Here is a 141,720-nt window from a genome sequence, read left to right on the forward strand (position 1 = left end):
AAGAGGACTGTGTGCAGGCGGTAGATGAGAAGCAGAGGAATCTTAGAAGCATTTTTTTATTTCCCGCTTGTGAAGGACAGCAGCAATGACAGCGACATATTTGCAGTGTAGATGCGGCTCCGACCCGCAGACTACTTCTAAAAGAGAGACTGTAGAATTCCAGCACTGGGGTGATTCGCGTCCCACAAGCCGTACGGTTCTTCTTCGCACTGCGGACATTGGCTGCATCTCACCTGGAGCCGTTACAGCAGGACACGGGCGGGAGAGCCCTTTCCTCGCACCAGCGGGGCTCACACTCTCACATCTGTATATGCCAGGGAACTAATCTTTGACGCCATGATGACCTCAGCAAGCATCTATTCACATCCCCCCTTGTAATGTCGTCAGCCCCCTGGGTGGCTTAGTGTTCCTGGGACGGTCCATCCTCCGAGTACTGCAGGCTGGTACGTAATTTGTACATGTGGTTTAAAGACTCCGTTAAAAAAGTTCCAATGGTGTTAATTTCCATCAGCGTCAAGTTATCCAGCTGGCAAATGAGAAGAGAGAGACTTGTAACAGCAGGGCGCACACAGGTGGACAATTAGAGGCCCCTAATCAGGAGAGGCCGCGCCGCCAAGTTGGACGAAGGTTTAGAGAATCACAGTTGTCTATCGATCCCTAAAATTACAATAATCGCTTCAACTCTACAAATCTGTGCAATGGCGCGAGCCGTCAGAGCGGCCGCACGCTCGGCCACATGTCGTTTTCTGCTCCTTCCATCCCGTCAGCTGTGTAATGTGGCGGCGCCAGACGTAACATAACATTTACATTTCTGATTTGCTGCATATAAAACCTCAGTAACGAGCAAACTGAGAACAATCTCCCCCGAATAGCAGCGCTGACCCGCTCTGTACCTTGGCATGGGCCTCCTGCTCCCGCACAAAGCTGTCAGCAGACAACCGCAGTTTGGCAATCCGGGTGTCCCACATGTCCTTAACGAGCGTCCGGATCTCATCAGCCTTTGGGATGTTGTCGGAGGCACTAAGGAAACAGAAAGCAATGAAAACTGGCTGGAGCCGCAGGGAGGCTTTTACACTGCGGTTTTTGGAAAAATGTCACTGCGGTTTTTGATTTTTTTCCCCCCTTAGCCATAACCAGGAGTGGATTCACAAGGAATGGGAAATAGAAAGGAAGAACATCGACTACTTCTGCCACACACAAAACATCGGCGTCTATCCCCAGTGTCGGAGGCAGAAATGCTGAAATCGTGAAGGCCAGCTTCAGCTCCCACGGATTTCAATGGTGGTGAAGTCAGCTACGGCATTTCCCCTTCTGACCCCGATAACGACATCTGGATCCGCTGCACTGACAGCCGGCCAGGCGATCAGCTAACCGCTGGGGATTCCAAGTAGCAAATTGCCAGCAATTAACTACTGATGACCGACACTCAAGACAGGTCGATAGTTTGTGCCCAAAAAACCCCTTCGACTACTTAACACTACAGGACGTGCAGTTACATGCTCTGCGTTTGTATGGAGGGGGGGTGGTCCCACTCCATACAATGCGGGTGCTGGCTGCTTCTTATAGCAGAGACGTGCCAGCAACTGCTCCGATCAGAGCCGTTAGCCCTTTAAATGCCATTGTCAATTCTGCCAATGACCTTTAAATTCCTTGATTGGAATTTGGGGGTCCCGAATGGCCCCAGTGAGAATATTGTGGGGTGTCATGTGGATGCCATGGCAGCCCGGGGGCCTTCAGAAAGCCCCGAGCACTGGCATGGGAGATTGCCTATCAGATTGCAGTATAATGTAATGCTACGGCATCCTTAAGGGGTTACTTTCCCTGCAGCTCCACTACGAGACAAACATTACAGCTACTCTGAAGCCCGAGACATTCCTTGCAGCGGTTCTCCGTTCTAGCAGATACACGAGCGTCCATCTATTAACTCTGAAACCCACGTTTATACATAGTTTGGAGTTTATTTTGGGGTTCTGGCAGCAAAATAAATACGTATACTCCCCTGTGCCTTACCGGGCCATTCACCGCGAACCTGCTGCTTTCCTAATGTCCCTCCGGCAGCCTTAGGCCTCATGTCCACGGGGAAAATCAGGCCCGCTACGGATTCTCCATGGAGAATTCATAGCGGGTCCCTACTGCCCCGCGGACATGAGGCATAAAAATAAGAATTAACTCACCTCTTGCCCGCTCTGGATCTTCCCTTCGTCGCGGCTTCATCTTTTGCTCTCCATCGCGGCCGGATCTTCTTTCTTCGGCTCGGCGGATGTGCACGGCCCGTCGGTTGCGTGCCCCGCGCATGCGCCGGCCCGAAGAAAAAAGATCCGGCTGCGACGGAGAGAAGATGGAGCCGCGAAAAAGAAAGATCCAGAGCAGGTGAGTATATTCCGATTTTGGTCTCCCGCGGATCCGGACGGCTTCCATAGTCTTCAATAGAAGCCCGAGGGAGACCCGCACGAAAATGGAGCATGGTCCGGATTTTTTCATGCTCCTTTTTTTAAAATCACTTTTATTGACCATCCGCGGGTATTTATCTACCCGCGGGTGGTCAATGCATCCCTATGGGGTGCGGATAAGTGGGCGGGAGAAGAGTTAAAATCCACTGCGGATTTTAATTCTTCTTTTGCCCGTGGACATGAGGCCTTACTATCACAGGGCAGAAGCTGGCAAAGTGCCAGCTTCCACCACTGGACAGCAAGCACTGCCGCCCAGGTCAGTGGCCGACGCGGTGCAAAGTGACGCGTCGTCCACTGATTGACCCGGCCACATCTAACCTCTGAAGTCCTCGGAGAGTCGACGGAGAGCGCGCATGCGTCCCCCCCCTTCCCAGCGACTCTGAGGACATCAGAAGTTAGATGTGGCAGGTCTGCATCTCTGGGAGAGGACCCCTCACATGACAGCTAAACAGGGGGAAGAAATACAACGGGATTAGGTTTACTTTGTTTTAACTCTTCTTTCCACAGGTCTGACTGTACAGGGATGCAGGGAGTAGAGATTTTTATTTTGCTGACAGAACCCCTTTAAGGATTTATTGATATGCCGTTATGAGGGGCCGTGTCCAGTACGAATGGGCCCCATCATTAGCAATTCTCTGTGCAGTAATGGCTACACTATGAATTACTAATCCGTATCTCTTAACTAGAGACCGGCGCCATCAACCAGAACGCTGCGGATACATCCTAAAGCCGCCAAACAATCGGCGCTGACCAGAGGCGTCCCCTCTTCTGCATCTCGAACATGAAGCTTTGACAGATTATCCCATCCAAGGTGGCGCTATTCCAGAGTCACTAAAAGTTTGCAATAAGTTTTCACACTGATAATATTGCGTATGATTAGGACTTGGCGAGCCACATAGTATGGGGCTACCAGACACCGGGGGCTCGCTAGACCCTGGCTGGACTGTTCGTGTAAACGGTCAGCAGTCTGGCTTTTCTCCCCCGAGCATTGTAGAGAAATGGATGGTTTGCTATGGGACAGATCACGGCCTCCAGCACATCAGATTTGATGCCGATGTCAGCCTATGCGAGACAGAATAGCGCTAGATGCGGCATCTGAGGGAGCGCCAGAGCAAGGAGTACACCAACCAGACATCAGCTGTGTCCGGCTCCGGCACAACCGATGGGGGAACCCAGGAGGAAGCCACAAACCCCCTGCATGTCACCATGAAGCCGATGGGCTGGCGGTAACGTGTCGTAGGCGTCATACTTACTGGTTTAACAGTAACTTGGCCAGCTCCATGTAATGAGGATTCGGCATCTGGGTGAACGTCTCCTCTCGCCGTTCATTATCTCGGATTTCCTCCAACTTTCCTAAAAATGGCGGTAAAGAAATATATAAAATATTGATATCTGTGACCAAATCCTGACAGCAGAGACCACGAATCCAAGTACACAGCAGGTAGGTACTATCGGGGGTAGGTCCAGGGAACAGTGATTGCCATTAGGGAGGCGGGAAGGAATTTACCCCCAAAAGGGCTAATTGGCTTCTGCTCTTGGGGTTTTTTGCCTTCCTCTGGATCAACAACACAGGAGGATAAACAGGCTGGACTAGATGGACATTGTCTTCATTCGGCCTTACAAACTATGTTACCATGTATGTTACCATGTTAGATGTGCGTCCGGGCAGTAATACCAGCAGCACCGCTGAGTTTTGCTTTGGAGCACCTACAAAGTTGCCCCACCCTTATATTGAGGTGTCATGGCGGCTGCACCCCCGGGGTTCGCAGCTTTCAGGCTGGAGGCGTCAGGACTTCCCGTAGGAGAGCAGTTACATTATTACATCGCACTCAGATCTGAGCTACAAGCCAATGTCAGACGACGCCCGCAGGTTACCCCGTGGCATCACAACGTCGTGCTCCTGAGCGCGGGCACGCAGAAGGCATCGCCACAGGACAACCTCCACAAACCAGAACTGGTCACGCCTCCACGGTCAGCGGCATGGAGCTGCAGCCAACGTCAGTATAACACATCCGCTATGGGGCCCAAAGGACAGAGGGGCCCGGGGCCGAAGAACAAGAAGCCTTGGGGGAAGGACCAGGGGGCTCTGAGAGGTTCATTAGGGGTAATGCACCGCTAGCGCCATTCCTGGTATATATATATATATATATATATATATATATATACACTGCAGCGCCCGCGGGCACATTACTGATCGGCAGCTTCTTCCATCTCAGTTCCCCGTCGCCCCGGCAGTATGGCGTCCGGCCTCTCCTTACCCACATCCATCCACTCCGGCGGCACGATGCGACATTTCTGCCGTTGCTTCAGGTTGACGGCGAGCCACAGCGGCACCTGGACGGGGAGGCCGGGGTTGAAGGGTCCCAAATCCCCCTGCGGAAGAGAAGTCAGATAAACACCCGGGGTCTCCAGGCGACGTCACAGACGGCAGGTACCGGGGGGCCGGTTGTGACGGCGCCGGACTCTGCGGACGTTTACTGCGGCCGGCTGTGATAACGAAGGGTTAATCCCGTGAAACGCGAGTTTTGCCAAGAATCGGCGTCTGAACAAACTGCGCCCGCAGGAGGGCTGCCGGCTAATCACCACGGCGCCCGCAGGAGGCGATGACTATTTACGGCGTCCCAGAGGCCACGAGGAAAACGCACAACAAATGCGGGCGGCGACAGAGTGCTGCGGACTTCAGATCCAGAACGGAGGGTAACATCTGCGCCCGCCGGCGGGAGGGGAAGAGGGCGACGTCATCAGCGGGCGCCGCCGCTATACGAAACACCGTGACACCGCAGGCGGCCGCCGGTATACAAAAAAAGCCGTGAGACCGCAGGCGGCCGCCGGAAGACGCTTGTGTGATCCGTAGGGCACCGTACAGCTACTAGCCTGCCATTACACGGGGCCCCGGCGACATCACACACAGGGGGCCCCACTAGGGGGCGGGGCTGACAGCACAGTCCGGTACCTCAGCACCTTGTAGTCCGGAAGCCCCACAAACAGTCCCCAGTGACAGGAACGTCAGTCCGATAGTCCGGCGCCTCACCCCCAGCACAGATCCGTGCGCACGCCGCGGCACTACAAGCCCCAGATTGGCACCGCTCACCCCGATGAGGTAGACCTTGTCCAGGCTGAAGTTGGGGATCACCGTCACCAGCTGCTTCTCCGCCAGGAACTCCACCTCAGCCGCCTCCATCTCCGCGCTCCGGCCGGCTCCGCCCACTGCTTTCCCGCGCTGCCGGACGCGCCAATCAGATCCCGGAACATCCAATGACGTGGCGAAGTGTTTGCGCTTAAAGCCTCGTTCTGGAAATCACGTGGCTGTTCATTCTAGTGAGGCTTGAAACGCACAGCCCGGAAGTGCCCAGTGATTAGAGGAGGAAGAGGCGGCATATTTAGGATTTCAGCCGCAGTTCAGTAGCGGGGAGCGATTCTAGCAACCTTATTGGTTGTTGGGTACACCCCCCCCCCCCTCTTTGGAGATGTGCACGAGCCCCGCGAGCCGTGCATGAGCGCTACCTAACGAGCCCCGCGAGCCGTGCATGAGCGCTACCTAACGAGCCCCGCGGGCATATTTCTGTTTTCAGCTGCACTTAAGCAGCGCTGCTGATTAGAGCCACCTGATTGGCTCTTCGGCACCACGTGACTACATACTACAGGCACGGGGTTAGAGGTTAGGGTTGTCTCGCGAAACCAAGTGGGGGTATACACTTCTGTATGGCCATATTAATGCACTTTGTAATGTACATTGTGCATTAATTATGAGCCATACAGAAGTTATTCCACTTACCTGCTCCGTTGCTAGCGTCCTCGTCTCCATGGTTCCGTCTAAATTCGCTGGCAGCTTGCTTTTTTAGACGCGCTTGCGCAGTCCGGTCTTCTCCATTCAGCACGAGCCGCTTCAGTGTGCTCCCCGCTACAGCTCTTCTGCGCATGCGCAGACGAGCTGTCACTTCTCGGGAGCGCGCTGGAGCGGCCATTCTGCTACCATCCTCTGTTAGAGGAAGGTGCAGAAACTGGAGCTGCCCAGCGGAGAAGCCCAGCCCAGCCCAGCAGCCCCGAGAAGCCTCCCAGGTAAGTGATTTGTCCGGGGGGGGGGCTGCCGCTACGCCGGGGGGGGCTGTCGCTGCGCCAGGGGGGGCTGCCGCTGTGATGGGGGAACTAGCGCTAGGCCGGGGGGGGCTGCCGCTGCGATGGGGGGGCTGTCGCTAGGCCGGGGGGGGGGGCTGCCGCTGCGATGGGGGGGCTGTCGCTAGGCCGGGGGGGGCTGCCGCTAGGCCGGGGGAACTAGCGCTGGGCTCCGGAACCTAGCGCTGGGCTCCGGGGCCTTCACCTGGGCTGAGGGTCTAGCGCTGGGGAGCCGGGGGCTAGCGCCGGTTACCTGCTGTCTGGTCGGCGGCTGCGGGGCGTCTGGTCGGCGGCTGCGATGCGTCCGGTTGCCATGGAGACACAGCTGGCGGCGTCTCGGGAGCGCGCACGTCGGGCTGCAGCGAGCGACGGGGAAAGAGCCGGCGGCCATCTTGAGGAAACTTATATAAGTTGCTGAAACGCTGGAACGGTAAGTACGAACCAGCTAGAAATGTCATTTACAGGGGGGCTTAGTAATGTATGTTTAATGGGGGGGACTGGGCAAAAAAAAAAATTAACTGCTTCCTCGAGACATCTCCTTTAAGTGTAGAAATATGCCTACGGACCTGCTACTGCTTATTAAACGGGCCGCGGGGCTCATGCACATCTCCAAGAGGGGTGTGTCCCCAACAACCAATCAGGTAGCTGGAATCGCTCCCCGCTACTGAACTGCGGCTGAAATACAATATATGACTACGGCTGATTCCAGAGAACAACAGCGCGTGTTCTGTAACTCATCTTCACTCTGATTACTCAGATATATGCCCAATATGGGGGCGATCGTACAGATGACCGGGGGTCCGACAGCTGGATTCCAGTCACCCTTCAGCGCCAGCAGTGGTGTTCGTGCGATTTACCGGCAGCGCCGCATTCACTGCTAGTTCTGGGTTTCAGGGTAGAAGCGACTTGACGGTGGCCTAAAGTTTACTAGCGGAGCGCGGCCGCTCCTGAACGGTGGCCGTACGGTGACTAGCGGAGCGCGGCGGCTCCTGGACGGTGGTCGTACGGTTACTAGCGGAGCGCGGCCGCTCCTGAATCGTGGCCGTACGGTTACTAGCGGAGTGCGGCCGCTCCTGGACGGTGGCCGTACGTTTACTAGCAGAGCGCAGCCGCTCCTGGACGGTGGCCGTACGGTGACTAGCGGAGCGCGGCCGCTCCTGGACGGTGGTCGTACGGTTACTAGCGGAGCGCGGCCGCTCCTCAACGGTGGTCATACGGTTACTAGCGGAGCGCGGCCGCTCCTGGACGGTGGTCATATGGTTACTAGCGGAGCGCGGCCGCTCCTGAACGGTGGCCGTACGGTGACTAGCGGAGCGCGGCCGCTCCTGGACGGTGGCCGTACGGTGACTAGCGGAGCGCGGCCGCTCCTGGACGGTGGCCGTACGGTGACTAGCGGAGCGCGGCCGCTCCTGAACGGTGGCCGTACGGTGACTAGCGGAGCGCGGCCGCTCCTGGACGGTGGTCGTACGGTTACTAGCGGAGCGCGGCCGCTCCTCTACGGTGGTCGTACGGTTACTAGCGGAGCGCGGCCGCTCCTGGACGGTGGTCGTACGGTTACTAGCGGAGCGCGGCCGCTCCTCAACGGTGGTCATACGGTTACTAGCGGAGCGCGGCCGCTCCTGGACGGTGGTCATATGGTTACTAGCGGAGCGCGGCCGCTCCTGAACGGTGGCCGTACGGTGACTAGCGGAGCGCGGCCGCTCCTGGACGGTGGCCGTACGGTGACTAGCGGAGCGCGGCCGCTCCTGAACGGTGGCCGTACGGTGACTAGCGGAGCGCGGCCGCTCCTGGACGGTGGTCGTACGGTTACTAGCGGAGCGCGGCCGCTCCTCAACGGTGGTCGTACGGTTACTAGCGGAGCGTGGCCGCTCCTGGACGGTGGTCATATGGTTACTAGCGGAGCGCGGCCGCTCCTGAACGGTGGCCGTACGGTGACTAGCGGAGCGCGGCCGCTCCTGAACGGTGGCCGTACGGTGACTAGCGGAGCGCGGCCGCTCCTGGACGGTGGTCGTACAGTTACTAGCAGAGCGCAGCCGCTCCTGGACGGTGGCCGTACGTTTACTAGCGGAGCGCAGCCGCTGCTGGACGGTGGCCGTACGGTTACTAGCGGAGCGCGGCCGCTCCTGGACGGTGGCCGTACGGTTACTAGCGGAGCGCGGCCGCTCCTGGACGGTGGCCGTACGGTTACTAGCGGAGCGCGGCGGCTCCTGGACGGTGGCCGTACGGTTACTAGCGGAGCACGACCGCTCCTGGACGGTGGCCGTACGTTTACTAGCGGAGCGCGGCGGCTCCTGGACGGTGGACGTACGGTTACTAACGGAGTGCGGCTGCTCCTGAACGGTAGTCGTACAGTTACCACCGGAGCGCGGCCGCTCCTGAACGGTGGTCATTCGGTTACTAGCTGAGCGCGGCCGCTCCTGGACGGTGGTCATACGGTTACTAGCGGAGCGCGGCCGCTCCTGAACGGTGGTCGGACGCTTACTAGTGGAGCACGGCCGCTCTTGGACGGTGGCCGTACGTTTACTAGCGGAGCGCGGCCGCTTCTGGACGGTGGCCGTACGGTTACTAGCGGAGCGCGGCCACTCCTGAACGGTGGTCGTACGGTTGCCAGCGGAGCGCAGCCGCTCCTGAACGGTGGTCGTACGGTTACTAGCGGAGCGCGGCCGCTCCTGAACGGTGGCCGTACGGTTACTAGTGGAGCGCGGCCGCTTCTGTACGGTGGCCGTACGGTTAATAGCGGAGCGCGGCGACTCCTGTACGGTGGTCGTACGGTTACTAGCGGAGCGCGGCCGTTCCTAAACGGTGGCCGTACGGTTACTAGCGGAGCGTGGCCGCTCCTGCACGGTGGCTGTCCGGTTAATAGCGGAGCGCGGCGACTCCTGTACGGTGGTCGTACGGTTACTAGCGGAGCGCGGCCGCTCCTGAACGGTGGTCGTACGGTTACTAGCGGAGCGCAGCCGCTGCTGGACGGTGGCCGTACGGTTACTAGCGGAACACGACCGCTCCTGGACGGTGGTCGTACGGTTACTAGCGGAGCGCGGCCGCTCCTGGACGGTGGTCGTACGGTTACTAGCGGAGCGCGGCCGCTCCTGAACGGTGGTCGTACGGTTACTAGCGGAGCGCGGCCACTTCTGGACGGTGGCCGTACGGTTACTAGCGGAGCCCGGCCGCTCCTGGACGGTGGTCGTACGGTTACTAGTGGAGCACGGCCGCTCCTGGACGGTGGTCGTACGGTTACTAGTGGAGCACGGCCGCTCCTGAACGGTGGCCGTACGGTGGCCGTACGGTTACTAGCGGAACGCGGCCGCTCCTGAACGGTGGCCGTACGCTTACTAGTGGAGCACGGCCGCTCTTGGACGGTGGCCGTACGTTTACTAGCGGAGCGCGGCCGCTCCTGGACGGTGGTCGTACGGTTACTAACGGAGCGCATCCGCTCCTGGACGGTGGCCGTACATTTACTAGCTGAGCGCGGCCGCTCCTGAACGGTGGCCGTACGGTTACTAGCGGAGCGTGGCCGCTCCTGGACGGTGGCCGTACATTTACTAGCTGAGCGCGGCCGCTCCTGAACGGTGGCCGTACGTTTTCTAGCGGAGCGTGGCCGCTCCTGAACGGTGGCCGTACGGTTACTAGTGGAACGCGGCCGCTTCTGGACGGTGGCCGTACGTTTACTAGCGGAGCGCGGCCGCTCCTGGACGGTGGTCGTACGGTTACTAACGGAGCGCATCCGCTCCTGGACGGTGGCCGTACATTTACTAGCTGAGCGCGGCCGCTCCTGAACGGTGGCCGTACGTTTTCTAGCGGAGCGTGGCCGCTCCTGAACGGTGGCCGTACGGTTACTAGTGGAGCGCGGCCGCTTCTGGACGGTGGCCGTACGGTTAATAGCGGAGCGCGGCGACTCCTGTACGGTGGTCGTACGGTTACTAGCGGAGCGCGGCCGTTCCTAAACGGTGGCCGTACGGTTACTAGCGGAGCGTGGCCGCTCCTGCACGGTGGCTGTCCGGTTAATAGCGGAGCGCGGCGACTCCTGTACGGTGGTCGTACGGTTACTAGCGGAGCGCGGCCGCTCCTGAACGGTGGTCGTACGGTTACTAGCGGAGCGCAGCCGCTGCTGGACGGTGGCCGTACGGTTACTAGCGGAACACGACCGCTCCTGGACGGTGGTCGTACGGTTACTAGCGGAGCGCGGCCGCTCCTGAACGGTGGTCGTACGGTTACTAGCGGAGCGCGGCCACTTCTGGACGGTGGCCGTACGGTTACTAGCGGAGCCCGGCCGCTCCTGGACGGTGGTCGTACGGTTACTAGTGGAGCACGGCCGCTCCTGGACGGTGGTCGTACGGTTACTAGTGGAGCACGGCCGCTCCTGAACGGTGGCCGTATGGTTACTAGCGGAACGCGGCCGCTCCTGAACGGTGGCCGTACGCTTACTAGTGGAGCACGGCCGCTCTTGGACGGTGGCCGTACGTTTACTAGCGGAGCGCGGCCGCTCCTGGACGGTGGTCGTACGGTTACTAACGGAGCGCATCCGCTCCTGGACGGTGGCCGTACATTTACTAGCTGAGCGCGGCCGCTCCTGAACGGTGGCCGTACGGTTACTAGCGGAGCGTGGCCGCTCCTGGACGGTGGCTGTACGGTTAATAGCGGAGCGCGGCGACTCCTGTACAGTGGTCGTACGGTTACTAGCGGAGCGCGGCCGCTCCTGTACGGTGGCCGTACGGTTACTAGCGGAGCACGGCCGTTCCTAAACGGTGGCCGTACGGTTACTAGCGGAGCGTGGCCGTTCCTGCACGGTGGCTGTCCGGTTAATAGCGGAGCGCGGCGACTCCTGTCCGGTGGTCGTACGTTTACTAGCGGAGCGCGGCGGCTCCTGGACGGTGGCCGTACGGTTACTAGCAGAGCGCGGCCGCTCCTGCCCGGTGGACGTACGGTTACTAACGGAGTGCGGCTGCTCCTGAACGGTAGTCGTACAGTTACTAGCGGAGTGCGGCCGCTCCTGAACGGTGGTCATACGGTTACTAGCTGAGCGCGGCCGCTCCTGGACGGTGGTCATACGGTTACTAGCGGAGCGCGGCCGCTCCTGAACGGTGGTCGTACGGTTACTAGCGGAGCGCGGCCGCTCCTGAACGGTGGTCGTACGGTTACTAGCGGAGCGCGGCCGCTCTTGAACGGTGGTCGTACGGTTACTAGCGGAGCGCGGCCACTTCTGGACAGTGGCCGTACGGTTACTAGCGGAGCCCGGCCGCTCCTGGACGGTGGTCGTACGGTTACTAGTGGAGCACGGCCGCTCCTGGACGGTGGTCGTACGGTTACTAGTGGAGCACGGCCGCTCCTGAACGGTGGCCGTACGGTTACTAGCGGAACGCGGCCGCTCCTGAACGGTGGCCGTACGCTTACTAGTGGAGCACGGCCGCTCTTGGACGGTGGCCGTACGTTTACTAGCGGAGCGCGGCCGCTCCTGGACGGTGGTCGTACGGTTACTAACGGAGCGCATCCGCTCCTGGACGGTGGTTGTACATTTACTAGCTGAGCGCGGCCGCTCCTGAACGGTGGCCGTACGTTTTCTAGCGGAGCGTGGCCGCTCCTGAACGGTGGCCGTACGGTTACTATTGGAGCGCGGCCGCTCCTGAACGGTGGCCGTACGGTTACTAGCGGAGCGCGGCCGCTTCTGGACAGTGGCCGTACGGTTACTAGCGGAGCGTGGCCGCTGCTGAACGGTGGCCGTACGGTTACTAGCGGAGCGCGGCCGCTCCTGAACGGTGGCCGTACGCTTACTAGTGGAGCACGGCCGCTCTTGGACGGTGGCCGTACGTTTACTAGCGGAGCGCGGCCGCTCCTGAACGGTGGCCGTACGTTTTCTAGCGGAGCGTGGCCGCTCCTGAACGGTGGCCGTACGGTTACTATTGGAGCGCGGCCGCTCCTGAACGGTGGCCGTACGGTTACTAGCGGAGCGCGGCCGCTTCTGGACAGTGGCCGTACGGTTACTAGCGGAGCGTGGCCGCTGCTGAACGGTGGCCGTACGGTTACTAGCGGAGCGCGGCCGCTCCTGAACGGTGGCCGTACGGTTACTAGCGGAGCGTGGCCGCTTCTGGACGGTGGTCGTACAGTTACTAGCGGAGCGTGGCCGCTTCTGGACGGTGGCCGTACGGTTACTAGCGGAGCGCGGCCGCTCCTGAACGGTGGTCGTATGGTTACTAGCAGAGCGCGGCCGCTGCTGAACGGTGGCCGTACGGTTACTAGCAGAGCGCGGCCGCTCCTGGACGGTGGTCGTACGGTTTCTAGTGGAGCACGGCCGCTCCTGGACGGTGGTCGTACGGTTACTAGCGGAACGCGGCCGCTCCTGAACGGTGGCCGTACGCTTACTAGTGGAGCACGGCCGCTCTTGGACGGTGGCCGTATGTTTACTAGCGGAGCGCGGCCGCTCCTGGACGGTGGTCGTACGGTTACTAACGGAGCGCATCCGCTCCTGGACGGTGGCCGTACATTTACTAGCTGAGCGCGGCCGCTCCTGAACGGTGGCCGTACGGTTACTAGCGGAGCGTGGCCGCTCCTGGACGGTGGCTGTACGGTTAATAGCGGAGCGCGGCGACTCCTGTACAGTGGTCGTACGGTTACTAGCGGAGCGCGGCCGCTCCTGTACGGTGGCCGTACGGTTACTAGCGGAGCGCGGCCGTTCCTAAACGGTGGCCGTACGGTTACTAGCGGAGCGTGGCCGCTCCTGCACGGTGGCTGTACGGTTAATAGCGGAGCGCGGCGACTCCTGTACAGTGGTCGTACGGTTACTAGCGGAGCGCGGCCGCTCCTGTACGGTGGCCGTACGGTTACTAGCGGAGCGCGGCCGTTCCTAAACAGTGGCCGTACGGTTACTAGCGGAGCGTGGCCGCTCCTGCACGGTGGCTGTCCGGTTAATAGCGGAGCGCGGCGACTCCTGTCCGGTGGTCGTACGGTTACTAGCGGAGCGCGGCCGCTCCTGAACGGTGGTCGTACGGTTACTAGCGGAGCGCGTCCACTCCTGGACGGTGGCCACACTGTTACTAGCGGAACACGACCGCTCCTGGACGGTGGCCACACGGTTACTAGCGGAGCGCGGCCGCTCCTGAACGGTGGCCGTACGGTGACTAGCGGAGCGCGGCCGCTCCTGGACGGTGGCCGTACGGTGACTAGCGGAGCGCGGCCGCTCCTGGACGGTGGTCGTACGGTTACTAGCGGAGCGCGGCCGCTCCTCAACGGTGGTCGTACGGTTACTAGCGGAGCGTGGCCGCTCCTGGACGGTGGTCATATGGTTACTAGAGGAGCGCGGCCGCTCCTGAACGGTGGCCGTACGGTGACTAGCGGAGCGCGGCCGCTCCTGAACGGTGGCCGTACGGTGACTAGCGGAGCGCGGCCGCTCCTGGACGGTGGTCGTACGGTTACTAGCAGAGCGCAGCCGCTCCTGGACGGTGGCCGTACGTTTACTAGCGGAGCGCAGCCGCTGCTGGACGGTGGCCGTACGGTTACTAGCAGAGCGCGGCCGCTCCTGGACGGTGGCCGTACGGTTACTAGCGGAGCGCGGCCGCTCCTGGACGGTGGCCGTACGGTTACTAGCGGAGCGCGGCGGCTCCTGGACGGTGGCCGTACGGTTACTAGCGGAGCACGACCGCTCCTGGACGGTGGCCGTACGTTTACTAGCGGAGCGCGGCGGCTCCTGGACGGTGGACGTACGGTTACTAGCGGAGCACGACCGCTCCTGGACGGTGGCCGTACGTTTACTAGCGGAGTGCGGCTGCTCCTGAACGGTAGTCGTACAGTTACCACCGGAGCGCGGCCGCTCCTGAACGGTGGTCATTCGGTTACTAGCTGAGCGCGGCCGCTCCTGGACGGTGGTCATACGGTTACTAGCGGAGCGCGGCCGCTCCTGAACGGTGGTCGGACGCTTACTAGTGGAGCACGGCCGCTCTTGGACGGTGGCCGTACGTTTACTAGCGGAGCGCGGCCGCTTCTGGACGGTGGCCGTACGGTTACTAGCGGAGCGCGGCCACTCCTGAACGGTGGTCGTACGGTTGCCAGCGGAGCGCAGCCGCTCCTGAACGGTGGTCGTACGGTTACTAGCGGAGCGCGGCCGCTCCTGAACGGTGGTCGTACGGTTACTAGCGGAGCGCGGCAGCTGCTGAACGGTGGTCGTACGTTTTCTAGCGGAGCGTGGCCGCTCCTGAACGGTGGCCGTACGGTTACTAGTGGAGCGCGGCCGCTTCTGGACGGTGGCCGTACGGTTAATAGCGGAGCGCGGCGACTCCTGTACGGTGGTCGTACGGTTACTAGCGGAGCGCGGCCGTTCCTAAACGGTGGCCGTACGGTTACTAGCGGAGCGTGGCCGCTCCTGCACGGTGGCTGTCCGGTTAATAGCGGAGCGCGGCGACTCCTGTACGGTGGTCGTACGGTTACTAGCGGAGCGCGGCCGCTCCTGAACGGTGGTCGTACGGTTACTAGCGGAGCGCAGCCGCTGCTGGACGGTGGCCGTACGGTTACTAGCGGAACACGACCGCTCCTGGACGGTGGTCGTACGGTTACTAGCGGAGCGCGGCCGCTCCTGGACGGTGGTCGTACGGTTACTAGCGGAGCGCGGCCGCTCCTGAACGGTGGTCGTACGGTTACTAGCGGAGCGCGGCCACTTCTGGACGGTGGCCGTACGGTTACTAGCGGAGCCCGGCCGCTCCTGGACGGTGGTCGTACGGTTACTAGTGGAGCACGGCCGCTCCTGGACGGTGGTCGTACGGTTACTAGTGGAGCACGGCCGCTCCTGAACGGTGGCCGTACGGTGGCCGTACGGTTACTAGCGGAACGCGGCCGCTCCTGAACGGTGGCCGTACGCTTACTAGTGGAGCACGGCCGCTCTTGGACGGTGGCCGTACGTTTACTAGCGGAGCGCGGCCGCTCCTGGACGGTGGTCGTACGGTTACTAACGGAGCGCATCCGCTCCTGGACGGTGGCCGTACATTTACTAGCTGAGCGCGGCCGCTCCTGAACGGTGGCCGTACGGTTACTAGCGGAGCGTGGCCGCTCCTGGACGGTGGCCGTACATTTACTAGCTGAGCGCGGCCGCTCCTGAACGGTGGCCGTACGTTTTCTAGCGGAGCGTGGCCGCTCCTGAACGGTGGCCGTACGGTTACTAGTGGAGCGCGGCCGCTTCTGGACGGTGGCCGTACGTTTACTAGCGGAGCGCGGCCGCTCCTGGACGGTGGTCGTACGGTTACTAACGGAGCGCATCCGCTCCTGGACGGTGGCCGTACATTTACTAGCTGAGCGCGGCCGCTCCTGAACGGTGGCCGTACGTTTTCTAGCGGAGCGTGGCCGCTCCTGAACGGTGGCCGTACGGTTACTAGTGGAGCGCGGCCGCTTCTGGACGGTGGCCGTACGGTTAATAGCGGAGCGCGGCGACTCCTGTACGGTGGTCGTACGGTTACTAGCGGAGCGCGGCCGTTCCTAAACGGTGGCCGTACGGTTACTAGCGGAGCGTGGCCGCTCCTGCACGGTGGCTGTCCGGTTAATAGCGGAGCGCGGCGACTCCTGTACGGTGGTCGTACGGTTACTAGCGGAGCGCGGCCGCTCCTGAACGGTGGTCGTACGGTTACTAGCGGAGCGCAGCCGCTGCTGGACGGTGGCCGTACGGTTACTAGCGGAACACGACCGCTCCTGGACGGTGGTCGTACGGTTACTAGCGGAGCGCGGCCGCTCCTGAACGGTGGTCGTACGGTTACTAGCGGAGCGCGGCCACTTCTGGACGGTGGCCGTACGGTTACTAGCGGAGCCCGGCCGCTCCTGGACGGTGGTCGTACGGTTACTAGTGGAGCACGGCCGCTCCTGGACGGTGGTCGTACGGTTACTAGTGGAGCACGGCCGCTCCTGAACGGTGGCCGTACGGTTACTAGCGGAACGCGGCCGCTCCTGAACGGTGGCCGTACGCTTACTAGTGGAGCACGGCCGCTCTTGGACGGTGGCCGTACGTTTACTAGCGGAGCGCGGCCGCTCCTGGACGGTGGTCGTACGGTTACTAACGGAGCGCATCCGCTCCTGGACGGTGGCCGTACATTTACTAGCTGAGCGCGGCCGCTCCTGAACGGTGGCCGTACGGTTACTAGCGGAGCGTGGCCGCTCCTGGACGGTGGCTGTACGGTTAATAGCGGAGCGCGGCGACTCCTGTACAGTGGTCGTACGGTTACTAGCGGAGCGCGGCCGCTCCTGTACGGTGGCCGTACGGTTACTAGCGGAGCACGGCCGTTCCTAAACGGTGGCCGTACGGTTACTAGCGGAGCGTGGCCGTTCCTGCACGGTGGCCGTACGGTTACTAGCGGAGCACGGCCGTTCCTAAACGGTGGCCGTACGGTTACTAGCGGAGCACGGCCGTTCCTAAACGGTGGCCGTACGGTTACTAGCGGAGCGTGGCCGTTCCTGCACGGTGGCTGTCCGGTTAATAGCGGAGCGCGGCGACTCCTGTCCGGTGGTCGTACGTTTACTAGCGGAGCGCGGCGGCTCCTGGACGGTGGCCGTACGGTTACTAGCAGAGCGCGGCCGCTCCTGCCCGGTGGACGTACGGTTACTAACGGAGTGCGGCTGCTCCTGAACGGTAGTCGTACAGTTACTAGCGGAGTGCGGCCGCTCCTGAACGGTGGTCATACGGTTACTAGCTGAGCGCGGCCGCTCCTGGACGGTGGTCATACGGTTACTAGCGGAGCGCGGCCGCTCCTGAACGGTGGTCGTACGGTTACTAGCGGAGCGCGGCCGCTCCTGAACGGTGGTCGTACGGTTACTAGCGGAGCGCGGCCGCTCTTGAACGGTGGTCGTACGGTTACTAGCGGAGCGCGGCCACTTCTGGACAGTGGCCGTACGGTTACTAGCGGAGCCCGGCCGCTCCTGGACGGTGGTCGTACGGTTACTAGTGGAGCACGGCCGCTCCTGGACGGTGGTCGTACGGTTAATAGTGGAGCACGGCCGCTCCTGAACGGTGGCCGTACGGTTACTAGCGGAACGCGGCCGCTCCTGAACGGTGGCCGTACGCTTACTAGTGGAGCACGGCCGCTCTTGGACGGTGGCCGTACGTTTACTAGCGGAGCGCGGCCGCTCCTGGACGGTGGTCGTACGGTTACTAACGGAGCGCATCCGCTCCTGGACGGTGGTTGTACATTTACTAGCTGAGCGCGGCCGCTCCTGAACGGTGGCCGTACGTTTTCTAGCGGAGCGTGGCCGCTCCTGAACGGTGGCCGTACGGTTACTATTGGAGCGCGGCCGCTCCTGAACGGTGGCCGTACGGTTACTAGCGGAGCGCGGCCGCTTCTGGACAGTGGCCGTACGGTTACTAGCGGAGCGTGGCCGCTGCTGAACGGTGGCCGTACGGTTACTAGCGGAGCGCGGCCGCTCCTGAACGGTGGCCGTACGGTTACTAGCGGAGCGTGGCCGCTTCTGGACGGTGGTCGTACAGTTACTAGCGGAGCGTGGCCGCTTCTGGACGGTGGCCGTACGGTTACTAGCGGAGCGCGGCCACTCCTGAACGGTGGTCGTACGGTTACTAGCGGAGCGCGGCCGCTCCTGAACGGTGGTCGTATGGTTACTAGCAGAGCGCGGCCGCTGCTGAACGGTGGCCGTACGGTTACTAGCAGAGCGCGGCCGCTCCTGGACGGTGGTCGTACGGTTTCTAGTGGAGCACGGCCGCTCCTGGACGGTGGTCGTACGGTTACTAGCGGAACGCGGCCGCTCCTGAACGGTGGCCGTACGCTTACTAGTGGAGCACGGCCGCTCTTGGACGGTGGCCGTATGTTTACTAGCGGAGCGCGGCCGCTCCTGGACGGTGGTCGTACGGTTACTAACGGAGCGCATCCGCTCCTGGACGGTGGCCGTACATTTACTAGCTGAGCGCGGCCGCTCCTGAACGGTGGCCGTACGGTTACTAGCGGAGCGTGGCCGCTCCTGGACGGTGGCTGTACGGTTAATAGCGGAGCGCGGCGACTCCTGTACAGTGGTCGTACGGTTACTAGCGGAGCGCGGCCGCTCCTGTACGGTGGCCGTACGGTTACTAGCGGAGCGCGGCCGTTCCTAAACGGTGGCCGTACGGTTACTAGCGGAGCGTGGCCGCTCCTGCACGGTGGCTGTACGGTTAATAGCGGAGCGCGGCGACTCCTGTACAGTGGTCGTACGGTTACTAGCGGAGCGCGGCCGCTCCTGTACGGTGGCCGTACGGTTACTAGCGGAGCGCGGCCGTTCCTAAACAGTGGCCGTACGGTTACTAGCGGAGCGTGGCCGCTCCTGCACGGTGGCTGTCCGGTTAATAGCGGAGCGCGGCGACTCCTGTCCGGTGGTCGTACGGTTACTAGCGGAGCGCGGCCGCTCCTGAACGGTGGTCGTACGGTTACTAGCGGAGCGCGTCCACTCCTGGACGGTGGCCACACTGTTACTAGCGGAACACGACCGCTCCTGGACGGTGGCCACACGGTTACTAGCGGAGCGCGGCCGCTCCTGAACGGTGGCCGTACGGTTACTAGCGGAGCGTGGCCGCTCTTGGACGGTGGTCGTACGGTTACTAGCGGAGCGCGGCCGTTCCTAAACGGTGGCCGTACGGTTACTAGCGGAGCGTGGCCGCTCCTGGACGGTGGCTGTACGGTTAATAGTGGAGCGCGGCCGCTCCTGAACGGTGGCCATACGTTTACTAGCGGAGCGTGGCCGCTCCTGGACGGTGGCTGTACGGTTACTAGCGGAGTCCGGCCGCTCCTGGAAGGTGGCCATACGTTTACTAGCGGAGCGCGGCCGCTCCTGGACGGTGGCCATACGTTTACTAGCGGAGTGCGGCCGCTCCTGGACGGTTGCCATGCGTTTACTAGCGGAGCGCGGCCGCTCCTGGACGGTTGCCATACGTTTACTAGCGGAGCGCGGCCGCTCCTGGACGGTTGCCATACGTTTACTAGCGGAGCTGTATTATCTTAGCTGTCAGCACCCGAGCGCCGCGACTCTGTGAATTTCCGGTCAGACACCGCTGCTGCCCTCGGACGATCGCCACCTCTCCTCCCGCCATCTGCGTTCCGTCACGGACTGTAAGCTGCGCTGACGCGAGGGGGAGGCAGCATCTTCAGCGTCCCGCCCAGAGCGTCACTGAGAGTTACAGCGCTTGATGATAGGAGGTGGAACACCACGAGGGGCCGCTAGTATAACTGGGGCCACTAAGCACGCGAAGTGGGCTCTAATAGTAGTGGGGGCCACAGGAATAATGGAGGTAAAGAAACTACATAGTGATAAGCCACGCCCCAAACCACACCCCCTTTTACCTGGCTTGCTCCCAGGTAGCGCCATCATGTCACATGACCACCCCAGCCTATCCCCATCCTCAGCATTGATAGAGCTGACCTACAGCACGTCCGTACCGCATTACCTCAACCGTATGGATAAGCGCAGGCAGCGCCACATGTCAGCACAACGGTACATGAATCCCCGCGATGCGTGAGCGTACGGACAGATAGATTCTATGGAAGGTGTACACGGCGGTGCATTTATTTTTTCCGTACCAGCCCAAGTTCAGGCACATCATGTGATTATAGGAGTGAGGAAGGAAAGGGGCGGAGCAAAACCAGTGATGTCAGAGGCTCCGATAAATACCCAGAAAACGGAAGCCAACCAGATGGACCCCCACCAGGCAGCAAGCTACACGTGAGAGGACCGAACAACTGGTAATTCGGAGGAGAGGACGAAGAACGCAAGTGGTGGTGAGGGCCGGGGACGCTGGTGGTGTGAGGGCCGGGGACGCCGGTGGTGGTGAGGGCCGGGGACGCCGGTGGTGGAGGAGAGGGCCGGGACGCCGGTGGTGGAGGAGAGGGCCGGGGACGCCGGTGGTGGAGGAGAGGGCCGGGGACGCCGGTGGTGGAGGAGAGGGCCGGGGACGCCGGTGGTGGAGGAGAGGGCCGGGGACGCCGGGTGGTGGAGGAGAGGGCCGGGGACGCCGGTGGTGGAGGAGAGGGCCGGGGACGCCGGTGGTGGAGGAGAGGGCCGGGGACGCCGGTGGTGGAGGAGAGGGCCGGGGACGCCGGTGGTGGAGGAGAGGGTCGGGGACGCCAGGAGAAGCGGGGGTGTATCTTCTCTTCAATTCATTTAATAAGACAAAGATGTTCACTCCGTCTTATAACCTTGCCTGAAGCATGGCGCTGCGATACCAGTTGTTCTGTCCGCGCACGTCATGTGGTTACACATTTTGCAGCGGGTTCTCTCTCACGGGGAATATGACGCCATTGTATTTACTCTCGGGCTGGGCTGCCCAATTGCATTAGGTCGTTAGATCCTGGTCCAGTGGTGACGGCGGCGGTTATGGCGGGTGACGTCCGCTACTGTGTTGTCATGGAGACCTTGGATCCACATCAGTATCCACGTCTTGGTCCGATTGGCCGCTGATGGTGGACGGCGATCTCTATCCACAGTCTCCATAGCGACACGCACTGGGGGGGCTCATCCTCATCTCGCAGGCTTCGGGCCTGGAGCGTCCGCGGATCTCAGCACACAAGAAAGAGAAGAAAAGACGGTTTTCACATTTTTAATGTTCAGTAAAGCCAGTCCTAGAATTTCCTTCTGGTTCCTGCAGGGACTCCGGATGAGGGATGGGGGGGGGGGTCAGCGGCCGGGGCGGCACTTCCAGAAATGTCCTACAGCCGGGGGGACGGCGAAATACTCAACCTGCACAAAATGTCTCTGTACGCACACAATAAAGTTTTATCAGTTTGTATTTGGCGGTCGGGTCAGGACTGCTGTGACCTCTAGTATCGCCCGCACAGCGTCCGTCTCCGTGGCGCCCCATCAGCAGCGATTCCTGGCGGGGGAGTCCGGGCGGCCATGTTGGACTGCCGTTTTAGGATTCAAGGTCCCCGTTGGGGTGGGAGGGGTGATGACGATGTCCGGGACGTTCAGGTGGCTGCTGGGAAACCTTCTGCGTGTTTCTTCACTCGTGTCGCAGGTCTGCAGCGCTGAAGACACGAAAGGCAACATAAACGTCACAGAAATGGTTACAATGTCATTATTATCTACACTCTGCAGCGCTCAGCGAATGGGAACATCCTGATGCCAAAAACCCAACTGAGGCTTTGTTACAATGTATCAGTGCAGACAGCAGCAGATAACTCTGTGCTGACAGTCTGTTACAATGTATCAGTGCAGGTAACATGTAGCAGTCTGGAGTCAGAGAGGATTATCTGGACTGGATGCAACTGTAGCAAAGACACCGCTCTGCCTACTCTGTGTGTAGATTTAAGGAATGTTTCCATTCACTGACAGCAAGCACAGATCCAAAGCCCACAGTGGACGCTGGCGCCCCAATTAGTATTACTACGGCGAAAGCAAGTCTTAAACAGCAGCAGCATAAGCAGATCTGCAAGTGTGTGTGTATATATATATATATATATACGCTGATATCCACCAACCGCAAACAGGAAGCGGAACGTGCAGGAAAGCCCCGACCAGCAGTGAAACGTCTGCTGAAGTTTCCCCCACGTTAGTCACCGTCTCCACCCCCCCAGAATCAGGAGCTGTGATGTACAGTATATAGATCTGCGCCATCATTACGACACGTATATTATAATGCTGCAGCACCGAGAGTAGACGTTGTATCCCGCGCTGTTACTGCTGCGCCCCCAATGTAACAGTCTGCAGACCCCACAAGATCAGCTCATCCCTCTCCTGAAATACTCTGTGCTGACGGGACCCTGCTGCTTCCAGGACGCCGGCCGCCCCATATCAGCCCCATCTAGTTTGTTGGACTCCTTTGGTCTTCAGAGCCGCAGCAATTGGTCATACTGTAGATTCCAACAGGCGATGAAACCATTATGCAGGAACACCGGCCCCTGCGGACAGGAAGCTTCTTGTAGTCCCTGCAAATTAGATGGCGGAGCTGACATGTTCTGACCGGCTGACAGGAAGGGGTCAGCGATTCATGCTGCTTGCACCAAATTCTGCCCTCCCGTCGGCACATAAATCTGGACCCATCTGACCAGGAGATGTTTCTCCGCTGCTCAGTGATACAAGTTTTGCGCTCTTTTGCCCGCTGGAGTCTTTCTGTTTCTCTTAGACACAATGGCGCTGGAACTGGTCGCCCGCTGTTATACCATCCGTGCGGAGGAACGGCGAGTTGTGCGTTCGGACACGTTAGTTGGAGCCCCAGCGTTGTATTCAGCTGACTGTGCAGCCTGTTGGTCAGAACGATTCCTGACATCCTCCTCCGACCCCTTTCAGGGATGAGTTGTTTCCGTCCGCAGGATCCCCTTTCGCTGGATGTGTTCCTGCATCGCGCCATTCTCGGTATACTCCCCACACCGTTACATGATAAACCCCCCACGGTTGGCGGTGAGACCCCGGCTAGTCTAGCTCCGATGACCGGCCTCGTTGGAAGTCGCTCCGATCGCTGGATCTTCCATCTAATGTGGATTCACACTGAAACTGATCCACGGAAAACTTGTCACGTGACTTTATGCCGCACTCCGGGGTCACGGGGGGAATTTGCTCCTCACATTAGTCCGATCTGTCACATGCCGTCTTGCTGTGACATCATACGTGTAGCATGCACAGATCACGCACTCGGATCCTTACATGCCGCGGACGCTACTCGTCTCTTCATTATGCATCTCTAAAGTTGTGACAACATGAATCTCTGACGGTCTCTGTAATGGCAGCCAGCAGTCCTTGACGGCTTCCCGCTGGGGGAGGCGGTTGTGTACATACAGGCTGCGCCATTTCTTACCTTTCAGGCAGGAGATGTGGAGGCCCATGCTGTCATTCTGTCCGCGGACCCTGCAAGATGGAGCAGTAAGTGAGCGGCTGCGGCGACATCGAACATGAACTGACTGGAATCTCGTGACAGAGATACAAAATAACAGAAAACCACAAAAACTGCCAAAAATAAAGTTACAGCCCAGAAACCTCAGAGCGCTCGCTCCGTCTCGCCACCTTCATACAGATGCACCGCTGTACACAATGGCAGCTTCCTGTAACTCCGCTTATTTTCATTTCTTTTCATCATTTGCCAAATGTTTACCTAATGAGCAAAGGGCAACATGGGGCAAGAGAAACCGGAGGGCCAATGAGAGAAACCGGAGGGCCAACGAGAGAAACCGGAGGGCCAACGAGAGAAACCAGAGGGCCAACGAGAGAAACCAGAGGGCCAACGAGAGAAACCAGAGGGCCAACGAGAGACCCGAAAGGGGGGGGGGAAACCGGAGGGCCAATGAGAGAAACCAGAGGGTCAACAAGAGGAACCAGAAGGGGGGGGGGGGCAACCGGAGGGCCAATGAGAGAAACCAGAAAGGAGGGGGAGGGGGGGGGAGAAACCAGAAAGGAGGGGGAGGGGGGGGGAGAAACCAGAAAGGGGGGTGGGGAGAAACCGGAGGGCCAATGAGAGAAACCAGAAAGGGGGGGGGAGAAACCGGAGGGCCAATGAGAGAAACCAGAGGGCCAACGAGAGACCCGAAAGGGGGGGGGACCAGAGGGTCAACAAGAGAAACCAGAAGGAGGGGGGGGGGGGAAAGAAAGGAGGGGGGGGGGGGAAAGAAAGGAGGGGGGGGGAGAAAGGAGGGGGGGGAGAAAGGAGGGGGGGGGGAGAAACCAGAAAGGGGGGTGGGGAGAAACCGGAGGGCCAATGAGAGAAACCAGAGGGCCAACGAGAGAAACCAGAAAGGGGGGGGGGGGAGAAACCGGAGGGCCAATGAGAGAAACCAGAAAGGAGGGGGGGGGGAGAAACCGGAGGGCCAATGAGAGAGACCAGAAAGTGGGGGGGGGGGGAGAAATCAGAGGGCCAACGAGAAAAAACGTGAAGGGGGGAGAAACCAGAGGGCCAATGAGAGAAACCAGAGGGTCAACAAGAGAAACTGGGAAGGAGGAGGAGAAACCATAGGGCAAACATGAGAAACCGGGAGAGAAACCGGTGGGTGGGCAAGAGAAACTAGGAAGGCCAACGAGAGAAACCAGAGGGCCAACGAGAGAAACAGGAGGGCCAACGAGAGAAACCGGAAAGGAGGAGGAGAAACCGGTGGGTGAGCAAGAGAAACTAGGAAGGCCGGGGGAAACCGGAGGGCCAACGAGAGAAACCGGGAAGGAGGAGGAGAAACCATAGGGCAAACATGAGAAACCGGGAAGCGGGAGAGAAACCGGTGGGTGAGCAGGAGAAACTAGGAAGGCCAACGAGAGAAACCGGAGGGCCAACGAGGAGAAACCATAGGGCAAACATGAGAAACCGGGAAGCGGGAGAGAAACCGGTGGGTGAGCAAGAGAAACTAGGAAGGCCAACGAGAGAAACCAGAGGGCCAACGAGAGAAACCGGAGGGCCAACGAGAGAAACTGGAGGGCCAACGAGAGAAACTGGAGGGCCAACGAGAGAAACCGGGAAGGAGGAGGAGAAACCATGGGTCAAACATGAGAAATCGGGAAGCGGGAGAGAAACCGGAGGGCCAACGAGAGAAACCGGAGGGCCAACGGGGGAAACCAGAAAGGAAGGGGGGGGAGGGAGAAACCGGAGGGCCAATGAGAGAAACCAGAAAGGGGGGGGGGGAAGAAACCGGAGGGCCAACGAGAGAAACCAGAAAGGAGGGGGGGGGGGGGAGAAACCAGAGGGTCAACGAGAGAAACCAGAAAGGAGGGGGGGGGGAGAAACCGGATGGCCAATGAGAGAAACCAGAAAGTGGGGGGGGGGGGGGAAATCAGAGGGCCAACGAGAAAAAACGTGAAGGGGGGGAGAAACCAGAGGGCCAATGAGAGAAACCAGAGGGTCAACAAGAGAAACGGGAGAGCCAACGAGAGAAACCGGAAAGGAGGAGGAGAAACCGGTGGGCGAGCAAGAGAAACTAGGAAGGCCGGGGGAAACCGGAGGGCCAACGAGAGAAACCAGAGGGCCAACGAGAGAAACCGGGAAGGAGGAGGAGAAACCATAGGGCAAACATGAGAAACCGGGAAGCGGGAGAGAAACCGGAGGGCCAACGAGGAGAAACCATAGGGCAAACATGAGAAACCGGGAAGCGGGAGAGAAACCGGTGGGTGGGCAAGAGATACTAGGAAGGCCAACGAGAGAAACCAGAGGGCCAACGAGAGAAACCGGAGGGCCAACGAGAGAAACCGGAGGGCCAACGAGAGAAACGGGAGGGCCAACGAGAGAAACGGGAGATCCAACGAGAGAAACCGGAAAGGAGGAGGAGAAACCGGTGGGCGAGCAAGAGAAACTAGGAAGGCTGGGGGAAACCGGAGGGCCAACGAGAGAAACCGGGAAGGAGGAGGAGAAACCATAGGGCAAACATGAGAAACCGGGAAGCGGGAGAGAAACCGGTGGGTGAGCAAGAGAAACTAGGAAGGCCAACGAGAGAAACCAGAGGGCCAACGAGAGAAACGGAGGGCCAACGAGAGAAACTGGAGGGCCAACGAGAGAAACCGGGAAGGAGGAGGAGAAACCATAGGGCAAACATGAGAAATCGGGAGAGAAACCGGAGGGCCAACGAGAGAAACCGGAGGGCCAACGAGGGAAACCAGAAAGGAAGGGGGGGGAGGGAGAAACCGGAGGGCCAACGAGAGAAACCAGAAAGGAGGGGGGGGAGAAACCGGAGGGCCAATGAAAGAAACCAGAAAGTGGGGCGGGGGGGGGGGGGGAGAAATCAGAGGGCCAACGAGAAAAAACGTGAAGGGGGGGAGAAACCAGAGGGCCAATGAGAGAAACCAGAGGGTCAACAAGAGAAACTAGGAAGGCCAACGAGAGAAACCAGAGGGCCAACGAGAGAAACAGGTGGCAGAACACGGGGCTGGCTCAGATACAGCAGGTAGCATTACACAGGGCAGGCTGAGGTACAGCAAGTGGCATCACACAGGGCAATCTTAGATACAGCAGGTGTTATCACGCAGAACAGCCTGAGATACAGCAGGTGGTATCACACAGGGCAGGCTGGGATACAGCAGGAGGCATCACACAGGGCAGACTGAGATACAGAAGGTGGTATCACACAAGGCAGGCTGAGACACAGCAGAAAGTATCACGCAGGGCAAGCTTGGATACAACAGATGGCATCACATAGTGCAAGCTTAGATATTGCAGGGGGTATCACAGAGGGCATGCTGAGATACAAAAGGTGGTATCACACAGGGCAGGCTTAGATACAACAGGTGATGTCACATAGGGCAGGCTGAGATACAGTAGGTGGTATCACACAGGGCAAGCTTAGATACAACAGGTGGTATCACACAGGGCAGGCTGAGATACAATAGGTGGGATCACACAAGGCAGACTGAGATACAGTAGGTAGGATCACACATGGCAGGCTGAGATATAGCAGGGGGTATCACACAGGTCGGGCTAAGTTACAGCAGGAGGCATCACACAGGGCAGGGTGAGATACAGCAGGTGGTAGCACACGGGGCAGGCAGGGATACAGCAGGAGGCATTACACAGGTCAAGCTTGGATACAGAAGGTGCCATCACACAGGGCAGGTTGAAACACAACAGGTGGTATCCACACAGGGCTGAGATACAATAGGTAGAATCACAAAGGGCAAGCTTAGATGCTGCATGTGGTATCACACAGGACAAGCTGAGATACAACAGATGGCATCACACAAGGCAGGCTGAGATACAGCAGGGGGTATCACACAGGGAAGGCTGAAATACAGCAGGAGGTATCACACAGGGCAGACTGAGATACAGCAAGAGGTATCACACAGGGCAGGTTGATATATAGCAGGAAGCATTACACAAGTCAAGCTAAGATACAGTGAGGATATCACACAAAGCAGGCTGAGAAACAGCAGGAAGTATCACGCAGGGCAAGCTTGGATACAACAGATGGCATCACGCAGGGCAAGCTTGGATACAACAGATGGCATCACACAGGGCAGGCTGAGATACAACATGTGGTATCACACAGGGCAGGCTGAGATACAACAGGGGGTATCACACAGGGCAGGCTGAGATACAACAGGGGGTATCACACAGGGCAGGCTGAGATACAGCAGGAGGCATTACATAGGTCAGGCTTAGATATAGCAAGTGGGATCACTCAAAGCAGGCTGAGATACAGCAGTTGGTATCACACAGGGCAGGCTGAGATACAGCAGGAGGTATCACACAGGGAAGGCTGAAATACAGCAGGAGGTATCACACAGGGCAGACTGAGATACAGCAAGAGGTATCACACAGGGCAGGCTGATATATAGCAGGTGGTATCGCACAGGGCAGGTTGAGATACAGCAGGATGTATCACACAGGACAGGCTGAGATACAGCAGATGGCTGAGATACAGCAGGAGGTATCACACAGGGCAGGCTGAGATACAGCAGGAGGCATCACACAGGGCAGGCTGAAAAACAACAGTTGGTATCACACAGGGCAGGCTGAGATACAGCAGGAGGTATCACACAGGGCAGGCTGAGATACAGCAGGAGGTATCACACAGGGCAGGCTGAGATACAGCAGGAGGTATCACACAGGGCAGGCTGAGATACAGCAGGAGGTATCACACAGGGCAGGCTGAGATACAGCAGGATGTATCACACAGGACAGGCTGAGATACAGCAGATGGCTGAGATACAACAGGGGGTATCACACAGGGCAGGCTGAGATACAGCAGGAGGCATCACACAGGGCAGGCTGAAAAACAACAGTTGGTATCACACAGGGCAGGCTGAGATACAGCAGGAGGTATCACACAGGGCAGGCTGAGATACAGCAGGAGGTATCACACAGGGCAGGCTGAGATACAGCAGGAGGTATCACACAGGGCAGGCTGAGATACAGCAGGAGGTATCACACAGGGCAGGCTGAGATACAGCAGGAGGTATCACACAGGGCAGGCTGAGATACAGCAGATAGGATCACACAGGGCAGGCTGAGATACAGCAGATAGGATCACACAGGGCAGGCTGAGATACAACAGGTGGGAACTGCACAAGGCAGGCTGAGATACAGCAGTTGGTATCACACTGGGCAGGGTGAGATACATGAGATGGTATGACACAGGGCAGACTGAAATACAGCAGGGAGTATCACACAGGGCAGGCTGAGATACAGTAGGTGGGATACCACAGGGCAGCCTGAGATACAGCAGATGGCATTATACAGGGCAGGCTGAGATACAGCAGATGGCATCACACAAGGTAGGCTGAGATTCAGCAGATGGTATAACACAGGGCTGGCTGAGATACAGGAGGCGGCATCACACAGTGCAGGCTGAGATACAGCAGGTAGTAACACACAAGGCAGGCTAAGATACAGGAGGTGGTATCACACAAGGCAGGCTGAGATTCAGCAGATGGTATAACACAGGGCTGGCTGAGATACAGCAGGTAGTATCACACAAGGCAGGCTAAGATACAGGAGGCGGTATCACACAAGGCAGGCTGAGATATAGCAAGTGGGATCACACAAAGCAGGCTGAGATACGGCAGTTGGTATCACATAGGGCTGGCTGAAAAACAGCAGGAGGTATCCCACAGGGCAGGCTGAGATACAGCAGGTAGTATCACACAGGGCAGACTGAGATACAGCAGGAGGTATCACACAGGACAGGCTGATATATAGCAGGTGGTATCGCACAGGGCAGGTTGAGATACAGCAGGATGTATCACACAGGGCAGGCTGAGATACAGCAGGTGGTATCACACACGGCAGGTTGAGATACATCAGGAGGTATTACGCAGGGAAGGCTGAGATACAGCAGTAGGTATCACACAGGGCAGGCTGAGATACAACAGGTAGTATCACATAGGACAGGCTGAGATACAGCAGGAGGTATCACATAGGGCAGGCTAAGATATAGCAGGTGGTATCACACAGGGCAGGCTGAGATACAGCAGGAAGTATCACACAGGGTAGGCTGAGATACAGCAGGAAGTATCACACAGGGTAGGCTGAGATACAGCAGGAGGTATCACACAGGGCAGGCTGAGATACAGCAGGAGGTATCACACAGGGCAGGCTGAGATACAGCAGGAGGTATCACACAGGGCAGGCTGAGATACAGCAGGAGGTATCACACAAGGCAGGCTGAGATACAGCAGGAGGTATCACACAGGGCAGGCTGAGATACAGCAGGAGGTATCACACAGGGCAGGCTGAGATACAGCAGGAGGTATCACACAGGGCAGGCTAAGATACAGCAGGTGGTATCACACACGGCAGGTTGAGATACAGCAGGAAGTATCACACAGGGCAGGCTGAGATATGTCAGTTGGTATCACACAGGGCAGGCTGAGAAACAACAGTTGGTATCACACAGGGCAGGCTGAGATACAGCAGGAGGTATCACACAGGGCAGGCTGAGATACAGCAGGAGGTATCACACAGGGCAGGCTGAGATACAGCAGGAGGTATCACACAGGGCAGGCTGAGATACAGCAGGAGGTATCACACAGGGCAGGCTGAGATACAGCAGATAGGATCACACAGGGCAGGCTGAGATACAACAGGTGGGAACTGCACAAGGCAGGCTGAGATACAGCAGTTGGTATCACACTGGGCAGGGTGAGATACATGAGATGGTATGACACAGGGCAGACTGAAATACAGCAGGGAGTATCACACAGGGCAGGCTGAGATACAGTAGGTGGGATACCACAGGGCAGCCTGAGATACAGCAGATGGCATTATACAGGGCAGGCTGAGATACAGCAGATGGCATCACACAAGGTAGGCTGAGATTCAGCAGATGGTATAACACAGGGCTGGCTGAGATACAGGAGGCGGCATCACACAGTGCAGGCTGAGATACAGCAGGTAGTAACACACAAGGCAGGCTAAGATACAGGAGGTGGTATCACACAAGGCAGGCTGAGATTCAGCAGATGGTATAACACAGGGCTGGCTGAGATACAGCAGGTAGTATCACACAAGGCAGGCTAAGATACAGGAGGCGGTATCACACAAGGCAGGCTGAGATATAGCAAGTGGGATCACACAAAGCAGGCTGAGATACGGCAGTTGGTATCACATAGGGCTGGCTGAAAAACAGCAGGAGGTATCCCACAGGGCAGGCTGAGATACAGCAGGTAGTATCACACAGGGCAGACTGAGATACAGCAGGAGGTATCACACAGGACAGGCTGATATATAGCAGGTGGTATCGCACAGGGCAGGTTGAGATACAGCAGGATGTATCACACAGGGCAGGCTGAGATACAGCAGGTGGTATCACACACGGCAGGTTGAGATACATCAGGAGGTATTACGCAGGGAAGGCTGAGATACAGCAGTAGGTATCACACAGGGCAGGCTGAGATACAACAGGTAGTATCACATAGGACAGGCTGAGATACAGCAGGAGGTATCACATAGGGCAGGCTAAGATATAGCAGGTGGTATCACACAGGGCAGGCTGAGATACAGCAGGAAGTATCACACAGGGTAGGCTGAGATACAGCAGGAAGTATCACACAGGGTAGGCTGAGATACAGCAGGAGGTATCACACAGGGCAGGCTGAGATACAGCAGGAGGTATCACACAGGGCAGGCTGAGATACAGCAGGAGGTATCACACAGGGCAGGCTGAGATACAGCAGGAGGTATCACACAAGGCAGGCTGAGATACAGCAGGAGGTATCACACAGGGCAGGCTGAGATACAGCAGGAGGTATCACACAGGGCAGGCTGAGATACAGCAGGAGGTATCACACAGGGCAGGCTAAGATACAGCAGGTGGTATCACACACGGCAGGTTGAGATACAGCAGGAAGTATCACACAGGGCAGGCTGAGATATGTCAGTTGGTATCACACAGGGCAGGCTGAGAAACAACAGTTGGTATCACACAGGGCAGGCTGAGATACAGCAGGAGGTATCACACAGGGCAGGCTGAGATACAGCAGGAGGTATCACACAGGGCAGGCTGAGATACAGCAGGAGGTATCACACAGGGCAGGCTGAGATACAGCAGGAGGTATCACACAGGGCAGGCTGAGATACAGCAGGAGGTATCACACAGGGCAGGCTGAGATACAGCAGGAGGTATCACACAGGGCAGGCTGAGATACAGCAGGAGGTATCACACGGCAGGCTGAGATACAGCAGGAGGTATCACACAGGGCAGGCTGAGATACAGCAGGAGGTATCACACAGGGCAGGCTGAGATACAGCAGGAGGTATCACACAGGGCAGGCTGAGATACAGCAGGTGGTATCACACACGGCAGGTTGAGATACAGCAGGAAGTATCACACAGGACAGGCTGAGATACATCAGGAGGTATTACGCAGGGCAGGCTGAGATACAGCAGGAGGCATTATACTGGGAAGGCTGAGATATAGCAGGGGGTACCACACAGGGCAGGCTGAGATACAACAGGTAGTATCACATAGGACAGGCTGAGATACAGCAGGAGGTATCACATAGGGCAGGCTAAGATATAGCAGGTTGTATCACACAGGGTAGGCTGAGATACAGCAGGAGGCATTACACAACTCAAGGTTAGATACAGCAGGTGGCATCACACAGGACAGGCTGAGATACAACAGATGGCATCACACAGGGCAGGCTGAGATACAGCAGGAGGTATCACACAGGGCAGGCTGAGATACAGCAGGTGGTATCACACACGGCAGGTTGAGATACAGCAGGAAGTATCACACAGGACAGGCTGAGATACATCAGGAGGTATCACACAGGGCAGGCTGAGATACAGCAGGAGGTATCACACAGGGCAGGCTGAGATACAGCAGGGGGTACCACACAGGGCAGGCTGAGATACAACAGGTAGTATCACATAGGACAGGCTGAGATACAGCAGGAGGTATCACATAGGGCAGGCTAAGATATAGCAGGTTGTATCACACAGGGTAGGCTGAGATACAGCAGGAGGCATTACACAACTCAAGGTTAGATACAGCAGGTGGCATCACACAGGACAGGCTGAGATACAACAGATGGCATCACACAGGGCAGGCTGAGATACTGCAGGAGGTATCACACAGAGCAGGCTGAGATACTGCAGGAGGTATCACACAGGGCAGGCTGAGATATAGCAGGTAGGATCACACAGGGCAGGCTGAGATACAACAGGTGGGATCACACAAGGCAGGCTGAGATACAGCAGATGGCTTCATACAGGGCAGGCTGAGATACAGCAGATGGCATCACACAGACAGGCTGAGATACAGCAGGAGGTATCACACAGGGCAGGCTGAGATACAGGAGGTGGCATCACACAGGGCAGGCTGAGATACAGCAGGAGGTATCACATAGGGCAGGCTGAGATACAGCAGGAGGTATCACACAGGGCAGGGTGAGATACAGCAGGAGGTATCACACAGGGCAGGCTGAGATACAGCAGGAGGTATCACACAGGGCAGGCTGAGATACAGCAGGAGGTATCACACAGGGCAGGCTGAGATACAGCAGGAGGTATCACACAGGGCAGGCTGAGATACAGCAGGAGGTATCACACAGGGCAGGCTGAGATACAGCAGGAGGTATCACACAGGGCAGGCTGAGATACAGCAGGAGGTATCACACAGGGCAGGCTGAGATACAGCAGGAAGCATTACACAGGTCAAGCTAAGATACAGAGAGGATATCACACAGGGCAGGCTGAGATATAGCAGGGGGTACCACACAGGTCAAGCTTAGACACAGAAGGTGGTATCACACAAGGCAGGCTGAGAAACAGCAGGAAGTATCACACAGGGCAAGCTTGGATACAACAGATGGCATCACACTGGGCAGGCTGAGATACAACAGGTGGTATCACACAGGGCAGGCTGAGACACAACAGATGGCACCACACAGGGCAGGCTGATATATAGCGGATGCTATCATACAAGGCAGGCTGAGATGCAGCAGGAAGTATCACACAGGTCAAGCTTAGATCTGTCAGTTGGTACAACACAGGGCTGGCTGAGATACAGCAGGTAGTATCAAACAAGGCAGGCTAAGATACAGGAGGCGGTATCACACAGGGCAGGCTGAGATACAGGAGGCGGTATCACACAGGGCAGGCTTAGATACAGGAGGCGGCATCACACAGTGCAGGTGAGATACAGGAGGTGGTACCACACAGGGCAGGCTGAGATACAGCAGGAGGTATCACACAGGGCAGGCTGAGATACAGCAGGAGGTATCACACAGGGCAGGCTGAGATACAGCAGGGGGTATCACACAGGGCAGGCTGAGATACAGCAGGAGGTATCACACAGGGCAGGCTGAGATACAGCAGGAGGTATCACACAGGGCAGGCTGATATATAAAAGGATGTATCACACAGGTCAAGCTTAGATACAGCAGATAGCATCACACAGGGCAGGCTGAGATACAGCAGGAGGTATCACACAGGGCAGGCTGATATATAAAAGGAGGTATCACACAGGTCAAGCTTAGATACAGCAGATGGCATCACACAGGGCAGGCTGAGATACAGCAGGAGGTATCACACAGGGCAGGCTGATATATAAAAGGATGTATCACACAGGTCAAGCTTAGATACAGCAGATAGCATCACACAGGGCAGGCTGAGATACAGCAGGAGGTATCACACAGGGCAGGCTGATATATAAAAGGAGGTATCACACAGGTCAAGCTTAGATACAGCAGATGGCATCACACAGGGATGCTGAGATGCAGCAGGTAGTATCAGACATGTTACTACATTAGCACCCCTCCTGTGCACAGGGCATATATTTTAGGGGCCACCTACCTGAGTGCTGTGGGTCCCGCGTCCTCCTCCCCGTCTGCTGGAGCTCACCTGGCAGCAGAGCTTTAGTCCCGACCGCAGAGAGGAGCGCCCCCCGCCGACCAATCAGCGGCCGGAGCAGCACAACTGCAGGGAAAGTTTAGTCTCCCTCATCTGCAGTAATCCCATTACAGGGAGCTGGCAGCGGCGGGGACTGCGCTATTAGCAGATCCTACTAGATACATTGTATCAGCAGGTGCCGTGCTGGGGGTTGTAGTGCTCCCGGGCTGCAGGTGACATCACTGGCATTGCAATCAGGAAAACTGCAGAAAAAGATACTCAAAAACTGAGGCAGCGATGGCACTGCCGCCGGTCAGCCGGTCGTGGTCACCGCTGCGCCCCCCGCCGTGTGCGGAACGCGTCTAATGCAATATGATGGTAAATAGCAAGAAACTCAGTGGTGAGGGCACAAGGGTTTTACAGCAATACCCCCTCACCACCCTCGCAGGTCTATATCCCACCGCCACCTCTCCCTACTATATACCCCACAGCCACCCGTTCACCACCCCTCCCTGGTGTAATCCCCACTCCACTGCCCCCACAATATATGCCTCCCCGTCACTACCATGCCCCCGATGTATGGCATATTTTCACCACCCATCGCAGGTGTATACCCCACCGTAACCCCTTCCCCCGGAGTATGCCACCACCTCACCGCCTCTCACCACCACTCCCTGGTGTATATCCCACCACCGCCCCTCCCCCCCAACATATGCCCACCCCTCCCCTGGTGTATGCCACCCCTTCATCACCCCTCCCAGGTGTATACCACACCACCGCCCCACCACCTCCAGTGTAGGCCTCACCACCCTTGCCCTGGTGTATGCCCCACTACTGCCACCCTCTCCCCCGGTATATGCCCCACCACTGCCCCTCCCCCAGTGGATACTGAGGAATATGTAACAAAATATTTAGTTAAAGTTTAACAGCACTGAAGGTCTCCGGCCGGGGGAGAAACCGCAATGTCTGATAACATAATACGTCCTCAGAGGGCAGAAAAGCGTGCTGAACTCCGCTACAACTCTCTACAACTACATCCCAGAGCGCAGTGTGACATGATGACATCATCACCAACATCAGGGGTCACACTGCCAAGATGACATCATCACCGTCAGAGGTCACACTGCCAGGATGACATCATCACCAACATCAGGGGTCACACTGCCAGGTAGACATCATCACCATCGTCAGAGGTCACACTGCCAGGATGACATCACCAACATCAGGGGTCACACATCCAGGATGACATCACCAACATCAGGGGGTCACACTGCCAGGATGACATCATCACCATCATAGGGAGTCACACTGCCACGATGACATCATCACCAACATCAGGGGTCACACTGCCGGGATGACATCATCACCATCCTCAGGTGTCACACTGCCAGAATGACATCATCACCAACATCAGGGGTCACACTTCCAGGATGACATCACCAACATCAGGGGTCACACTGCCAGAATGACATCATCACCATCGTAGGGGGTCACACTGCCAGGATGACATCATCACCAACATCAGGAGTCACACTATCAGGATGACGTCATCACGATCGTCAGGGGTCACACTGTCAGGATGACATCATCACCAACATCAGGGGTCACACATCCAGGATGACATCACCAACATCAGGGGGTCACACTGCCAGGATGACATCATCACCATCAGGGGTCACACTGCCAGAATGACATCATCACCATCGTAGGGGGTCACACTGCCAGGATGACATCATCACCAACATCAGGGGTCACACTGCCAGGATGACATCATCACCAACATCAGGAGTCACACTATCAGGATGACATCATCAACATCGTCAGGGGTCACACTGCCAGGATGACATCACCATCGTCAGGGGTCACACTGTCAGGATGACATCACCATCGTCAGGGGTCACACTGCCAGGATGACATCACCATCGTCAGGGGTCACACTGCTCGCTTTCACATCAGTAAAGAGTTACTTGAATCTGATGCCTTTCACTGGATTTAAAGGGCCGCAGACCTAAGAGTAAGTGTGCGCCATTTTTCCACAGGTGATTTCCACGCTGAACAGTCTGTGCAGAGCATCGCCTCTGGATTCTGCAGCAAGTCCAGCCCATAGCATGCTATGGCAATACGCGATTTTCTGCTTGTGGGGGAGAAATCGCTGCATGCGGCTACTTTGGGCGGGCTACACATGGCCAGCACATCAGCAACAGAGGAGAAGATGGCGGAGAGGTATGCTGGGGTCACCGACCGGGCACTGCGGGAATCCCACATGCGGGTTCCGACCCACCCGTGTGCAGGCGGCCTAACTCCATAATCTGTGTCTAGAGGTCGGAGCTCTAAATCCCCTGCATAGAGTTTTATACAATTCTGACTGCATGCTGCTACCACTAGGGGGAGCTTGCTGTATACAGATATATATATATATATACACATACACACACACATACAACCACCACTAAGGGGAGCGCTCTGTGTACAGATATATATAGAACCACCACTAGGGGGAGCATGCTGTATACAGATATGTATACAAGCACCACTAGGGGGAGCTCCCTACATAGATATACACAACCACCACTAGGGGGAGCCGACTGTATAGTCGTATAGCTCTCATTGATCTCTATAATGAATCTGTGTGCTGTGAGCTCCCTCTAGTGGTAGGTGCAGGGAGTCAGACTCACTGTATGATGGGCTGCAGGGTGTTGGAGCTTTGTTCTGGAAGGCCAGGGTGTGCTCAAATACTACACCCCCGGCATTACTGGTGTGCAGCGACAGGGCGGGGTGCAGATTTAGAGCCCCCTGGTGCTGCTTCTGTTGTATTACCTTCTGACGGACGGTGGGCTCAGCACCCGCCAGAGACTGCAGTGCTGGCGAGGATGGTTCTCCTTGGCATCGTCTTCCTGTCTTCTGTAACCTCCTGAAGTATCAATCTGCAGCAACCCTGCAAACACTTCACTGCAGCGCCTGCCGGTGTCAGAGGGATGGAGGCTGCTGGCCGCGGTCCTTTCTCCCCCATGCTTTACACTGCTGCTCCATTAGGACACAATTATGGCCTGTGACAGTAGCTTACCTGCATGGTCAGTTATATTTGACTTCAACAGCGATTTCCCTCCTGTCTCCCTGGTGGTTTAGGCTACTGCTCCTCCATGCTTTACACTGCCACTCTGCTTGTGTAACACAAGCACAGCAGTCAGAATACGGAGAGGTGATTGATATTACAGCAAGGAACGCAGAATTATAAACTTAAGCAACGAAACCCCTAGAGGGTTAATGGACGGCGCTGGGTGGGCGGAGCCTTACCTACAACCGCTCGCAGGCGTCTGCCCTCTCCTGCCAGATCACTTACTGGAAAATCAAATATGCAGGAGATAAGATTCATGATTCCGGCTGCAGCGGTAACGCCGGGCGCTGCGCTACCAGAACACGGGGGGGGGGGGGGGGTATAACATACAGAGGGACCCCTGGGACACACACTCACAGGACCATGTAGTGCTTCATCCCACCTGCAGGAGCGCTGCAGCAGATTCCACCCAACTTAGCAAACTTTGGTTGTAAAACGTTTAGACTCCACCCCCCATCCCCTTTAACCCCTTCCGCCCCAGGTCGTCAATGTAGTGCGAATGGATGTAAACTAAGGGTCAGCGCAGACACATCGCCGGCTCATTCACACAGGGAGCGTTCAGTCCCTCACATTCGCTGTATATTTGGATGGTACGGGCTCAGAAACACAGTCCACGCCCTCTGCAACGGGCGCCAGCGGCCGCCTACCGCATCAATGAGAATATCGATCCCCGCTGTTTACTCCTTACATACCGCAATCAATGTGGATCGTGTCATGTGATGGGTTTACGGAGGGCAGGGCGCTCCCTCTGTGATGTCATTGGCCTGCCGCCATGTAATCATGGAGGCCCAATGGGTTGCCATGGCAAGTGAATGCCAGACAAGGATGTCCAGATCTACGCGGGCCGGTGATCACTATGCTGAAAGGGGTTGCCCAGGGAGAAAACCATTGCTGACCTTTCCTCTGTATACTCGTGGGTCATCAATAGTTGGTCGGCCGGGTAGCGTCGCTGGGGACCCCGACCGATCAGCTGATGCTGCACCCACTGACAGCGCTGCAATGACACCGGGGTCGGAGCGACTCCGATGGGAAACACGTGCCGACCCTCCGATGAAAGCCACGATGGAGGATCGCTACTTCCCAGAAGTGATGCGAGAAAACAGTTCCCATCCACGGGGAAACCGCGACACCGGGGGGAGGTTCACGCCCCGGTACTACGCTCGCCCGCGTGAGATCACCCTTATGGCCAAATTAACTGCCCGTCAGTATCTTTGTCTTAAGCCCCCTTTACATGGGACAAGTGGTGGAGCGCGGCGGGGCGCCCCAGGGAAGCTCGCCGCTGCGGTGTTAAACAGGAGTACCGCTGCCAGCATGGAGGTGGAGCGGCCGCGCCGCCTCTCCCCCTCCCCCAAGCAGCAGTCGTTCAGTCTCTGCAAGCATTTACACAGGGCGACTATCGTTCACAACCCGGTGGGAGCCGGAACAATCAGACCGATACCCTGCCGTGTAGTTGGCCTTTACCCTCCAGTCACATCCAGAGCTGCATTCACAGTTCTAACAAGAATCCATCAGCAGCGCTCAATCCATCCTGCGTTTATCCATCAGAGCTGCAGTTATGTTTATTGGAAACAGTCAGCAAGTTTGTGGGGAGCCGCCATGCCAGGGCCGCTTCACATGGCCGTAGGCATTTTTACGTGCGCTCGCCGCTGCCATAAAAATGAGTGAAGGGGCAAACAGTCCCTCCCTCTCACCTCCATTCTCCGGCTCCCATAGGAGCCCATGCAGCGGCCGACGTATTCCGGGCAGATAGTTCCAGGACTATCTTTCCTGAACGGCGTAAAAGCGCCTGACGCTATATTAGCCGGACGGGAAATATTACACTGCGGGAATACGCCTGTGTGATCCAACGCATCGGATCACAGTGTATATCGGCCGACCGTGAAAACGGCGACCAATATACGCTCGTGGGAAAGAGGCCTAAGGAGGAGGACCGCCGTAAAGCGAGTTACCAGCTGAACCGCCGCTATAAACTGCAGAGCCTTCAGAATCGTCATTTTTATTACTTTCATGAAACAAACAAAAAAAACTAGATCTCCCTCATTAGCGAAATAACGAGCGCCGGCCGAGAGTCTGAGCCGAGGGGGAGCCGTGGAGTACGCAAGAATCGGATAGTCTAAGAGGAAATGGGGGGGGTTCAGTGTAAGACGCCGCGGGCTCAGAGGAAAAGACAAAACTCTACAGCAGTGAGGGGCGGAGTCATAATGCAGCGGGATCGCCTCTTCTATTCACTGACAGGCAGCAGGGATGAAGCCGTAATTCCATTAGAAACCAATTCTCCAGTCCAGAAGATCTGCGGGGCCTCAGCGGCCGCGGACACTCCTCAGCGTCCTCGGGATTCATCAGGGTCACAGATCAGGTAATTATGCGGCGCACGGACAGCGGCGGTAATTCTTCCGTGTCGCGCAGGACAATTCAATTTAGTTCTCTATAAAGTCACCTGATCAAAAAAAAAAAAAGGACACGAAAACCAGGAGATTCTTATAAAGTATCGTGTATTATAAAACCGAGCGCTCCGGAGGACGGTCCGCTGTTGCGCCAGTGTCTGCGGCGGACGATCGCGCTCCGTCTGGGTTACGAGGCGCCTCCAGATTTTAACCGCTAACATGTTGTCCATTCAGATAGAAATCCCCGTCCGGCAGTAGAGATGGTGGTCACATGACTTCTACATTCGGCGGTCACCTTGCATAGCGCGGGCCGGCCCCCCGGCCTCAGCATAGATGGATGATGGACTTGTTTATTTCGGGGTTGGCCCAGTCATTCCGCAAGTCGTCTAGGTGGCTGTCAAAGTCCACGAGGGTTTCGTAGGAGCGGCTGTCCATGAGGGACGCCGTGATCCGCTGAGCTTCTGGCCAATCTTCAAAGACGTCCCTGGAGAGAAACATCAGAAACAGCGCTGAGCGCAGGAGACCCCGAACCCCAGCAATGCTGCCCAAGATCTGCCCATTAACCCCTTAGTGACCGCCAGTCCGCCCCTTTACTGACCTCACTGATGGGCTTTAAACCTGCACATGCATCTCTTTAAGGCGGCATCTTGGCTGACAGCGAGGCTCCTGCTCTAACAACCAGGTATGGAGCAGCCTCAGATCCTGGCAGTTTAACCCCTTACATGCCACAATCAATAGCAACTGCAGCATGTAAGCAGATGACATTATATGCCGGGCGGCTATAGAATATACAAATCACTCCTAAAGAAAAAACAAAAGAACGCCCGCGCCCCGCTACGGCTGTCAACGAGTTCTGGCTCTTGCAATGCAACGATGAAAGGGGTTGTCTGACTAGCTGATACACTGCAGGAGGCAGACAGCTCCGTACATTGGCAGGGGCCGGGGTTGGTACTGCAGGCTGAGTTCTATTGAAGCGAATGGGAAAAAAAAAAAAAAAAATAGCAAAAACTAGGCTCGTCATTAAGGGGTTAAAGTGCCTACTCAGCTCTTCTTCCTTATATCAGCCTCAAGCAATATGGCTGCCAGCAGGGTTGTCTCCACCTGCCCGGACTACGGAGTGGCTACTTACACCCCCTTCCCTCCCCAGGCGGCTCTAGGAACATCGGGTGACAACTATGTGGGAAGTCACCCCGCTTTCTGAGGCTCAGACGTGGCTGCACAGCGGCCCCCCGGATACTCACTCATGGGGGTCTCTGGCTTTCCACCGATTATCATGGATGTCGTAGATGTGGATGGAAGGGAAGATGCACTCCATGGAGAACTTAGAGTTGTCTACCTGCAAGACAGAAAGTAGAAGACACCATCAAACAGGATGACTTTGGCCACAGGGGGCGCCGTACTGGGAGTGGTTTCTATAAAGGACAGAGCCGGGCTGCTTGCGCTCACTGAACTGCATTGGATAACCAGATATCACCAACATCTCCCCCGGTGTGAAGGCTGGAGGGTAACAGGAGATCACTAATGAAAACCCTACACCCAACACCCCTCCCCCTGCATCGACAAGCTCCTCCCCTCCACCCAACACCCCTTCCCCCGAATCGACAAACTCCTCCCCTCCCCCCATCGACAAGCTCCTCCCCTCCACCCAACACCCCTCCCCCCGCATCGACAAGCTCCTCCCCTCCACCCAACACCCCTCCCCCTGCATCAACAAGCTCCTTCCCTCCACCCAACACCCCTCCCCCTGCATCGACAAGCTCCTCCCCTCCACCCAATACCCCTCCCCCCTGCGCGGGACTGGCGAGCTGTAGCCTGAGGGATGGCAACGCCCCAAAGGGTTAATAGCGTGGGGTGGCAACGCGATCTGCATACGGGGTAACCCTGACGGGGCAGACAGGAATAAACCACTATATAACATATACATCTGCAGGATATTCCCGACTCCGGGGGATCCCCCACCTATTATTCAATAAAAGCTATATTTTAACGGGATCCCCTCCATATAATACGCCACTTCCCTGGCAATATATCCCCCTCCCCCTTCGGCAAACTGCTCCACCCCCTGCACAAGACTCCACCCCCTGCACAGGACTCCACCCAAACAGTACACGACTCCATCCCTACAGCCCCCTCGACAAACTGCTCCACCCCCTGCACAAGACTCCACCCCTACAGCCCCCTCAACAAACTGCCCCACCCCCTGCACAAGACTCCACCCCGGCAAACTGATCCCCTCACCTACTCCTGCCCCCCATGATGCAACGCTCCGCCTCCTGTTACTGCATAGATGAATTGCGCTGATTTGCATACCATTATTAGGGCTGCGTCGCTGAACCCCTCTGCGATCCGTGCGGCGATCCTCTCAGCGACCGGGGTGAGACTGAAACACAAATACAGGACGTCAGAAGGCAAGGAAGCTGCTGCAACTGTGGGGGCAGTAAGGGGCAGCGCCGATGTCCTGAGGGGGCATGAGGGTGAGGGCTCACGTCCTGAGGGGGCATGAGGGTGAGCGCCCACGTCCTGAGGGGGCAGCGCCCACGTCCTCAGGGGGCAGGAGGGGGCAGCGCCCACGTCCTCAGGGGGCAGGAGGGGGCAGCGCCCACGTCCTGAGGGGGCAGGAGGGGGCAGCGCCCACGTCCTGAGGGGGCAGCGCCCACGACCTGAGGGGGCATGAGGGTGAGCGCCCATGTCCTGGGGAGGCAACGCCCACAACCTGAGGGGGCATGAGGGTGAGCGGCCACGACCTGAGGAGGCAGCACCAACGTCCTGAGGAGGCAGCGGCCACGACCTGAGCGGGCAGCGCCCACAACCTGCGGAGACAGGAGGGTGAGCGCCCATGTCCCGAGGGTCTCGCACCCCGTCACGCCCCAAGCTGCGTAGCCGTACGAGGAGCCGCGGTGCGACAGGAACCTTCTTGGTCTTTGCGTTATTTTCCAGTACAATAAATGCAGCCTGCAGTGTAAAGCAGTGCCCCCCGCCAGTCCTCGGCGCCCCCCGCAGGTCATGTTTTCAGGATTTCCTCAGTGTTGCACAGGTGATGTAATTATTATCGGTCCTTACACATTGCCACGGGGGTCTTACCATAGGATATCCTGAAAACACGACCTGTTGGGGTCCGTGAGGACTGGGGGTGGGGAACACTGGTGTAAAGTATGGAGGTTGGTACTCCGGTCGTCATGGTTACGTGCAGGGCCAGGCCCATATGTGATCTATAGGGGTTGTACCATGTCCAGAACCAATCCCATGGCGGCGCTCACCTGTTGTCCTTCAGCCGCTCGTTCCCCTGGTAGTAGCCGGCGATCACATAGCTGTTCTCCTTGCACCACGTGTCGATCTGGAGAAGGAATGAGGCAGTGAGAATTGTGCGCAGCGCCGGGCGACCATTACCGCGAGAACGGCGGAACACGGAGACCGCCGCCAGCATCCAATCGCTGCGGCACAACGAGGCACATCTTGCACTTCTGAATAGTGAGAAAAGTGGGCGGGGTTTAACAGAAAGGGGCGGAGCCTGTCACCGACCAACGGATTTGTTATCATTTATGCCAGAGATCCGTAAATTCCAGCGGGACTCCGTGGCCGCCCAATAGAAATCCGCGCAGATGTCGGCGCAGTTAACGGTTTCCTGCTGTGGATTAGCAGCACGTTCCGTAAACCTGATGGGACGCGGCGCTTTCTTCCATGACGCCACTTTAACCCCTTCACGTCACAGCTTGTAACTTACAACCTGGCAGGGAAGCAGTTCCCTCCGCAGTCCGTAGACTTACGCCCCCTGCATGGCGCAGAACCAGAGCCGACCACATCCGCCGCGGCAGCCGATCGGGACTGACAGACAGTAGGGATCGGTCATACTCGCCGTTTACCCCTTTACACGTTCAGTGGGTGGGCGCTCCCTCCGTGACGTCATCAGCCCCCCAGTATGTAGTTGCGGAGGACCGATGGATTGCCATGGCAACCAAACCCCAGATAATGGCGTCCGGGTCTGCTACGGCCTGTGATTACTAGGAGAAGCGATAATGTATTGCAGTACAGAAGTACTACAGTGTATTATCAGAGCGACCATCGCAGGTTCAAGTCCCCACAGGGACATAAAAAGTGTAAGTAACAGAAATTAAGAAAAGATTAAAAAACCCACATAGTTAAAAAAAAAAGGGCAGATAAGGAATAATGACGACGGCGCGCCACGTGGCAGACAGCGATCCTGCGGCCGCGAACGACTAAAGCGCTGGAGTGTGAGAAGTGGAGATGAAAAGCCCCCAGAAATCGCTGCGTCTTCGGGACCAAAATCGGCCGCGTCACTAAGGGGTTAATTTTCTCACCAGATTCAAGAGGTCTGCTTGCTGTCAGTGAATGTGAATGGTTATTGTTTATTCCCCCCCCCCTTATGCAATCCTGTTCCAGCAGAGGGATTGTTACAATGTATCAGTGCAGACAGACGTGTGGCAGCGGATCGGAGAGGTTACTGTGGCCCACAGAACTGTCCAGGCCGACACATTGTAACGACCCCGCAGCTGTCAGGCCACAGTGTGAACAAAACCAACGTGTCCATTCACTGACAGCAAGCAGAAACCATCTTGGAAACGGTGAGAAACTGAGGCGCAAAATCTATTAGACGTTCTCAGCTTTGTTCGTGGCGCCGGTGACTCCTCCCACCGACCGCACCAGTGACTCCTCCCACCGCCCGCACCAGTGACTCCTCCCACCGCCCGCACCAGTGACTCCTCCCACCGCCCGCACCAGTGACTCCTCCCACCGACCGCACCAGTGACTCCTCCCACCGACCGCACCGGATCCCCTCTTACCAGCGTCAGCGCCACCTCCAGCACCGGCGACAGGGCGATCGCACCATGGAAGAGTGGGATGCAGTCCACAAACAGGACTGGCTGCTGCGGAACTTCTTTATGCTTCTGCTTCTCGGCCACCAGGACGCCGTTGACGGAGCTGGTGGGGTGTTTGGCGCCGTGCAGCATCATCTTGCAGTACGCCTGCGTCGTCAGCTTGTAGGCCGGCATCTTCCGGGAGGAGAGAAGGAAATGCGTTACTTGTAGCGGACGCTGCGGCGCGGAGGGAGGGGCCCCGGACGGGGGAGGGGCTGTGGGGGGAGGGGCTGTACGGCGCTCGTATGTAATAGTCCACAACCGCCAGCTTTAGAATATACGTTGGGGCGGAGTTAATCTGTCATGGCGGTCGCTGTGGGGGCGGAGCTAATCTGTCATGGCGGTCGCTGTGGGGGCGGAGCTAATCTGTCATGGCGGTCGCTGTGGGGGAGCAGAATGGCGGAACGTTCTGCAGATCCTCAGTATAATCCCCCCGATCTGTAACCGGGGGGCGGCGGGGATTAACCCTTCACCAACTGAACAGGAAACAATCACTGAGCGTAAAGTCACGGAGCGACCGGACGCCAACCCCTCCCCCCTCCGGGGCCCTCAGTAGACTCTCCCCCCTCCGGGGCCCTCGGCGGGCTCACATCTGCCCGGGATGATTTAGTGATCCAGCACTGAGCAGGGGGCCGGGCCCGGTGACCCCAGAGGAACCTTCCAACTCTACCAGTCTAGGATTCTATGGCTCCACCCCTCCGGGGCCCTCACCGACGGACTCCACCCCTCCGGGGCCCTCAGTGGACTCTCCCCCGTCCGGGGCCCCACCGACGGCCACCCTTCTCCCTCCGGGGCCCTCAGTGGACTCTCCCCCCTCCGGGGCCCCCACCGACGGACACTCTCCACCCTCCGGGGCCGTCGCCGACGGACACCCGCTGCCTCCTCACCTTCAGGCCGCTCCCGATGTGTTCTTTCGGGCACCGTCTGTCACTGCGAGTAGTCTGACACACAACCGTAAACCGAGAAGCCAGCTGTCACGCACACAACACAGGCGTAAAGTGAGTGAGATCACATGACGCTGAGCGGGTCGCCGGCGGCCATCTTTACTCCGGGCACAGCGCCGTTTTAACTCTACACCAGTCCGCCGTGTGTTTCTGGGACCAGACCGTCTGAGTGACACCCGCGGGAAACTCCACCCACACCTCACCCTGTGATAGGCGGCGTCATCAGCCGGAGGGCGGGCTGCGTGCGAGCTCTAATTGTGGAGTCCTCCGGCGCATCCCGGCGTGCAGCGCGGCAGTAGGCGGGGCTCCTCTCTGGTCGGACTGGTCCTCTCGCTTGTTCCGGTGTCCTCTCTGTTCTTGGCTGCCGGCGCTGGATGAGGTGAGGACGGTCTGTGTGTCCGCAGCCCCCCGGGGACTATAGATTCTATAAGGGTCACTGCAGGACTTCTCACCCTCATTCACCTCCCGGCTGCACATTGTGAGGTCATGCTGGGAGTTGTGGTCCCCTCTGTCTGTCTTGTATCGCTCCGCCCCCAGATTACGGTTTTATGAGCGCCGGAAGTGTCTGTGATAACGGATAATGTCTGTCGCTGAGCGATAAACGCCTCGCAGCCGCTCACAGCGCACGGTATGGCGGGGGAGGGGTAATTGGGACCCGCTGACTCTGGATGTGAAAGGCGCCGCCAGCTTCCAGGTTTGGTCGCCTTAACGGCCGCTGTGAGGGATCTGCGACGCTTCTCTCCGTCCGGCCCCGGACTGCGTGATATAAAGCTGCTGTCGCACGGCCGGGAGCGGGCTGTATCTGCGATTCTTGGGCGGATGGTGTGTGAGGCCCCACCCCCTGCGGCTCATGGCTCCTCCCACCAGAGCGCAGACCTCCACTATATGTGGCCGTAACACGGATAGTCGTCTTACCAGAAGTCGGCGCCCGCGGGGCTGCCAGTCGTCTACATTTAGGTCCCCGTATGCGGCGCCCCGCCCCTAACTGCGGGCGTCTGTAGGTGACCCGGGGGGCTGCCGGTCGTCTACATTTAGGTCCCCGTATGCGGCGCCCCGCCCCTTACTGCGGGCGTCTGTAGGTGACCCGGGGGGCTGCCGGTCGTCTACATTTAGGTCCCCGTATGCGAAGCCCCGCCCCTAACTGCGGGCGTCTGTAGGTGACCCGGGGGCTGCCGGTCGTCTACATTTAGGTCCCCGTATGTGGGGCCCCGCCCCTTACTGCGGGCGTCTATAGGTGACCTGCGGGGCTGCCGGTCGTCTACATTTAGGTCCCCGTATGCGGAGCCCCGCCCCTAACTGCGGGCGTCTGTAGGTGACCGGGGGGCGGGGCGTTTGCTGAGGTTTCGGCTCGTGGCGGGCCGTCTGGTCGGCTTCATCCTTTCTAGCGGCGTCTTGCTGCTGCGGATACGAGTGCGATGGATTCCCGCCAGCCCGGCCCTCTGTGGCCCCTGAAGTCCCCGGTTCTTCAGCTTCTCGCTGGTCCTCAGTGTCCGGTCAGGAGGGCATCTAATAGTCCAGCATGTCCGATAATCCGGCGGTTTGCAGGCAGATGACTTGTGATAAGTCCTTCGGTGTGTAATAACCGCTGTCTCTCCTCCGCAGAATGCTGTCTTCACGCCTGCTGCGCTTGGCTGCCCGGAGGGCGCTGTCCACCTCCGCCTGCCTGCAGGGTCACGGTAAGTATCCTCCGGGGTCCTGGTAAGGGACTGGAAGTTGTTGGGTCGCCACCGCTTCACCAGCGGAGGGTCAGCCGGGTGTTCTGTTTATGGGGCTTGTGAGAGCTGACCCTCCTGGCCTGAGAAACAAAGATGGCCGCACCGCTTCTCTGACTACCGGAGGCGCGCTGTGTTCGCATGACTTGGTAGTCAGACTGACTGAGCAGCCAGCAGGTAGGGTCTTAGACGGCCACCTTTGTTTCTCCGGCCTGGAAGGTCTCGTTAATCTCGTTAATCCTACGCGGGTCTGTAAGATGAGTGACTTGGACAAACCCTGAAGACAGGAGGGAGGTGTGAGACTTGTGCGCCGTCTGCAGTTCGCTCGCCCTCTGTGGGGTTGGGGAGACGCGCAGCTCCGCCGCTGAGATTTGATGTCCCCGTCTCTTGCCTTTGCAGGCAGCGTTGCTATCCCAGAGTTCACCCTTCCCCAATACTACGACCATCGCCACATCCCCCTGCCTGACATCCCCTACATGAAAGTCCTGACCCCGGAGCTGAAGGCCCTGAAGGAAAAAGAGAAGGGAGCGTGGGCGTCGCTGAGCGCTCAGGACAAGGTGCAGTGTGAGTAGCCGCCATGATGTATGTGAGCGCTCAGTCCTTCTGTACGGTCTCCAGTTGGGGTCGGTCTCTGATGGTCTACGCTTTCCTCTAGTGTACCGCATCATGTTCAACCAGACCTACGCTGATATGAAAAGGGGATCAAGTGAGTGGAAGACGGCCATCGGCGGCACCTTGTTCTTCGTCGGCGTCACTGCCTTGGTTTACATGTGGCAGAAGAAATACGGTGAGTGAAGCGGAACGAGACGATGAGAGCCGACCTCATGCTGTGGTCTCTGTAGGAGTGCGGCGACTCTATTCTGCCGCCCAATAGTCTGCACCAAAAGCAGTCGGGTGCCGGATTAGTGGGACGCTGCCTGATAGTGGAGGCCCACGCTGGTGACCGCACGCCTCCTTGTCTGTTGGCACCACTGGACCTCCCTATGGCCTCACAGCAAATCATTATGCAGGCTAAGGTAACCTCACACGGGCGTAATATTGGGCCAACGCATGATCTCCCAGCGGCGGTGAGGCGGTTCTGTGTCACGTACGCCTCCCATCACTTCAGCACAGTTGTGACCCTTCGGCGCAGCTTTCAGCCGCACCGTTGTTTTCAATGGGAAATCTTGCATCGCGCCCGTGTGCATCTCCTGAAAACAATGGAGGCGTTCTGACGGAAAGCCCAAACATGGGACCTGCTGCGATGTGTGTATGACCGTATCCAAAGGAATGGCCTTCATATTCATGCATCTGGTAACGTACAAATCTTGCGCAATTTTCTCGGCTGTGTGAAAGCAGCCTGCGGGTGGGAACGTTGAAACGACGGCCTTCCCTTTGAGGGGAGCAGCATACTGCAGAATCTTTCATCATTCAAAACTCAATCTCAGGTTATGAAGGGGTTAAATATATCATAATGAAGGTCGCTGCTCGTTAGAACTACAGGATCGCGATCTGATGGAAGTTGGTTCCCCTCTTGAGTTGCTCTGATTCTGCTACTGACAACGTCATGGATTTACGGCCTCGCTGTGATCAGCCTGACCTTACATGGCGATGAAGTACGGAGAATGGGTGGCGCTATTAGATATTTACAGGGGAGACATCTGGTTCGCATCATCCCTGCCGGGCTCAGCATTAGCCACTCCTCAAAGCCTCACATTTGTATTTTATTTATGTAGAGATATATGACCAAACCCAGGGGGTGATGAAGTGGCGGCTCCTAGAATGACGGCCACCGTCTCCCTTCAGTGCCGCTTGTGGCGCTGCTTGCCAATAAGGTGCCCCCGCCCGTCGCTTTAGATGCACACGGAGGTCTCCTTCTCACTGCTGATGTCTTTTAGGCATCTGTAATGAGCGAAGTCTTCCTGTGCATCGGGAGGACAATAGGACATGTAGCGGCGCCCTGCCTGCGGCTCCTGAACCGGGCGCCACGCTTCCTTGGTAACGGACAAACCCTGTCTAGTCTGAAACGGCAGCTGTGCTGCCCTGAATCCGGCCCCTACCGCTCACGGTCACAGATTTGGCCGGCGGGAACGTGTTTGCAGTTGAGCAGTTTTTCGTTGAAGGCTGTTTAGATATAAGTGTAGCTGCGCCTCACGGCATCACGTTTCCAGTCCTGCGACTTAAGGCCGTTTACGGGGAGTAATTATCAATAAATCGCTGAATTGTGCGCAGTAAGCGATAATTGTTCGGGGTAAACATGGCCGCCGATGAAGGATGATTGGTGGTTATTGGTCGTCGTGTATTACGCTCGCCGCGGGCCGTCTGTGCGCCCATAAGGAAGGAAATCCGCGTTGGCTCCGAGCTGGAAGGGACTTGTGGTATAATATACAGCCGTCTCTGGCATGTGATGCACTTAAAGCGCCCCCCCCCCCCCCCCCCCCCCACTCCTGGAGAAACTAAGATGGCGGCACGGCTGCTCTGACCGCCTGATGCACACTGTGTTGGCAGACACCTCTGCCCGGATCGTCTCGTGCCCACCAGTCGGAGCAGCCGGCAGGCTCTTACACACGGGCCGTTGGTAGTCAGCAGTGATGCGGCCATCGTTGTTTGTCAAGGTGGCCACACCCTTTTTTCATCACATTTGAGTGCCACGCATTTAAAGAAGTTGCGGACCGCGGGCGCCAGTCGGGCTCAGACCCAGTTTTATAGTGATACATTTCGTGGTCTGTTGGTAAACTTCCAGAATTGTCATTATAAAATAATTAAGCTTTTATAAAATGCCCTTTAACCCCTTAACGCTCCACAACGTGCGATTGCATCATGTGTGTTGGGGGTTCGTATGGATCTGGGGTGAATGCCGCTCCATATAAGGCGGGTGTCGGCTGTCTTTTGATAATGGACACCTGCCTGCAGCAGCCGTCGTTGGCGCTCGCACTGATTGCAGCCGATGGCCCTTTAAATGCCTCGTTTTGGAGTTTGCAATGAAATCACAGGAGCTGTTCACTGTCCATGGGGGCCGGGGGTCTTCTGAAGGCCTCCAGAGCCGCTATTTCTGATTGGCTACGAAGCTTTGCCTTTGGCATGGTTGACTGTCAGCTTGTGGTATAATGTGGTATTGCATCGTGCGGCAGGAGCGGTCAGACCTCCTCTGTGGGGACTAAAAAAACAAAATGATGAATTATTAAAAGTAATGGGCCTAACCCCTTTTCCCATATTGACCCATGGTAGCGTGGTATGGAAGGCCGAAGGGGCCACATCCATCCGGTTCAGCCTTTTTCTTAGTTTACGACCCTCGGTCACCCTACCGGCGAGCTCCGCCATGTTTTTCGGTTTTGCTTCCTCTTTCAGCTGTGTGATCTCCGTGCCGGTATCCGCTCTGACAGGATCGGCCGCTGATCTGTCCAAGCGTAATAATACTTTATATAGCGCCAACGTATTCGGCTTATTGCCAGCGTTCAGATCCTCAGGTATAATGAAACACCGAATCTGAGCGGATCCGAGCGCTCACAATAACATTGTGTCTTTATGCTATACTGCCTGCGCCACGAGCCACAGCAGACGGGCAGCGGGAGATTAGGGGGGTAACAAGTGGCCCCGGAGTTGGTGTAAGAAGGAGGGGGTCGGGTTCCTGGAGAACTGAGCCGACAGCAAAATCAGCCACAGGCTCTACCGTCGGGACGGGCGGCATCTTAATGGGGAGGGTGCAGCTGTGCTGGGGGAGAAGATGGCTAGAAGGCTGGAGGAGTGTTTAAACTAGGAACTGGGGGGGAGGGCAAAAAGAGAAATGGGGGGGGGGGGGGGTAGACAGTGTAGATGGCTACCTGGGTCCAAGTAATGGAAATGGGGGTCGAGAGAGAGGGGGGGGGGGGGGGTGTAAAAACTGTCAGATCAGCCAATAGTACCTTTAGTAGTACAATGAATATAAAGAACAACCACCGTATAAACTGTATGGCAACGAATGCAAGAAGTCTGATCAGTAAAGTGGGTGAGCTTGAAGCAAGAAAGAGTAATGAAAATTACAATATAGTGGGAATAACGGAAACATGGCTGGATGATAAGTGCGATTGGGTGGCGAATTTACAGGGTTATTAGAGTGCCCCCTTGTTACAGTCCTGGGTATAATAGATGATAGGAGAGATCTCTGTACTGACCCCTGATATATCTATACATAGTTATTAGAGCGCCCCCTTGTTACAGTCCTGGGTATAATAGATGATGGGAGAGATCTCTGTACTGACCCCTGATATATTATACATAGTTATTAGAGCGCCCCCTTGTTATCGGCCTGGGTATAATAGATGATGGGAAGGATCTCTGCACTGCCCTCTGATTTATCTATACATAGTTATTAGAGCGCCCCCTTGTTACAGTCCTGGGTATAATAGATGATAGGAGAGATCTCTGTACTGACCCCTGATATATCTATACATAGTTATTAGAGCGCCCCCTTGTTACAGTCCTGGGTATAATAGATGATGGGAGAGATCTCTGTACTGCCCCCTGATACATTATACATAGTTATTAGAGCGCCCCCTTGTTACAGTCCTGGGTATAATAGATGATTGGAGAGATCTCTGTACTGGCCCCTGATATATCTATACATAGTTATTAGAGCGCCCCCTTGTTACAGTCCTGGGTATAATAGATGATGGGAGAGATCTCTGTACTATCCCCTGATATATCTATACATAGTTATTACAGTGCCCCCTTGTTACAGTCCTGGGTATAATAGATGATGGGAGAGATCTCTGTACTGACCCCTGATACATTATACATAGTTATTACAGCGCCCCCTTGTTACAGTCCTGGGTATAATAGATGATGGGAGAGATCTCTGTACTGACCCCTGATATATCTATACATAGTTATTAGAGCGTCCCCTTGTTACAGTCCTGGGTATAATAGATGATGGGAGAGATCTCTGTACTATCCCCTGATATATTATACATAGTTATTAGAGCGCCCCCTTGTTACAGTCCTGGATATAATAGATGATGGGAGAGATCTCTGTACTGGCCCCTGATATATCTATACATAGTTATTAGAGCGCCCCCTTGTTACAGTCCTGGGTATAATAGATAATGGGAGAGATCTCTGTACTGACCCCTGATATATTATACATAGTTATTAGAGATGAGCGAACACCAAAATGTTCGGGTGTTCGTTATTCGTAACGAACTTCCCGTGATGCTCGAGGGTTCGTTTCGAACAACGAACCCCATTGAAGTCAATGGGCGACCAGAACATTTTTGTATTTCGCCGATGCTCGCTAAGGTTTTCATGTGTGAAAATCTGGGCAATTCAGGAAAGTGATGGGAATGACACAGTGACGGATAGGGCAGGCGAGGGGCTACATGTTGGGCTGCATCTCAAGTTCACAGGTCCCACTATTAAGCCACAATAGCGGCAAGAGTGGGCCCCCCCCATCCCAACAACTTTTACTTCTGAAAAGCCCTCATTAGCATGGCATACCTTTGCTAAGCACCACACTACCTCCAACAAAGCACAATCACTGCCTGCATGACACTCCACTGCCACTTCTCCTGTGTTACATGCTGCCCAACCGCACCCCCTCCCCCCCACAGCGCACACCAAACTGTCCCTGCGCAGCCTTCAGCTGCCCTCATGCCACACCACCCTCATGTCTATTTAGAAGTGCGTCTGCCACGACGAGGGACCGCAGGCACACACTGCACAGGGTTGGCACGGCTAGGTAGCGACCCTCTTTAATAGGGGCGGGGCGATAGCCCACAATGCTGTACAGAAGCAATGAGAAATATAATCCTGTGCCACCGCCATCAGGAGCTGCACACGTGGGCATAGCAATGGGGAACCTATGTGCCACACACTATTCATTCTGTCAAGGTGTCTGCATGCCCCAGTCAGACTGGTTATATGCACCTTAACAGTAACCGCGTTGGTGGTAATGTGGTGGTGACTGCGGACCTAGTACCACGGTTGTATTTTGTTGGTTTTCGGAATGTGGCCAGGATTAAGTGGGCCGTGGCGGGGGGATGGTGGGGGGGCTCTCTTGTAGTGTCGGTAAAGGTGAAATTCTTGGACTGCCACCAGACGAACCAATGCAAAGGCATTTGCCAACAATGTTTTCCCTGTTGGAGGAGGAGGGGGATGTTTTTGAGGCACTACGTGTCCTCTCCACGTGTCCGTTCCATGTCAGCAATAGTAGCACTCAAGACAGGCCCCAGTAACAATTCTGAAGCAGCAGTATAGCGGGAGCGCAGTCTTCGTTCCATGTAAGCAATAGTAGCACTCAAGACAGGCCCCAGTAACAATTCTGAAGCAGCAGTATAGCGGGAGCGCAGTCTTCGTTCCATGTAAGCAATAGTAGCACTCAAGACAGGCCCCAGTAACAATTCTGAAGCAGCAGTATAGCGGGAGCGCAGTCTTCGTTCCATGTAAGCAATGGTTAATGTGGCTTAAGTGGTAACTAGGCCTGTAGGCAGCCCAGTGTAACGAAAAATTGGTTCAAGTTAAAGTTCCAACGCTTTTAAGCGCATTGAAACTTATAAAAATTGTTAAGAAAAATTATTTGAGTGAGCCTTGTGGCCCTAAGAAAAATTGCCCGTTCAGCGTGATTACGTGAGGTTTCAGGAGGAGGAGCAGGAGGAGGAGGAGGAATATTAGACACAGATTGATGAAGCAGAAATGTCCCCGTTTTGGATGGTGAGAGAGAACGTAGCTTCCATCCGCGGGTGCAGCCTACGTATTGCTTACGTATCGCTGCTGTCCGCTGGTGGAGAACAGAAGTCTGGGGAAATCCAGCCTTTGTTCATCTTGATGAGTGTTAGCCTGTCGGCACTGTCGGTTGACAAGCGGCTACGCTTATCTGTGATGATTCCCCCAGCCGCACTAAACACCCTTTCCAACAAGACGCTAGCCGCAGGACAAGCAAGCACCTCCAGGGCATACAGCGCGAGTTCAGGCCACGTGTCCAGCTTCGACACCCAGTAGTTGTAGGGGGCAGAGGCGTCACCAAGGATGGTCGTGCGATCCGCTACGTACTCCCTCACCATCCTTTTACAGTGCTCCCGCCGACTCAGCCGTGACTGGGCAGCGGTGACATAGTCTTGGTGGGGAGCCGTAAAGCTGGCCAGGCCCTTAAAGACTGTTGCACTGCCTGGGATGTACATGCTGCTAGATCTCCGCACCTCCCCTGCTACCTTGCCCTCGGTACTGCGCCTTCTGCCACTAGCGCTGTCGGCTGGGAATTTTACCATCAGCTTGTCCGCAAGGGTCCTGTGGTATAGCAACACTCTCGAACCCCTTTCCTCTTCGGGAATCAGAGTGGGCAGGTTCTCCTTATACCGTGGATCGAGCAGTGTGTACACCCAGTAATCCGTCGTGGCCAGAATGCGTGCAACGCGAGGGTCACGAGAAAGGCATCCTAACATGAAGTCAGCCATGTGTGCCAGGGTACCTGTACGCAACACATGGCTGTCTTCACTAGGAAGATCACTTTCAGGATCCTCCTCCTCCTCCTCCTCCTCCTCCTCAGGCCATACACGCTGAAAGGATGACAGGCAATCAGCCGGTGTACCGTCAGCAGCGGCCCAAGCTGTCTCTTCCCCCTCCTCCTCATCTTCCTCATGCTCCTCCTCCTCCTCCTGTACGCGCTGAGAAATAGACAGGAGGGTGCCCTGACTATCCAGCGGCATACTGTCTTCCCCCGCCCCCGTTTCCGAGCGCAAAGCAGCTGCCTTTATGGTTTGCAGGGAATTTCTCAAGATGCATAGCAGAGGAATGGTGACGCTAATGATTGTAGCATCGCCGCTCACCACCTGGGTAGACTCCTCAAAATTACCAAGGACATGGCAGATGTCTGCCAACCAGGCCCACTCTTCTGAAAGGAATTGAGGAGGCTGACTCCCACTGCGCCGGCCATGTTGGAGTTGGTATTCGACTATTGCTCTACGCTGCTCATAGAGCCTGGCCAACATGTGGAGCGTAGAGTTCCACCGTGTGGGCACGTCGCACAGCAGTCGGTGCACTGGCAGATTAAAGTGATGTTGCAGGGTGCGCAGGGTGGCAGCGTCCGTGTGGGACTTGCGGAAATGTGCGCAGAGCCGGCGCGCCTTTACGAGCAGGTCTGACAAGCGTGGGTAGCTTTTCAGAAAGCGCTGAACCACCAAATTAAAGACGTGGGCCAGGCATGGCACGTGCGTGAGGCTGCCGAGCTGCAGAGCCGCCACCAGGTTACGGCCGTTGTCACACACGACCATGCCCGGTTGGAGGCTCAGCGGCGCAAGCCAGCGGTCGGTCTGCTGTGTCAGACCCTGCAGCAGTTCGTGGGCCGTGTGCCTCTTATCGCCTAAGCTGAGTAGTTTCAGCACGGCCTGCTGACGCTTGCCCACCGCTGTGCTGCCACACCGCGCGACACCGACTGCTGGCGACATGCTGCTGCTAACACATCTTGATTGTGAGACAGAGGAGGAGGAGGAGGAGGAGGGTGCTTTAGTGGAGGAAGCATACACCTCCGCAGATACCACCACCGAGCTGGGGCCCGCAATTCTGGGGGTGGGTAGGACGTGAGCGGTCCCAGGCTCTGACTCTGTCCCAGCCTCCACTAAATTCACCCAATGTGCCGTCAGGGAGATGTAGTGGCCCTGCCCGCCTGTGCTTGTCCACGTGTCCGTAGTTAAGTGGACCGTGGCAGTAACCGCGTTGGTGAGGGCGCGCACAATGTTGCGGGAGACGTGGTCGTGCAGGGCTGGGACGGCACATCGGGAAAAGTAGTGGCGACTGGGAACTGAGTAGCGCGGGGCCGCCGCCTCCATGATACTTTTGAAGGACTCCGTTTCCACAACCCTATACGGCAGCATCTCAAGGCTGATGAATTTTGCTATGCGGACGGTTAACGTTTGAGCGTGCGGGTGCGTGGCGGCGTACTTGCGCTTGCGCTCGAACACTTGCGCAAGCGACGGCTGAACGGTGCGCTGAACTACACTGCTGGATGGGGCCGAGGACAGCGGAGATGAGGGTGTGGGTGCAGGCCATGAGGCGGTAGTGCCTGTGTCCTGAGAGGGGGGTTGCATCTCAGTGGCAGGTTGGGGCACAGGGGGAGAGGCAGGGGTGCAAACCGGAGGCGGTGAACGGCCTTTGTCCCACCTTGCGGGGTGCTTGGCCATCATATGTCTGCGCATGGTGGTGGTGGTGAGGCTGTTGGTGTTGGCTCCCCGGCTGAGCTTTGCGCGACAAAGGTTGCACACCACTGTTCGTCGGTCGTCAGGCGTCTCTGTGAAAAACTGCCAGACCTTAGAGCACCTCGGCCTCCGCAGGGTGGCATGGCGCGAGGGGGCGCTTTGGGAAACACTTGGTGGATTATTCGGTCTGGCCCTGCCTCTACCCCTGGCCCTGGCCACCGCACTGCCTCTTGCAACCTGCCCTGCTGATGCCCTTGACTCCCCCTCTGAAGACCTGTCCTCCTGAGTAAGCGTTGCACACCAGGTGGGGTCAGTCACCTCATCGTCCTGCTGCTCTTCCTCCGAATCCTCTGTGCGCTGCTCCCTCGGACTTACTGCCCTTACTACTACCTCACTGCAAGACAACTGTGTATGATCGTCATCGTCCTCCTCACCCACAGAAAGTTGTTGAGACAGTTGGCGGAAGTCCCCAGCCTCATCCCCCGGACCCCGGGAACTTTCGAATGGTTGGGCATCAGTGACTATAAACTCCTCTGGTGGGAGAGGAACCGCTGCTGCCCAATCTGAGCAGGGGCCCGAGAACAGTTCCTGGGAGTGTTCCCGCTCCTGAGCAGGTGTCATTGTAGTGGAGTGAGGAGGCTGGGAGGAAGGAGGAGCAGCAGACAGAGGATTCGGATTGGCAGCAGTGGACGGCGCAGAACTGCGGGTAGACGATAGGTTGCTCGAAGCACTTTCTGCCATCCAGGACAGGACCTGCTCACACTGCTCATTTTCTAATAACCGTCTCCCGCGTGGACCCATTAATTGGGCGATGAATGTGGGGACGCCAGAAACGTGCCTCTCTCCTAATCGCGCAGCAGACAGCTGCGACACACCTGGATCAGGAGCTTGGCCTGTGCCCACACCCTCACTTGGCCCTCCGCGTCCTCGGCCACGTCCACGTCCACGTCCTCTAGGCTTACCCCTACCCCTCAGCATGCTGTATTACCAGTGATTAGATTTCCCAGGCAGGAAATAAATTGGCGCAAGACTGCAGGCCAAATATAATTTTTGCCCTTTTTGGAAAACGAAAGGCCCCACTGCCTCTAGTGAATGAATTATCTAAGTTTAATAACTGTGCTGTGTCCCTGCTTATGTGTCACAGAACGTGAGGGTAGCAGAGTTATTATAACTCTTGGAGAGCAGGTATTTTTTTTCCCAATTAAGGAAAGCAAATGGCGAAGACAGCAGTAAAGCGTAGCTGGGTGCGTATGATTTAGCAATGTATTTCACGCAGCTCACACGTCTCCACAGGCGTTAGTACGGACAGAGGCTGGACAAATAGATTTGTTTTCAGTTTTTTCCCACCAACAGGCAGCACTGCGTATATTCAATGAACCTGCGAAGTTTAATAACTGTGCTGTGTCCCTGCTTATGTGTCACAGAACGTGAGGGTAGCAGAGTTATTATAACTCTTGGAGAGCAGGTATTTTTTTTCCCAATTAAGGAAAGCAAATGGCGAAGACAGCAGTAAAGCGTAGCTGGGTGCGTATGATTTAGCAATGTATTTCACGCAGCTCACACGTCTCCACAGGCGTTAGGACGGACAGAGGCTGGACAAATAGATTTCTTTTCAGTTTTTTCCCACCAACAGGCAGCACTGCGTATATTCAATGAACCTGCGAAGTTTAATAACTGTGCTGTGTCCCTGCTTATGTGTCACAGAACGTGAGGGTAGCAGAGTTATTATAACTCTTGGAGAGCAGGTATTTTTTTTCCCAATTAAGGAAAGCAAATGGCGAAGCCAGCAGTAAAGCGTAGCTGGGTGCGTATGATTTAGCAATGTATTTCACGCAGCTCACACGTCTCCACAGGCGTAAGGACGGACACAGGCTGGACAAATAGATTTCTTTTCCGTTTTTTCCCACCAACAGGCAGCACTGCGTATATTCAATGAACCTGCGAAGTTTAATAACTGTGCTGTGTCCCTGCTTATGTGTCACAGAACGTGAGGGTAGCAGAGTTATTATAACTCTTGGAGAGCAGGTATTTTTTTTCCCAATTAAGGAAAGCAAATGGCGAAGCCAGCAGTACAGCGTAGCTGGGTGCGTATGATTTAGCAATGTATTTCACGCAGCTCACACGTCTCCACCGCCCGTAAGGACGGACACAGGCTGGACAAATAGATTTCTTTTCAGTTTTTTCCCACCAACAGGCAGCACTGCGTATATTCAATGAATAATAACTGTGTTGTGGCCCTGCCTATACAATTCTTTCCCTGCAGTATCAATGGAGGGTGGAATGCTCTGCAGAGGCGATTTTGAGAAGCCCCAAAAAAATGCAGCACAGCCAACAGCAGCCTGGACAGTACTGCACACGGATAAATATGGCCCTAGAAAGGACCGTTGAGGTTCTTGAAGGCTACACTCACTCCTAACACTCTCCCTGCCTATGCAGCACTTCTGTCCCTAATGCCAGGTGCAACGGTCTGCAGAGGCGATTTTGAGAAAAAAAAAATCCCACTGCTAACAGCAGCCAACACACAGCTATCAGTGGCCCTAATAAGGACCTTTGGGGGGTCTTGAAGCCTACACTAACTACCAATTCTTTCCCTACAGCAGCTCCGGTACAAACAGCACTGTCCCTCATCTAACTCACACCGCATCTGAGGCGAGCCGCGGGAGGGGCCGACTTTTATATTAGGCGAACACCTGATCTTCCCAGCCACTCACAGCAGGGGGGTGGTATAGGGCTTGAACGTCACAGGGGGAAGTTGTAATGCCTTCCCTGTCTTTCAATTGGCCAGAAAAGCGCGCTAACGTCTCAGGGAAGGAAGTGAAAGTAACCAGAACACCGCATGGTGTTCGTTACGAATAACGAACATCCCGAACACCCTAATATTCGCACGAATATCAAGCTCGGACGAACGCGTTCGCTCATCTCTAATAGTTATTAGAGTGCCCATGAGTCACTTTTTTTTTTTCTCAGCTAAATAACCCCAATTTTGACCAGGTCTGACTAGTGACTTGTAGAGAGAGAGAGAAAAATATTCCCATCATGCGCCGACCCTTGTGGTACCGCGCTAGTAACAGTGACCCCCCCCCCCCCTCCAATACTGCCCTGTGTGGTACCGCGCTAGTAGCAGTGACCCCCTCCAATACTGCCCCCTGTGGTACCACGCTAGTAACAATGACCCCTGTCTAATACTGCCCCCTGTGTTACCCCGCTAGTACTAGTAATGGTGACTCCCTCTTATACTGCCCCCTGTGGTACCGCGCTAGTAACAGTGACCCCTCCAATACTGAACCCTGTGGTACCGCGTTAGTACCGGTAGCCATGATTCCCCCTCCGATACTACCCCTGGTACCCTACTGGTAACGGTGACCCAATTGGAGTATGTACCATTTATAACCCCCCCTCTGCTTTCTATCACTGACCAGTTACTTACACACATTCTCGCCCAGACCAAGCATTCTCCGTTTATATCCCAACCTTTTATGCGGCACAGTATCCAACGCTTTGGAAAAGTCCAGATACACAAGATCCAATGACTCTCCCCGGTCCAGTCTAGAACTTACCTCCTCGTAGAAGCTGAACAGATTGGTGTGACAGAAGTGATTCTCATAAACCCGCTGATACGAGTTAGACAGCTGTTTTCCTTCAGGTCCTCCAGGATGGCATCTCTTAGAAACCCATCAAACTTTACCCACAATAAAAGTCAGACTTACCGGCCTGTAGTTTCCTGGTTCACCTTTTGACTCCTTTTTGAATATCAGCCCCACATAGGCTACACACCATTCCAGTGGAACAGACCCCATCACTATAGAGTCTAAATATAAGAAACAAGGGTCTGTGTATCACATAGAGCCTGGGGTGAATGCCATTTGGAATTGGCGATCTGTCTATTTTAATCTTTTTCAGGAGGCTCTGCACTTCTTCCTGCGTTAGACTGGTGACATTTAGTGGAGAGTTTACTTAATCACTCTGCATCTCATCTGTGAATACACTGGAGGAAAAAAAACTATTTAATAGATTTGCTTTCTCCTCATCGCCCTCTACAATTTCTCCTACATTATTTATTAAAGGGCCAGCACTTTCAGTATTAATCTTTTTACTATTTATATAGTTGAACAGTTCTAGGTTAGTTTTACTCTTTAGCCATAATTCTCCGTTTCCACCTTTGCTGCTTTTATCTGATTTTTACATAATTAATTTTTTTCCTCACAGCTTTTTAGTTCTTCGCTGCCTTCTGGTTTTAGTAGTTTAAACGCTTTTATTTTTGTTTATTGCCCCCCCATTGGTTTTCTCCTATTATTAACCCCTTTATTCCTGTGAGGTATGAGCCGCTCACAGTAAGTAATTAGGATGTTTTTGAACACTTCCCATTCATCGGCTGTACTCTTATTTCTGAGGACATTGTCCCAGTCAGTAAGGTTAGGGGCGTCTCTTGGTCTTCCTGAAGTTTGGTATCTTCGTAGCTCCCCTATAAAACTCTCTTGAAGGACAAGTGGCAATGTATTATATTCTGGTCACTATTTCCCTGGTGCGCCCGCTCTGCACCCCCGTTATTCTGTCAGGTCTGTTGGTTATTATGAACTCCACAATGGCCGCCCCTCTAGTGGGGTCCCGTACAAGTTGGGTAACTATCTTTAGTAATTGGCAGGAAGTTGTTCCCCTCATGAGATCCGCAGGTTCGGCTCCCCAGTTTATATCCGGATAGTTACAGCCCCCCATAATAATGACCTCCTTGTGATTTGCTGCTTCATCTATTTGCTTCAGTAATGGATCTTCAGCGGCTTCTCTTATATTTGGTGTCTATAGAAACCCCATATGGGGATTTTATTATTGTCTTTGCCTCCATGTATTTCCACCCATAGAGACTCCACATCTTCATCTCCTTCCCATAGATCTTCCTATAATGTTGGCATTATACAGAATCTTGCATAAAGAGAAGCCCCTCCCGCTTGCCGTTTTTACGGTCTCTTCTGTGGGAATGCTGCGGTGTTTGCCATGGATCTGCCAGCTTCCCTCTTGGTGTGAACGCGCGCTAGCAGTCATGTATGTGGATGCTGCCCGTCTGTCGGCGGTTATTGGTGTTGCCTGTACTTGACCTCTGCTGCCCCTCTTGTTCCAGTGTTCGGCGAGGTCCCGCACACGCTGTCCGACGACTGGATCGCCATGCAGACCAAGAGAATGCTGGACATGAGGATGAACCCCGTGACGGGCATCTCCTCCCATTGGGACTATGAAAAGGAGGAGTGGAAGAAGTGAGGCGTCCTGCTGACCAGACCCCCGTCATGTGCCCCGCTGTGGTCCATTCACCTCGTTACCTCATCGCTTACTGAAAACTTTCCACATGTTAACTTACCAATAAAGTGCTGGTTTACTTGACTCCGCCGTCCTTTACTCCCACCGCGCAGCGCCTTCTCCGTAGATGTGCGACACAACGGCGCCTACCGACAGCGGGACCAGTAAATGGGCAGTGTAGGGCGATGCTTCATGGGGCAGGAAGTGAACGGGTGTCTGTTGGGGGCTATAATGGGGGATTAAATGTCATTCTTCATAAAGAACAACCTCTAAGCAACAAGCCGTCTGCGCTGATGAGGATATAGAACTGCTGTCGCTCCACGGACTCCGGCCGGACGGGCTGCCGAACAACAAGAGCCTCCCAAGCGGCTGTCCAGCCAGTCCAAAAGGGCCGTTTATAACAAGTGCAACATACAGGAATGAAGGCGACACGTTTCGGTGTTTATAACCCCTTCTTCAAGCCTAACAGACCTGATCCATAACTGCATTCATAGACGTGTTCTCGCTCACATTACCTCGGCTGCGGCTCGATTATGGCGGCATGTATGTTCCCCAGGTTACTAGAACTCAAACACTCCGGGTCCCCCTGCAGGGAGTCATCGCCATCCCCAGAAGCCCAATCAAGCCGCAGCCGAGGCAATGCAAGTGAGAATACTGCTAAGTGCTGTTAAGGCTCAGGTCTGTTAGGCTTGAAGAGGTTATAAACACCGAAACTCGTCGCCTTCATCCCTGTATGTTGTACTCGTTGGGAAGAGCCTTTTGGAAACTATTTGGACGGGCTGGACAGCCGCTTGAGAGGGTCTTGTTCCGCAGCCCCTCCAGCCAGAGTCCGTGGAGCGACAGCAATTCTATATCCTCTTATGTGTGCAGACAGCTTGTTTTCTCATATGTTCTTTTCCTCACCAACTGCTTTGGCTCTGCAGTCTCCCTCCCTGGAGCTGTGGTTGCCCCTCCGGCGGCTCTCCGGTCTCCCTCCCTGGAGCTGTGGTTTCCCCTCCGGCGGCTCTCCGGTCTCCCTCCCTGGGGCTGTGGTTCCCCCTCCGGCGGCTCTCCGGTCTCCCTCCCTGGGGCTGTGGTTCCCCCTCCGGCGGCTCTCCGGTCTCCCTCCCTGGGGCTGTGGTTCCCCCTCCGGCGGCTCTCCGGTCTCCCTCCCTGGGGCTGTGGTTCCCCCTCCGGCGGCTCTCCGGTCTCCCTCCCTGGGGCTGTGGTTCCCCCTCCGGCGGCTCTCCGGTCTCCCTCCCTGGGGCTGTGGTTCCCCCTCCGGCGGCTCTCCGGTCTCCCTCCCTGGGGCTGTGGTTCCCCCTCCGGCGGCTCTCCGGTCTCCCTCCCTGGGGCTGTGGTTCCCCCTCCGGCGGCTCTCCGGTCTCAGCTGTGGTTTCCCCTCCGGCGGCTCTCCGGTCTCCCTCCCTGGAGCTGTGGTTAACCCCCCTCCGGCGGCTCTCCGGTCTCCCTCCCTGGAGCTGTGGTTAACCCCCCTCCGGCGGCTCTCCGGTCTCAGCTGTGGTTCCCCCTCCGGCGGCTCTCCGGTCTCAGCTGTGGTTCCCCCTCCGGCGGCTCTCCGGTCTCCCTCCCTGGAGCTGTGGTTAATCCCCCTCCGGCGGCTCTCCGGTCTCAGCTGTGGTTAACCCCCCTCCGGCGGCTCTCCGGTCTCAGCTGTGGTTCCCCCTCCGGCGGCTCTCCGGTCTCAGCTGTGGTTCCCCCTCCGGCGGCTCTCCGGTCTCCCTCCCTGGAGCTGTGGTTAATCCCCCTCCGGCGGCTCTCCGGTCTCAGCTGTGGTTAATCCCCCTCCGGCGGCTCTCCGGTCTCCCTCCCTGGGGCTGTGGTTCCCCCTCCGGCGGCTCTCCGGTTTTCCCTCCCTGGGGCTGTGGTTCCCCCTCCGGAGGCTCTCCGGTCTCCCTCCCTGGGGCTGTGGTTCCCCCTCCGGAGGCTCTCCGGTCTCCCTCCCTGGGGCTGTGGTTCCCCCTCCGGCGGCTCTCCGGTCTCCCTCCCTGGGGCTGTGGTTCCCCCTCCGGCGGCTCTCCGGTCTCCCTCCCTGGAGCTGTGGTTCCCCCTCCGGCGGCTCTCCGGTCTCCCTCCCTGGAGCTGTGGTTCCCCCTCCGGCGGCTCTCCGGTCTCCCTCCCTGGGGCTGTGGTTCCCCCTCCGGCGGCTCTCCGGTCTCCCTCCCTGGGGCTGTGGTTCCCTTTCCGGCGGCTCTCCGGTCTCCCTCCCTGGGGCTGTGGTTCCCCCTCCGGCGGCTCTCCGGTCTCCCTCCCTGGGGCTGTGGTTCCCCCTCCGGCGGCTCTCCGGTCTCCCTCCCTGGGGCTGTGGTTCCCCCTCCGGCGGCTCTCCGGTCTCCCTCCCTGGGGCTGTGGTTCCCCCTCCGGAGGCTCTCCGGTCTCCCTCCCTGGGGCTGTGGTTCCCCCTCCGGCGGCTCTCCGGTCTCAGCTGTGGTTTCCCCTCCGGCGGCTCTCCGGTCTCAGCTGTGGTTTCCCCTCCGGCGGCTCTCCGGTCTCCCTCCCTGGAGCTGTGGTTAACCCCCCTCCGGCGGCTCTCCGGTCTCAGCTGTGGTTCCCCCTCCGGCGGCTCTCCGGTCTCAGCTGTGGTTCCCCCTCCGGCGGCTCTCCGGTCTCCCTCCCTGGAGCTGTGGTTAATCCCCCTCCGGCGGCTCTCCGGTCTCAGCTGTGGTTAATCCCCCTCCGGCGGCTCTCCGGTCTCAGCTGTGGTTAACCCCCCGCCGCCGGCTCTCCGGTCTCCCTCCCTGGAGCTGTGGTTAACCCCCCTCCGGCGGCTCTCCGGTCTCAGCTGTGGTTAACCCCCCTCCGGCGGCTCTCCGGTCTCAGCTGTGGTTAACCCCCCTCCGGCGGCTCTCCGGTCTCCCTCCCTGGAGCTGTGGTTAACCCCCCCTCCGGCGGCTCTCCGGTCTCCCTCCCTGGAGCTGTGGTTAACCCCCCTCCGGCGGCTCTCCGGTCTCAGCTGTGGTTAACCCCCCTCCGGCGGCTCTCCGGTCTCCCTCCCTGGAGCTGTGGTTAACCCCCCTCCGGCGGCTCTCCGGTCTCCCTCCCTGGAGCTGTGGTTCCCTTCCCCCTTCCCTTCCTACGGCTCTCCGGTCTCAGTTCCCTGGAGCTGTGGTTTCCCCCACCCCCTTCCCTTCCTACGGCTCTCCGGTCTCCCTCGCTGGAGCTGTGGTTTCCCCCTCCCGCGGCTCTCCGGTCTCCCTCGCTGGAGCTGTGGTTTCCCCCTCCCGCGGCTCTCCGGTCTCCCTCGCTGGAGCTGTGGTTTCCCCCTCCCGCGGCTCTCCGGTCTCCCTCGCTGGAGCTGTGGTTTCCCCCTCCCGCGGCTCTCCGGTCTCCCTTGCTGGAGCTGTGGTTTCCCCCTCCCGCGGCTCTCCGGTCTCCCTCCCTGGAGCTGTGGTTTCCCCCTCCTGCGGCTCTCCGGTCTCCCTCGCTGGAACTGTGGTTTCCACCTCCTGCGGCTCTCTGGTCTCCCTCGCTGGAGCTGTGGTTAACCCCCCTCCGGCGGCTCTCCGGTCTCAGCTGTGGTTAACCCCCCTCCGGCGGCCCTCCGGTCTCCCTCCCTGGAGCTGTGGTTAACCCCCCTCCGGCGGCTCTCCGGTCTCCCTCCCTGGAGCTGTGGTTCCCTTCCCCCTTCCCTTCCTACGGCTCTCCGGTCTCAGTTCCCTGGAGCTGTGGTTTCCCCCACCCCCTTCCCTTCCTACGGCTCTCCGGTCTCCCTCGCTGGAGCTGTGGTTTCCCCCTCCCGCGGCTCTCCGGTCTCCCTCCCTGGAACTGTGGTTTCCCCCTCCTGCGGCTCTCCGGTCTCCCTCGCTGGAACTGTGGTTTCCCCCTCCTGCGGCTCTCTGGTCTCCCTCGCTGGAGCTGTGGTTAACCCCCCTCCGGCGGCTCTCTGGTCTCCCTCGCTGGAGCTGTGGTTAACCCCCCTCCGGCGGCTCTCCGGTCTCCCTCCCTGGAGCTGTGGTTAACCCCCCTCCGGCGGCTCTCCGGTCTCCCTCCCTGGAGCTGTGGTTCCCTTCCCCCTTCCCTTCCTACGGCTCTCCGGTCTCAGTTCCCTGGAGCTGTGGTTTCCCCCACCCCCTTCCCTTCCTACGGCTCTCCGGTCTCCCTCGCTGGAGCTGTGGTTTCCCCCTCCCGCGGCTCTCCGGTCTCCCTCGCTGGAGCTGTGGTTTCCCCCTCCCGCGGCTCTCCGGTCTCCCTCGCTGGAGCTGTGGTTTCCCCCTCCCGCGGCTCTCCGGTCTCCCTCGCTGGAGCTGTGGTTTCCCCCTCCCGCGGCTCTCCGGTCTCCCTCGCTGGAGCTGTGGTTTCCCCCTCCCGCGGCTCTCCGGTCTCCCTTGCTGGAGCTGTGGTTTCCCCCTCCCGCGGCTCTCCGGTCTCCCTCCCTGGAGCTGTGGTTTCCCCCTCCTGCGGCTCTCCGGTCTCCCTCGCTGGAACTGTGGTTTCCACCTCCTGCGGCTCTCCGGTCTCCCTCGCTGGAGCTGTGGTTTCCCCCTCCCGCGGCTCTCCGGTCTCCCTCCCTGGAGCTGTGGTTTCCCCCTCCTGCGGCTCTCCGGTCTCCCTCCCTGGAGCTGTGGTTTCCCCCTCCCGCGGCTCTCCGGTCTCCCTCGCTGGAGCTGTGGTTTCCACCTCCTGCGGCTCTCTGGTCTCTCTCCCTTGATGCCTCACCTGGTATAAGAGGTGATCTACCTGTTGGCAGTTGTGACAGCCGCCATTTCTAACAGGGTCTGTCAGTTCACACCAGGTAAGTCCAACTTTTCTGCGTTGCGTACAGATACGGTTTATGTGTTTTGGAACGCTGTCCTGATCGTTCTTCTACTCATGAGGATTGAGGAACCAATTAATCGCACTCAATGCCAGTCTGCTGCAGCAAAAGCCAACAATTATTTTTATATATAATACACTGCAGTACTTCTGTATTGCAATGCATTATCACTTCTCATAGAGATCCTAGGCCATGGTAGACTCAGATGCCACTAGCTGCCATCTGATTGCCATGGCAACCCATTAGCGTTTACATGGTGGAGGGCTGATGATGTCAGAGAGAGAACCCGTCCTCTGAACACGTTACAGGCTGTGATCAACATTGATTGCCGCATGTAAGGGGTTAACGGCGGGGAGCGGTGTTCTCACAGATCCCTGCGGTTGCAGCAGGAGCCCAGCTGTCGGTCACCGCTGCGGATGGTGTGAGTGTAGCTGCTGCGCCTGTAACATCCATATGCTGTACGGTTTATGTACATTCGCACAAACCCCAGCCAGCACAGCCAGGGGCAAGAAGGGGTTAAAGGGAGGCTTCTCGAGAAAGGACTAATTCTCCCCTCTGATGCCACGCCGCTGTGCCCACAGGGTAAGTCCGCCGCCCGTTGTACCCGCCGGTTATAAAACCCCGGAGAGCTACATATACAAGCAGGGCGGCCGGTTTAGCTGGAGGATCGGGGTGGGGGGGTGATCTTTATATAAAGGGTCCGTGTAGCGACCCGTGCGGAACGTTCTCTCCGCAGAGGGCGCCGGCCCACACTCCTGATCGGCAGCCGTGCGATAGAGCCGCCGTCCGAGCGCCCGCAGGGCTTGTATTGGCCGCCGATCGCTGCGTTATAAAGACCGACGGGTTTGTTTTTCTAATCTGATTTTATTTTCTGATTGCAGGTTCGTGTTTTGACTCCTCCTGTCTGTAGATGGCGGCGGCGGCGGCGGCCATCTTGTCTGCGCTGCACTTAAAGCGACCCTCCAGTCCGGGGTAACCGATCCCCTGCTCTGACTACCTGCTGCACACTATTAGTATTGGTAGTCGACGACCCTGCTGGCTGCTCCGACTGGTCAATCTGGTGTCGTGTCTTCTACTAGCACAGTGTGCGGTCAGAGCCGCCGAGCCGCCATCTTTTTTTCTCCAACAGCAGAGGAGCGCTTTACTGGGGATTTGGGGAGCTACACTACTGATGACCGGTCCTCCGGATAGATTGGCGGGGTCCCTGCTGATGAAAGAGCCCTGCGATGTCACATGGCCTAAGAGCCGCTCAAGCCGCTTCACGTGAATGCAATTGCGCTGCTATACTAGGCGCAGCCACTAGACCGGGTACGGCACTGTGCTGCTATGGGCTGATAATGGCTGCACTCAGTCAAGAGCTGCTGTCATTTCAATCAGCTGGTCAGCGTGGATCTTGAGTGTATGGACCACCGCTGGTTAACTACTGATGACCCACCCTGAGGAGACCTCATCAATGCTGCTGCAAAACCCTTTTAATAGTACATAGATATGCTGTAGAACAGCGGCATACACAAGTATCTGTAAGGAACTCATTGACTTCATGGGACAAGGTTGTGGGCATGCTCTGTGCAGAGAGGGGGAGGAGGTGAGCTGTGACATTCTTTATGAATAGTAGTCCTGTGTTATCTATATATAGGTGTCTCCTCTCAGTGTAATCCTGCCTGTACAGGGAGGGGAGGAGGTGAGCTGTGACTATTGTGAATGGTGGCTGTGTTAGCTATATATAGGTGTCTCCTCTAAGTGTAATCCTGTCTGTACAGGGAGGGGAGGAGGTGAGCTGTGACTATTGTGAATGGTGGGCTCCTGTGTTATCTATATATATAGGTGCCTCCTCTCAGTGTAATCCTGTCTGTACAGGGAGGGGAGGAGGTGAGCTGTGACTATTGTGAATGGTGGGTCCTGTGTTATCTATATATAGGTGTCTCCTCTCAGTGTAATCCTGTCTGTGCAGGGAGGGGAAGGTGGTGAGCTGTGACTATTGTGAATGGTGGTTCCTGTGTATTCTATATATAGGTGTCTCCTCTCAGTGTAATCCTGCCTGTACAGGGAGGGGAGGAGGTGAGCTGTGACTATTGTGAATGGTGGTCCTGTGTTATCTATATATAGGTGTCTCCTCTCAGTGTAATCCTGCCTGTGATGATAATGAGATGACGGCTGTGAAGTTTCCTCTACGGATCAGGAAGTATCTGACTGTTAGGCTTAGTGGTCAGTGCAGAGAGGGGGAGGAGGTGAGCTGTGATATTAGACTATTAGTGGTCAGTGGGAGAACTGCAGGATTTTTCTTAATGTAGTTTCTGACTTTGAGAAGTCAGGATGCCACACTTCCATTAGGAGGGGCGGTTGCTGCCGTCCCTGTAAGCCCGATACATAGGGTCACTGCTATTAATATACAGGGCTACTTCAGGGATTTGTGCGGCGGCCAGCAGGGGGCAGGAAGGGATCTGTTCTGATCCATTTCGTGGCGAATAGGGTTATTACAAAATAAGTATAAAACACAATTCATAAAATGCACTTAATTTCCCAGCATGCATCTGTGAAGCTGCCGCCTTTCGGACGGGCACACGGTGTCCTGTCAGCCGGCAGTCATCTGCTCCCAGTCCTCCTTCTGTCACTTCACATTAGCTGGGAGGTACGCAGTAATCTGATGCCCCAATCCGCTGATGAGTCATGTGCTGTTTGTGACTGGTGTTGCTCCGCAGAGTCCCCAACTGTAAGGAACTTCTCCGACTGCTCCCTGATCGGCAATACAATTAATTATTTCTCTTCTGCGTCCTCCGTGTGTCCTCTCTGTTGTATGCCCCTCCTCCCCCCATTCTGTGTCCTCGCTGCTGCACGTTTCCCTTTGTCCCCCCCCTTGTTCTGTGTAATTGCTGCTGCACATTTCTCTCCGTCCCCCCCTGTTCTGTGTGATTGCTGCTGCACATTTCCCTCCGTCCCCCCCTGTTCTGTGTGATTGCTGCTGCATGTTTCCCTCCGTCCCCCCCTATTCTGTGTGATTGCTGCTGCATGTTTCCCCCGCCCCCACTCCCCGTTCTGTGTCCTCGCTGCTGCACGTTTCCCTCACCCCCCCAGTTCTGTGTCCTCGCTGCTGCTCATTTGCTTCTGTACCCCCTGTTCTGTGTCCTCGCTGCTGCACGCTTCCCTCCGTCCTTCCCTGTTCTATGTCCTCACTGCTGCACGTTTCCTGCCGTCCCCCCCGTTCTGTGTCCTTGCTGCTGCACGTTTTCCTCGACCCCTCCCCCCAACCCTCCTGCTCTGTATCCTCGCTGCTGCACGTTTCCCTGATCCCCCCCCCCTCCCCGGTTCTGTTTCCTCGCTGCTGCACTTTACTTTCCGTCCCCCCCTGTTCTGTGTCCTCGCTGCTGCTCGTTTCCCACCGTCCCCCCCTGTTCTGTGTCCTCGCTGCTGCTTGTTTCCCACTGTCCCCCCCTGTTCTGTGTCCTCGCTGCTGCTTGTTTCCCACTGTCCCCCCCTGTTCTGTGTCCTCGCTGCTGCTCGTTTCCCACCATCCCCCCTGTTCTGTGTCCTCGCTGCTGCTCGTTTCCCACCGTCCCCCCTGTTCTGTGTCCTCGCTGCTGCTCGTTTCCCACCGTCCCCCCTGTTCTGTGTCCTCGCTGCTACTCGTTTCCCACCGTCCCCCCTGTTCTGTGTCCTCGCTGCTGCACGTTTCCCACCGTCCCCCCGTTCTGTGTCCTCGCTGCTGCTTGTTTCCCACTGTCCCCCCCTGTTCTGTGTCCTCGCTGCTGCTTGTTTCCCACTGTCCCCCCCTGTTCTGTGTCCTCGCTGCTGCTCGTTTCCCACCGTCCCCCCTGTTCTGTGTCCTCGCTGCTGCACGTTTCCCTCCATGCCTCCCTGGTCTGTGTCCTCTCTGCTGCATGTTACCTTTCGTCCCCCCCTGTTCTGTGTCCTCGCTGCTGCGCGTTTCCCTCCGTCCCCCTGGTTCTGTGTGCTTGCTTTTGTATGTTTCCTTCCGTCCCCCCTCTGTTCTGTGTCCTCGCTGCTGCACATTTCCCTCCGCCCCCCCCCCCTGTTCTGTGTCCTCGCTGCTGCACGTTTCCCTCCGTCCCCCCTCGGTTTTGTGTCCTTGCTGCTGCATGTTTCCCTCCATCCCCTCCTGTTCTGTGTCCTCCCTTTTGTATGTTTCCCTCCGTCCCCCCTGTTCTGTGTCCTTGCTGCTGCTCGTTTCCCTCAATCCCCCCGTTCTATGTCCTCACTGCTGCACATTTTCCTCTGTCCCCCCTGTTCTATGTCCTCCCTTTTGTATGTTTCCCTCCTTCCCCCCTGTTCTGTGTCCTTGCTGCTGCACGTCTCCCTCCGTCCCCCCTGTTCTTTGTCCTCGCTGCTGCACATTTCCCTGCGCTCCCCCTTGTTCTGTGTCCTTGCTTTTGCATGTTTCCCTACGTCCCCCGTTCTGTGTCCTCGCTGCTGCACGTTCCCTCTGTCCCCTCCTGTTCTGTGTCCTCGCTGCTGCACGTTTCCCTCTGTCCCCCCCTGTTCTGTGTCCTTGCTGCTGCACGTTTCCCTCTGTCCCCCGTCTGTTCTGTGTCCTCGCTGCTGCACGTTTCCCTCCATCCCCCTTGTTCTGTGTCCTCGCTGCTGCACGTTTCCCTCCATCCCCCTTGTTCTGTGTCCTCGCTGCTGCACGTTTCCCTCCACCACCCCTGTTCTGTGTCCTCGCTGTTGCACGTTTCCCTCATCCCCCTCTCTTCTGTGTCCTCGCTGCTGCACGTTTCCCTCCGTCCCCCCCCTGTTCTGTGTCCTCGCTGCTGCTCGTTTCCCACCGTCCCCCCTGTTCTGTGTCCTCGCTGCTGCACGTTTCCCACCGTCCCCCCGTTCTGTGTCCTCGCTGCTGCTTGTTTCCCACTGTCCCCCCCTGTTCTGTGTCCTCGCTGCTGCTCGTTTCCCACCGTCCCCCCTGTTCTGTGTCCTCGCTGCTGCACGTTTCCCTCCATGCCTCCCTGGTCTGTGTCCTCTCTGCTGCATGTTACCTTTCGTCCCCCCCTGTTCTGTGTCCTCGCTGCTGCGCGTTTCCCTCCGTCCCCCTGGTTCTGTGTGCTTGCTTTTGTATGTTTCCTTCCGTCCCCCCCCTGTTCTGTGTCCTCGCTGCTGCACGTTTCCCTCCGCCCCCCCCCCTGTTCTGTGTCCTCGCTGCTGCACGTTTCCCTCCGTCCCCCCTCAGTTTGTGTCCTTGCTGCTGCATGTTTCCCTCCATCCCCTCCTGTTCTGTGTCCTCCCTTTTGTATGTTTCCCTCCGTCCCCCCTGTTCTGTGTCCTTGCTGCTGCTCGTTTCCCTCAATCCCCCCGTTCTATGTCCTCACTGCTGCACATTTTCCTCTGTCCCCCCTGTTCTATGTCCTCCCTTTTGTATGTTTCCCTCCTTCCCCCCTGTTCTGTGTCCTTGCTGCTGCACGTCTCCCTCCGTCCCCCCTGTTCTTTGTCCTCGCTGCTGCACATTTCCCTGCGCTCCCCCTTGTTCTGTGTCCTTGCTTTTGCATGTTTCCCTACATCCCCCGTTCTGTGTCCTCGCTGCTGCACGTTCCCTCTGTCCCCTCCTGTTCTGTGTCCTCGCTGCTGCACGTTTCCCTCTGTCCCCCCATGTTCTGTGTCCTTGCTGCTGCACGTTTCCCTCCGTCCCCCGTCTGTTCTGTGTCCTCGCTGCTGCACGTTTCCCTCCATCCCCCTTGTTCTGTGTCCTCGCTGCTGCACGTTTCCCTCCATCCCCCTTGTTCTGTGTCCTCGCTGCTGCACGTTTCCCTCCACCACCCCTGTTCTGTGTCCTCGCTGTTGCACGTTTCCCTCATCCCCCTCTCTTCTGTGTCCTCGCTGCTGCACGTTTCCCTCCGTCCCCCCTCTGTTCTGTGTCCTCGCTGCTGCACGTTTCCCTCCGTCCCCCCCTGTTCTGTGTGCTCGCTGCTGCACGTTTCCCTCCGTCCCCCCTCTGTTCTGTGTCCTCGCCGCTGCACGTTTTCCTCTGTCCCCCCTCTGTTCTGTGTCCTCGCTGCTGCACGTTTCCCTCCGTCCTCCCCTGTTCTGTGTCCTTGCTGCTGCACGTTTCCATCCGTCCCCCCCTGTTCTGTGTCCTTGCTGCTGCACGTTTCCCTCCGTCCCCCCTGTTCTGTGTCCTCGCCGCTGCACGTTTTCCTCTGTCCCCCCTCTGTTCTGTGTCCTTGCTGCTGCACGTTTCCCTCCGTCCCCCCTGTTCTGTGTCCTCGCCGCTGCACGTTTTCCTCTGTCCCCCCTCTGTTGTGTGTCCTCGCTGCTGCACGTTTCCCTCCGTCCTCCCCTGTTCTGTGTCCTTGCTGCTGCACGTTTCCATCCGTCCCCCCCTGTTCTGTGTCCTTGCTGCTGCACGTTTCCCTCCGTCCCCCCTGTTCTGTGTCCTTGCTGCTGCACTTCTCCCTCCGTCACCTCCTGCTGTGTGTTCTTGTTTCGCTCCGTTACCGCCTGTTCTGTTTCTTCGCAGATTGTGGCAACCGGTTTCCTCTCGAGTCATGGGCGGAGGGATGAGCCAGGTACCGGGGGCGGAGGGATGAGCCAGGTACCAGAGGGGGCGGAGGGATGAGCCAGGTACCAGAGGGGGCGGAGGGATGAGCCAGGTATCGGGGGGCACTACTAGACTCGCACACTGAGCTGCTACTTTGTGTTTTAAGAAGGTTTTCTGTCTCTTTGGTATTGATGCTTGGGGGTCTGACTGTCCGGCACCCGCACACAATCAGCTGACCGAAGAGCCCACGGTGCCCCGTAAGAGCGCAGCTTCCATGCTGACCAGGCACAGCGCTGTCCACCTTGCAGTAGTTGGGTCGAGGCTTGCTGCGAGGAATAGGAACATACTCAAGGCTGAGGATTTGCTGCAGTGTGTCAGCGGCAGGCTAGAGACCCCTGTGTAGCCCACAGCATAGTGGATATGGGATGGTTATCATATGCCATGTGCCGGGTGACATGCCAGGATACCAGTGGGCTCTGCTAATAGTAGGCAGTGCCAGCTGCAGACCTAGAGAGCGGGGAGAACTCACATGGACGGACGGAGTGGCTGCGTACACAGCAGGCGTCCACTAGAGGGCGGCAGACTCCACTATATAGATCCCTGTGATGGCGGAACCTGCAGATATTAAGCTATTTAGATCTGTAGGTGCCAAAGTGCTGACATATTCAGTAGCGTCGTATGCAGATTGTAGTCCCTCAGCTATGCCCCTAGTGGGGTCTGGGCACGGCCGAGTCACTCGCTACATCAGTCGTTCCCATTCGCTGTAGCGGTGACTGAGCGCGACGGAGCGATCGGTATTTAATCCGAGTGATCAGTGAACGATCCGCCGGGGATGGCTGCCAGCAGAGAATAGACGATGTATCCTTCGCTCTTTATCTGTGATCCTTCTCTGTAAAAGGGACTTCCGGCGTATTTGCTCGTCTGTGGACGCCCCGCTGCCTGCGATGGGGCAGTTACTCGTGGGGTCCTCGGGGGTCCTCCGGGGTCACCCGTCCATTTCACTAATGTCCCCCAATACGTCTCCATAAACTCCACTATTTCTCCAAAACATAAATATTTCTAATATTATTCAGGTAGAAACGCACGATAGTCTGCAAGATGGCGGCGGGTGGGATATATTAAGGAAGTGGCATCCGATAACCCACAAGCTCCCGCGCCAAAGTAGGACAGGCGGCGGTTCTTTTTCACGCACGTAATACGCAGCTCTGAGCGGCCCAATGTAATTGTATGGACATTCAGGACTGCGTATGGCGCCCCCCAGTGTGAGCGATGTATGGGCACGGTGCCCGCTGACACGCCCCTTACGCAGTGCTGGAGCTCGGATGAGGCTCAGCTGTGCGGCTCGTTAATAGCTTCTCCCTCGGATAAACAAGACATAAATAGCCGCAGTAAAGCGATGAGCGGCGCCCCCGCAGGGATTAGACATAAGCGTGCTCTGTATACGGACATCTATCAGGCTCTGGGTGGTCCAGGTGTTGTGACCGGCTGCCTCAGTCCCCACACAGCTCCACAGGCAAGAGATTCCCACTGACTCAGCTGCTGCAGCACCTCACACCCTAATCTCACGTGCAAGAAGTACTAGTGCGGCCAGGAATTAGAGGGCATTAAATATCCTATATGGTCTCATGGATGATGTGCTGCTTTACCTGCATGAAGCATAAAAATGGTGGGATCCCCCAATGATCATAGAGATCCTGAGGACAGACCCCCAATGATCATAGAGATCCTGAGGTCACACCCCCAATGATCATACAGATCCTGAGGTCAGACCCCCAATGATCATACAGATCCTGAGGACAGACCCCAATGATCATACAGATCCTGAGGACAGACCGCCAATGATCATACAGATCCTGAGGTCAGACCCCCAATGATCATACAGATCCTGAGGTTAGACCCCTAATGATCATACAGATCCTGAGGTCAGACCCCCAATGATCATACAGATCCTGAGGTCAGACCCCCAATGATCATACAGATCCTGAGGTTAGACCCCTAATGATCATACAGATCCTGAGGTCAGACCCCCAATGATCATACAGATCCTGAAGTCAGACCGCCAATGATCATACAGATCCTGAGGTCAGACCCCCAATGATCATACAGATCCTGAGGGCAGACCCCCAATGATCATAGAGATCCTGAGGACAGACCCCCAATGATCATACAGATCCTGAGGACAGACCCCCCAATGATAATACAGATCCTGAGGTCAGACCCCCAATGATCATACAGATCCTGAGGACAGACCCCCCAATGATAATACAGATCCTGAGGTCAGACCCCCAATGATCATAGAGATCCTGAGGACAGACCCCCAATGATCATACAGATCCTGAGGTCACACCCCCAATGATCATACAGATCCTGAGGTCAGACCCCCAATGATCATACAGATCCTGAGGACAGACCCCAATGATCATACAGATCCTGAGGTCAGACCCGCAATGATCATACAGATCCTGAGGTCAGACCCCCAATGATCATACAGATCCTGAGGTCAGACCCCCCCAATGATCATACAGATCCTGAGGTCAGACCCCCCCCCCCAATGATCATACAGATCCTGAGGTCAGACCCCCCCCCAATGATCATACAGATCCTGAGGTCAGACCCCCCCCCCCCCCAATGATCATACAGATCCTGAGGTCAGACCCCCCCCAATGATCATACAGATCCTGAGGTCAGACCCCCAATGATCATACAGATCCTGAGGTCAGACCCCCAATGATCATACAGATCCTGAGGGCAGACCCCCAATGATCATACAGATCCTGAGGGCAGACCCCCAATGATCATACAGATCCTGAGGGCAGACCCCCAATGATCATACAGATCCTGAGGGCAGACCCCCAATGATCATACAGATCCTGAGGTCAGACCCCCAATGATCATACAGATCCTGAGGGCAGACCCCCAATGATCATACAGATCCTGAGGTCAGACCCCCAATGATCATACAGATCCTGAGGGCAGACCCCCAATGATCATACAGATCCTGAGGTCAGACCACCAATGATCATACAGATCCTGAGGTCAGACCCCCAATGATCATACAGATCCTGAGGGCAGACCCCCAATGATCATACAGATCCTGAGGTCAGACCCCCAATGATCATACAGATCCTGAGGTCAGACCCCCAATGATCATACAGATCCTGAGGTCAGACCCCCAATGATCATACAGATCCTGAGGTCAGACCCCCAATGATCATACAGATCCTGAGGTCAGACCCCCAATGATCATACAGATCCTGAGGTCAGACCCCCAATGATCATACAGATCCTGACGTCAGACCCCCCCCAATGATCATACAGATCCTGAGGTCAGACCCCCCCCAATGATCATACAGATCCTGAGGTCAGACCCCTAATGATCATACAGATCCTGAGGTCAGACCCTCAATGATCATACAGATCCTGGGGTCAGACCCCCAATGATCATATAGATCCTGAGGTCAGACCCCCAATGATCATACAGATCCTGAGGTCAGACCCCCAATGATCATATAGATCCTGAGGTCAGACCACCAATGATCATACAGATCCTGAGGTCAGACCCCCAATGATCATACAGATCCTGAGGGCAGACCCCCAATGATCATACAGATCCTGAGGTCAGACCCCCAATGATCATACAGATCCTGAGGTCAGACCCCCAATGATCATACAGATCCTGAGGTCAGACCCCCAATGATCATACAGATCCTGAGGTCAGACCCCCAATGATCATACAGATCCTGAGGTCAGACCCCCAATGATCATACAGATCCTGAGGTCAGACCCCCAATGATCATACAGATCCTGAGGTCAGACCCTCAATGATCATACAGATCCTGAGAACAGATTGAATAAAAGTCCCACAAAAACTCTTTAATCCTAAATCAATAGAATCCGCTTGTTTCTGGATTATCAGATGTTGAAGTAAAGGAATTTCGATGTTTAGTGGTTTACAAATTATCACAGTCTTCGTATCTTGCAGGTTCTGGATGGTTTATATCTGGGGAACATACGGGGTGAGTGATACAAGACATATATATATAATGCTGTGCGACAATAACTCCACCCCCATAGTCCTGGCTCCACCTGTAACATTGACTGGCCCCTTTATTACAGCCCACAGCCCTCTCACAATTGGCGCTCCCCTGTACGGTAATTCCCTCCGTGACCCCGGCGTGCGGCATAAAGTCACGTGACAAGTTTTCTGTGGATCAGTTTCAGTGTGAATCCACATTAGATGGAAGATCCAGCGATCGGAGCGACTTCCAGCGAGGCCGGTCATCGGGGCTAGACTAGCTGGGGTCTCACCAACCACGGGGGGTTATTGTGTAACGGTGCAGGGAGTATACTGAGAATGGCGCGATCGAGGAAAACATCCAGCGGAAGGGGATCCTGCGGGTGGAAACAACTCATCACTGAAAGGGGTCGGAGGAGGATGTCAGGAATCGTTCTGACCAACAGGCTGCACAGTCAGCTGAATACAACGCTGGAGCTCCAACTAACATGTCCGAACGCACAACTTGCCGTTCCTCCGCACAGATGGTATAACAGCGGGCGACCAGTTCCAGCGCCATTGTGTCTAAGAGAAACAGAAAGACTTCAGCGGGCAAAAGAGCGCAAAACTTGTATCACTGAGCAGCGGAGGAACATCTCCTGGTCAGATGGGGCCAGATTTATGTGCTGATGGGAGGGCAGAATTTGGTGCAAGCAGCATGAATCGCTGACCCCTTCCTGTCAGCCGGTCAGAACATGTCAGCACCCGCCCTCTAATCTGCGGTAACTACAAGAAGCTTCCTGTCCGCTGGTCAGAACATGTCAGCACAGCCATCTAATCTGCAGGGACTAAGCTTCCTGTCCATAGGGGCCGGTGTTCCTGTAGGAGGATTTCATCACCAAATGGAATCTACACCGCGACGAATCACTGTGGAGCTAAAGGGCGAAGGAGTCCGATGTGACTAGATGGCGGTAATAAAGGGGTTGGTCAGTGTACACGTAACAGAAGTCCTCCACCCAAACCATGTCTAGAGGTGCCGGACCCTCGTCAGGCTTTCTCTCCCTGCGCACATCACCTTATTTCTCACCGCAGATGCCGAGGACGGGGAGTCGCTGAGCAAACACGGGATCACGCACATCGTGTCCGTCCACAGCAACGCCAAAGCCCTCCTGCCGGTGAGTATCCAGAGGGGCTTTATACACATTGTAGCAATTTATTTCCTGTTGGTCATAAAGAGCAAAACTCTGAGACTCCGTAGTCTGTAATCACTGGAGCTCACAGCCTGACTACATGTAATGTATCCCTCCATCATCCCTGACCCCAGGAGCTCACAGTCTGACTACATGTAACGTATCCCTCCATCATCCCTGACCCCAGGAGCTCACAGTCTAACTACATGTAATGTAACCCTCCATCATCCCTGACCCCAGGAGCTCACAGTCTAACTACATGTAATGTATCCCTCCATCATCCCTGACCCCAGGAGCTAACAGTCTAACTACATGTAATGTATCCCTCCATCATCCCTGACCCCAGGAGCTAACAGTCTAACTACATGTAATGTAACCCTCCATCATCCCTGACCCCAGGAGCTAACAGTCTAACTACATGTAATGTATCCCTCCCATCATCCCTGACCCCAGGAGCTTACAGTCTAACTACATGTAATGTATCCCTCCATCATCCCTGACCCCAGGAGCTCACAGCCTGACTACATGTAATGTAACCCTCCATCATCCCTGACCCCAGGATCTAACAGTCTAACTACATGTAATGTATCCCTCCCATCATCCCTGACCCCAGGAGCTCACAGTCTAACTACATGTAATGTATCCCTCCATCATCCCTGACCCCAGGAGCTAACAGTCTAACTACATGTAATGTATCCCTCCATCATCCCTGACCCCAGGAGCTAACAGTCTAACTACATGTAATGTAACCCTCCATCATCCCTGACCCCAGGAGCTAACAGTCTAACTACATGTAATGTATCCCTCCCATCATCCCTGACCCCAGGAGCTCACAGTCTAACTACATGTAATGTATCCCTCCATCATCCCTGACCCCAGGAGCTAACAGTCTAACTACATGTAATGTATCCCTCCATCATCCCTGACCCCAGGATCTAACAGTCTAACTACATGTAATGTATCCCTCCCATCATCCCTGACCCCAGGAGCTCACAGTCTAACTACATGTAATGTATCCCTCCCATCATCCCTGACCCCAGGAGCTCACAGTCTAACTACATGTAATGTAACCCTCCATCATCCCTGACCCCAGGATCTAACAGTCTAACTACATGTAATGTATCCCTCCCATCATCCCTGACCCCAGGAGCTCACAGTCTAACTACATGTAATGTAACCCTCCATCATCCCTGACCCCAGGAGCTAACAGTCTAACTACATGTAATGTATCCCTCCATCATCCCTGACCCCAGGAGCTAACAGTCTAACTACATGTAATGTAACCCTCCATCATCCCTGACCCCAGGAGCTAACAGTCTAACTACATGTAATGTATCCCTCCATCATCCCTGACCCCAGGAGCTAACAGTCTAACTACATGTAATGTATCCCTCCCATCATCCCTGACCCCAGGAGCTCACAGTCTGACTACATGTAATGTATCCCCCCATCATCCCTGACCCCAGGAGCTCACAGTCTAGCTACATGTAATGTATCCCTCCATCATCCCTGACCCCAGGAGCTCACAGTCTAACTACATGTAATGTATCCCTCCCATCATCCCTGACCCCAGGAGCTCACAGTCTAGCCTTCCTCTCAGTGTATCCCTCCATCATCCCTGACCCCAGGAGCTCACAGTCTAACTACATGTAATGTATCCCTCCATCATCCCTGACCCCAGGAGCTCACAGTCTGACTACATGTAATGTATCCCCCCATCATCCCTGACCCCAGGAGCTCACAGTCTAGCTACATGTAATGTATCCCTCCATCATCCCTGACCCCAGGAGCTCACAGTCGAGCCTTCCTCTCAGTGTATCCCTCCATCATTAGTTGGTCACTGTGTTACAGTATTCTTGCAGCGCTTCCTCTGGTCACTAGAGGGCAGCAATCCAACGTAATTACAGATACAGAAGGTGTTTCAGAGGAGAGGCTGGAGTTCCACTCGCAGCCTGCAGAGGGCACTATATGCACCAGCTACTGGGTGCAGCCGGGCGGCGTTTCTGCGCTGAATGTTGCACCGCTGGATTGGGGGGGGATTGATTCTATAACTTTATCAGAATCTTGTACATTTTCAGAGTTGATTCAGGACTTTGAGACAGAACTGAGAGCAGCGGCGCCGGAGCAGAGTCCTGGCGTCTGGCGCTGTGGCGCCGGAGCAGAGTCCTGGCGTCTGACGCTGCGGCGCCAGAGCAGAGCTCTGCCGTCTGATGCTGCGGCGCCGGAGCAGAGTCCTGGCGCCTGGCGCTGCGGCGCCGGAGCAGAGTCCTGGCGCCTGGCGCTGCGGCGCCGGAGCAGAGTCCTGGCGCCTGGCGCTGCGGCGCCGGAGCAGAGTCCTGGCGCCTGGCGCTGCGGCGCCGGAGCAGAGTCCTGGCGCCTGGCGCTGCGGCGCCGGAGCAGAGTCCTGGCGCCTGGCGCTGCGGCGCCGGAGCAGAGTCCTGGCGCCTGGCGCTGCGGCGCCGGAGCAGAGCCCTGGCGCCTGGCGCTGCGGCGCCGGAGCAGAGCCCTGGCGTCTGATGCTGCGGCGCCTCCTGCCTGATCATTTCAGAATGGCGGGAACGAGAACTATTTTAATAAAAGGATGATATTGGGACACAGCTGTTTTCTATATGAAGGCCCCCAATCTCTGGGGCAGCCCAGCAGCAGGGGTTCAATATCGCTGCAGCGCCTCCACAGGAGAAATGAAATAGCACAAAGTTCTCATTGAAACCAGTGTCTGTGTGTGTGATGCCCAGATGTGCCGGGTCCGCCAGGGAGGTGGGCGCTGCGGGCAGCCCCTGAATGTCCCAGATAAGCTGCTGCCATCTATTAACCCATAATGCTCCACCAAGGGTATGAAAATGGGTTTTCTACACCATATGATCCCATATGTTGGGGGAGCTGTGGTGGCTCAGTGATTGCAGTCATCCATCATGAGACGTGACAGCGGGGTCCTGCGGGGTCCCAGGAGCTTCTCTGCAGCTGCTTCCTCCCTCCTGTCTCTGGGAGAAACAGTGAGAGCAGAGACATCTGGAGAGGATGCAGAGTCTCATCCTGACCGCCGCGCTGCGGTCTCTGCCCTCAATCTCTGCTCCGTGTGTTACTCAACCAGCCCCCTTCCTGTTCCTCCTTCTCCATGCCACACACAGGGGGCATGATGTAAGAGGCGGCACCGCTGGGGGCCGCCACGAACCAACATTGTATCTGGAATGAACGGGGACCACTTGTGACCAATAGCGCCAGTCTGTGTGGCATTATTGTGGGGAAGGGCAGCGTGGCTGGGACCCTCATAGGGGATCTGTGCAGTCCGGGTGGTGACGGGTTAATGCAGCACACGGCTGGTGCTGTGAACCCCTCTGCCCGCACCACGCAGCTTGTACAACCTCAGATTTACCCGGATTGTTCCTTTAACCCCTTCAGGACCGGCCTGTTGCCCCTTAATGATAATCCGGTTCACAAGTTGTACTTCAGATGATAAAACTAGACGAATACGATTTGCGCAAATATTTTAAAAACGCCAAAGTTGTGGAAACTTCTTTTAAATTAGTTTTTTCATCTTTCACCTGCAGTAAATGACAGATCCACAACCCGCTGGACTGATCATCAGACGCAGATTAATGGGTTTATTAGGGAGGCGCGTCGGAAATATTTGAAATCAGCCGAATACGCGGCGTGTGAACGCACCCAACGCCAAACAGTCAGCTGCAGTCACTGAATAGGTGGTTGGAATAGAAGGGGTTAAAGTCGTCTGTTTTGCTCATTATTGTCAGGTTCAGGCGCAGACCCCTACAGGTGGGGGCTGATTAAGCTGGCTGGGTGTGTATTTCTCCAGCCAGCCATTCCTCCCTGGTCTGCTGCTCATATATACCAGCTCCTCTTTCTTCTGTTTGTTCAGTGTGAGCAGTGTCATGCTCCTGCGTGTCTGTGCGTGAGCCGGACGTGTGGTGTGAACAGTCCTGTTCAGGGTGCATGGTGTTCGGTGTTGAATGCAAATCCCTGGCGTGTTGCTGTGAGCTGGGTTAGGTTCTGCTGTGTTTCGTTTGTCATCTAGGTCTAGGTGGGTCCCTAGGGTCCTCCGTGGGATCGTCCTGTCGGGACGATCGCCCCGCATGCAGGCAGGTTTCATGTGGAAGTTATCTCATTAGTATAGGGACCTACAAGACAACGAGGACCCTTGAAGTTGGCTCGCGGGCTTAAGTATCTTGGCCAAAATATGAACCAATACCTTGCATCATATCTATTTACATTTTTATGTAATGCGTTTATGCGTGCGGGTATGCTTCGTCGTGTTTCGGGTGTTTTACCCACTATGGGGGCCACGATCGCCGGCGGAGTGCCTGATTTTCATTTATGTCACTGCTGCACAGAGCCCAGGCAGCAGCAATGTAAATTAACTACCCGTGGTTGTGAAGGGGTTAGCAACCTCTCCAATCCCTCTATAGGTGGGGTTACACTTCTGGGGGTCCTGCTTATCAGACATTTATGGCATGGAGTGCCTCCCATAGGAAGACTTCTTAGTTCACAGTATGTGTTGGTGTAGGACCTGGGGTTCCGCCTGACTCTCCCAAAATGGCCTTCAGCCGGAAACCCAGATGGAACTGATAATCATAGAATCCTAGAATGGTAGAGTTGGAAGGGACCTCCAGAGTCATCGGGTCCTCTGGTGTCATCGGGTCCTCTGGTGTCATCGGGTCCTCTGGTGTCATCGGGTCCTCTGGTGTCATCGGGTCCTCTGGTGTCATCGGGTCCTCTGGTGTCATCGGGTCCTCTGGTGTCATCGGGTCCTCTGGTGTCATCGGGTCCTCTGGTGTCATCGGGTCCTCCGGGGTCATCGGGTCCTCCGGGGTCATCGGGTCCTCCGGGGGTCATCGGGTCCTCCGGGGGTCATCGGGTCCTCCGGGGTCATCGGGTCCAACCCCCTGCTCAGTGCAGGATCACTAAATCATCCTAGACAGGTGTCTGTCCAGCCTCTGAAGACTTCCATTGAAGGAGAACTCCCCACCTCCTGTGGTAACCTGTTCCACTCATTGATCCCCCTCACTGTCTAATATGTAATGTGTCTCCTCCCTCTCAGTTTCATCCCATTGCTTCTAGTCTTTCCTTGTACAGATGAGAATAGGGCTGATCCCTCTGCACTGTGACGGCCCTTCAGATATTTGTAGACGGCTATTAAGTCTCCTCTCAGCCTTCTCTTCTGCTAAACCTTCCCAGATCCTTCACCCGTTCTCCACTTGATCAGCCTTCTGCTCATTTCCAGCATTTGTGTCCTACAGAGTAGCGCGGTTGACTGACTTATTGGTATAGGAGAGAGCGCCCCAAAGAGTTTCGTGAGTGGCCCCTGAGTCTCGCTGTGGCCCTTGGAATGATTACGCACCCATAACAAACAATGGTGTCTCCCGCGTGTAATACAAAGCAAAATGGAACCTGACGGCTTTTTTTTGCGCTAGCATATTACGCAATTGTGGGTGAATAAGTGTACGGCGATGCATCTGACTGCCTGCGAATCAGCGCTCGTGTGAGGCCGCGCTAAAGACCAACTTAAATGGACGATTTTATTGCGCAGATTTTGTGTGTTGCGCGATGCATAACCGTGACGTGCCGCCTGTTATGTGCATCGGGTTTATTTATAGGGCGCAGATGGGAGTGTTTTTAAATGCAAATTTTATTTTTCCTATTGAAAAAACAAGCGTTTTCAAGAAAGTGAAAAAAGTGAAAGTAAAAAACGTGCGTCCGGTGAGACAATTGGGTTTTTCTCCCAAAACGCATTGCATTTACAGGGAAAATCGTACGTTGACTCGCGTGATATCAGTCTGAGCGTCTGGGACCAATATGGTGGTCGCCCGTGTAACTACGGCGTACGGCTTCACACCAGTGCAAGTACTTTCCATTGTTCGGCTCAGTCCGAGGAGCTGCACCATGTTACCCCGCCGTCCGCCCGCAGGCATCATGTTGTAGAGTGGGAGGAGCCGAGCGGACTGATATAGAGATTTATGGGGAAGATTCAGCAGAACTTGTATCATAGTCATTTAGATCTCTGCTCATTCTCAGCTGAACAGTCCGGTGGGCGGAGCTATCAGTGACTGACAGTACCTAGTAGCTCCACCCACTGGACTCTTCAGCTCAGAATGGCTCCGGTATTTTGTCTGGCATCCGCGCTGGAGGCTCCGGATGGGAGATCTGTGTATTCTGGGTTGTGCGGTAATCATATACCGAGAGGCATCTGATAATCTGGAATCTGAGGTTTCTCTGATGCCGGATTAAAGGACTTCCTTACTGTATGCTCCTGTATCCGCTCCTCTGTATACCGCTGCAGGCCGCAGCGCCCCCTTGTGTCTGCTGATGACGTGTTCTCTCTCTTGCAGGGGATGTCCTATCTGTGCATCGCGGCCTCGGACTCAGAGCGGCAGAATCTGTAAGCATCCTCATTGCAGATAAGTTTCGTTTCCTGAAGGCGCCGCTGCTCTCCGGTGGTCTCGGGGCGCCCCCCTTGTCACGCCTCGGCAGCCGCTCACTGGGGAAACTGTCAGTTTCAGTGGAATCCCAGCGCCTGAATGTCTTCCTGTCAGTTTGTCACCTCGTTACTGCGGAGTATCGCTATGACAGGCGGCGGGCGTTCAGGAGCGTTGGCTCGTCTCAAGAGCTCGCACTCTAATATAACACTGACGCTTCATGCTATAGCAGAGCTAAATATGTGCCCCCATAGGTGACCCGGACTAGAAGGAGCCACATATGTGAAGGCGGGGGCCACGTCCGGCCTCAGGGGGAACGAACACCAGGGGGCGCACACCCAGCTGCTGAAGATTTACCCTTAGTCACTGACTACATGATGAGGCCAGTAGGACCTCCATTCTATTCCTTACCAGGCTATATATACCAGGGTATCTTACCCAGACCGCCCCTTTAATACCGGCACTACAGGATGGCAGCGGCAGCGCCCCGGACGGGGGCCCCAGGGTCTGTGGATGGTGACGGCCGACGAGCAGGTTGCCCAATGGTGTCACTTCTTCCAAGAAAAAACACTTCCTCGCCTTTCCCCCGAATCCGCTGCTCTCCAACCGCGCTGTCTGACCCCCGACCACTTCCCCTTCTCTAAAACTACCCCCTGCAGTCTGCGCTCCTGGTTGCCCATACCGAGGACACACTGTAACGGCACCTCTGCACTCAGCAGAAACGTCTAACATGTCAGAGTTGTATACTTAGTACTGATTAGTGGGGGTCCCACAGCTGAGACCCCCGCTGACAGCTAGAAGGAAGGGGCTGCAGCGATCACCCCACTGCTGTTACCCCTTAGCTGTCTTTGGTGCAAAACATCGCTCTGTCCCCTCTACCCCCTGATACATAGTTATACATCCTGCAGAGTATTACAGCACTGACCTCTAGAGATCTGCAGAACATCGCTCTGTCCTCTCTACCTCCTGATAGTGATATATCCTGCAGACTATTACACCACTGACCTCTAGAGATCTGCAGAACATCGCTCTGTCCTCTCTACCTCCTGATAGTGATATATCCTGCAGACTATTACACCACTGACCTCTAGAGATCTGCAGAACATCGCTCTGTCCTCTCTACCTCCTGATAGTGATATATCCTGCAGACTATTACACCACTGACCCCCAGAGATCTGCAGAACATCGCTCTGTGCTCTACCTCCTGATACATAGTTATACATCCTGCAGAGTATTACAGCACTGACCTCTAGAGTTCTGCAGAACATCACTCTGTCCTCTCTACCTCCTGATACATAGGGATATATCCTGCAGACTATTACACCACTGACCTCCAGAGGTCTGCAGAACATCGCTCTGTCCTCTCTACCTCCTGATAGTGATATATCCTGCAGACTATTACACCACTGACCCCCAGAGATCTGCAGAACATCGCTCTGTCCCCTCTACCTCCTGATACATAGTGATATATCCTGCAGACTGTTACACCACTGACCTCTAGAGATCTGCAGAACATCGCTCTGTCCCCTCTACCTCCTGATACATAGGGATATATCCTGCAGACTATTACACCACTGACCTCCAGAGGTCTGCAGAACATCGCTCTGTCCTCTCTACCTCCTGATAGTGATATATCCTGCAGACTATTACACCACTGACCTCTAGAGATCTGCAGAACATCGCTCTGTCCTCTCTACCTCCTGATAGTGATATATCCTGCAGACTATTACACCACTGACCCCCAGAGATCCACAGAACATCGCTCTGTCCTCTCTACCTCCTGATACATAGTGATATATCCTGCAGACTATTACACTACTGACCCCCAGAGATCTGCAGAACATCGCTCTGCCCTTTCTACCTCCTGATACATAGTGATATATCCTGCAGACTATTACACCAGTGACCTCCAGAGATCTGCAGAACATCGCTCTGTCCTCTCTACCTCCTGATAGATAGTGATATATCCTGCAGACTATTACACTACTGACCCCCAGAGATCTGCAGAACATCGCTCTGCCCTTTCTACCTCCTGATACATAGTGATATATCCTGCAGACTATTACAACACTGACCTCCAGAGATCTGCAGAACATCGCTCTGTCCTCTCTACCTCCTGATAGATAGTGATATATCCTGCAGACTATTACACTACTGACCCCCAGAGATCTGCAGAACATCGCTCTGTCCTCTCTACCTCCTGATACATAGTGATATATCCTGCAGACTATTACACCAGTGACCTCTAGAGATCTGCAGAACATCGCTCTGTCCTCTCTACCTCCTGATAGTGATATATCCTGCAGACTATTACACCACTGACCCCCAGAGATCTGCAGAACATCGCTCTGTCCTCTCTACCTCCTGATACATAGTGATATATCCTGCAGACTATTACACCACTGACCTCTAGAGATCTGCAGAACATCGCTCTGTCCTCTCTACCTCCTGATACATAGTGATATATCCTGCAGACTATTACACCACTGACCTCTAGAGATCTGCAGAACATCGCTCTGTCCTCTCTACCTCCTGATACATAGTGATATATCCTGCAGACTATTACACTACTGACCCCCAGAGATCTGCAGAACATCGCTCTGCCCTTTCTACCTCCTGATACATAGTGATATATCCTGCAGACTATTACACCAGTGACCTCTAGAGATCTGCAGAACATCGCTCTGTCCTCTCTACCTCCTGATACATAGTGATATATCCTGCAGACTATTACACCACTGACCTCTAGAGATCTGCAGAACATCGCTCTGTCCTCTCTACCTCCTGATACATAGTGATATATCCTGCAGACTATTACACCACTGACCCCCAGAGATCTGCAGAACATCGCTCTGTCCTCTCTACCTCCTGATAGATAGTGATATATCCTGCAGACTATTACACTACTGACCCTCCAGGGATCTGCAGAACATCGCTCTGTCCTCTCTACCTCCTGATACATAGTGATATATTCTGCAGACTATTACACCACTGACCTCTAGAGATCTGCAGAACATCGCTCTGTCCTCTCTACCTCCTGATAGTGATATATCCTGCAGACTATTACACCACTGACCTCTAGAGATCTGCAGAACATCGCTCTGTCCTCTCTACCTCCTGATACATAGTGATATATCCTGCAGATTATTACACCACTGACCTCTAGAGATCTGCAGAACATCGCTCTGTCCTCTCTACCTCCTGATACATAGTGATATATCCTGCAGACTATTACACCACTGACCTCTAGAGATCTGCATAACATCGCTCTGTCCTCTCTACCTCTTGATATATAGTGATATATCCTGCAGACTATTACACCACTGACCCCTAGAGGTCTGCAGAACATCGCTCTGTCCCCTCTAGCTCCTGATAGTGATATATCCTGCAGACTATTACACCACTAACCTCTAGAGATCTGCAGAACATCGCTCTGTCCCTCTACCTCCTGATAGTGATATATCCTGCAGACTGTTACACCACTGACCCCCAGAGATCTGCAGAACATCGCTCTGTCCCCTCTACCTCCTGATACATAGTGCAGACTATTACACCACTGACCTCTAGAGATCTGCAGAACATCGCTCTGTCCTCTCTACCTCCTGATACATAGTGATATATCCTGCAGACTGTTACACCACTGACCCCCAGAGATCTGCAGAACATCGCTCTGTCCTCTCTACCTCCTGATAGATAGTGATATATCCTGCAGACTATTACACCACTGACCCCCAGAGATCTGCAGAACATCGCTCTGTCCCCTCTACCTCCTGATACATAGTGCAGACTATTACACCACTGACCTCTAGAGATCTGCAGAACATCGCTCTGTCCTCTCTACCTCCTGATACATAGTGATATATCCTGCAGACTGTTACACCACTGACCCCTAGAGATCTGCAGAACATCGCTCTGTCCTCTCTACCTCCTGATACATAGTGATATATCCTGCAGACTATTACACCACAGACCTCTAAAGATCTGCAGAACATCGCTCTGTCCTCTCTACCTCCTGATACATAGTGATATATCCTGCAGACTATTACACCACTGACCTCCAGAGATCTGCAGAACATCACTCTGTCCTCTCTACCTCCTGATACATAGTGATATATCCTGCAGACTATTACACCACTGACCCCTAGAGATCTGCAGAACATCGCTCTGTCCTCTCTACCTCCTGATACATAGTGATATATCCTGCAGATTATTACACCACTGACCCCCAGAGATCTGCAGAACATCGCTCTGTCCTCTCTACCTCCTGATAGTGATATATCCTGCAGACTATTACACCACTGACCCCTAGAGATCTGCAGAACATCGCTCTGTCCCCTCTACCTCCTGATACATAGTGATATATCCTGCAGACTATTACACCACAGACCTCTAAAGATCTGCAGAACATCGCTCTGTCCTCTCTACCTCCTGATACATAGTGATATATCCTGCAGACTATTACACCACTGACCTCCAGAGGTCTGCAGAACATCGCTCTGTCCTCTCTACCTCCTGATAGTGATATATCCTGCAGACTATTACACCACTGACCTCTAGAGATCTGCAGAGCATTACAGTTCTCTGAAACCTGCCTGTGTGAATTCATCGCATCTCCAGCTCTTCGGTCCTTCGTGTCCCTCTCTGATACAGCAGATAGACCGCAGGAAGGCCGCCGCCCGCTCACTAATCGCGGTCGCACTCTTCGGATGGTTGTATGATGCAGCCGTGTCCGCGGGGTCTCGGCGCCGTCCAGAGTTCAGATTATAAAATCTTTTCTTCCAAATGAAATGATTTCTTAGCTTATGATATTTCTTATATCCGTTGCGCTCCGACTTACCTGCCTGTAGGTGGCGCTGCTGGCAATGATGAAGCTATTGCAGGCGCTCCGCAGTAGGGTACATAGCTGTATACGAGGTGCCGCCAGAACCGCCACAATCCCGTTTATTAGCAAAAGAACCAAAATCGGAGCATTTATGATGGAAGTAAAGCTTAATCTGGGGATAGGGAGGCATTCTGCGACTTTCTAATAGACTGTGAGTTTCAAATCCTCACCATTTCTAGATCTCTGCTTGCTGTTAGTGAATGGAAGCAATCTGCATTCAGACCTATTACTGATTAGAATGTACAGATCGTTAAAATTGCCTCAAATGTAGATGATGCTGAACGGAGCGGCGCAGAGTTCTCCGTGCGCCGGCGTGAAGTCGGGGCTGTTTAGCCTCTCGCTGCGCTGGGTTTGGGCTGTGCAGGGTCGGACTGGGTTTCCTTAGGCCCACCAGGGCAGTCATTCCGACGACCCATCTTCCATCTATGGCCACACTCACACGAGCGGCATACGAAGCACTAAACCTCCATATATTGCAATGGGGGGTCTTACACTTGTATTTTTGCGCCAAATGCAAAATCACGCGCAGCATGTCGTATTTTTAGTGTTTTAGCGCGTATCTCGTGCACGAATACCGTAAAGAGGACTGCCAGATAAGACCATGCGCCCCTAAACCAACGTAAGGCCCCGAGGAGGGTCAGCAGGACCTTGAAAAGTTACCGATTCAATACCAGATATTCAGGGATGTCTGCAGCAAGAAGAGAGCTGCCAGCCGCCACCCCCCCCCCCCCGGCCGTATGACTGTCCTGTAGGGCCGCTCCGGGATCCTCTATCCCATTGTGACGTATCTACAACCTCGCAGAACCAGAAGTACAAACTTTTGTGAACATTTGGATGAACCTCTAAAGAAGGGCTCCATCCGCCCCCCCCCCCCCCCCCCCCCGGCGGGATCACACATCCCTGTCCCTGCATCGAGTACCGGGAATAAACAAGATTACTGTTGAGAATCGCTATTCTCTTCCGTTAATCCCAGAACTGCTGGAGAGGCTTCAGGCAGCCACGGTCCTTACTAACCTCAGAGGGGCGTATAATCTGTGCGGATCCCCCCGGAGATGAATGGAAGACGGCCTTCAGAACAAGATATGGACACTTTGAATCTCTAGTGATGCCATTCGGCCTCTGTAACGCTCCTGCCACCTGCCAGCACTTCATCAATGACGTATTTCTTTTAATGTTGCTGTCGGCCCCCCGGGACAATGTTCTTCTGGTCTTTTCATCAGTTTCTGAGGGACACGCAGTTCTTGGTGATGTCACTGTGGTGCCATTAATCCCCTTCTTGCTGACCGTCTCCCCTGTGCTCCATGGTACATGTAATGCCTTGGAGATGTCTTGGTCCCCTTCTTGCTGACGGTCTCCCCTGTGCTCCATGTAATGCCTTGGAGATGTCTTGGTCCCCTTCTTGCTGACCGTCTCCCCTGTGCTCCATGGTACATGTAATGCCTTGGAGATGTCTTGGTCCCCTTCTTGCTGACCGTCTCCCCTGTGCTCCATGGTACATGTAATGCCTTGGAGATGTCTTGGTCCCCTTCTTGCTGACCGTCTCCCCTGTGCTCCATGGTACATGTAATGCCTTGGAGATGTCTTGGTCCCCTTCTTGCTGACCGTCTCCCCTGTGCTCCATGGTACATGTAATGCCTTGGAGATGTCTTGGTCCCCTTCTCCTGACTGATCTCTTCCAACAATCAGATCCCTTTGATGTTCTGTAAGATCTTTACCGACCAACTAAGGAAATGTCCAGAAAATCCTTCTAGAAGAGCTGAACTTTATATGGGGACCCCGAATCACAGTAAATGATGGCAGCGGAGTGCAGACCACTATCTATCAGTCACCTAAATGGAATTGGCTAATTCTGAACACACCTACACATCCCAGGGGGTGTGAGCACTTCTGCAACCGCATTATTTTAGTTTAGCTATTTTATTTTTCCATCCTAAAAGATTTCAGTTTATTCTCCAATGGAATCTACCGATCAGGTCACATGACACACGGGAGGCGGGACGAAATCTGAAATCATTCAGATTATTAACATGACAAAACATTCTACCAGGGGTGTGTAGACTTCTTATATCCACTGTAGTTATAGTTCCCTCTCTTAGTTATGGTTTCTCTTTTGTGGCCCAACATGGGGAGGAGACACAGATTAGATATTAGACAGTGAGGGGATCAATGAGTGGAACAGGTTGCCACGGGAGGTGGGGAGTTCTCCTTCAATGGAAGTCTTCAGAGGCCGGAAAGACATCTGTCTGGGATGATTTAGTGATCCTGCACTGAGCAGGGGGTTGGACCCGATGACCCTGGAGGACCTGATGACCCCGGAGGAGCCGATGACCCTGGAGGACGCGATTACCCCAGAGGACCCTTCCAACTCTACCATTCTAGGATTCTGTCATATTTATAGTACCTCTTCTATGGCCCCTCTTAGTAACTGGGTCTTATCTGTGGCCCCTCTTAGTGATATTGCCCCCGCTGTGGCCCCTCTTAGTAATATTGCCCCCACTGTGGCCCCTCTTAGTGATATTGCCCCTGGTGTGGTTCGTCTTAGAGATACTGCACTGCTGGCCCCCAGCAGTGAAGCATCTTCTCAGCCCCATAGTGCTACTGGCTGACACCACACGGCTCTCTGCACATCCTGACTACTTCCTGTCTTCTGCACTTGCTGTAAACCGAGGGCAGCCCCCCCCCCCCCTCGCCCTATGTGCCCCCAGTAGCTGCGTGGTCTGCCAACATACCATTGCCAACCAGAGAGCCCTCCTCGGCTGGGTGGGTCCAATGTACGCTGTATGTTCAGGAGATCTTTCTAATCTTGACCACCTGCGCTTATTGCGGCTGCCCCGCGTCTATCATCCCCTCTTGTCATAGGCCTGCGCCCCTCTTGTTGTAGGCCGGCGCCCCTCTTGTTGTAGGCCAGCGCCCCTCTTGTTGTAGGCCAGCGCCCCTCGTGTCCCGGACAGGCGCCCCTCTTGCTGTAGGCCGGCACCCCTCTTGTTGTAGGCCGGCGCCCCTATTGTCCCGGACAGGCGCCCCTCTTGTTGTAGGCCGGCACCCCTCTTGTTGTAGGCCGGCACCCCTCTTGTTGTAGGCCGGCGCCCCTCTTGTTGTAGGCCGGCACCCCTCTTGTTGTAGGCCGGCGCCCCTCTTGTCCCGGACAGGCACCCCTCTTGTTGTAGGCCGGCGCCCCTCTTGTTGTAGGCCTGCGCCCCTCTTGTTGTAGGCCGGTGCCCCTCTTGTTGTAGGCCAGCGCCCCTCTTGTTGTAGGCCGGCACCCCTCTTGTTGTAGGCCGGCGCCCCTCTTGTTGTAGGCCGGCACCCCTCTTGTTGTAGGCCGGCACCCCTCTTGTTGTAGGCCGGCACCCCTCTTGTTGTAGGCCGGCGCCCCTCTTGTCCCGGACAGGCACCCCTCTTGTTGTAGGCCGGCGCCCCTCTTGTTGTAGGCCTGCGCCCCTCTTGTTGTAGGCCGGCGCCCCTCTTGTTGTAGGCCGGCACCCCTCTTGTTGTAGGCCGGCGCCCCTCTTGTCCCGGACAGGCACCCCTCTTGTTGTAGGCCGGCGCCCCTCTTGTTGTAGGCCTGCGCCCCTCTTGTTGTAGGCCGGCGCCCCTCTTGTTGTAGGCCGGCGCCCCTCTTGTTGTAGGCCGGCGCCCCTCTTGTTGTAGGCCGGCACCCCTCTTGTTGTAGGCCGGCGCCCCTCTTGTCCCGGACAGGCGCCCCTCTTGTTGTAGGCCGGCGCCCCTCTTGTTGTAGGCCGGCGCCCCTCTTGTTGTAGGCCGGCGCCCCTCTTGTTGTAGGCCGGCGCCCCTCTTGTTGTAGGCCGGCGCCCCTCTTGTTGTAGGCCGGCGCCCCTCTTGTTGTAGGCCGGCGCCCCTCTTGTTGTAGGCCGGCGCCCCTCTTGTTGTAGGCCGGCGCCCCTCTTGTTGTAGGCCGGCCCCCTCTTGTTGTAGGCCTGCGCCCCTCTTGTTGTAGGCCGGTGCCCCTCTTGTTGTAGGCCGGCGCCCCTCTTGTTGTAGGCCGGCACCCCTCTTGTTGTAGGCCGGCGCCCCTCTTGTTGTAGGCCGGCGCCCCTCTTGTTGTAGGCCTGCGCCCCTCTTGTTGTAGGCCGGTGCCCCTCTTGTTGTAGGCCAGCGCCCCTCTTGTTGTAGGCCGGCACCCCTCTTGTTGTAGGCCGGCGCCCCTCTTGTTGTAGGCCGGCACCCCTCTTGTTGTAGGCCGGCACCCCTCTTGTTGTAGGCCGGCACCCCTCTTGTTGTAGGCCGGCGCCCCTCTTGTCCCGGACAGGCACCCCTCTTGTTGTAGGCCGGCGCCCCTCTTGTTGTAGGCCTGCGCCCCTCTTGTTGTAGGCCGGCGCCCCTCTTGTTGTAGGCCGGCACCCCTCTTGTTGTAGGCCGGCGCCCCTCTTGTCCCGGACAGGCACCCCTCTTGTTGTAGGCCTGCGCCCCTCTTGTTGTAGGCCGGCGCCCCTCTTGTTGTAGGCCGGCGCCCCTCTTGTTGTAGGCCGGCGCCCCTCTTGTTGTAGGCCGGCGCCCCTCTTGTTGTAGGCCGGCGCCCCTCTTGTTGTAGGCCGGCACCCCTCTTGTTGTAGGCCGGCGCCCCTCTTGTCCCGGACAGGCGCCCCTCTTGTTGTAGGCCGGCGCCCCTCTTGTTGTAGGCCGGCGCCCCTCTTGTTGTAGGCCGGCGCCCCTCTTGTTGTAGGCCGGCGCCCCTCTTGTTGTAGGCCGGCGCCCCTCTTGTTGTAGGCCGGCGCCCCTCTTGTTGTAGGCCGGCCCCCTCTTGTTGTAGGCCGGCGCCCCTCTTGTTGTAGGCCGGCGCCCCTCTTGTTGTAGGCCGGCGCCCCTCTTGTTGTAGGCCGGCGCCCCTCTTGTTGTAGGCCGGCGCCCCTCTTGTTGTAGGCAGGCGCCCCTCTTGTTGTAGGCCTGCGCCCCTCTTGTTGTAGGCCGGCGCCCCTCTTGTCCCGGACAGGTTCCCCTCTTGTCCCGGACAGGCGCCCCTCTTGTTGTAGGCCGGCGCCCCTCTTGTTGTAGGCCGGCGCCCCTCTTGTTGTAGGCCGGCGCCCCTCTTGTTGTAGGCAGGCGCCCCTCTTGTTGTAGGCCGGCGCCCCTCTTGTTGTAGGCCGGCGCCCCTCTTGTTGTAGGCCGGCGCCCCTCTTGTTGTAGGCCGGCGCCCCTCTTGTTGTAGGCCGGCGGTCGGGGGACTCATCTGTACAGTAACTCTTTCCTCCTCTGCGCTGGCAGTCTGTAATGTCCTCACATTGCTGTACGTCCGGCAGACTCTGTGGAGGATGTGGCTTCCTCACCTCTCTGAGGCGCCTCGATCCGCTGATCTCTTTGTTTAATACAGGAAATGAATTGATCTCACAACCACTTAATGAGCAGTAATGACAGGAATGTGCAGCACAGGAAGGGTTACATATGCAGCACCCCGGAGGGATGATCCCGGACACTTGACTAACGTGTACAGCTGGAAGGGTTAAGTGTTGGCTTGTCATGGCGGCCCTTACCAGGCTCTGGTCCCAGAGGGATGACACACAGCCAAGGGCAGAGCAGGATCGCAGGCCGGCTTCGACATCCCTAGGATAGGGAATGCTAATAATTGGGATGATGGGGGTAGTAGTTATCACTCGTGACGCCACCGTTCCCACACACCGGTATGCTACACAGCGGAAAATAAACACAAAGACTTTTGTATAGTACCTCGGGTCCCCAGGAACGGTTAGGGCCCGGTATAACTGTACTTTGAATAACTTTGACAATCAAATATTGAAAGAAATGCAGGTACAATTCTTCTAAGTGCCAGCAGGCTAGAGGTCAGAGGTCAGGGAGGATACACAGGATGACACCGGTCCTACAGGCCACATTATCGGTCAGGTAGCTCCTGGACTGGGAGCACTCCGGAGGAGGAAGGGGGTAGGGGTCACTCCACAGACAATTATTCACTCAAAGATTTAACACTATCACCCCGCACGGCAGACGCGGGGGGGTGTCTCAGTAGTGTACCTCTATGCGGGGATCCTGACTCTGGACGGCAGCACAGGAAAAACTTATGGTATGAATTGGTAACTGAACGCTGAGTTTCTGTATACAGAATTATTGGGAGATGCTCTCTCTTAGGGTCTTGGGACTCGATCCACTCACATCCAGACTTCACTCGCTGCGAGATATCTCTCCTCTTCCTCCATCTTCACCTACATGGAAGCTGAAGGTGCTTCCATGAGGCTCTGTGTTAGCACTCTCTCAGTAGACAAGATGGAACTCCTCTTCCCGCTCTCAATCACTCTGCCTTCACTTGTACCACATGACATGACAGACTGATACATTTACATGCAGGCAGTGACTTTATTACTGTTAACCTCTCAAGCGCCGCAGCTATGCAACACACACACTGGATATGACAGGACAGGCTTTGCACAGTGCATCTACATAGGACAGACATGTATGACATTTATGGAGGGGGGCAGGATGGTGTACCGACCCACTACACATGCCGCACATACGACGGTCACAAACGTCCCCGATGATTCTCTACATGAGACGCACCTCCGGCTTTTATAACTGCGTCCTTCACCTCAAAAGTCTTGCAGCTTTCTAAAAGACTTTGTGTTTCAGTTCTTCCCATTTTAAAGATCTCTGCTTGCTGTCTTGAAATACAACATTCTTGTTTATTTGCGGAGGGTGAAATCTTGGGCAGAAGACAGAACTGAGTCGCTGTGACCTGGTGTTGTGTGCCGTGATATACAGGCTGGTTGTCAGCAGTACTAGATGATGTCACTGCAGTATAAGGTGTCGGATCTCATGTCTGATCACATGTCATTATATCAGTGATGTCATCAGCAGGGGGCGGGGCTGTGACTACCTATTAGACATGATATACAAGCTGGTTATCAGCAGTAACAGATGATGTAACTGTAGTATAAGGTGTCGGATCTCATGTCTGATCACATGTCATTATATCAGTGATGTCATCAGCAGGGGCGGGGCTGTGACTACCTCTCAGTCATGACATACAGGCTGGTTGTCAGCAATATAGATGATGTAACTGTAGTATAAGGTGTCGGATCTCATGTCTGATCGCATGTCATTATATCAGTGATGTCATCAGCAGGGGGCGGGGCTGTGACTACCTCTCAGACATGATATACAGGCTGGTTGTCAGCAGTAATAGATGATGTCGCTGTAGTATAAGGTGTCGGATCTCATGTCTGATCACATGTCATATCAGTGATGTCATCAGCAGGGGGCGGGGCTGTGACTACCTCTCAGACATGATATACAAGCTGGTTGTCAGCAGTTATAGATGATGTCACTGTATTATAAGGTGTCGGATCTCAGGTCTGATCACATGTCATTATATCAAAGATGTCATCAGCAGGGGGCGGGGCTGTGACTACCTCTCAGTCATGACATACAGGCTGGTTGTCAGCAATATAGATGATGTAACTGTAGTATAAGGTGTGGAATCTCATGTCTGATCACATGTCATTATATTAGTGATTTCATCAGCAGGGGGCGGAGCTGTGACTACCTATTAGACATCATATACAGGCTGGTTGTCAGCAGTTATAGATGATGTCACTGTATTATAAGGTGTCGGATCTCAGGTCTGATCACATGTCATTATATCAGTGATGTCATCAGCAGGGGGCGGGGCTGTAACTACCTCTCAGTCATGACATACAGGCTGGTTGTCAGCAATATAGATGATGTAACTATAGTATAAGGTGTGGAATCTCATGTCTGATCACATGTCATTATATCAGTGATGTCATCAGCAGGGGGCGGGGCTGTGACTACCTCTCATTATATCATTGATGTCATCAGCAGGGGGCGGGGCTGTGACTACCTCTCAGACATGATATACAAGCTGGTTGTCAGCAGTTATAGATGATGTCACTGTATTATAAGGTGTCGGATCTCAGGTCTGATCACATGTCATTATATCAGTGATGTCATCAGCAGGGGGCGGGGCTGTGACTACCTCTCAGACATGATATACAGGCTGGTTGTCAGCAGTACTAGATGATGTCACTGTATTATAAGGTGTCGGATCTCAGGTCTGATCACATGTCATTATATCAGTGATGTCATCAGCAGGGGGTGGGGCTGTGACTACCTCTCATTATATCATTGATGTCATCAGCAGGGGGCGGGGTTGTGACTACCTCTCAGACATGATATACAGGCTGGTTGTCAGCAGTTATAGATGATGTCACTGTATTATAAGGTGTCGGATCTCAGGTCTGATCACATGTCATTATATCAGTGATGTCATCAGCAGGGGGCGGGGCTGTGACTACCTCTCATTATATCATTGATGTCATCAGCAGGGAGCGGGGCTGTGACTACCTCTCAGACATGATATACAGGCTGGTTGTCAGCAGTACTAGATGATGTCACTGCAGTATAAGGTGTCGGATCTCAGGTCTGATCACATGTCATTATATCAATGATGTCATCAGCAGGGGGCGGGGCTGTGACTACCTCTCAGACATGATATACAGGCTGGTTGTCAGCAGTAATAGATGAGGTCACTGTAGTATAAGGTGTCGGTGTTATATTTTAGTTGATTCTGATATTTCTCTTTTCCTCTTTAGGATTCAGTACTTTAAGAAGAGCAACAAGTTCATCCATGAATGTCGTATGAATGGCGGCGGCTGCCTTGTTCACTGGTCAGTGCCTCCTCCGTGACGCCGGGCGCCCTTTATGCTGCCGTCTATTACAGATCAGCGGAAATATCAAAATTGTTGGAAATTTAAAGTATATCAAAATGTAGTAAAATATTAGAGGGCCGGAGTCCGAATATATGAATAAAGATTAAAGGGGTTGTATAACGTTATCCACAGGAGAGGAGATAATGTTATGAGTGGTGGGGGTCCGACTGCTGGGACCCCCATTGATCCGGAGGATGGTGGTCCCTACATGAATAAGTGGAAGCTCTGTATGCAAACACTCTGCAGCTTCCGGCACATCCATTGAATGGAGCTGCAGCACTCATGCGCGTCCTTCGCGGCGGCACACATGCGCACCCTGCGCTGCATCCATACAGGGACATACGGGACCACCATTCTCGGAGTGCATGTGTGTCCCAGCAGTCCAGCGCCCACCCATCATAGCGTTACCCTCTATTCTAGGGATAATTGTATAACATGGTACAACCGCTTCAAAGGGGCTACCGGACAACATCCCTTTAATAGGACCCCCTGTAGTAAAATAATAAACCAAGAAGTACTTACCTGTCCGCCGCCAAGATCCAGCGCTGCAGCCCCGCTGTGACTACTGCAGCCAATCGGAGGCGCTCAGGATGTGGGTGCCGGTGCCAGGAGAACGAGCGGTTATGATGCTGCCTATGATTGGCTGCCATAGTCACCTGACTTCCGGGGAACGGACACTGTCACAACAAATGCAGGGACCACAGCGGGTCTGTAGCGCAGGATCCCAGTGGTGGCGAAGAGGTAAGTACTCCTCAGTTTATTTTACTACAGGCGGCTCTATTAAAGGGGTGTTATATAGTAACCGGACCATTATTGGACAGTGAGAAGTTCTGCAGTAGTTTAATAGTTAGTGTTTTAATTCTCCACCATATTAAGACCTCTGCTTGCTGTCTATGAATGTAGATTTAGGACCCAGTTTACTCCTCACAGCTGAGCGTTTTACAGTGCATCCAGTCCAGACAATCCTCTCCTCGCTCCCATTCAGTTACAGCAAGCAGAGATCTTGAAAACAATAAGCAATTGGGTCCCAGAGTCTCTTAGGCTAACGTCACACGGGTGAGTGCGATATCAGGCCACGAATGATGCCCAATATCGCGCTCGCCAACATGCGATGTCCCCGCAGATGCGAGGCGTTTTTATATCAAATCACTCGCATCACTTTGGGGAAGTAGCGCTCCTCCGCCGCGGTTGTCTTCAATGGGGAGACCTCGCATTGCAACGCACTCGCGTTTACCCGGCGCGTGGCACGATGCGGCCGCCGCCCCTGTTGGGTACAATGGGCGATGCGAGAGCACAAGGTCGGACGCCCCCGCCGCGATTCCTTCCCGCATCGTTCCTGTGTATGACTTCATTCTAAAGAATAGGCTTTATATTCGTGACTGATTTTCTTGCCCGTTAGAAGGCGGTCTTATAGAACCAACCGTGGGCGCCTCGGGTGAGCGATCAGATGGGCGATGGTAGTTCTTGTTAGCCTGATGGACTGACCGCTGCACGTCTTCTGCTCTGAACACACAGCCTGGCGGGTGTCTCTCGCAGTACCACCATCTTGGTTGCCTATCTCATGACGGTGACAGCGCTTGGCTGGGAAGAATGCCTGTCCGCGGTGAAGGCCGTGCGGTCCTACGTGGGGCCCAACCTTGGATTTCAGCAGCAACTGCAGGAATATGAAGTGATGTTGGTGAAAGAGGTTAGTAAGACAGTAACAATAGACTACTAGGAGGGGCTACTATGGGGGCTAATGTGAAGTTACCACTATGGGGGCTACTATGGGGGCTAATGTGAGGTTACCACTATGGGGGCTAATGTGAGGTTACCACTATGGGGGCTACTATGGGGGCTAATGTGAGGTTACCACTATGGGGGCTACTATGGGGGCTAATGTGAGGTTACCACTAATGGGGGCTACTATGGGGGCTAATGTGAGGTTACCACTATGGGGGCTAATGTGAGGTTACCACTATGGGGGCTACTATGGGGGCTAATGTGAGGTTACCACTATGGGGGCTACAACAGAGTTGTATTTTCAGTATTTAGCAGTATTTTGTACATGTGACCAGAATATTCCAGAATGGACATGCGTTGGGTCTGCTGTGCCCCCCGTGTACCCTCCCTCTGTCCTATATGCAGTTTGCGGTGGAGGGAATTAAGGGGAAATTTATGAAATGTGCCGACGACACAAAGCTAGGAGGGATAGCTAACACTAGGGAAGAGAGAGAGAGGATTCAGAAAGATCTAGAAAAGCTTGCACAGTGGGGGGCTACTAACAGAATGGTGTTTAACAGGGAGAAATGCAAAGTCCTACATCTGGGCAAGAAAAATGAAGAAAGCACATACAGAATGGGAGGAATTGGGCTAAGGAGCAGCACATGTGAGAAAGACTTGGGTATACTAATAGATCAGAGACTGAACATGAGTCAACAATGTGATGCAGCAGCCAAAAAGGCAAACACAATTCTGGGATGTATTAGAAGCATAGAGTCTAGATCACGTGAGGTCATTATCCCCTCTACTCTTCCTTAGTCAGACCTCATCTGGAATACTGGGTCCAGTTCTGGGCACCCCACTTTAAAAAAGACATAGACAAACTGGAGCAAGTTCAGAGAAGAGTTACCAAGATGGTGAGCGGTCTGCAAATCATGTCCTATGAGGAACGGGTAAAGGATCTGGGAATGTTTAGCAGAAGAGAAGGCTGAGAGGAGACTTAATAGCGGTCTACAAACATCTGAAGGGCTGTCACAGTGCAGAGGGATCAGCCCTATTCTCATCTGTACAAGGAAAGACTAGAAGCAATGGGATGAAACTGAAAGGGAGGAGACACAGATTAGATATTAGACAGTGAGGGGGATCAATGAGTGGAACAGGTTACCACAGGAGGTGGGGAGTTCTCCTTCAATGGAAGTCTTCAGAGGTGGACAGACATCTGTCTGGGATGATTTAATGATCCTGCACTGAGCAGGGGGTCAGACCCGATGACCCTGGATGACCCCAGAGGATCCTTCCAACTCTACCATTGTAGTATTATATATGAGGGTGCTCCGCTGACATGGCCATACACACACTGTGTGCGCTCTGTGCGGGGCTACAGTCTCGGGGAGTGATGTTAGTCACGGTAGTTCTGTGGCGGTCCTGCGGCGCGGGGTGATGGGTCACAGGACTCTGACTCTGCACTTTTCTTGCGGCTCATCATCCGTCCATCAACAACTGAACTCATCACATGCAGAAGGAACTGCTGATTTAGATTGCAACACAGTTAATTTAACCCTTCCTGTGATTGTGACACTTGTGGATGTCCCCGCAGACCGTCAGCGGGTGAGAGGCGCTGCCGGCGCTGCATGTCTCACACAGTCTGCGCTGCAGTCGGACTGCATAAGACAGAACACGTTTCCCGTGAGAAACTATTGCGGCCGCAGCAGAATTCGTGGATTCGCCGGAATGCTGAGGACGTAAATCAGTGCAGCGAAAACCGGAGAACCTCAAGACTGAACCCATCAAAGGGAAATGTCACATTCCATGTGATCGTCGCGCCTCGCCATGCAGCCCTGGAGAGGGCACTGGGTATACCCAGCGTTGTGTCCACCATGACAGCACAAGGACCGTAGAAAACCTCAGACAATCCAACACTGCGCCAATGTCAGTGTGCGCACACCTATTCTGAGCGGCCCCCTATTAGCTGCGTTCGTCTTTAGCTCCACAGTGATTCGCCGCGGGGTAGATTCCACTTGGTGATGAAATCCTCCTGCAGGAATACCGGCCCCTGCGGACAGGAAGCTTCTTGTAGTCCCTGCAGATTAGATGGAGGTGCTGACATGTTCTGACCGGCTGACAGGAAGGGGTCAGCGATTCATGCTGCTTGTGCCAAATTCTGCCCTCCCATCACCACATAAATCTGGCCCCATCTGACCAGGAGATGTTCCTCCGCTGCTCAGTGATACAAGTTTTGCGCTCTTTTGCCCGCTAGAGCCTTCCTGTTTCTCTTAGACACAATGGCGCTGGAACTGGTCGCCCGCTGTTATACCATCCGTGCGGAGGAACGGCGAGTTGTGCGTTCGGACACGTTAGTTGGAGCTCCAGCGTTGTATTCAGCTGACTGTGCAGCCTGTTGGGCAGAACGATTCCTGACAACCTCCTCCGACCCCTTTCAGTGATGAGTTGTTTCCGTCCGTAGGATCCCCTTTCGCTGGATGTTTTCCTTGATCGCGCCATTCTCTGTACACTCTGCACACCGTTACACTATTGAACCCCCCCGCGGTTGGCGGTGAGACCCCGGCTAGTCCAGCACCGATGACCGGCCTCGTTGGAAGTCGCTCCGATCGCTGGATCTTCCATCTAATGTGGATTCACACTGCAACTTGGGGTCACGGGGAGAATTACAGTACAGGGAGCGCCAATCGTGAGGGGCGGGGCTCTAATAAAGGGGCGGTCATTGTATGTTCTGTAACCACGTAATGCCTCCAGCCCGTCCTGTGACTCCTATGACTTCAGTAAACCTCCACCCGTCTTGTCCTGCAGACTCGCTTCTCTCGGTAACGGGAATGATCTGCGGATCCTCACGATCCACCAACTTGGTGATCTGGTTTTTCTGTGATAGTCCTAGTTCCTCTTTCCTCCATCGATACAATTTACACATTTGGGCTATCCGCACACAGATGATGTTTCTGTCCGATTTTTAGACTGAAAATCAGCCCAGAATGAATGAACGAACGAATGAATGAATGAATGAACGCATGCGGGCTTTTTGCACTCAGATGGAAAATCCAAGTAATAAAGAATTGCAGCTTGTCCTTTTCTAGTTGGATTCGCGGGGTCCCGTATATCAGACTGCATGCGATTTCCGATGCGAATTGCGACCGGGAATATCAGACAGCTTTGCGTTCGTCTGTGTCATTACGAAGGCAGTAATGATAACGAGATGGGGGGGTGGGGAGTGATGTCGCATCTGGAAAGCCCCTGTAATCCCGGCTGCAGTCGATGTTTGTACAGTCAACGAGACGAATGCCAACCGGTGATTTATGTCATATTCCTCACGCGGACACGACCGTCCAGGGATCCTGCGCTGATGTCGCCATCTTGGTCAGATGCAGTTTTTGTATGTCTGTTTTTGTTCGCTGCACGCGGCTCGGACGCCATCGACTCCTCTGTTACATTGATGCCTGTTTTATTATGATCCAGCGCTACTGGAGCTCGCAATATAGCCGAATATACAAAGCGTCAGCGCCAGGAGCCGCTATAGGAACAGTACTCATAAAATGTTATTCAGAGGCCGCAGAGGAAGCTGCGGAGGTCCTGCTAGTAAGGGGGCAGAAGAAACTGCGGGGGTCCTGCTAGTGAGGGGGCAGAGGAAGCTGCAGGGGTCCTGCTAGTAAGGGGGCAGAAGAAACTGCGGGGGTCCTGCTAGTAAGGGAGCAGAGGAAGCTAAGGGGGTCCTGCTAGTGAGGGGGCAGAGGAAGCTAAGGGGGTCCTGCTAGTGAGGGGGCAGAGGAAGCTGCGGGGGTCCTGCTAGTGAGGGGGCAGAGGAAGCTGCAGGGGTCCTGCTACTAAGGGGGCAGAAGAAACTGCGGGGGGTCCTGCTAGTGAGGGGGCAGAGGAAGCTGCAGGGGTCCTGCTAGTAAGGGGGCAGAAGAAACTGCGGGGGTCCTGCTAGTAAGGGAGCAGAGGAAGCTAAGGGGGTCCTGCTAGTGAGGGGGCAGAGGAAGCTAAGGGGGTCCTGCTAGTGAGGGGGCAGAGTAAGCTGCGGGGGTCCTGCTAGTGAGGGGGCAGAGGAAGCTGCGGGGGTCCTGCTAGTGAGGGGGCAGAGGAAGCTGCAGGGGTCCTGCTACTAAGGGGGCAGAAGAAACTGCGGGGGGTCCTGCTAGTGAGGGGGCAGAGGAAGCTGAGGGGGTCCTGCTAGTAAGGGGGCAGAAGAAGCTGCGGGGGTCCTGCTAGTGAGGGGGCAGAGGAAGCTGCAGGGGTCCTGCTAGTAAGGGGGCAGAAGAAACTGCGGGGGTCCTGCTAGTGAGGGGGCAGAGGAAGCTGCAGGGGTCCTGCTAGTGAGGGGGCAGAGGAAGCTGCAGGGGTCCTGCTAGTAAGGGGGCAGAAGAAACTGCGGGGGTCCTGCTAGTGAGGGGGCAGAGGAAGCTAAGGGGGTCCTGCTAGTGAGGGGGCAGAGGAAGCTAAGGGGGTCCTGCTAGTGAGGGGGCAGAGGAAGCTAAGGGGGTCCTGCTAGTGAGGGGGCAGAGGAAGCTAAGGGGGTCCTGCTAGTGAGGGGGCAGAGGAAGCTAAGGGGGTCCTGCTAGTGAGGGGGCAGAGGAAGCTAAGGGGGTCCTGCTAGTGAGGGGGCAGAAGAAGCTGAGGGGGTCCTGCTAGTGAGGGGGCAGCGGAAGCTAAGGGGGTCCTGCTAGTGAGGGGGCAGAGGAAGCTAAGGGGGTCCTGCTAGTGAGGGGGCAGAAGAAGCTGAGGGGGTCCTGCTAGTGAGGGGGCAGAAGAAGCTGAGGGGGTCCTGCTAGTGAGGGGGCAGAGGAAGCTGTGGGGGTCCTGCTAGTGAGGGGGCAGAAGAAGCTGTGGGGGTCTTGCTACTAAGGGGGCAGAAGAAACTGCGGGGGTCCTGCTAGTGAGGGGGCAGAGGAAGCTGCGGAGGTCCTGCTAGTGAGGGGGCAGAAGAAGCTGCGGGGGTCCTGCTAGTGAGGGGGCAGAAGAAGCTGCGGGGGTCCTGCTAGTAAGGGGGCAGAAGAAACTGCGGGGGTCCTGCTAGTGAGGGGGCAGAGGAAGCTGCGGGGGTCCTGCTAGTAAGGGGGCAGAAGAAACTGCGGGGGTCCTGCTAGTGAGGGGGCAGAGGAAGCTAAGGGGGTCCTGCTAGTGAGAGGGCAGAGGAAGCTAAGGGGGTCCTGCTAGTGAGGGGGCAGAGGAAGCTAAGGGGGTCCTGCTAGTGAGGGGGCAGAGGAAGCTAAGGGGGTCCTGCTAGTGAGGGGGCAGAGGAAGCTAAGGGGGTCCTGCTAGTGAGGGGGCAGAGGAAGCTAAGGGGGTCCTGCTAGTGAGGGGGCAGCGGAAGCTGAGGGGGTCCTGCTAGTGAGGGGGCAGAAGAAGCTGAGGGGGTCCTGCTAGTGAGGGGGCAGAAGAAGCTGAGGGGGTCCTGCTAGTGAGGGGGCAGAAGAAGCTGCGGGGGTCTTGCTACTAAGGGGGCAGAAGAAACTGCGGGGGTCCTGCTAGTGAGGGGGCAGAGGAAGCTGTGGAGGTCCTGCTAGTGAGGGGGCAGAGGAAGCTGCGGGGGTCCTGCTAGTAAGGGGGCAGAAGAAGCTGCGGGGGTCCTGCTAGTAAGGGGGCAGAAGAAACTGCGGGGGTCCTGCTAGTGAGGGGGCAGAAGAAACTGCGGGGGTCCTGCTAGTGAGGGGGCAGCCTGCATGTAAGGAGCTGCTTCTCGGTGTCCTGATTGGTATCAGTACCTCCTGGTGATTTAGTATCAGAGCGAGTGCGATATCACCTGTGAACACCTGTGAACGCCCCCTGCTGCCCGCCAGGATGTACAGCGGACGTCCTCCTCACATGTACTCTGATATCTGATCCTTTATTTACTCGGCGGCTGTTGTGGATGTGATACTTTGTGTCCATTTAAAAGGGTTTGTCCAGTTTGGCTTCCGCTCACAATCCTCATCTCTTGGCTAGCGGTTATTAAGAGTGCCTCTCGCTGCGGAGGATCTGTCCTGTTCTGCATTAGGCCGCCTTCACGCGGGTGGGTCAGACCCCACATGCAGGATCCCGCAGCGGAGTTCGACCTGGCGCCTAGTCGATTACTACTGCTTACCTGTCCGGCGGCTTCTGCACACACTGCGTCGCGCATGCGCAGTAACCGCCAATGCTCTGCAGTCACGCGTATCCCGCGATACTTCCGCAGAGCTCACATTGCCTTCAATGCAACCCATCCCTGTGTATCCCGCACAAATCAAAGCATGCTACAATTTCTCACCCGCAAGCGGAAAATCTTAATTGATTTCCGCTCGTGGGCAGGAATTTGCAGATTGCCATAGCATGCTATGGGCTGGATTTGCTGCAGAATCCTGCTTCAGATTTTGCAATGTAAATCCGCCCGTGTGAAGGTGGCCTTATGCAGACAAGCCATTGAGGTGAATGGACAGTGCCGGCCTTCTGTGGAATTTCAGAATTATTCCCCACCATCATCATCATCATAAAAAAAGACAATATAGATCGCACTGATGGGCATAATGAAGCAAAATAACAGCCGACCCACAGCAGGACAGCTTAGTGACTAAATACAGAGAAATGCAGTACCAGAACCAAGCTCATAACATAAGTACAGTACAAGGACCAAGCTAATAACATAAGTACAGTACAAGGACCAAGCTCATAACATAAGTACAGTACAAGGACCAAGCTCATAACATAAGTACAGCACCACATAAGGCTGGGTTTACACGAGACGGAATTGCCGCAGAATTTCCGTGCGGAATGTCTGCACGGTAATTCTGCCCGCGGCTCCTAATCCTGGGATTAGCCAGTAAAGTGGACAAGATTTTGCCAAAATCTCATCCATATGGGGCGGCCAAGCCACACTGAAACCAACGTGCCACGCGGAAAACGAAGACGTGGCATGTCAATTCTTCTTTCATTTCTGAAGCTACCTCTGTCCTCTCTATGGGGAGAGATGGTCACAGCGGAGATGCAGGCAGCAAAGCCGCTTCTAAACCTGTGGCTAAAGGCTGCGGGTTTTGAAGCTGCACTTATCCCGTGGAAATCCTGCGTTTTATCGGTGCGGTCAAGCTGCGAGATTTCTGCAGGATTTTCGTCCCGTGAGAACCCAAGTTAAATGCTTTACCAGAACCAAGCTCATAACAAATATAGCCCCAGAACCAAGCTCATAATGTAACTCCAGCCTGCTATCTGCACTCTTTGCTGGGAGAGGCATCGCGTGTCAGGGACTTGGAGGACAAACACAGAGAATGACCAAGGCTGGCTCTGCGGCTGAATACAACACCAGCAGAAGGTCTGAGGTGAGCAGACAGGAAAGGAGAAGAAACCTCAAGTTACATTGTGTTAAGAAAAGGAAGCAGGTAAATGACGGCGAGCGGCTGAGCAGGGAGTGAAGCTGCCGCACGGTCACCGCCTGCATGCAAGAAGGTCTCTAACAAGAAATACAGTAAAATGCACTGAAACCCTCGCGGCCCCCACTTTATCTGGATGGTTTGAATAGCAAATTGCCCGCTGTCCAACTTTTTCCTAAAGATTTCCCCTGGAAGAGGCGCCCTGCTCACACCACCAACCCTACGAGATGGAGAAAGTGTATATGCCAACAGAAAAAGTGCTCTGTAGTTTGGGGGAGATACTCTGCAGCATATATGTCAGCTGGTGGGAAACCCTATATACCAGCAGACAGAGAATGCACTGTAGTGTGGGGAATATTGCAGCTCTTGTTTCTGCTATCACCAATTAGTAATCCAGACTCCAAGTTCCATGTCTGACCTACTAGATTGTCACGTATGTTAGGCAACTGAAAACAGGGAAAGTCCAAAAGATAAACCCTAATGTTTCTACGAGGAGCAGACTCCGCCCTCAAGGTGGTGGTGCTGCTGCTGTCCTCCTCCAACTTCCACCTTGTTTCCTGCTCCTCCTCCTACCTCACCTTCTCCTCCTCCACATTTTCAAAAGCAGAAGAAAGAGCTGAACTGTAATGTTTTCCCTTGGAGGAGGCCCGTGTTCGGCTCTTCATCTGGTATAATTTATTGATTACATTATTCTTTACAATCCTGAAGAGGGCGCTGTCATTTGACGTTCACTTACAACGTAGCAGTCCAAGCGCCTACCATCACAAAGCCTTGCTGCACTAAAAGGCCCCAACCAGACAGACACCCCGAGCCCACCCAGACCAAAATAAAGAAGCAGAAATAAAGAAAACGTGAGAGGCAAGAGGAGTAGATCAGTGACTGGAGGAACCACCTAGGAGCCCGGAAACTGACAACATACCAGGAGGGGCTACAGAGGGACTACAAACTGGCCCCATATCTGGAAATCCTACCCGCCCCAGAGAGCGCCTGAGCCGTTACAGATTGAGCGCCCACAGCCTGGCATCCAATCAGGACGGCATCGGCAGAACTACAAGCCCAGGAAGAAGAGACTGTGCCAACAGCGCCACCAGGAGGCCGTGGAGGATGAGGCCCACTTTCTGCTGCGATGCCCCAGATACTCCGAAGTGTATGTCAGACTTCAGCTCCACGGAGGAGGAAGACAAACTACATCCTACTGGCGGAAGAGGAAGACACGGCGGCCATAGCAGCACAATATGTCAGTGCCAAGACAGAGGAGTGTGACGTGCCAGAGACTCCCTACACCCCCTGAATGACGTGCCAGGGCCCCCCCACACCCCCTGAATGACGTGCCAGAGACCCCTAAATGACGCGCCAGACACCCGTACACCCCCTGAATGACGTGTCACAGACTCCTGAATGACGTGCCAGAGACCCCTACACCCCCTATGCCATGGACTACTACACCCCCTACCTGACGTGCCACGGACCACTACATAATATGCTATAGACCTCTAGACCCCCAGCCCCAGAAGTGCCCCTATCTGCCACCCCTATTCCTATTTTCTAATTGGTTGGGCAATACTCATGTCTTTTTAGTGCCTCCAACAAAACGTCTTTGAATCTTGACTCTATTGTTAATCTTGCCCCGCCGGCCGTCTTCCTTGATGCAGTTTTTGACCCAGGAGACCCGTTGCTTTCAGTGACAGCCCTGTGCTACCAGTGACTCCCACACCACTGTACAGCATTTCAACCAATTTTTGGGAGGAGCGCAGTGCTCCCTAGATGTGTGGCTGTATTCCTATGCCATCTCGGGGTATTTGGCTGCACTAGAGACCTTCTGGGGGGCGAAAAAGTGAACCTGATTTTTACTCCCATTGATTTTAATGGCCATCGGGAACGGGTTGTCCGGATGCCCAATTATATTTGGAAAATTGGGCCAATCACTCTAAATGGGATTATTCCAGTAATCACTCATCACTTCTTATAGTGACTCGTGGATAGTCTCTATTAAGGCCCATTTAGTTTCAATGATTATCACTCAAAATTCGCTCAAAAGCCGTCTTTTGAGCGATAACCCTTGTGTCTAAACGCGCGGCCATCGTCTACTGTTCGTTCATCGCTGATTTCTAGCAAGCTAAAAGTCAGTGATGACTCTTATCAGTGCCGTACGGGACACCAGCTGACAGCTCAGAGAACAAAGCAGCTGCTGTTCTCGGAATTATCAGCAGTGTCCCGCTCCTCCTTCATTTAACTCTTAAGTAGCTAATTAGCTACTTAAGAGTTTATGCAAAGATGATCGCTCAAAACTGTCACTCAAACTGTTGTTTCAGCGATTTTTGAGTGATATCTTTCAGTGTAAATGGGGCTTTAACTGCTGGTCTGGCTGCCTGCAGACCGAGCCATCTCCCCAATAATCCCGCTGTGATGTACACAGGAAACACACAATGTTATAATCTGTGTGTGATAATGTCAGGTAGATATATGGACCTGGGAGAAGTGAGAAATCCCCTCCGGCACCATCAGTCACACCGTTCACTACTATCAGCGGAGGAGGAGTGAACAATCATGTGATACATTCTGTATCTACCACGCAGAGATGTTTACAATGACCATCAGCTGATTCACAGGGAAGTTCTAGTTGTAGAGAGTCGTCTGCACAAGTCCGAGAAATTACCCAAAGTTTCACAAAACTATCTGCAGCCGTCAGACAGGAACTATTCTGCTTGTTCCTTGAGATAATCACTATTCTAGCTGCATGTACACTGACCGCCCCCTTTATTATGTAGTGGCCCAGAGTTAGCGGGGCCCCTCCATAATGTTATATGTTTGACTCATGCTTATTGTATTGTCAGTGTCTTCTGCCTATATCTATACATAGTTATTAGAGCGCCCCCTTGTTACAGTCCTGGGTATAATAGATGATGGGAGAGATCTCTGTACTGACCCCTGATATATTATACATAGTTATTAGAGCGCCCCCTTGTTACAGTCCTGGGTATAATAGATGATGGGAGAGATCTCTGTACTGACCCCTGATATATTATACATAGTTATTAGAGCGCCCCCTTGTTACAGTCCTGGGTATAATAGATGACCGGAGAGATCTCTGTACTGACCCCTGATATATCTATACATAGTTATTAGAGCGCCCCCTTGTTACAGTCCTGGGTATAATAGATGATGGGAGAGATCTCTGTACTGACCCCTGATATATCTATACATAGTTATTAGAGCGCCCCCTTGTTACAGTCCTGGGTATAATAGATGATGGGAGAGATCTCTGTACTGACCCCTGATATATCTATACATAGTTATTAGAGCGCCCCCTTGTTACAGTCCTGGGTATAATAGATGATGGGAGAGATCTCTGTACTGACCCCTGATATATTATACATAGTTATTAGAGCGCCCCCTTGTTACAGTCCTGGGTATAATAGATGACCGGAGAGATCTCTGTACTGACCCCTGATATATCTATACATAGTTATTAGAGCGCCCCCTTGTTACAGTCCTGGGTATAATAGATGATGGGAGAGATCTCTGTACTGACCCCTGATATATCTATACATAGTTATTAGAGCGCCCCCTTGTTACAGTCCTGGGTATAATAGATGATGGGAGAGATCTCTGTACTGACCCCTGATATATCTATACATAGTTATTAGAGCGCCCCCTTGTTACAGTCCTGGGTGTATAGATGATGGGAGAGATCTCTGTACTGACCCCTGATATATTATACATAGTTATTAGAGCGCCCCCTTGTTACAGTCCTGGGTATAACAGATGATGGGAGAGATCTCTGTACTGACCACTGATATATCTATACATAGTTATTAGAGCGCCCCCTTGTTACAGTCCTGGGTATAATAGATGATGGGAGAGATCTCTGTACTGACCCTTTTTGAATATCAGCCCCACATTGGCTATGCACCAATCCAGTGGGACAGACCCATCATTATAGAGTCCTTAAATATAAGAAACAAGGGTCTGTGTATCACATTATTTAATTCCCGTACAACCCGTGGTTTAATGCAATCGGGACCTGGCGATTTGTCTATTCTAATCTTTTTAAGGCGTCTCTGCACTTCTTCCTGGGTTAGACTAGTGATATTTAGGGCAGAGTTTACTTTAAGTGCTGCGGAATAATTGGCGCTATACAAATAAAAAATATTATTATCTTTATTATTACTTTATCACTCTGCATCTAATTTGACATTTCTTTTTCCTTAGTGAATACAGTGGCGAAAAAAACTATATAATAGATTTGCTTTCTCATCAGCCTCTACAATTTCCCCTACATTATTTATTAAAGGGCCAGCACTTTCAGTATTAATCTTTTTACTATTTATATAGTTGAACAGTTCTAGGTTAGTTTTACTCTCTTTAGCCATAATTCTCCGTTTCCACCTTTGTGCTTTTAACTGATTTTTACATAATTAATTTTTTTCCTCACAGCTTTTTAGTTCTTCTTCGCTGCCTTCTGGTTTTAGTAGTTTAAACACTTTATTTTTGCTGTTTATTGCCCCCTATTGGTTTTCTCCTATTATTAACCCCTTTATTCCTGTAAGGTATGAGCCGCTCACAGTAAGTAATTAGGATGTTTTTGAACTCTTCCCATTCATCGGCCGTACTCTTATTTCTGAGGACATTGTCCCAGTCAGTAAGGTTAGGGGCGTCTCTTGGTCTTCCTGAAGTTTGGTATCTTCGAAGCTCCCCTATAAAACTCTCTTGAAGGACAAGTGGCAATGTATTACATTCTGGTCACTATTTCCCCGGTGCCCCCGCTCTGCACCCCTGTTATTCTGTCAGGTCGGTTGGTTAGTATGAACTCCACAATGGCCGCCCCTCTAGTCGGGTCCCGTACAAGTTGGGTAACTATCTTTAGTAATTGGCAGGAAGTTGTTATCTTTATTAGATCTGCAGGTTTCGGCTCCCCAGTTTATATCCTCATTGTGATTTGCTGCTTCATCTATTTGCTTTAGTAATGGATCTTCAGCGGCTTCTCTTATATTTGGTGTCTATAGGAAACCGCTATGAGGATGTTTTTGTTGTTTTTCCCTCCATGTATTTTCACCCATAGAGACTCCACACGTTCATCTCCCTCACATATATCTTGCTGTAATGTGGGCTTCACAGAGGATTTTACATTGAGACAAACCGCTCCCCCATTCTGGTTTTCATGATCCTTTCTGAACAGACTGTAACTCTGTAAGTTCACCACTCAGTCACAGCTTTCATCCAACCAGGTCTCCGTTATTCCCACTATGTTGTAGTTTTCCTCAGATATTATTACTTCCAATTCGTTTACTTTATTGGTCAGACTTCTGGCATTAGTTCCCTTATTGGTCAGACTTCTGGCATTAGTCCCCTTATTGGTCAGACTTCTGGCATTAGTCCCCTTATTGGTCAGATTTATGGCATTAGTCCCCTTATTGGTCAGACTTCTAGCATTAGTCCCCTTATTGGTCAGACTTCTAGCATTAGTCCCCTTATTGGTCAGACTTCTAGCATTAGTCCCCTTATTGGTCAGACTTCCAGCATTAGTCCCCTTATTGGTCAGACTTCTAGCATTAGTCCCCTTATTGGTCAGACTTCTGGCATTAGTCCCCTTATTGGTCAGACTTCTGGCATTAGTCCCCTTATTGGTCAGACTTCTGGCATTAGTCCCCTTATTGGTCAGACTTCTGACATTACTCCCCTTATTGGTCAGACTTATGGCATTAGTCCCCTTATTGGTCAGACTTCTGGCATTAGTCCCCTTATTGGTCAGACTTCTGGCATTAGTCCCCTTATTGGTCAGACTTCTGGCATTAGTCCCCTTATTGGTCACACTTCTGGCATTAGTCCCCTTATTGGTCAGACTTCTGGCATTAGTCCCCTTATTGGTCACACTTTTAGCGTTAGTCTCACCATACAGTTTAGATGGTTTGGGTTATTTTTTATCTTACATATATTCCTATTAACTATTCTGCTAGTTCGAACTGTACTACCCCCCCCCCCCCCCCCTCACACCGCTCCACCGCCATTCTCATTACTTAGTCTTTCTGGATGTGAAGGGTTGAATTTCATGGTCCTGCACAGTCATCACCATGCAGCTTACAATATTTGCAGGGCCCATAGGTTACATAGTGGACTCTCTTGGACCTTTCATACGCTAGCTGTACCATCCTCTGTGAATGGTGGCGGCTCTCTCCAGAATATTTCCCATCTTGCACAGGGCGGAGGGTTATGAAGACACTGTGGTCTCCCAGATTAACCCCTATTATGTTTCTGTTTTTCGCCCCTACAGTACAGAATGTGGCTGCTGCAGGAATATGGAAGAAGCCCCTTCAGAGATCGGGACCGAGTCCTCCAATTATTGTCCGAACACGAGCAGAAAGAGAAACTGAGGCAAACACAAAACCACTGGGCCAGTCAAGCCGGGACGGAGTACTCGCTGCCTTACAAGGCCTACGGCTCCAGGAGCCGGTGGAGCGACACATCAGGCAGAGCAGAAACGGAAGAACCATAAGTGACGGGACGGCTTGTGCGTTTGACTCCCATCTATGAAGACTGACAGATCATCACAGTTTAAGGAAATGTTCTCCAACTTCATGATAGACATTGCAGCATTATGCCTCGCACACCAGTACTATGGGGCACAATTTTGGTGCACGTGCTAAAACTGTAACTTTTGGGGCTTTTACACCTAGACTTAGGGGCATGGCCTCACACAGCCCATGACATTTGCAATGTTGTACGCCAAAAACTGGCATACATTATAGCAGGAACCTATGCCAGCTCACGGCTGGCATAGATTTCCGTATGGCGCATAGAGATGCCACCAGATGAGACATATATATTAAGAGCCGTCTGCCTCTTTATAGGTTTGTCGCTCAGAGCCAGACGCAGACTATGAATGTGCCCCATTGTGTTTCTAGTCCTCACTATTCTCAGGATCTCTGCTTGCTGTTAGCGACTAGGAACATTTCAGAGGCTGAAACCCCCATTGTGCCTTAATATTCCTCATACAGATGAGGGTTGGTTACAATGTATCAGTGAGCTGAACGCATCAGCGGCGCTCGTTGTTCCAATACTGATATCTATGGCATGCACAGATACATTGTAACAAACTCGCAGCTGAGTGAGCCGGACTAAAGAAACAAATGATGGCGTTCAGTCGCTGCCGGCATTTACAGGGAATGATTATCATCCAGATCCTGCAAACCGCCAGATAATGAAACATAAAGTACGCCGTAAAGTTGGAGAATGCCGCATCATACGAGGTTTAAAGGGTTTTTCCTTATCCACAGGATGCTGTGATTGCTGGGGGTCTGACAACGGAACCCAGTGACTCTGAGACTGGCGCACCTGAATGCCCCATGTGAATGGAGTGATGTGACGCACGTTAAACCACCGCTCCAAATCCCTCCATTCTGTGGTCAGCATGCGCACCGCTGCGCTACTCACAGGGGGCATTTGGATGCGCCGGTCTTGGGATCACTGGGGGTCTCAGTGCTTGAGACATTTATTCCCAGTCCTTCTACACATAGTGGGTCACGTCTAGCTGTCCCGGATGGAGATGCCACTGACAGCCCCCATACTGTCTGCACTGAGGGGTCTGGCTATACCAGCGGTGGACACTATAGTGCGGGTCATTGACCCCCATCTGCAGATTCTGAAAACTAACTGTCCTTTCTGCACTTCCCTTTTCTTGGAAATGATATTAAATTGCAGTTAAATGTCATGTATTTCACACAAATCCCTTTTGGTTTCAAAAGTAACCGGACAAAACCTGAATTTTTTTTATTTTGCTGCTGTTAAGCCCCTCCCCCTCATTTTGGGTGGCTTTTAGGAGTTGACCAGAGCTCCTCCTCCACAGCGGTGTGACTAGTCAGCGAGGCACAGGAGATCCCCCTCCATAAGATGCCTGCCTTCTGCGTTGGACTGGGGGGACGTATTCAGCATTAGCGTCAGGCTCGGCGCACGTTACGGATCGGCTTCTGATAGTCCGACGCCTACAGGAGGATCCGCAGCAGGAATACGAGGTTGACTGTCTGTTGTGGAAGCACGGTGGTCTCACACGAGGATCGTCCTCATGCAGCGTTATGGGCTTACTCCGCGGCTTCCCAGGCAGAATCCAGGAGACTAATGTGAATACTCGCTATTCTTGCAGTTTTTTTTTTTGCGCGGATGAGCTGCGCTGACTTTTTTTTGGAGCATTTGAATCTGATGTAAGATATCCCATCTGCAACAGGGACCCCCAGCCCCGACTCACTGAGGGGTTCCCCCTCTACCGAAACTCAAACCGAGCTCCAGGAAATATCTCCACCAGCAGCCTCTTCATGACACACCGAGGACTCGCCAGGTGCCATTCTGTAAGAGCACCCCCCTGTACGGAGCGTTCGGAGGGGCGAGGAGTCCATGGATGGTCTCTAGAGAACGTGGCATCCGGCTGCTCCTGTGTGTCACGAAGAAGCTGCTGAATGGACTTACTAGATCCGGGATCTGGCAGTATGGCAGGCGAAGCACTACTATTTACTGGGGCCACACAGAGAATCACTGTTACTGAGGGGGCCACACAGGGGATTACTGTTACTGAAGAGGCCACAGAGGGGATCACTATTACTGAGGGGGCCAAACAGGGGATCATTGTTACTGAGGGGATCACATAGGAGATCACTGCTACTGAGGGGGCCACAGATGTGATCACTGCTACTGAGGGGGCCACAGATGTGATCACTGCTACTGAGGGGGTCACAGATGTGATCACTGCTACTGAGGGAGCCACAGATGTGATCACTATTACTGAGGGGGCCACAGAGGGGATCACTATTACTGAGGGGGCCACGGAGGGATCACTGTTACTGAGGGGGCCACAGAGGGTATCACTATTACTGAGGAGGCCACAGAGGGGATCACTATTACTGAGGGGGCCACGGAGGGATCACTGTTACTGAGGGGGCCACAGATCGTTGTATAAGTGATGAGAGGGACGGAACGAGACAACAATGATTTTTATGCTGCATGAAATGAGCAACGAACAATTATCGTTCACTTTTGCTCATTTGGATGCTAATTGTTCTGTCTAAAATAACCAAAAGCCAGTCATGTGACAGAAGTGTGTCACTATATATATATACTTGGGGGGCGGCACAGGACCCCTCTGATCCCATTCACTTGCATTGGATGTGGAATGTTCGTGGATATGCTGAGGATTCAGGTATAATATCCACATCCTCAACAAGTCCTGACCGTGTGATCGTAGCCGGAGGGCTTATTACACCGGCATGAATATCATGCGAACTCGGTGCGTTGTATTAACCCTTTGTTTCCAATGGGCATTTTTCCTTTCGCATTGATAGAGTAAGACTGAAGGTTCTATCCTCGTGGACTTCCAATGTGCGGTGTCTCGCAGATCGCTCACGGATGGGCTGTCCATGTGCTGGGCGATGCGACTTGTGCCTGAGATTTTTGGGCTATTGGCCGTGTAAATGTGGCTTTGTTCACACGCTGCAAATCTGCGTCAGACTGCATGCAGAAAAACCCACGCCAAAAGAACTGCAGCGCAGATGCATATTAACCCGTTTAGGACCAGGCGCAGTAAAATGACAGCGGAATGTAAGCCTCTGCTTCTGCAATCAATCCTAAAGCAGGACGGGCTGTTAGTTACAGCTGATAACCCGCAGCAGGAGGCAGGAGGGGATTCTGACCTTTCCTTCTCCGAGTACACAAGGCTCAATGAGCGATATGTACTAAAACGTGAAAGTGGAACTTTCGGAGGGGGACTGGAAGGACTGCTGATATTCACTCTGCCCTCCAGAGATAACGCTGCAGACCATTGGGCCCTTCTTGGGTATTCTAGTGTGGAGTAGAGGGCTCAGACCTCGGGGCAGATGTGCCCTGTCTGTGCGGGCAACACAAAATAGGTTCCGGTGGCCAACCAAGTGTCACCATAGTGTTGTGTACCGAGGTGGAAGGAGGGCACATTGAGTGAAGACCCCGTAACAACCTGCTGGAAGGCAATAACCTGAAAGAGAAGGAATTTGATGGTGTTGATTAAATATTTGCCTTATTTTGAACCAGAAGCTCTTGGTGCTTAAGGGGCAGAGTGGAATCTGCAGGATTATACACCATGTTAACATAAGTATTGGCCCCCCGTCAGTTCTGTGCAGTCCAGTGATGCTACACCATTAGGATCCCACACAAGACCCCAGTACAGAAAACGTCAGATGCCACCAGGTGTAGAGCTGACAACGGGGTCTGGTGGGGGATGTCACCAGGTGTAGAGCTGACAATGGGCTCTGGTGGGGGGATGTCACCGGGGTAGAGCTGACAACGGGGTCTGGTGGAGGGATGTCACCAGGTGTAGAGCTGACAACGGGGTCTGGTGGGGGGATGCCACCAGGTGTAGCGCTGACAACGGGGTCTGGTGGGGGATGTCACCGGGGTAGAGCTGACAACGGGGTCTGGTGGAGGGATGTCACCAGGTGTAGAGCTGACAATGGGGTCTGGTGGAGGGATGTCACCAGGTGTAGAGCTGACAACGGGGTCTGGTGGGGGGATGCCACCAGGTGTAGCGCTGACAACGGGGTCTGGTGGGGGATGTCACCGGGGTAGAGCTGACAACGGGGTCTGGTGGGGGGATGCCACCAGGTGTAGAGCTGACAACGGGGTCTGGTGGGGGGATGCCACCAGGTGTAGAGCTGACAATGGGGTCTGGTGGTGGGGGGATGTCACCAGGTGTAGAGCTGACAATGGGGTCTAGTGGTGGGATGCCACCAGGTGGAGAGCTGACAATGGGGTCTGGTGGTGGGGGGGATGTCACCAGGTGTAGAGCTGACAACGGGGTCTGGTGGGGGGGATGCCACCAGGTGTAGAGCTGACAATGGGGCCCGGTGGTGGGATGTCAGCAGGTGTAGAGCTGACAACGGGGTCTGGTGGTGGGATGTCACCAGATGTAGAGCTGACAACGGGGTCTGGTGGGGGGATGTCACCAGGTGTAGAGCTGACAACGGGGTCTGGTGGTGGGATGTCACCAGGTGTAGAGCTGACAACGGGGTCTGGTGGTGGGATGTCACCAGGTGTAGAGCTGACAACATGGCCTGGTGGGAGGATGTCACCGGGTGTAGAGCTGACAACATGGCCTGGTGGGGGGATGTCACCACTATTGAAGTCACCACTTTTACAGTATCATGTTTCACAACAAACACAACTGGACGGGTTTTGCTCCATCCCTCTTTTTCCTCCTCCTCCATCACAGGCTATTATGACATTCATTAGCACCAGAACCCTATGAAGAGAATGGCATGTGAAGGGTTACCATGGACAAGCAGCTGCACACAACATCACAGCAGTGAATGCACAGCAGCGCCTACGATGGGGCCTGCAGCGACGGACTGTAAGTGAGTGGAAGCAAGTATTGTTGACAGATTAATCACAGTCCACCATCTTCCGATCAGATGGCGGCACTTAGGTCTGGCGGTCACCCAGAGAGCGGTTTCTACATGACTGCATTGTCCCAACAGTGAGGTTTGGAGCAGTTTCTGTTATGGTGGTGGGGGGTTCTGCTGGGAAGGACGAGGACCACTGGTTATAGTGAAGACCACCCCCAACACCAATGGGCACAGAGACTTCCCGGACAATGTGGCATCACCCACCCTGTGGTAATACTCTGGTACAGCTCTGTGTCTCCACCAACATGACGACCACCATGTCATACGGCACGCAGCGTGGAGGAGCAGAACGTCTGCAGACTTCATTGGCCGTCCAAAGTCCGGATCTCAATCCCATCGAGCGGGACGAACTAGAACGCCGTATCCGTCCGCCCAACACACCCATCATCCCCCGCATCACTGTCGGAAGCTCCTCCAGGAATGGCGGCAGATCCCTCCACACATCTACGGGGATCTGGTGGGAAGTGGCCCCGGAGGGGACTGCAGTCATGGGGGCCGAAGGAGGCCAATACTGGGGGAAGAATGGTAACAAAATCCAGTTTCCCCCCTCCTATGTGTCCCAGCACTTCTGTCCGTGGAGCGCAGTTACTTCCCCACTTAGTGGGACACATGACGCTCGCTCCGCTCCGGCTGCACCTGTCCACAATGTGCCAAGGTAAAAATGGCTTCTGTGGCTTGAAGACCGTCATAAAGAAACTGTGAAAAAAGGATGCAAGGACCCGCAGGCTTCTTCTTTACACTTTCAGGTTCAGAATGGAGCAAAATGAGCTGTGATGGAAGCGAGCAGCAGCCGGGCTGTCCGAGGCGGCCTGCAGGGGGGTGCTGCGCCCCCGCCGGGGTTTCGATGTGGTCGCCGTATAGGGATATACAGGTAGTGAAATGAAACCTACAAGATATTTCAGGACCGTAGAGAGGGGAAGTTGGCACCTCCAGGCCTGCGGGCTGCGCTGAGCTCTTTTTGCAGACGGATCCCATGTATTTTGCTCGCTTGGAACTTCCTGTTTTTATTTTTCCCGATCTTCTGTTCTTTAACATTTTCTCATGCTGAAGTTCCGCAGATTATCTGCAAAACAAAAAGCTGTAAGTTGTGACGGCTGCAGTGAGGTTGTGTTCAGGCGGTCATGCAGTCATCGGAGCGCTATAACACAGCCGTGCAGAAGAAGAGCGGCACAGATCAGCAGCACAGATCAGCGGCACAGATCAGCGGCTCAGATCAGCGGCACAGATCAGCGGCTCAGATCAGCGGCACAGATCAGCGGCACAGATCAGCGGCACAGATCAGCGGCACAGATCAGCGGCACAGATCAGCGGCTCAGATCAGTGGCTCAGATCAGCGGCACAGATCAGCGGCACAGATCAGCGGCACAGATCAGCGGCTCAGATCAGCGGCACAGATCAGCGGCACAAGCTCCTGCTTCCAGGGATGTGGTTTTGGGATAATGTTCCCACACTACAGACTTACCTTCTGCTATAGGTAACTATCAACATTTTCATCGTAGCGCAGTGCCCATATTTATGGTCACCAGAGAGCAATGCATTCTGGGAGCTCAGCTGTTGGGTCACGTCTGACAATGGGGAACAAATAAACTGCTGACTGTTTCTAAGGGCAACCAAACAGCTCTGGAGGGAAATGGAGAAAAGACAAGAAATGACTACAAATATGATAAAGCAAAGTATTTATAACTCAGGTATTAACATACAGCGAATGACCCCCATCTAGCACCTCCTGTGGCCTTTAGAATTACAGCAGTTTACTGCGGTGCCCATCCAGAGGACCCGGTGCACCAAGAACACCTCCCCCCACCATTACTGCACCTGCACCTCCATTCATGCTGCTTGCGCCAAATTCTGCCCTCCCATCAGCACATAAATCTGGCTCCATCTGACCAGGAGATGTTCTTCCGCTGCTCAGTCATACAAGTTTTGTGCTCCTTTTGCCCGCTGGAGTCTGTTTCTCTTAGACACAATGGGGCTGGAACTGGTCGCCCGCTGTTATACCATCCGTGCAGAGAGACGGCGAGTTGTGCGTTCGGACACGTTAGTTGGAGCTCCAGCGTTGTATTCAGCTGACTGTGCAGCCTGTTGGTCAGAACGATTCCTGACATCCTCCTCCGACCCCTTTCACTGATGAGTTGTTTCCATCCGCAGGATCCCCTTTCGCTGGATGTTTTCCTCGATCGCGCCATTCTCTGTATACTCTCCACACCGTTACATGAGAAAACCCTGCGGTTGGCGGTGAGACCCCGGCTAGTCTAGCACTGATGACCGGCCTCGTTGGAAGTCGCTCCGATCGCTGGATCTTCCATCTAATGTGGATTCACACTGAAACTGATCCACGGAAAACTTGTCACGTGACTTTATGCCGCGCTCCGGGGTCACGGGGGGGGTGGGGTGGGGGAGGGGGGAATTACCATACAGGGGGTGCCAATCGTGAGAGGGTCGGGGGCTGTGATAAAGGGGAGGGGCTCTAGTTATATCATCCTGTAATCTCTCTACAGTGGTTACTTTGTAGCTGCCCCTTAACCCTCTGCACGCTGCTTGCAGTGGTCAGCTGTTCCTTTAATCTGCACCCTTTTTGTTGTTTTTGTGCCCCTTTTCGCATTCATATTTACCAAAGGAAAAAAGAAAAAAGAATTTAACATTAGGGCATAAAATCACCCAAAACATTAAAAATGGCAATAAATTGTTTACAACTGATGCACTTTATAAATGCGTTTAAAATTGCTGAAAAAATAATGCGCAGAAGTCGCGGCGCCGCCAAACGGATGTTGTGTTGTAAGAAACACTCATTTTACATATAAAAAGAACATAAAAGATGTGAATTTCTAGGAGCGGCTCTGAAGGTTGTCGCCCCCTCAGGAGCGGCGTCTGCCATGTGACCTCATGAGGGGCTCCCGGGCTTCATTCTATGGGGGGGGCCCCCCGGATGCTCAGAAGTGAAAGCTCTGACATATACACAATGACATTTATGAATGGAGAGCGATCCGTAGGAAAGAGTCACATAATCGGAGCTTCCTTCCACGTCATCAATCATCCGTGATTCATCCCTGCAAGTGAAGTTTTCACCTACAAGTTCTTCAGCTATTTCCAATGCTATCTCCCTCCATCCCTGCAACGGCAGGACGTAAAAACACTATGGGGCTGTCACTAAGGGGTTAACATATTATTTATACCGCACGGTGAACGCCATGATTTGCCGTATTTTTCGCACTATCAGATACACTTTTCTTCCCCCCAAAGTAGGGGGGGGGGGGGGTAGTCAGAGCGTTTTATAGAGTGAATGTGCCGAAATTCAAGGTTGCCGGCGCGATCACGAGTTTAATGCACGATTGTGGAAACTAAACTGCAGTCACGCAAACAAACTCACAATTGTGCAAACAAGCGCGATGGTTTACTAGTACACTCCCCTCTGCACTGCCGCCCCTTACATGCTCTCCTGCCTCCACCAATCGGCTTCTTCCCTTCCGTGGCCCGTGCTCGTGTGCCGCAGTCATGGAGCTCCGGTGTTTCAGAGCTCTTGCGCTCCGTCGCCCGGTACTACCTCCTGCACTGCCCCGGTAGTCTCACCTCTAGAAAATAATGGAATAAAAAGCAGTCAAAATGTCATGTGTTCCCAAAAACTGGATAAACGACACCTAGAGTTCATCCCGCAAACAACAAGCCCTCAGGCTAATGTCACACGGGCGAGCGCGATATCGGGCCACGAACCTCCCCCCAATATCGCACTCAGGAACATGTGATTTACCTGTGGATGGGAGGCGTGCTTCTTTAAAAACAACCCCCATCCCTTCAGTACGGCGGTGACCCTCTGCTGCGGCTCTCAGCTGCGTCGGAGGAGCGGCCAGTGTTTTCTATTGTTTTCAATGGGAAGCCTCACATCGCACTCGCACGCACCGCACGTCCTGTAATGTGTTTTCCGGCCCCATTGAAAACAATGAGCCCAAAGATGGGCAATGCCGCGATTGTCTTCTGGCACAGCAATGCGATGCAGGAAAAAATAAATAAATTGCTCCTGTAAATGGCGCCATCCGAAAGAACGGGTTCATATTTGTGCAAGATTTTTTCAGCGTAATATGCAGTGAAAAAACGGTGGTGGACATGCGCCCTCAGTGTGACGCTGTCAAAAGCCAACCGTCCGCCTCTGAAGCCTCCTCTATCATGGGTCCTTGTGACTAATAACGTCAAACGCCAAGGACTACCTGACGGCTGGTAAATCGGTAGAGCCGGATCCTCAGGAAGAGCTTAGACTGGGGACCGTAGATGTTGACAAGTCTCAATTCTTGTCCCTTTATGAGGACATCTAAGATCAGGCACCTTCCCATTTCTAATTCAATAACTCGTCGGCATTCAACTGCTGCGGTAAAAAGGATCGCCACTCCGCTATACGGCTCGGCCGCAAGAGACCAGTAGGAAGGGCCTGACCTCCACTCCTTTTTTGCCTTATGTATGGCTGCCAAATCAGACAGCCTGATCTCCTGCAAAAATAAAATGTCGGCTTCAACGCAGCCGAGAAAATCAAAGGCCGCAAATCTAGCCGTATCCGACTTAAAGGGGTTGTCCCGCGCCAAAACGTTTTTGTTTTTTTTTCAACAGCCCCCCCGTTCGGCGCGAGACAAACCCGATGCAGGGACTTTAAAAAAAAAACGCACAGCGCTTACCTGAATCCCCGCGCTCCGGTGACTTCTTACTTACCCGGTGAAGATGGCCGCCGGGATCTTCTCCCTCGGTGGACCGCAGGGCTTCTGTGCGGTCCATTGCCGATTCCAGCCTCCTGATTGGCTGGAATCGGCACGTGACGGGGCGGAGCTACACGGAGCCGCTCTCCGGCACGAGCGGCCCCATTGAGAAAAGAAGAAGACCGGACTGCGCAAGCGCGTCTAATCCGGCGATTAGACGCTGAAAATTAGACGGCACCATGGAGACGAGGACGCCAGCAACGGAACAGGTAAGTGAATAACTTCTGTATGGCTCATAATTAATGCACAATGTACATTACAAAGTGCATTATTATGGCCATACAGAAGTGTATAGACCCACTTGCTGCCGCGGGACAACTCCTTTAATGCTGGCAACGTTAATTGATGCCAGAGTCAGCGGAGTGGGTGCCGCCATCATGAGTGATTAAATTAGACGGCTTTCTTCCTCACACCCGCTTCCTCGGGGTCAGAGGAAAGCCTCTTGCCTCTTTTTTGGACACAGATGTGTCCATAGCAGGGGATCCCCCCACCTCGTCGTCCTTGTTTCCAGGCTCCAGAGTAGCTGCCTCTTCGGAAGAAACTAGGCCTTCACAAGGAGGAGACTCAGCGCCCCCTGTTGACCCTTTCTTTGCCCCAGGCACCTTGCCCTTTGCTTCCCCCTCAGAGGAGGAAGAGATGTCTTGAAGGGCTCGGAACCTATTGGAGAGTCCAACTGGAGGTGAGCAGGCTTTTCCTTCCAGTACTTGGCCCGGGGTGGGAGAAGATCTTGAATCCCCCCTTCGCTTCCTCCTCGTGGCACCTAGCTTACGCCGTTTCTCTAGCCACCTCTTGCCTTTCTCATCCACACTTTCGCAGTGAGAGGAATCTGCAGAGTTGGTCTCCTCCCTCTGGATCCTCCTGTCCTCCTCATCTAACTCGCTGTCCCTCAAAGCCTCAGCCGCAAGATGTGCTTCAGGAACAGGGGCCACCATCAACCCACCTGCTGTGGGCGCTCCTGTCCGCTCCCTGCTCCGTCTGCGCTTCTCCTGATGCCTCTACTCAGCAGGCATCTTTTGCCGGTTCATCCCTGAGCCCCCCCACCTCCGCTAGTCGCTTTTTTCCCCCCGGAGGCCACATCACAACCCCCATCCGTAGGGGCTGAGACCGCATTGGCAAAGGAGCGTGGACAGCGGCTAAATGGGTGACCGAGGTCACCACACAGGTTACACCTAATCTCTGCACAGGACTCGGCTAGATGCCCAACACCTGTGACCCCTCTTGGCTATAGATACGGTACCAGTGTGTGCATCAGCTGCCCCTCGCTAGGACTGCTAAGAGCATCAGAAGCCCGAGCCATACAGGAATATTCTCATTCCCACCAACAAGACCCATGCACCCCCTCATCATCCGGAGCAGATCTTGGGTCAGGATCACCTTCCAGTTAAAGGGGTTGTCTCGCGGCAGCAAGTGGGTCTATACACTTCTGTATGGCCATATTAATGCACTTTGTAATATACATCGTGCATTAAATATGAGCCATACAGAAGTTATTCACTCACCTTCCCTGCGCTGGCGTCCCCGTCTCCATGGCTCCGTCTAATTTCAGCGTCTAATCGCCCGATTAGACGCGCTTGCGCAGAAGGGTCTTCTCCCTTCTGGTCGGTCCGGGCACGAGCGGCGTTCTGGCTCTGCCCCGTCACGTGTGCCGATTCCAGCCAATCAGGAGGCTGGAATCGGCAATGGACCGCACAGAGCCCACGGTGCACCATGGGAGAAGACCCGCGGTGCATTGTGGGTGAAGATCCCGGCGGCCATCTTGGAGGAAAAGAAGGAAGAAGTTGCAGAGATGGGATTCGGGTAAGTAAATTTTTAAAAAAAAATTTCAACACATCCCTTGGGTTTGTCCTGCGCTGAACGGGGGGCCTATGCAAAAAAAAAAAAACCCGTTTCGGCGCGGGACAACCCCTTTAAGCCTGAGTAAACTGAGGAGGCGAGTCTAAAGCTAAGGGTCTTGGGGTGGGGGGGTGACCCTATCTGACTTTGCAGCCAGACCAGCGCCTTCACCGATGTGAAGACCCTTCATATCAGGGGGGGATTCCAACAGCTGTGGTTCTTGCAGCACTAAAGCCCCTCCACCTTAGGTGAGGTTCACACGGGGCAGATGTGCCACAGATTAGTGCGGACCCCCCGTCACACAGCCTGCACAAAGCAGCAGGAGGAGGTTGTGAAATGCTCATCCATAAGCTATGGAAATGATCCGCACAAAATCTGTTCAGAAGCTGTCAATGTTATCGCTGTGGACTCCGTCTCTCCTCAATGAGGGGGAATTCGGCACAGGAATGGCGATAAAACTCACACCAAATGGCGCAGGAATGGAGTCGCTTCCCGCGGCTGATCTGCGGCAGTATGCCAGCTGCGGACCCAGGCTTACGGTTCCCTTCCTCCCGATCAGACTTCTCAGAGGTTGTTGGTAGCCCGATCTGCTCCCGCTGGAGATTGCTGGTACTTGTAGTGCTGCTATGTGTCAGGGCTGGTTCAGCTGAACACGCAGGCTGCTCCCTCACTCTCATCTGTGCCGTCGCCCTCACTGGTCGGATCAGTCTGCTTGTGGCCGCTGCGTCCTGCTGTCAGCTTAGCAAAAGAATCGTTGTTTAGGAGTTTCTGCTTAAAGGGACGGCTCCCCCGCTGGTCTTCACTCCACTGCGCCCGTGACCTGAGTCCGTGCCACCGCCGCCACGACCTGGACCCACTCTCGTCACCGGCTCACCTGCAGCTCATAGTATTTTGCTGCTGCGCACCTTGACGTCACCGACACCGCTGCTGATGCCGCCATTCTTGTCCTTCTTCCAACCAAGACTCCATCCCAAAGGAAGCCCAGAGACGCGCTATTCCTCACCTTGCGGCAGGATCTCCACCCGAGGGGCAGACCGCACCCTGCTTCTTGCAGAGCCTCTCCAGAGCTGCACTCACTATTCTGCTGAAGTTATACTTCCTTGAGCAAGATCTGAGCATCTCGCAACGCATCAAACTGGCATGAGTTACTCGGCCGCGGGAAACCGCTCAATGAGGGAAAGAAGAGACTGGGAAGGATGAAAGAAGGGGAGACGAGACCCCCTGCAGAGAGCCATGACGCTTTCTTAGAGGCACAGTCACTTCTGATTGGCGGTCCTGCAGAGTGGTGACGGGCAGCCATGTTTCCCAGCAGTGCGCCTGAGCGATGCGTTTAGGGGAAATGCCGCGGTTTATACAGTAAGTAGGTGAGGCGAGCGTCGTGTACAAAGTGAAAGAGAAAGTACGATGCAGAGTTAGTCACTCGTCACCCACCACAAGCAGCTGATCCCCTTCTGGGGGATTCAGGGTGAATGTGATGATGTGATGGGGACGTTCGGGGGTGACGGGATCAGAGATGAGCGTTTCGAGGAGCTCCCAGGTTTAGGCAGGAAGGGCTGAAGAAGTTGGAGAGGGAAGTATCCCGCTGCCACTTATCTGTTCGTACATTCTGACTGTATCCATTTGGATTCCAGCCACTTTCTGCCCCTGAGATCACCAACGCAAGATATGCGTAGACCCTGAACTAGCAGGTGGGCTATGGTGGCCCCTCTGAGCCCCCTACAAGACTGGGACACCTCTGACCCCCCCCCCCCCCAACAGGACTGGGACCCCCTCTGACCCACCCTGACAGGACTAGAACCCCTCTGAGCCCCTTACAAGACTGGGACCTCTTTGACCCCCATACAGGACTGGGACCCTATCTAACCCACCTACAGGGTTGGAACCTATCTGACCCTTCCTACAGGACTGGGACCCCTCTGACCCCCCCTCCACCTACAGAACTGGGACCCATCTTTTCCTCTCTTCGGGACTGGGACCCCTCTGACCTGCCCTCCCTTCTGACAGAACTGGGACACCTGATCCCCCTACAGGACTGGGACCCCCTCTTAACCCCCTACAGGACTTGGAACCTCTCTGACCTTCCTTCAGAGCTGGGACCCCTCTGCCCCCCCTCCCCCCTACAGGACTAGGTTACCTCTGACCCCCAACAGGACTGGGTCCCCCTCTGATCCCCCTACAGGACTTGGACTGGGACCTCCCCTAACACCCCTACAGGGCTGGGACCCCCTCTGACACCCCCTTCTCCCTACAGGACTGGGACCCCTCAGATTCCCCCTGCAACACTGGGACCCCCTCTGACACCCCTGCAGGACTGGGACCCCCCTCTGACATCCCTACAGGACTGGGACTCCCTCTGACACCCCTGCACAACTGGGACCACTCTGACCCACCTACAGGTCTGCAACCCCTCCAATCCCCTCACAGGACTGGGACCCCACCTGACCTACAGGACTGGGACCCCCTCTAACTCCCCCCCTACAGGACAGGGACCCCCTCTGACTCCCCCCCCCCCTACAGGTCTGGGACCCCTCTGAAGCCCCAACAGGACTGGGACCCCTCTGACCCCCCTACAGGACTGAGACCCCTCTGACCCCCCTACAGGACTGGGACTCCTCTGACCCTCCCTACAGGACTGGGACCCCTCCCCCTCTGACCCCCCTACAGGTCTGGGACCCCTCTGAAGCCCCAACAGGACTGGAAGCCCTATGACCCCCTCCCCCCCTACAGGACTCGGACCCCTCTGACCCCCCTACAGGTCTGGGACCCCTCTGACCCCCCTACAGGACTGGGACCCCTCTGACCCTCCCTACAGGACCGGGACCCATCCCCCTCTTACCCCCCCTATAGGTCTGGGACCCCTCCACAGGACTGGGACCCCTCTGAAGCCCAAACAGGACTGGAACCACTCTGACCCCCCCCTTCCTACAGAACTGGGACCATCCCCCCTGACCCCCCCTACAGGACTGGGACCCCCTCTGACTCCCCTACAGGTTTGGGACCCCTCTGACCCCCCCTACAGGACTGAGACCCCTATGACCCACCTACAGGACTGGGACCCCTCTGACCCTCCCTACAGGACTGGGACCCATTTCCCTCTGACCCACCTATAGGTCTGGGACCCCTCCACAGGTCTGTGACCCCTCTGACCCCCCCTACAGGACTGGTACCCCTCAGACCCCCCTACAGGACTGGGACCCCTTCTGACCCCCCTATAGGTCTGGGACCCCTCCACAGGACTGGGATCCCTCTGAAGCCCCAATAGGATTGGAACCACTCTGACCCCCCCCCCCCTTCCTACAGGACTGGGACCCCCCCTGACCCACCCTACAGGACTGGGACCCCCTCTGACTCCCCTACAGGTCTGGGACCCCTCTGACCCCCCCTACAGGAGTGAGACCCCTCTGATCCCCCTACAGGACTGGGACCCCTCTGACCCTCCCTACAGGACTGGGACCCATCCCCCTCTGACCCCCCTATAGGTCTAGGACCCCTCCACAGGTCTGTGACCCCTCTGACCCCCCCTACAGGACTGGGACCTCTCTGACCCCTTCCTACAGGACTGGTACTCCTCTGACCCCCCCTACAGAACTATGACCCCCTCTGACCCCCTACAGGTCTGGTACCCCTCTGACCCCCCTACAGGACTGAGACCCCTCTGACCCTCCCTACAGGACTGGGACCCATCCCCCTCTGACCCCCCTATAGGTCTAGGACCCCTCCACAGGTCTGTGACCCCTCTGACCCCCCCTACAGGACTGGGACCTCTCTGACCCCTTCCTACAGGACTGGTACTCCTCTGACCCCCCCTACAGAACTATGACCCCCTCTGACCCCCTACAGGTCTGGTACCCCTCTGACCTCCCTACAGGACTGAGACCCCTCTGACCCTCCCTACAGGACTGGGACCCATCCCCCTCTTACCCCCCCTATAGGTCTGGGACCCCTCCACAGGACTGGGACCCCTCTGAAGCCCCAATAGGATTGGAACCACTCTGACCCCCCCCCCCCCTTCCTACAGGACTGGGACCCCCCCTGACCCACCCTACAGGACTGGGACCCCCTCTGACTCCCCTACAGGTCTGGGACCCCTCTGACCCCCCCTACAGGAGTGAGACCCCTCTGATCCCCCTACAGGACTGGGACCCCTCTGACCCTCCCTACAGGACTGGGACCCATCCCCCTCTTACCCCCCCTATAGGTCTGGGACCCCTCCACAGGACTGGGACCCCTCTGAAGCCCCAATAGGATTGGAACCACTCTGACCCCCCCCCCCCCCTTCCTACAGGACTGGGACCCCCCCTGACCCACCCTACAGGACTGGGACCCCCTCTGACTCCCCTACAGGTCTGGGACCCCTCTGACCCCCCCTACAGGAGTGAGACCCCTCTGATCCCCCTACAGGACTGGGACCCCTCTGACCCTCCCTACAGGACTGGGACCCATCCCCCTCTGACCCCCCTATAGGTCTAGGACCCCTCCACAGGTCTGTGACCCCTCTGACCCCCCTACAGGACTGGGACCTCTCTGACCCCTTCCTACAGGACTGGTACTCCTCTTACCCCCCCCCCCCCCTACAGAACTATGACCCCCTCTGACCCCCTACAGGTCTGGTACCCCTCTGACCCCCCTACAGGACTGAGACCCCTCTGACCCTCCCTACAGGACTGGGACCCATCCCCCTCTGACCCCCCTATAGGTCTAGGACCCCTCCACAGGTCTGTGACCCCTCTGACCCCCCCTACAGGACTGGGACCTCTCTGACCCCTTCCTACAGGACTGGTACTCCTCTGACCCCCCCTACAGGACTGAGACCCCTCTGATCCCCCTACAGGACTGGGACCCCTCTGACCCTCCCTACAGGACTGGGACCCATCCCCCTCTGACCCCCCTATAGGTCTAGGACCCCTCTGACCCCCCCTACAGGACTGGGACCTCTCTGACCCCTTCCTACAGGACTGGTACTCCTCTGACCCCCCTACAGGACTATGACCCCCTCTGACCCCCCTACAGGTCTGGTACCCCTCTGACCCCCCTACAGGACTATGACCCCCGCTCGTTGTAGTTTCTCGGAAAAGCCTTCGCTTAGAAGAAGCCCTGTGCAGAGCTGGCCCCGCCCCTCTGGCATCCCTCCCCCTGATTGGCTGGGAGGAGGGGTCAGCCAGGTTATTGCAGGGAGAGCCGTCAGATATCAGTACAGAGAGCGGAGGAGAGCGCAGCGCGAAGGTGAATATTACACTATGTTATATACGGGGGAGGACGGTATGTGCCGGATATACACACCAGAACTATGGTATACAGGCAGGGGATTATATATGATGCCAGCTGTTATACCCACATATTATAACTGCCTTATTATATACAGGCTGGAGTAAGACAATTCTATGTAACTGATAGTATAATATGCAGGCAGGGATAGGACACACATAACGATATATATATATATGTACACACACTTTAGAATTAATTATACAGGGGGTCTTATAGTCATTATAGTGTATATAATAGAGTATATACCGTAGACATGATAGTATACAGAATATTACATACAGGGGTATTATAGATATTATACAAAATAATATATGCATTATATACAGACAGTCGTAACACATGGATATTATATGATAGTATACACATTATTACATACATGGGGTATTAAAGACATTCTAAATAATAGTGTAAACTTTATATACAGGGGTGTAATATACATTATACATGGTAGTATACTACAGGAAGCGTTATAGATATTACACATGATATATATGATAGTCTGCACACTATTACATGCAGGGGGTATTAGAGACATAAATGATAAGATATACAGGGGGTATTGTATAGATTATACACGGATTGAAAGTAGAGATAATACTATAGACATTATACATGATAATATACACATTATGCCCAGGGGTTATTATATGATAGTATACACAATACTATATACATAATTGTAAACCTATTATTATATGCTGCCTTATATATAGTAGTGTACAGCTTATTATACATGAGGGGGTATTCTATAGACATTATACACATTATTATATACAGTAGGAGGTAATACTATATACAGTATATACACAAGGGGGTATTATAAGCATTATACATGATAGTATATATATCATTAGAGTTAATACAGAGGATATTCTAGACATTCTACGTATAGGCAGAGGTAGTATAGATGCTGTTGTATGAGAGGTATTATACACAGCTGGCGATACTCATTATAGTGGAGCCTGCTACAATGTATCACTCACAAATACTCCTCCCTTCACTATTGCTCTAGCTATACCTTGTAGGAACACGCTGCTGCAGAACCTCTTAGGATGTGTTATATAACACTCTACTTATACATGTGACCCTCTATCTCGGGGTGCAGAGCTTTGTTTGGTCTGAAGACCACTGCTAAGGGCTGCCAGCGTATGCCATAGTAAATCAAAGGACTCCCACATATTGGGAGAATGGGGGTCACCTCCCCCAATCAGCACTCTAGCCAGGAGACAGTGTATGGGGGTCTCCAGTGTAGATGATGGATGCCGAGGGGCGGCCGGGCATCTCATACATCCTATAAGCTACAGTATTGGTGAGTCTTCTCTGTATATGTAGCGCCCTGCGGTGGGCGCTCTGCTGTCTCGCTCAGTGGTAGGTAGTGAGTGCCGCCCTGGACCTGCACGCTGCGCGCCCGCGGTGGGAGATGCTACCTGGACTATATATAGATGCACAGGAAGCCGAAGGTGGTTTGTAGAATAAGCAGATTTCCTCCACAGGGGTGGGGGAGGGGTAAAGGTGTGATTTCTGGGTAACCTTTCCACGGTCCCCCACCTTTACCTTGTTCTAACTCTGCCCCTACAGCTCAGCGGGGTGCACGGCTCCGGGACACGTATGATGGGTTGGAGCTCATTGTAGTGTTTACAACAAGGGTTTGCAATGAGATGGCGTGCTGCTTGTTGCTATTGGAAACAGTCAGCAGGCATGTCGACACCTCTGACTGCTGGGCTCCATAATGAGACAGTTAGTTTCTCCTATGTCAGATACTTGGTGCCATACAGAGACAATGTAAGGGGTCCCCAGTGTGGAGGATTCCCCAGAGTAGAGGGGGGTCCCTCCAGAATGGCAGATGGTATCCTGGGTGGCACCAACTGGCGCTGCAGGGCTCTCCTCTACCCGGGACAGAGCTAGTGGAACCAGGGCTATCTCTTGCTTTGGTCTGATAGTGTTTGCTACCACAGCCCCGTAGCGCTAGGGATAGTGGGCGATGGCGGGAAGGGAAGAGCCGATCCGACAAGCAGAATCCGGAGGCGCAGTCACAGTTGCAAGCAGAATGTTCCTGGAGCGCACGTAGCGCGATCACTGACCCCGTGGTGCAAAGGCTAGGGGGGCTGTCAAGTCTCCATGTGCCTGATAGCGGGGTCTAATCCAAAAGGCGCAGCCGCCCTGATACATCCGGAACAATCCCTATGATTCAACTTCATCCTCAGGCGGTGAGCATGGGGTGGGCCGTGAGCACATGGCGGGCAGTACAAGTCCGTCTGCTGGACGATATCACGTCTCCAGATCGTTCCTTTTCAGCTGGAGACGCTCCAACTTCTAACGAGGCTCCTCCTAGGAGGAACCCAGAACTAGTGGCCGAGTCGGAGGCCCGGAGACATGAAGCATCGACGCGCCAAACACACCGCGTCCGCTCACAGCAGCGGCTTCCGCTACATGCAAGGGCTCAGACCTCTTTCCGGTTCCTGTTCCACCAGTCACATGCTCTCTTGCGCCAATCACAGCATCCACAATATAATGTACAAGTTGGCGCTATGAACATTGACCATTAGATGGCAGCAAAATCACACAAACATAAAAACATATAAACATTATCAGCACAGGGGTATTAATTACCATATCAGCGATCCATCTGCTCCCCATCACCGCCCAACCCCAAAGAGCCACCCCTCTACAACAACAAGGCCCGAAATGCAAGTCGCCAGAAATAATTCTGTTTGGGCACTGAACAAGTAGGGGATGCTGAGAGATTTCAGCTCTGAAGCCTACAGAAGTTATCCGCTTCCCCGCTGCTCTCTACTTCCTGCTGCAGCAATGGAGCTGTGACCACTGGTGAGCTGGTGATTGGCTTCAGCAGTCATGTGACTCTGAGTCGGGAGATCATTGCTGCGAGCAGAGAATGGCGAGGGATCGTCGGGATGGGCGCAGCGAGGGATCGTCGGGATGGGCGCAGCGAGGGATCGTCGGGATGGGCGCAGCGAGGGATCGTCGGGATGGGCGCAGCGTGGGATCGTCGGGATGGGCGCAGCGAGGGATCGTCGGGATGGGCGCAGCGAGGGATCAGGAGGCGTCCTTTTTGTAGCTTTTACATAATACTGAATACTTTTCAAAATATTTTTTCTCTCTGGACGACCCCTTTAAGCAGGAGGCCTGCAGCCATTCTTTAAACTCGGACCATTGATCCGAGTGAACAATCAGCAGAGTGATCGTGCGGATCGCCAGCGGCTGCCGTATTACAGCTCCTGCGGGCCGCGATCCGCCGCCACTGCTCTGCACTGGATCTACTTACCTATTAACTCCTTACGTTACATTGTTTCCTTCTAGATGTGCGATCGGAACGGCGGCAGGCGTCTCCGGCAGTGGCTGATCGAGCAGATCGACAGCTCCATGTACCCCGGGCTGGTGTGGGAAAACGACAGCAAGACTCTCTTCCGGATTCCATGGAAACACGCCGGCAAGCAGGATTACAACCAGGAAGTGGATGCCTCCATATTTAAGGTAAGTACCTTAGACCCCGAGGGGGTGCGGGTCTACACCGCCGCCAGCAGTACCAGCACATATTTGTCACACGTGTAATACTGGCACTATAGCCCCCATTGGTTTAGAATTGGGTAATCAGATGTGCGTTTTTCACACACATGGACCCAGTAAGATCAATGGGTTGACGTAACTCCGCAGCGGATACAAACGTGCAAAAACCGCAAGAATGACCAAAATATGTAGCAGTAACAAACCTTGTGTCACTTCTCTGCCGCTCGCCGCTTCTGAGCTGGAAGCTGCCAGATCGCAGGGAAGCTACAGTTCTGAGGTTTCCATTAACCTGAATGGCAGAACAGTTGCTCGGACCCCGAGTCCAGCGGAGTCGGGGTCTTTGTGACTTGGTGTTGGTCACAGTGTAACCCCGCTGACAATCCTTGTATACAGTGGTGCAGCGGGACACCGCAGTCTAACAGCATGTTCTAGTGGGAGGACCTCGGCAGGAGACCCCATCTGTGATGTCCATGTATTAATAGGGGATATGGGCACCTAGTTATAGGGGGACGCTGTGACCCCATTACTTGTCCGTGGACAGGGGGACCCATTAGTCTTGTGAGATAGTTCTGCCCGGCTGCTGCCGTATAACTGCATACATGACATCTCAGGTCTTGGGTTTTGGGTGTCACAGGTGTATCCAGGTGAGGTGGTTTGCATACTCCGCCGCTGAGAGGGGCGGGGTTAACGAGATCGGCAGGTACTTCCTTCTTACGGGGCAAATAAAACATTCAAATCCTGCATGTCGGGATGTTTGTGTACAGAATAAACTTCTCTAAATTTCTCATGTGGATTTGTCATCATAGTCCGCTGGGGCTCCTGCAGTACATTATATACATTGTCAGCGGACTATCTGTACATTATATCATTATATACAGTCACTGGACTGTCCGTACATTATATAGTTAGCGGACCGAGCGTACATTATATATATACATTGTCAGCGGACTGTCTGTAGAATTTATATGTATATATATTATATACAGTCACTGGACTGTCTGTACATTATATAGTTAGCGGACCGAGCGTACATTATATATATACAGTCAGCGGACTGTCTGTAGAATTTATATGTATATATATTATATATAGTAAGTGGACTGTCCATACATTATATACAGTGGGGAAAAAAAGTATTTAGTCAGATCCCAATTGTACAAGTCCTCCTGTGACATCATCGGTGACCTCAACTGTGAGAGACAACAGGAGAAAACATCCAGAACATCACAGTCTGATGGGTAACGGATTTATGTGCAAATTAGGGTGGAAAATCAGTATTTGGTCAATAACAGCCGTTCATCTCAATCCTTTGTTATAAATCCTTTATTGGTAATGACCGAGGTCAGACGGTTTCTGTAAGTCCTCCCAAGGTTGGCACACACTGTTGCTGGTATGTTGGCCCATTCCTCCATGCAGATCTTCTCTAGAGCAGTGATGTTTTGGGGCCGTCGCTGGGCAACACGGACTTTAACTCCTTCCAAAGGTTTTCTATAGGGTTTAGATCTGGAGACTGGCTAGGCCACTCCAGGACCTTGAAATGCTTCTTACGAAGCCCCTCCTTCATGGCCCTGGTGGTGAGCTTGGGTTCATCGTCATGCTGAAAGACCCAGCCACGTTTCATCTTCAGTGCCCTTGCTGATGGAAGGAGGTTTGCCGATACATGGCCCCGTCCATTCTTTCATGTATATGGATCAGTCGTCCTGGTAACAGCCCCAGAGCATGATGTTGCCCCCCCCCCCCCCCCCCCCCCATGCTTCACAGTAGGTATGGTGCTCTTTGGATGCAACTCAGCATTCTTTCTCCTCCAAACACGACGAGTTGTTTCTGCCAAACAGTTCTGCTTTGGTTTCATCTGACCATATGACATTCTCCCAATACTCTTCAGTCGGCCCCGGACATGTACCGGCTTCAGCAGGGGGCCACGTCTGGCACTGCAGGATCTGAGTCCCTGGTGGTGTAGTGTGTTACTGATGGTAGCCTTTGTTACGTTGGTCCCGCTCTCTGCAGGATCTGAGTCCCTGGTGGTGTAGTGTGTTACTGATGGTGGCCTTTGTTACGTTGGTCCCGCTCTCTGCAGGATCTGAGTCCCTGGTGGTGTAGTGTGTTACTGATGGTAGCCTTTGTTATGTTGGTCCCGCTCTCTGCAGGATCGGAGTCCCTGGCGGTGTAGTGTGTTACTGATGGTAGCCTTTGTTACTTTGGTCCCACTCTCTGCAGGATCTGAGTCCCTGGTGGTGTAGTGTGTTACTGATGGTAGCCTTTGTTACGTTGGTCCCGCTCTCTGCAGGATCTGAGTCCCTGGTGGTGTAGTGTGTTACTGATGGTGGCCTTTGTTACGTTGGTCCCAGCTCTCTGCAGGATTTGAGTCCCTGGCGGCGTAGTGTGTTACTGATGGTAGCCTTTGTTACGTTGGTCCCAGCTCTCTGCAGGATTTGAGTCCCTGGCGGCGTAGTGTGTTACTGATGGTGGCCTTTGTTACGTTGGTCCCGCTCTCTGCAGGATCTGAGTCCCTGGTGGCGTAGTGTGTTACTGATGGTAGCCTTTGTTACGTTGGTCCCAGCTCTCTGCAGGATGTGAGTCCCTGGCGGTGTAGTGTTTTACTGATGGTGGCCTTTGTTACGTTGGTCCCAGCTCTCTGCAGGATCTGAGTCCCTGGCGGTGTAGTGTGTTACTGATGGTAGCCTTTGTTACGTTGGTCCCGCTCTCTGCAGGATCTGAGTCCCTGGTGGCGTAGTGTGTTACTGATGGTAGCCTTTGTTATGTTGGTCCCGCTCTCTGCAGGATCTGAGTCCCTGACGGTGTAGTGTATTACTGATGGTAGCCTTTGTTACGTTGGTCCCGCTCTCTGCAGGATCTGAGTCCCTGGCGGTGTAGTGTGTTACTGATGGTGGCCTTTGTTACGTTGGTCCCGCTCTCTGCAGGATCTGAGTCCCTGGCGGTGTAGTGTGTTACTGATGGTAGCCTTTGTTACGTTGGTCCCAGCTCTCTGCAGGATCTGAGTCCCTGGCGGTGTAGTGTATTACTGATGGTGGCCTTTGTTATGTTGGTCCCGCTCTCTGCAGGATCTGAGTCCCTGGCGGTGTAGTGTGTTACTGATGGTGGCCTTTGTTACGTTGGTCCCAGCTCTCTGCAGGATCTGAGTCCCTGGCGGTGTAGTGTGTTACTGATGGTAGCCTTTGTTACGTTGGTCCCCGCTCTCTGCAGGATCTGAGTCCCTGGTGTCGTAGTGTGTTACTGATGGTAGCCTTTGTTACGTTGGTCCCGCTCTCTGCAGGATCTGAGTCCCTGGTGGTGTAGTGTGTTACTGATGGTAGCCTTTGTTACGTTGGTCCCGCTCTCTGCAGGATCGGAGTCCCTGGTGGCGTAGTGTGTTACTGATGGTAGCCTTTGTTATGTTGGTCCCAGCTCTCTGCAGGATCTGAGTCCCTGGTGGTGTAGTGTGTTACTGATGGTGGCCTTTGTTACGTTGGTCCCGCTCTCTGCAGGATCTGAGTCCCTGGTGGTGTAGTGTGTTACTGATGGTAGCCTTTGTTACGGTGGTCCCGCTCTCTGCAGGATCTGAGTCCCTGGCGGTGTAGTGTGTTACTGATGGTAGCCTTTGTTACGTTGGTCCCGCTCTCTGTAGGATCTGAGTCCCTGGCGGTGTAGTGTGTTACTGATGGTGGCCTTTGTTACGTTGGTCCCGCTCTCTGCAGGATCTGAGTCCCTGGTGGCGTAGTGTGTTACTGATGGTAGCCTTTGTTACGTTGGTCCCAGCTCTCTGCAGGATCTGAGTCCCTGGTGGTGTAGTGTGTTACTGATGGTAGCCTTTGTTACGTTGGTCCCGCTCTCTTCAGGATCTGAGTCCCTGGTGGTGTAGTGTGTTACTGATGGTGGCCTTTGTTACGTTGGTCCCGCTCTCTGCAGGATCTGAGTCCCTGGCGGTGTAGTGTGTTACTGATGGTGGCCTTTGTTACGTTGGTCCCGCTCTCTGCAGGATCTGAGTCCCTGGCGGTGTAGTGTATTACTGATGTTAGCCTTTGTTATGTTGGTCCCGCTCTCTGCAGGATCTGAGTCCCTGGCGGCGTAGTGTGTTACTGATGGTAGCCTTTGTTACGTTGGTCCCGCTCTCTGCAGGATCTGAGTCCCTGGCGGCGTAGTGTGTTACTGATGGTAGCCTTTGTTACGTTGGTCCCAGCTCTCTGCAGGATTTGAGTCCCTGGCGGCGTAGTGTGTTACTGATGGTGGCCTTTGTTACGTTGGTCCCGCTCTCTGCAGGATCTGAGTCCCTGGTGGCGTAGTGTGTTACTGATGGTAGCCTTTGTTACGTTGGTCCCAGCTCTCTGCAGGATGTGAGTCCCTGGCGGTGTAGTGTTTTACTGATGGTGGCCTTTGTTACGTTGGTCCCAGCTCTCTGCAGGATCTGAGTCCCTGGCGGTGTAGTGTGTTACTGATGGTAGCCTTTGTTACGTTGGTCCCGCTCTCTGCAGGATCTGAGTCCCTGGTGGCGTAGTGTGTTACTGATGGTAGCCTTTGTTATGTTGGTCCCGCTCTCTGCAGGATCTGAGTCCCTGACGGTGTAGTGTATTACTGATGGTGGCCTTTGTTACGTTGGTCCCAGCTCTCTGCAGGATCTGAGTCCCTGGCGGTGTAGTGTATTACTGATGGTGGCCTTTGTTATGTTGGTCCCGCTCTCTGCAGGATCTGAGTCCCTGGCGGTGTAGTGTGTTACTGATGGTGGCCTTTGTTACGTTGGTCCCAGCTCTCTGCAGGATCTGAGTCCCTGGCGGTGTAGTGTGTTACTGATGGTAGCCTTTGTTACGTTGGTCCCCGCTCTCTGCAGGATCTGAGTCCCTGGTGTCGTAGTGTGTTACTGATGGTAGCCTTTGTTACGTTGGTCCCGCTCTCTGCAGGATCTGAGTCCCTGGTGGTGTAGTGTGTTACTGATGGTAGCCTTTGTTACGTTGGTCCCGCTCTCTGCAGGATCGGAGTCCCTGGTGGCGTAGTGTGTTACTGATGGTAGCCTTTGTTATGTTGGTCCCAGCTCTCTGCAGGATCTGAGTCCCTGGTGGTGTAGTGTGTTACTGATGGTGGCCTTTGTTACGTTGGTCCCGCTCTCTGCAGGATCTGAGTCCCTGGTGGTGTAGTGTGTTACTGATGGTAGCCTTTGTTACGGTGGTCCCGCTCTCTGCAGGATCTGAGTCCCTGGCGGTGTAGTGTGTTACTGATGGTAGCCTTTGTTACGTTGGTCCCGCTCTCTGTAGGATCTGAGTCCCTGGCGGTGTAGTGTGTTACTGATGGTGGCCTTTGTTACGTTGGTCCCGCTCTCTGCAGGATCTGAGTCCCTGGTGGCGTAGTGTGTTACTGATGGTAGCCTTTGTTACGTTGGTCCCAGCTCTCTGCAGGATCTGAGTCCCTGGTGGTGTAGTGTGTTACTGATGGTAGCCTTTGTTACGTTGGTCCCGCTCTCTTCAGGATCTGAGTCCCTGGTGGTGTAGTGTGTTACTGATGGTGGCCTTTGTTACGTTGGTCCCGCTCTCTGCAGGATCTGAGTCCCTGGCGGTGTAGTGTGTTACTGATGGTGGCCTTTGTTACGTTGGTCCCGCTCTCTGCAGGATCTGAGTCCCTGGCGGTGTAGTGTATTACTGATGTTAGCCTTTGTTATGTTGGTCCCGCTCTCTGCAGGATCTGAGTCCCTGGCGGCGTAGTGTGTTACTGATGGTAGCCTTTGTTACGTTGGTCCCGCTCTCTGCAGGATCTGAGTCCCTGGCGGTGTAGTGTGTTACTGATGGTGGCCTTTGTTATGTTGGTCCCGCTCTCTGCAGGATCTGAGTCCCTGGCGGTGTAGTGTGTTACTGATGGTAGCCTTTGTTACATTGGTCCCGCTCTCTGCAGGATCTGAGTCCCTGGTGGTGTAGTGTGTTACTGATGGTGGCCTTTGTTACGTTGGTCCCGCTCTCTGCAGGATCTGAGTCCCTGGCGGTGTAGTGTATTACTGATGGTGGCCTTTGTTACGTTGGCCCCGCTCTCTGCAGGATCTGAGTCCCTGGCGGTGTAGTGTGTTACTGATGGTAGTCTTTGTTACGTTGGTCCCGCTCTCTGCAGGATCTGAGTCCCTGGCGGTGTAGTGTGTTACTGATGGTAGCCTTTGTTATGTTGGTCCCGCTCTCTGCAGGATCTGAGTCCCTGGTGGTGTAGTGTGTTACTGATGGTGGCCTTTGTTACGTTGGTCCCGCTCTCTGCAGGATCTGAGTCCCTGGCGGTGTAGTGTGTTACTGATGGTGGCCTTTGTTATGTTGGTCCCGCTCTCTGCAGGATCTGAGTCCCTGGCGGCGCAGTGTGTTACTGATGGTAGCCTTTGTTACGTTGGTCCCGCTCTCTGCAGGATCTGAGTCCCTGGTGGTGTAGTGTATTACTGATGGTGGCCTTTGTTACGTTGGTCCCAGCTCTCTGCAGGATCTGAGTCCCTGGTGGTGTAGTGTGTTACTGATGGTGGCCTTTGTTACGTTAGTCCCCCTCTCTGCAGGATCTGAGTCCCTGGCGGTGTAGTGTGTTACTGATGGTATCCTTTGTTACGTTGGTCCTGCTCTCTGCAGGATCTGAGTCCCTGGCGGTGTAGTGTGTTACTGATGGTAGCCTTTGTTATGTTGGTCCCGCTCTCTGCAGGATCTGAGTCCCTGGCGGTGTAGTGTGTTACTGATGGTATCCTTTGTTACGTTGGTCCCAGCTCTCTGTAGGATCTGAGTCCCTGGCGGTGTAGTGTGTTACTGATGGTAGCCTTTGTTACGTTGGTCCCGCTCTCTGCAGGATCTGAGTCCCTGGCGGTGTAGTGTGTTACTGATGGTATCCTTTGTTACGTTGGTCCCGCTCTCTGCAGGATCTGAGTCCCTGGCGGTGTAGTGTGTTACTGATGGTGGCCTTTGTTACGTTGGTCCCGCTCTCTGCAGGATCTGAGTCCCTGGCGGTGTAGTGTGTTACTGATGGTATCCTTTGTTACGTTGGTCCCGCTCTCTGCAGGATCTGAGTCCCTGGCGGTGTAGTGTGTTACTGATGGTGGCCTTTGTTATGTTGGTCCCGCTCTCTGCAGGATCTGAGTCCCTGGCGGCGCAGTGTGTTACTGATGGTAGCCTTTGTTACGTTGGTCCCGCTCTCTGCAGGATCTGAGTCCCTGGTGGTGTAGTGTGTTACTGATGGTGGCCTTTGTTACGTTAGTCCCCCTCTCTGCAGGATCTGAGTCCCTGGTGGTGTAGTGTGTTACTGATGGTAGCCTTTGTTATGTTGGTCCCGCTCTCTGCAGGATCTGAGTCCCTGGCGGTGTAGTGTGTTACTGATGGTAGCCTTTGTTACGTTGGTCCCAGCTCTCTGCAGGATCTGAGTCCCTGGTGGTGTAGTGTGTTACTGATGGTGGCCTTTGTTACGTTAGTCCCCCTCTCTGCAGGATCTGAGTCCCTGGTGGTGTAGTGTGTTACTGATGGTAGCCTTTGTTATGTTGGTCCCGCTCTCTGCAGGATCTGAGTCCCTGGCGGTGTAGTGTGTTACTGATGGTAGCCTTTGTTACGTTGGTCCCAGCTCTCTGCAGGATCTGAGTCCCTGGTGGTGTAGTGTATTACTGATGGTAGCCTTTGTTACGTTGGTCCCGCTCTCTGCAGGATCTGAGTCCCTGGCGGTGTAGTGTGTTACTGATGGTAGCCTTTGTTACGTTGGTCCCAGCTCTCTGCAGGATCTGAGTCCCTGGTGGTGTAGTGTGTTACTGATGGTAGCCTTTGTTACGTTGGTCCCAGCTCTCTGCAGGATCTGAGTCCCTGGCGGCGCAGTGTGTTA

The 141,720-nt window shown here is 54.7% G+C and overlaps 5 protein-coding genes and 1 long non-coding RNA gene across 9 annotated transcripts in view; 3 read left to right on the forward strand and 3 right to left on the reverse strand.

The window, feature by feature from the left end:
- Positions 1 to 29: 29 nt before the first annotated feature.
- On the reverse strand, positions 30 to 5,684 carry GINS2 (GINS complex subunit 2). The gene is made up of 5 exons (XM_066584105.1): positions 5,542 to 5,684; positions 4,709 to 4,823; positions 3,704 to 3,803; positions 894 to 1,020; positions 30 to 526 (listed from the first exon to the last, which is right to left on the reverse strand). The coding sequence occupies exons 1-5, from the start codon at positions 5,629 to 5,631 to the stop codon at positions 401 to 403; spliced, it is 558 nt and encodes a 185-aa protein (XP_066440202.1). The 5' UTR covers positions 5,632 to 5,684; the 3' UTR covers positions 30 to 400.
- Positions 5,685 to 21,080: 15,396 nt separating this feature from the next.
- LOC136581907 (uncharacterized) lies at positions 21,081 to 23,462 on the reverse strand. The gene is made up of 2 exons (XR_010787104.1): positions 23,290 to 23,462; positions 21,081 to 21,523 (listed from the first exon to the last, which is right to left on the reverse strand). It is a non-coding gene; the product is annotated as an uncharacterized lncRNA (long non-coding RNA).
- Positions 23,463 to 39,325: 15,863 nt separating this feature from the next.
- Positions 39,326 to 45,653, reverse strand: EMC8 (ER membrane protein complex subunit 8). Its single transcript, XM_066583922.1, has 6 exons — positions 45,491 to 45,653; positions 44,529 to 44,738; positions 42,987 to 43,063; positions 42,040 to 42,109; positions 40,971 to 41,065; positions 39,326 to 40,213 (listed from the first exon to the last, which is right to left on the reverse strand). Exons 2-6 carry the CDS (start codon positions 44,736 to 44,738, stop codon positions 40,054 to 40,056), a joined length of 612 nt encoding a protein of 203 aa, XP_066440019.1. The 5' UTR covers positions 45,491 to 45,653; the 3' UTR covers positions 39,326 to 40,053.
- Positions 45,654 to 45,796: 143 nt separating this feature from the next.
- Positions 45,797 to 61,769, forward strand: COX4I1 (cytochrome c oxidase subunit 4I1). The gene is made up of 5 exons (XM_066583923.1): positions 45,797 to 45,926; positions 47,150 to 47,223; positions 47,659 to 47,823; positions 47,915 to 48,046; positions 61,513 to 61,769. The coding sequence occupies exons 1-5, from the start codon at positions 45,922 to 45,924 to the stop codon at positions 61,647 to 61,649; spliced, it is 513 nt and encodes a 170-aa protein (XP_066440020.1). The 5' UTR covers positions 45,797 to 45,921; the 3' UTR covers positions 61,650 to 61,769.
- A 7,245-nt stretch (positions 61,770 to 69,014) lies between these two features.
- On the forward strand, positions 69,015 to 114,849 carry LOC136582040 (dual specificity protein phosphatase 22-A-like). 4 transcript variants are annotated; one of them, XM_066582793.1, is made up of 8 exons: positions 69,015 to 69,148; positions 72,902 to 72,976; positions 76,905 to 76,938; positions 78,009 to 78,091; positions 84,448 to 84,497; positions 97,996 to 98,070; positions 99,628 to 99,799; positions 113,413 to 114,849. In XM_066582793.1, exons 1-8 carry the CDS (start codon positions 69,083 to 69,085, stop codon positions 113,632 to 113,634), a joined length of 777 nt encoding a protein of 258 aa, XP_066438890.1. In that variant the 5' UTR covers positions 69,015 to 69,082; the 3' UTR covers positions 113,635 to 114,849. The 4 variants fall into 4 exon arrangements, with proteins under 4 accessions (XP_066438890.1, XP_066438891.1, XP_066438892.1 ...); XM_066582794.1 differs by having other exon boundaries at positions 69,021 to 69,148; positions 72,902 to 72,950; XM_066582795.1 differs by lacking the exon at positions 69,015 to 69,148 and adding an exon at positions 72,163 to 72,170 and having other exon boundaries at positions 72,902 to 72,950.
- A 15,486-nt stretch (positions 114,850 to 130,335) lies between these two features.
- The window catches only part of IRF8 (interferon regulatory factor 8), a 32,829-nt gene continuing 21,444 nt past the window's right edge, over positions 130,336 to 141,720 (forward strand). The window contains exons 1-2 of the mRNA XM_066582860.1: positions 130,336 to 130,350; positions 133,714 to 133,887. Of these exons, the coding sequence (XP_066438957.1) occupies positions 133,714 to 133,887 (174 nt within the window). The 5' untranslated portion in view covers positions 130,336 to 130,350. The remainder of the gene's footprint in view (positions 130,351 to 133,713; positions 133,888 to 141,720) is intronic.

The sequence above is a fragment of the Eleutherodactylus coqui genome, chromosome 11 (assembly GCF_035609145.1).
Source record: "Eleutherodactylus coqui strain aEleCoq1 chromosome 11, aEleCoq1.hap1, whole genome shotgun sequence".
Lineage (NCBI taxonomy): Eukaryota > Metazoa > Chordata > Amphibia > Anura > Eleutherodactylidae > Eleutherodactylus > Eleutherodactylus coqui.

Bases quoted from the DNA above. Each gene is read 5' to 3' on its own strand.
- GINS2 (XM_066584105.1), bottom strand. From the start codon at position 5,631: ATGGAGGCGGCTGAGGTGGAGTTCCTGGCGGAGAAGCAGCTGGTGACG. The intron at 3,804-4,708 runs GTAAGGAGAGGC...CGCCATTTTTAG, and splicing joins GCCGGAGTGGATGGATGTGG to GAAAGTTGGAGGAAATCCGA. The intron at 1,021-3,703 runs GTAAGTATGACG...CTGTTTCCTTAG, and splicing joins GCCAAGTTACTGTTAAACCA to TGCCTCCGACAACATCCCAA.
- EMC8 (XM_066583922.1), bottom strand. From the start codon at position 44,738: ATGCCGGCCTACAAGCTGACGACGCAGGCGTACTGCAAGATGATGCTG. The intron at 42,110-42,986 runs GTGAGCGCCGCC...TTTGTGTTTCAG, and splicing joins GAGCGGCTGAAGGACAACAG to TCTCACCCCGGTCGCTGAGA. The intron at 41,066-42,039 runs GTATGCAAATCA...TCTGTCTTGCAG, and splicing joins GCGACGCAGCCCTAATAATG to GTAGACAACTCTAAGTTCTC.
- COX4I1 (XM_066583923.1), top strand. The intron at 47,224-47,658 runs GTAAGTATCCTC...TTGCCTTTGCAG, and splicing joins CGCCTGCCTGCAGGGTCACG to GCAGCGTTGCTATCCCAGAG. The intron at 48,047-61,512 runs GTGAGTGAAGCG...CTCTTGTTCCAG, and splicing joins CATGTGGCAGAAGAAATACG to TGTTCGGCGAGGTCCCGCAC.
- LOC136582040 (XM_066582793.1), top strand. From the start codon at position 69,083: ATGCCCCAATCCGCTGATGAGTCATGTGCTGTTTGTGACTGGTGTTGC. The intron at 72,977-76,904 runs GTACCAGAGGGG...CGTATCTTGCAG, and splicing joins GGGGCGGAGGGATGAGCCAG to GTTCTGGATGGTTTATATCT. The intron at 98,071-99,627 runs GTCAGTGCCTCC...CTGAACACACAG, and splicing joins GGCGGCTGCCTTGTTCACTG to CCTGGCGGGTGTCTCTCGCA.